Source organism: Rhinolophus sinicus, linkage group LG14, assembly GCF_036562045.2.
Source record: "Rhinolophus sinicus isolate RSC01 linkage group LG14, ASM3656204v1, whole genome shotgun sequence".
NCBI classification, from domain to species: Eukaryota; Metazoa; Chordata; class Mammalia; order Chiroptera; family Rhinolophidae; genus Rhinolophus; species Rhinolophus sinicus.
In genome coordinates this window covers 10,418,489-10,562,667 of record NC_133763.1, presented here as the reverse complement: position 1 = coordinate 10,562,667, position 144,179 = coordinate 10,418,489, and the positions used below count along the sequence as shown (strand labels likewise).

Sequence of the window (144,179 nt, the reverse complement as noted above, 5' to 3'; positions counted from 1 at the left end):
AAATCATGGTATTCAGTGACTTTCAATCGAATTGATCTTAATTTTCTAGCCACTTCACTTCTAATTCAATCTCGTGAAACAAGTTTAGCTTTAAGGACTGCTCTGGGCGGCACTGGGATCAGGATGCTATTTTTCTGGGTTGCACACCTGTGATTTTTGCCTGTCTTCCTTTCCCCCACCTTGGCTGCCCAGTCCCTGCTTCTTTCACTCCTGCTCAAACCTCTGGTCACACTCACCTTGCGGCAACTCACTGCTCAGGTATTAATTTAATCATGGGATTTAACAGCATACTTTATATTTTGTACTGAAATAGTCATAGACTTCTAGGGCAAGGAGTGCTGACAGCATCATTCATCTATTTCTTCCTTCCTACGTTCTTCATATATTTGTGCTTTGTGTCAAGCATTGGCCCAGGCCCTCAGTAGCTTCCATTCTAATTGGGGGGGTTGATATGCAGACGTTGTGATAAACCAATCAAATAAACTCTCTAATGGGAGGTCAGCATAGTACAGGGGACGCATAGGAGAAACAATTTTTCACCCTGTCTAGGAGGACGGTGAAGGCTTCCCTTAGCTGGCAGTGGGCAGAGCATCATTCAGAAAACAGGTGTAGGAATGTTTCCATTGGGCAGCAACATGTGCAAAGACACGGCGACGTCACGGGACCACCAGTCGCTGAATTTGCCGTGAGGTCTATTTCGAGCAGGGAAGCCACTGCCAATGGTTCTGAATCGGTGGGATCACATCATGAAGGACCTTAAGTGCCATGTAAGGGAATTTAGATTTTTAAATTAGCGGCAATGGAAACATCACTTACGCGTTTCTAGCGATGGTTTATGATAGAATGGTCACTCTGGAACTAAGGGGTAGGGATCGGGTAGGAGGAGGAATCTGTGAGATTCACGTCAGGGAAAGCTAGAAAGAGGTTAATGCAAGAGTCTAAGCAACAGATACTCAAGGCTTGCGCTAGGGAAGTGGCTGGGCACACAGATTAATTGGGTGGGGAGAAGCAGGAATCTAAAATGAATCCAAGATTCCCTGGCTTAGCTGATGGGATGGACGGTTGTACCACTCACCTGTATCTATTTACAGAGCAGTTTAAGCTTGGATGAAATAATGGATTCAGTTTTGTGCTTCTTAGGTTTGGACTGAAGCTGCAGAGTCCTGGAAACATGGCCGGCAACTGAAGTGAGAGAAGTCTGAGAGAAGGTCAAGGACAGAGTTGTGGGTAGCCCACATTTAAGGGTATCAGTAGAGATTATCTCAACTAACTATGAATAGATTCCAGGTCCCACCCTAGATGGTTAAAAGGTCTGGGTGAGGCCTAAGAATCTGTTTGTAAAAAGCTCCTCAGGGGATGCAATAAGCAGCTAGAGCTGGGAACCACGGATCAAGTCCCACCCTATTCCAAGGCAAAGCTGGAGCCTGAGGTCCAGGGTGGGGGTAGGGTGGAGTGGAACGACTTTCCCAAGGTCACAGAGCTCCCCAGAGGCTGAGTGAGGCTCAGATTGCCAACCCACTGTCCTTTCTCCTCTGCTGTTCTCAGCTTCACCAGATCCCTTTGTCTTAATTTAGATTTTGAAACCCCTGGGGATGGTCTGCCTTTCTTTCTTCTGTTTGTAACATGCCATCAGTTATAATAGCTGGCTGGGCAGCGGATCTGGTAGACTGAGAGAGAGAGAAATGTCTTTCTCGAATTCATGCCACTGGTTTCCTAACAATTCTATCTTATATAGCACCCTCCTCAGTAGAGAGAAAATGTGTCGACGGCGATGCTGTCTTATCACTCTGCTAGCAGCTTTTTCTAGAACCTGGTCTTGGACTTAACATTTTATGTAATCTGGACCATGGAATAGAAAAATGCTTCTATTTTTGTGGGAGATGCTCACTGGCAGAAAAATAGGCCTAGAATCTGCAAATCTTTTTACAAGAATGTATGGATGATGCAAGACCCCTGTGTTTAGGAAAATGGAAATCTCATTGGTTGTGGGAAATCTTACCAACGAGTACCATGATTTTTCTCCAGTTCTTCTCCCTCAGAGCATATGCCCCCTTGGAATTAGTCACAAGCATGTAACTTGCTTTAACCAAAGGAATGTTAGCATAAGCAATGTGTGTCACTTCCAGGTGGAATAAACATGTGAAACTTCTCCATTCTCCATGCTTTGTGTCCCTGCCCCAGCGAACCCTAAATTCGGAGAAGGCAGTGTCACAAAGCTATAGAACTTCTGCCAACGTGGTCCATGGAGCAACAATTGTGATCAGAGACCCTCTGCTGACCAGTGGAGAAAACATCGTGGGCTTACGAAAAGCAAACCCCAAACTATTGCTTTAAGCCACTGAGATTTGGGGGTGACTTGTCCACAGCAGCATAATTCAGCTTCATCTGACTAATGCACCAGTCACTAGTACATACACACAGGAAGGCAGGCATCTAGTAACACAATCCCTGCAGTGTCACAATAGGGAACGATCTCCGCAGGCTATAGTAGTCGCAAGAGGCAATTCTGGTCCATTGGAGTAATGGGACGTAGACTGGATAGAGTTCAGTAGAGAAAAATTCAGGGTTATGCACTCGGACGTGAACAGTGAACATATTCAAAGGCAAGGTGTCAACCAGTCAGAAGCAGTTGGCTGGAAAATCGAAAGTATAGCTTTAGTGGAGAGCCAGTTGACCTGGAGGAATGGCCACAACCAACTCCCAAGTTCTGTTGATTAAAATAAAAAATGCAAGCAGAGAACTGTGGCAAATGAAAAGCATGTCTGTATCATGAGGTCATTGCTACACTGTGCTGCCCTGATCAGAGCCATAACAGAGAGCTGGGGCTGGCTCTGGTCTCCATAGTTCAGTGGGATCTAGAGAATGTGGAGAGAGTTCAGAGCAGAAGCCAAATAGTCATTCAGTGACCAGCAAAGAAGAGCTAAGGGACCTGTGCTTATTTACCCTAGAAGGGAAAAGCTGCAGGGTGATTTAAGAAGCATCAGCCTAGCACGTAAACTTCAGAAGAGCCTCTGCGTGGAGGCTGATGGCTGCTTTTTCTCTGTTGCCAAGAGAACAAAAAGAATGGGTTTATTAAAGTTAAACAACAGGAAGAATTTTCTTACCCCAAGGGTTGTTTGACACCCGATAGGGTTGGAGATTTCTCTCTGGAAGACTTGACAAAGGCTGCTGTTCTTTTAAGTATAGAGGATTCACTGGGTCCTTCCTGAAGCTAAAGGAAGGGAGGTTCTCAATCTCTTCTGTGGTGACCTAGGTGATGGATGGTGTCCACTGGGAGACACACTCCCATGGGCATGATATGCAGACGTTTGCACGATTCCCAGCACCCTCCTGGCAGCTGTATTCCGTTCCTTCCTCTCAAGAACACATATCAGAAAACAAGGGAGAGTCATGGTGTGATCAGGATAACCTCAACTCTTCTTTTTTAAAAAAGGTAAATGTTTTGTAAATGTCAATATTGCAACTATTTGTAAAAAATAGCTTGTGATATGACCCTTCCACGTTTAGTTAACAAGTAGTCATTACTGAGTGAGCTGTGTGTGTGTGTGTGTGTGTGTGTGTGTGTGTCTGTGTGTGTGTGTGTGTGTGTGTGTGTGTGTGTGCGCCCATGCGGGCTGGGGGGTGTCTAAGGCTAAATCAAGAGGCAGTTACAATCAGTGTGATTAATGCTATTATATGGGACATGGGATATGCTGTGAGACCAGGGAGAGAGCTGAGGCACTTGTACTTGGAGGCCCCAGAGAAGGTCTCTGAAGGACGGCATGTACAAGCTGAGATCCACAGGGTGAGAAGAAAATCTGTCAGTCTCCCAGGAGAGGCCAGAAAGCAGGTAGAGCTGCATGTGAAGGTTTGGAGTTTGGAAGAACACAGAGGAATAGAGAAATGGGGTGGTATCTGAATATGGCATGGCAGGCCGAGGGGGACAGGTGATGGTTGGTATACGAGAAACAGGACACTTGGGTCCCGTCAGCCATGCCAAGAAGCTTGAGTTGTGTCCCAGAGCACAGTGGGGACATGGAACTCTTTCATGCAGCGGGAGGACATAGTAGGTTTATATTTCAGAAAGATCATTCTGCTGCAGTGTAGAAAATTGGTTAGCGGGCACTTGGAATTAATCTGGCCTGGGTTTGAATCTATGTTCTGTATTATTAGCTATAAGATTTTTCAACAAATGAATCTCCCTGAATCTCAGTTTCCTCATCTGTAAAATAGACATAAAGATATATCTATCTGGCAGGGTGGCTATGAAGAAAAACCTAAATATGGTATGTAAAAGGCCTGCAAAGTATCTGACACCCTGGTCTGGGGGCTCAACAAACATTAGGTCTCTTCTTTACAAATTCATAGTCAATGAGAAAATGATAAATGCACTTGACATAGTACAAAGTGAAATCCTTTTTTTTTATTTGAGTGATTCTCACATGGGTAGTTTCTACACTCCTTGTACAACTATAGAGACCAGACTAGATTTTCCTTTCGTCCTTTAATCATCTTTGTGGTTCTTTGTAGAACCCTCTCCAGTTTTTCAAAATTCCTCTTCAATCGTGGAGACCACAGCAAGATTAGTCATCATAGAGAATGCATTATAATTAGATCAACACTGTGCAGTGGCTTGGGCCGCTGGCTGAGCCATGTAAACCCTGCAGCCGGTCCCTGTCAACAAGTGGGTTGTGTTCCAGGGTTCACTAGTAAGTTGGTTGTTTGGAACACAGAAAGCCTTTCCCCATAGAAACAGAATTATAGATGGTGGCTTGTTGCCCAGGCCAGTGCACAAAAATCTACTTAATGCACACGCAGATGAATCAGGGTCTGGCATTAATAGTCCCTCAAGCCCTTCAGTTGCCTTAGCCCGTCCCAAGGAGCCCCCAGAACCACTGAACCCCGGGCATCCACCCGAACCATCAGAGGGAAGTCAGGAGTGGGCTGATAGCTTTTAGACAGAAGGTCATTTGCAGTCTGACTGTGAAGAACACTTCTTTGAATGAGGCCTTTCCTTGGAATTACGCTTATGATTCTATAAGCAAGTAATCAAGAGATACCTTCTGATAAATACACCTACAATAGGCTGGATACTATCCCTAAATCTACCTAAATTATCTTTAATCGTCACGAAAATCCTGCAGGAAAATTCTTCCTCCTCTTGTTCTTCCTGTCTACCTGGTATTTTAAGGAGACTGCGTGGCCCAGGGACCAGCAGGTAGAAAGGAGGCGAGGGAACTTATGTGGAAGCCCTGACTCTCACAGAGCTAAGAGCTTTTCACTGCACAACACTGCCCCCCAGTGGACTGCGCTTAGAACGTCACCCCGCGTCACTACACCAACTAAGTACGGTCTCCCAGGGAAGTAACAAGTTCTTCATTCATACATCCAACAAAGAATCTTTGAGGGCTTCCAATGAGCGAGGCCTTGGGAACACAAAATCAAATTAGACTTGGTGCTGTCACACAGTCGTTGAGAAAAGGAACAAGTAACAGGGACTGAATCAAGGAGACAAGAATATGATCAAATAAAAAAAAATCAAAAAGATTACACAGAAACCCAGAAGACAGATGAATCAGACTAACGTGGTTGTGATGGTAAATAAGGAAGGCTTCCTGGAGAAGGTGAGAGAAGCTGAGTCTTGAAGGATGAACCGGAGGTAGAGGTCAACCTACACAACACTGGGTTGAGGACATTCTATGCAGAAAGAACAGCATATTTAAATGCACGGAGACACGAAACACCAAAAACGTGTTAATCATTTCTTTGCCCCAAATGCTTTTGTGATAGGTCAGCACAGTACAAAGAGTAGCTGATAATCTCTCCTGTGGGATAGACAAGTGAAGATAGTATTTAGGATAGCTTTAATTTGCCTCTCTTTGATAGTGACATTTTTAGATTCTTTGTATAGTTAAAATACACATTTGTATTTTTTTCCTGTGAACTATGTTTATTGTTGATTTTTCTTTAGGGTGTTGGGCATTTAAAAATTGATTTGTAAGGAAATGAAAACAGTAACTAGAAAAATACATCTGCACCCCCACGATCACTGCAGTATTAGTTACAAGTGTCCACTGATGGATGAATGTATAAAGAAAATGTAACACACACACACACACACACACACACACACAGGAATATTATTCAGCCATAAAAAAGAAGGAAATTTTGCCATTCGCATTAGCATTATGCTAAGTGAAATGTCAGAGAAAGACAAATACCACACGATCTCATTGATATATGGAAACTAAAAAAAAAAAAATGAGCTCATGGATACAGAGAACAGATTGGTGGTTGCTAAGGAGTAGGTAGTGGGGGGGCGGGTAGGTAAAATGGGTGAAGATGATCAAAAGGTACAAACTTCTATAAAATAATTCTGGGAGTATACTGTAGAGCATGGTGACCACAGTTAATCTATTTTCAAGTTGCTAAGAGGGTAAATCGTAAAAGTTCTCATCAAAAGAAAAAAAACATGGGGCCGGCCCAGTGGCTCAGGCAGTTAGAGCTCCATGTTCTTAACACCGAAGGCTGCCGGTTCTATTCCCACAGGGGACAGTGGGCTCTCAACCACAAGGTTGCCAGTTCAATTCCTTGAGTCCTGCAAGGGATGGTGGGCTCTGCCCTCTGCAACTAGCAATGGCAGCTGGACCTGGAGCCGAGCTGGGCCCTCCACAGCTAAGACTGAAAGGACAACAACTTGACTTGGAAAAAAGTCCTGGAAGTACACACTGTTCCCCAATAAAGTCCTGTTCCCCTTCCCCAATAAAATCTTAAAAACAAAAAGAAAAAAACAGAAAAAAACAGACCTTATAACTATGTATGATAATAGATGTTAACTAGACTTATTGTGGTGATCATTTCACAATATATACACATATCAAATAATTATGCTGTACACCTGAAAATAATATAATATTATGGCAATTATATCTTAACATAAAATTGATTTGTAAGAGCTCTTAATTCATTATATGATCATTTATATTTTGACTAAAAAATTTTTTTTCCTTCTCAAGACCTTCCCCAACTGATTATTTTTAAAACTTAGATTCTCTTTTTACCTTTAAATCTTGGATCCAGCTGAAATTCGTTCCAGTCCAGAGGAGCATGGTAGGCTGTGACTCTATTTCCTAGCATGCCTTGTCCCTTTCCGTCCTCATGGCTGGGAGACAGGAGCCAGGCTCACTGGGCCAGAGAAGGGCTTCCCCAGGTGTGAGTCTAAACAAGCTGGAGGCACCGCCTGGGGTTCCAGCGGCTATGAAGGTGCCCATTCACGCTGTCAGGAAGCGGCCCAGAGCAGCACACACAGAACCAACCCTAAGCTTCCCGGTGCCGCTTCTCTCACCTCTTACCTCTGTGAAATGGGAAACACCTCATCCTGGGCTAGAAGGTTCTAGGAGCCACAATACAGGCAACAACACACCACAGGGGAGTGAGCTCAGAAAGACATGACAAGGGAAAGCACATGTACACACACAAACACACACAACCCCACAACAAAGGCTGCAAACAAAATGTGAAAACAACGAACATTAAGAAAACCAAGCAAACGAAACAGGAGTTAATGGACCTGCTAATAAGAAAGCACTGACAGTCTCCCCACCTGCATCCGTTCGGTCCTCCGGGGTAACTCTCACCAGGCCTTCAGCTGCGTCCAGTCACTCCGTGGGCCTCCACTCACCAGGGTCCCCCCCTCCTGCTCCTCATCTCCCTGTGGCATCGCTTCTCCCATCCCCTCCAACCCCGGAAACCCTTTCACCCAGCGCTCCGGCGTTAGCAAAACCCCCACACACGCCACCTACCTCATTTCTGAATGTTCTCTGCAGCTTCCTGCTCTAAAGACAACGTGGGTTTCCCCTGAGGTCACTGCTTCCCCTGTTGTCCTCTTCCCAACCCCCTAACCCTGGGACCACTAGGCCTGGGATTATCCTCCTTCCTCCTTTGGATGTTTCAGCCCCTTCCCCTCCATCCTCCCTATATTGGCCCAGCTTTCCTCTCACATCATCAGCCTATATCACCCACTATCTACGGCACCTTACGGGTGCGTCATCAGCGGACCCCAGGTTTACTCCCCTCACGTCTTGATAATTGTAGTTTCTAGTTCACTTTGAGTCTCTCCAACACCACTCCTGTCTTACCGCTCGGTGATTTTGACAACACGTTGATAATTGCTGCAATACCCAGATATCTCAGTGTCTTGAACTCCCCTGTCACCTCCTCTGCCGCAGTCACTCATCTCCGTGGTCATCCTGTGCACCTTGTCTCCGCCAATCACTGCAACCCCTTCGTGATCTGCAGCCCGGGCTCCGCCCTCTCTGAGTGAGGCCTCCTGCTCTTGCTAATTGACGTTTTCTGGTAACCCCACCTCCGCCCTTGCACCACCCGTCACTCCCCTCATGTCCCTTCTCTTCCTACCCGATGAAATTCCACGGGCACACGTTGCAATCAGTCCCTTGCACGGACCCTCAATTTCCTTGTCCCTTTCTCGCTTGATACTGTAAATTTAATCACACATTATACTCGTATATTCTTTTACGTCTGGCTTCTTTACTCAACACTGTTTCTAAAGCTTCTCTTTGTTGTTGAGTGTAGCAGTAGTTTATTTCTTTTCATTCAGTATGCATAGCATTTATTTCTCCATTATATTGTTGATGGACATTTGGGTTGTTTCTAGCTTTTCACGAAGGCTACTGTGGACGTTTTCACACCTCTCTTCTGTGAATGCATTTCTATTTGAGTGGAATTGTAGGGTGTGCATGTCTTCAGCTTTAATAGATAATGCTAAACTGTTCCACAGTGGTCGTAACCCATTTATCATCCCACCTGCAGTGTATGACAGGCACAGTGGCTGGAAGTCTTTTTTACACTGGTGTTGTCAGTCTTTTCGTTTTAACCATTCTGGGGAGATTGTAATTGTATAACCCTGGGATTGTAATTTGTGTTTCTCTGATGATGAGGGAAGTAAAGCACATTATGTGTGTGTGTGTGTGTGTGTGTGTGTGTGTCTATTATATATAACATATATAAACATATATATATATATATATACCATTTGGATAGAGTTTTTTTGAAGTATCTTGCCCATTTTGTTACTGGGTTGTCTGTATTTTCATACCAATTCCTACAATTTCTTTTGTTCACGGATGTATCTTCCTAGTGTGTAGAATAGCTCATGATGCAAAGAAGATACCCAATCACTTTTTGTTGCGTCAATGAATGAACTGAGTACGCACTCAAGGCCCACTTTCTTGAGGAATAAAGACAAAATACAGGAGGCATCCGTGGCTTCCAGGTGCTGAATTCCCTCTCCATTGAATCTGACCACAACTTTCCTGTCGTCCTCCTCTCACAGGACGTAGCTCTCGCCCATCCAGCCCCAGGAGGACAATCTTCCCCCTCCATTAAGAGTCTTCCAAGGCATGGCAGCCATTTCTCCCACTCCTCCAAGCTCTTGCTGCCTTTCCTTGTCACCTCTGGTGCTTCTCGCTCAGCGGTGAGACTGAACTGCTCTCAGCTCATTTGCACAATAGTCTGGTTTATCAAAAGGACGTTTAGTCCCACAGGTCACTTTAGTTTACAAATACTCTGAGGATGAAACTCCTTTGTACAGAAGTCACTGGCGCTTAACCCTGAGCTCCATGCGAAAGACGAAGGCGCACATGACCTAGGAAGCAGAGGAAGCAGGGATATGCGCAGTCCTCACTAAATACTTTGTTTTGGTGTGGTAGCCAGTGAAAGAATGAACAAATGGCAACACACTTCGATAATCTGAACGAGAGCTCGTTAATTGGGCTCTGGATCAAAACTAGATTCTCACCAACCTCTGGACACAGAGGGCGCTGCCGAGGGAGTTCTGGCTTCCTCAGCTCTCTCTTGGGGTTTGGTTTCATGGAGGGTGTGGTCTTGAAGGGCACTGCTGCTTCAAGGTCAAGTGGGGCTAGTTTGTCTGAGGGGATGATTGCATCCGTGTGTGTGTGTGTGTGTGTGTGTGTGTGTGTGTAGGAAGTTGGTTGCCAATATGTGTGGTTGGGGTCAGGGAGTGGCTCACAGCAGACTTTGAATTGGGTTCCAGGTTTACTCATTACCCCCTCTCCTCTGCGACCACCCCTACAAACCTAGTGAGTGGAGCCCCACAGTCTTCGAGGAGGAGCAAAATCTCCAAACACAGTTAGCCTCCATCTCCCCAAAAAGATTGCATCCATACTGACTATTGCCATTTAGAAATAAATACACAATGTGTTTTGGAATCTTGTTACCACCGCTCCCACTTTGGATCTTCTTTGAAATTCCCAACTGAGAATGTGGTGGATGCACATGTCCCTAAGATGTCAGGAAACGGTCGCGTTTTCCAAGGAAGACAGATGTCTGCTTCTGACTCGGCCAAAGTTGAAACGCAGGCGCAATCTAGACCCGCCGTGGTCTGCGTGCACTGCCTTTGTTCTCCGCTTCTTGCTCAAATGGTCAGATAGCTAGGCGTGTGGGACTGTTCTTGGGCGTGCATGGGAGAAGTTTACTGGACATCCTGTGCACGCTCACAGACACCTAGCCATGAGAAAAACATCACTGCACAAATAACGGGCCTCATGTTAGCAGGAATTAAATGATTTGTTCCCTGTCAGAGTTGGCTCTTAATTTTTCTTTCTAGTTCACTTTCTGTTTTGCGTTCTCTTTCTATTGCTTACTTGTAAAAAAACGTAATTCTTTTTCTGATATCCTAGAAAATACTCCTGTGTAGCTGATGTGATTTCTACCACAGGTAATGAAGTTCTGACTTCAGAATGAATTGTTGAACTGGAGTGGTGGGGGGAGGCGGAAGAAGGGAAAAATAAAAAAAAAAAGAATCAAGTGTTGAAGCAAATCCTGCACACTAATGAAGCAATTATTCTGCAGCTTCTGTCAGTAGCAAATATATCAAAATTATGCTACAAAACGTATTCTCAGAAAATCAAACAAAAGAAATAGAAAGGAAGAGGCAAAGTTCTTTTTTTCTTTTCCTTTCTCCCCCCGTTGCCTAATTTTCAGCTTTCATAAGGTCATGTGAAAAAAAGCAAGATTCTGGAGACTTGGGTCTCTGTTTCTTGGGTCATATTTTTTGTGGCTCCCTTCTCCCTCTTTACCTTCTCTATTATGGCCTGCGCTCACTTATTATATGAACAATAATGCCACCAAATGGCACTACAGTGGCATCCATCACCACGTATGTCTTTTCTGCAACAGGTTGTAACGAGATTCTAAAACCCAACTTGAAATTCTCAAAGGGTTTAGTTCATGTCAATGCCCTCTTACTTGGGGAGGTTGAGCCTTACTCTGTTTGAAGGGTTTGGGGTCTTTCCCAAAGAAATGATTGGCTCCAACTGTGCGATTTCAAGGTAGTCAGCGAGGCAATGGGGTAATGAGTGAAAATGGAACCTCCAATTCAATACATAATGTGGGTCACTCCACAGTTCCAGCCAGACAAATCCCCTTCTTTTCTCTATGAGATTTTGTCTAAGCAAAGGTGGGGGTGGGGTGGGTAGATGTAGGAAAGAAGGAGACAAAGGGATGATGAGGGAGGAATGGAATGAAATTTCTATTTCCTGCTGCCAGTTCTCCACAAAATGGAGCTCGTGTCTACCATGGTGGCGTGACCTTGGCTCCCACAGCCTGGGCTCTCTCTTGCTGGCTCTCTCCCCCTCGGTCTTGCCACCCTCCCTCCCTGCAGCCTCCCTCATAGCTGGGCTCACTGGATGTTGAGGCTGAGTTTCACTACTCCAGGAAAGAGCACATTCAGCTTCCATTTGAGCCTTTTTCTGCACAATTGTCAGAAAATTGAAGAAGCGATACGAAATGAGAATGTAAAAGAGCAAGTGATTTGGGTCTCATTCTCTCAATTCCCCTTCAAGAAATTTCACCAGTTGAGGCTTCCTCAAATGGGTGAGTAGATGGATTTGCCCAAGTGCATTAGAGGTTGACGTGTATTTATTTGCCAAGCTTTGTGGGGTGGGCATAATCCCTGAACACATGGGATCCGAATTCACTAAGTTTGCTGTTATTTTTTCCGATGTTCTTTCATTTCCAACGTTTTAAATCAAATTCATGGAGCTTTGAATAAAACAGTACAACAGCAAGAAAAATAAAAGCACTTTGAAAGTGGAAAAAAAAAAGGAAATTGCTGTTTGATTTACATCATTTTATTAATGGGTTAGTCAACATTGACTTAGAACCCACTGGGTACAGAATGTAATAGAGATGTGGGGAAATTGCAAAAGAAATGGGAAGATATTTTTTTCTGCTTGCAAAAATCCAGCTCACTTAGCCTAATGGAGGACACCAACTAAAGACACATGAGCACAGCTAAGAGTACAAATAATGGGAACCAGGCGATGCCCACTAAGGACAGGCAAGTTTCAGTCGGGCATGAGTGCCTCTGAAGGGCTGGCTGGGCGAGTGTGTCCTCAGAAGCTGCCCACTTAAGGCTGTTATGGCCTCTGCCTGTCAGTCCAACAGCAGACCTCACCTATCTTAGTTGCTACGGGAGTAACCTTGTAAGGTAAATGTGGAGACTTTGAAGGGCTGATTTCCTACCCCAAACACCTGATTTTATCTCAGTAACAATACCATCGTGGCCACATGCCGACTTATACCAGGGGCTTTGTGGTTCTATCAGCTCAGGACTCTTCTATCTGCTTCCAGTTAGCGGAAGTGGACGTGACACTTGCTCTGAAGGCACGCATCACTGCTAACACTCAACCCCTCGGTGCCCCCATTTGGCCGGCTGATGTTTTGTGGATTTCATGTGACATGTAGCATCCGCTCCGGATAAAACCTGACTTTTGAGGGGCGTGAACTCCACTTTCCAAAGCCTCCTTATCTGTGCTTCCTGCTGGCAGAAATCTGGAAAGCTGCCAAGAATCTGGCCAAGAACTCTGGTTTGAATCTGAAAGTCTACAGGGTGGCTCCAAGCTCCCTTCTGACTTGTCACTAGTGTTTCTGGGTCGTTTTTGGGGACTGTTGGGTTTCACTGTCTGTGCTTTTGAGTGGAGTGTCTTTGAGGCCCCCTTAGTAGCTCAGAACAGTGCATCTCAGAACACTTGTGGGGAAGGATCAATTTTGTCTTTAATATTTTTAAAAATAATAAGATAAAACTACTAGAAAAAATCAATTGAAAAACCCTCCAATGACATACAAAACACAAACTCAATTTTTTTGTTTTTTCGATTCAACCAACATAAAACTATTCTGTCAAATTGCCATAAAAGTTCTATATGCTTACTCTGTTTCGGTACTTAATCTCATTGCCGGCTTGGTTACAAACAGTTTGCAGAATGAAACAGGAAGTGGTCCCTGGACCGTGGTGTGAGTAGCAATGGCTTAAAAGATGATGGGCTGTGAATTATTTTCAAAGTAGGAGACTCTCAACTAATAGAGAGTCAGAGAGAAGGCCCTCTTTAACTGAGCCCATGGAGTGTTTTGTTTTGACCTAAGTCAGAGCTGGAAAATTTGAAATCAACAATGTTTCTCCCTAAAGGCCAGGTGCTATCTCTCTCCGCCTCCCAGCTGGGAGGCAGGCTGCTTCTGCCCCCTCACACAGGACTGTTGGGTGCTTTCTTTGTCTTATCTCACTAACCTGCAAGGTCCCATTCAATACTGCTGAATAAACGCAGGGAGGAGGAATGAAATAATAAAAGGATACTAAATACATGAGCTAGAAAATAAGCAGGCATTTTACCCATCAGATTTAGAAATGTTGCTGAGAGCGTCCCAGGAAATTTCACTTTCACCAGCATCTTCACAGAAGAAAGACTTGCTGAGAAAACCAAAAGGGAAAAAAACCAAAGATGAATGTACTCCTGCAGTACACCTCGCCTGGTATACAGCTGCGAGCCACACTTCTCCATGGAAAATGTGGCGTGAGGAAGATTATGGACATATGCGTCCTTTGGCGCCAAGGAAAGAAAGCTGGACCTGAATCCCAAGGCCTGGCACAGATGTCCTGGAGACGCTGTCCTGTATTGTCTCCCCTCCCCATGGCACCTTTGTGCTGGGTGGGCTGTTCTAACAATGCCTCCCTCACTCTTTCCTGAGCTTCCTGAGCTTCTCAGCTTATGGGTAATTTTCTCACGGAGGCCTTGCCTCCTCTCCCCTCCGTGCTTCTCTCTCATACGCACCCAGCGTGCCCCCTTGAGAGCACTAAAATTTGTCACGATATTTTTGTGTATGGTTCTCACACGTTGAGCTCAATGAGGATGGCATCCAGCCTGTGTTGTCCGTCCCTGTATATTCCAGGCCTTGACATCAGCTTTGGAACGAGAACGTTAGTGACAGCCCAGCCACGACAACCATACTGCTTGTAACTGTGGTTTGATTTTTTTTTTTCCTCCCCCAATTTTTGCTTGTAACCTTTTTATTCAGTGAATTGGGTTTGATAAAGTGAAGTCATAAAGCGACTTCATTTTGTTCCATTGTCCCTTGAAACAGACTCTGTGGGCTACTTTTTTTCCTGCCTGTGGATATGATCTTAGGCAGGTCCTATAGCTCGTAAAGTCAGTCAAAGGTCATACAAACTCACCTGCAGTCACAGGAACTAACATTAGTGGTTAAAGTCACGGCCAGGGGCATGATGAAAGCGGCAGATGTTTGCCCACGTTCGGCTCCTTGGGTCAGAGTGGGGCTGCCGTCCTCGGAGCAGGACAAGCCCACGGGAAGGCCCTGCCCAGCTCCTAGTGAGGGGAGGGCCGGGGACAGTGTGCCAGCACCCCTGCCACCTCATGCCGACTTTTCCAATGGGGAATCTTCTGCAGGCTGGGTTTGGGTGGTGGTCAGTGCCTGCAAACCTGAGCTCACTGCCTCTTCCCAGTGCTGTGAAGGGCCCAGCACCTGCTGTCCACGTGTAAATCAAGGCCACACAAGGATCCCATCCGATCCTTCCAGGCCTTAGAGCCCTAAAGGAAAACGAGGCAGAGGGACCCCCTGGTGACACCCCTGGCTCTCCTTACCGAGAACACCAAAGCCTTCCTCGGAGACAAGTCTGACCAACTCTCTTCAGTCTTTATTTTTTCTTCTTTGCCACTTCTGGCACTGCTGACCACTTCCTCCTTGGAGCCCTTTTGCTTGCTTTCCATGACCTCTTTCTGTTTCCTCTCAGGCACTCTCAAAGATTTGTCTTTCATCGACTGCTCCTGACATATCTGTGTCCCCGAGTTATGGGCTCAATCTCTTTCAAGCCATCGTGGATTCCTTCTTTCACTGCTCGATTGATTGAGTCACTCATTCGTCCATCATCGGGCACTGTGCATGAAGCAACACTCAGCCTCAAGGTCACCTCCTCAGGGAAGCCTTCTCAGCTCCCAGAATCCAGCTCAAGTTCAGCCTAACAGCTGAGATACCTTGTATCTGAGGTACTCGGTACTAATCCTGCTGTAGAACTTTCCCAGTTGTTCTAATTATGGTCTGGGATGTCTGCCTCTCCCACTACGTAGACTGAATCCCAGGAGACAAAGACTGTTCTAGTAATTTTTGTATCCCCATAATATCCAGGAAGAGTCTATTATGTTTATTGAATAAATTAACACAACGTGCAAGCTATTTTACTGTGCACTGTTAGTATTCTACAATTAACGATAAGCTAATCTTTGCAAAACTCCTTGGCACCGAATCAAATGATCCTCTTCTAAGGTGCGCTTGGGTGGATGGGAGGTGTGTGGTGGGACAGAATGAGGACCAGGGGCTCCGTCAGCAAACTTATGTTCAAAGCCTGGCTTTGCCACTTCATCTCTCTAAGATGGAGTGTTTGTAAAACAGGGCGAAGAATGGTTCCAACCTGTACACACTGTTCTTCTGGAGAAAAAGTTAGGGAGGAAAGCACTTAAAATAATAATTGGGACTTTGTAAACCTTCAACAAATGCTAGCAAGTTTTACTGAATTTCATACAATCTAAGAATTCACCAGCTTTTTTTGTTTTTGTTTTTTAAGAAACCCATATTTTGTGTACACTAAGAAAAATGCGGCCAATTATGAAATGTCATTGACTGAAAGACCCAGTTCTATTTCAGAGATGCGAACGTATGGGGGGAGGTCGCACAGTTTAGAATCAATACAGTACAATATTATAGTGTCTTACAGAAAAAGAAACGATTGTGGAGGATAAAGAATGGGCTACGGGAGGGTATATGGGGCACTGAGGTAGGAGAGGTTGGTCCTTTACTATATACCAGGATGTAAAAATGCAAATACCCATCTCTTCCATTTCAGATGCAAGATGTAGGACATAGGTACCCAGCTGCATGCAGGGGGGAAAAAAAAGACACAGTTGATGGAATTAATGTAAACGATCAAGAACGGACATTGGCAGAGCTAAAGGAGAGCCAGGGCAGGGTAGCAGCCCATTAAACCTAAGCTTCTCTTAAATGAGAATCACTAGGTATCAAATATCCTACATAACTGATAACTTCAGTTTTTCAGGCACTTTAGAAAATATCACGAAGAAACGAGTTTCTAATACTTTTTTTTTTCAATTAAAGTTTATTGGGGTGACAACAGCTAGTCAAGTGACATAGGTTTCAGGTGTACAATTCTGTAATACACCATCTGTAAATCCCATTGTGTGTTCATCACCCAGAGTCAGTTGTTTCTAATACTTTTAAAATGAAACTTTCAGATAAATGAACGAAGTTCTGGACCTACTTTCTACTGGGGACCTCCTGTTGGCCATTCTGTGACATCAAATCATAGTAATGTGCAGGATTTCTATTTGGATTTTTGGACCTCAGTGTGTGAAATGTAAGCGTATCATATTTCCCTGAAAATAAGCCCTAACATGACTTTTCAAGAGGACATCCCCTGAACATAAGCCCTAATGCATCTTTTGGAGCAAAACTTAATATAAGACCTGGTCTTATTTTCAGGGAAACACGGTACTATGTTAGATGGAAATTCAGATCCCACATATTGAAATAATCAATGCAAAAAACAAAACAAAAAACAAAAAACTGAAAACCAAACAAAAAAACCCCCACGTCCGAAAGTATTTCCTTTGGTAGAGAATTTGTGACATTAGGTCAAAAAAAACAACAACAAATGTCGAGGGCAGCTGGGTTAAAGAGTACAGCGAGTACAGCTGCTCTTACCTCTGGAGACTAGAGTGCTGATGTGGATGGAGCATGAGCGGAAAATTAGGGTGGTGATTACAGCAGCCCCTAACAGGCACTTACTCCACATCAATATATAATGGGGCATGATTGGCACTGCTTTCCGAACAAGAGATGCCAGGCTGTAATTAGAAGGTTGGTGCTCATCAAAATACAGCAAAACAAGGAGACCAGTGATTACTTAAACCTGAAGATACATTCCGCAAGATGGCTTTGCTTTTTAAATTCTTTACTCTGTCTTAGTGTTCAGTTACACAGAAAACAAAAAAAAAGACAACAACAACAACCACAAAAAAATCAAAAAGCACAGGCTATGCAAAACTAAGATGCTGTCTAATAGAATAAATGAAATGCGCCTGAGCTGTCTGTATAATGACCATACTTTATGATTTCAGTGGAAATCACTGCAGAGTATTTCTCTTATTTCAGGAACAGATTTGTTTTTGCTCAGTGGTTATCCCCCCATTTCATTTGTCTGTATGATTGTTTCTGTGCTGAGACAGAGTTGACGCACCATACCCTAAAATGAACAGAGAAACAACTTCTAGGTTTGAACTGGGACTTTTTATTTGTTGGAATAGCTGTGCAGTTAGGAAAGTTCTCTCTGAAGAAAAAGTTGAACCAAACTTTACGCATTTTTTTCTGAACTTTTTCAGGGCTTCCTATGTATATTAAGATTTAAGTAAATCACCAATCTTCTAACATATTCCTGGTCATTTTCTAGGCCTTAATCCTACAGCATTGAATTCGCTTTTTAAAAACCACACTTGGATTTTTCATTTTTCATATACTTAGTAGTATATATACAAGTCTAGACATTTTCCTCTTCTGACCTATGTTACAAATAAACCCGTGTCTTAGTTTTGAGAATGACAGTAGCTGCTCTTGCCTCTGGAGACTAGAGAAATAGAAAGGACCACTTTGATTGGTCAAGGAGATCACGAATAACCTAAACGAGTTTGGTAAAATTGCATTTTTGAAAAATTAATCTCTAATTGTTCTCATAAGGAACTTTATTATTATTTCTCATGTTTGATGGGGGGAAAAGGATTTGTCCAGAAGTCAATCAGCAAATAGATTTGTCTTAGTCTTTCTAGATTTCCGTTTGTTTCATGCATTATCCACACTTAGGTGTATATTGCACACACAGTCACATCCAGGCTTTCCAGTTCATTTGCAGAATTGTAATTTCTAGGACATTTTATGAGATCAGGTCAAATTTCTTGATAAACATTATCTTGAATACACCCTTTTCCTGTACCAGGTAAATATTCTCATTTATCTGATGGAGTTTGATTCTTTCCGTTAGAAGGTAACTCTAAGCAGCTAAAAATTCTCTGGGAGTGTACACACTGTCTAAATGAAACTGGTTTCCTAAGTTGTAGGTATCTGATTTTTAAACTATTGTCTTTTAGAAACCATACTTACCATTTGCTTTCTTTTTTTTTTTTTTTTTAAAGATTTTATTGGGGAAGGGGAACAGGACTTTATTGGGGAACAGTGTGTACTTCCAGGACTTTTTTTTCCAAGTCAGGTTGTTGTCCCTTCAATCTTATTGTGGAGGGTGCAGCTCAGCTCCAGGTCCAGTTGCCGTTTCTAGTTGCAGGGGGTGCAGCCCACCATCCCTTGCAGGAGTCGAACCGGCAACCTTGTGGTTGAGAGGATGCGCTCCAACCAACTGAGCCATCTGGGAGCTCAGTGGCAGCTCAGCTCAAGGTGCTGTGTTCAACCTTAGTTGCAGGGGGCGGAGCCCACCATCCCTTGCGGGACTCGAGGAGTTGAACCTGCAACCTTGTGGTTGAGAGCCCACTGGCCCATGTGGGAATCGAACTGGCAGCCTTCAGAGTTAGGAGCATGGAGCTCCAACTGCCTGAGCCACCAGGCCAGCCCCGCCCCACGCTTACTTTTGAAGTCACTGTTTTTAAAATGCAAACAGGTGATCAGTACCATTGTTGCTTCTTTAAAAAAATTTCTATTGTTCACATAGACAAGCCGCAAAACTAGTTTGTAGTGGAAACATCTGGCAATACCCTGGACGTAGAGGGGGTCTTCAGCTACCGCTAACATCTGTGCAACAAAAAGTTTCTCTCCCCTTTCCTTATCTGTGCAAGCTTCGCCCCAGGATTCGTTCTGAATTTAGGGACTGTGGAGGATTACTTGATTTTAGAAGAATGTAGTTAATCCTTTTTTCCAGAATAGTCCACCTGGACCACTCACAACCATATTCTAAAATGCGGGAGAGAAGGCGTTTTACAGAGGAAAGACTAAATTCCAGAATGGCACAGCAAGGAGTTCAAGGTCACCCAGTGAGTCTAAGACCTTTCCGGGTTCAGGGTCGTCCTGTGATGCTTCCCGTCGGGCTGTCATGTGTGACCTGAGGCCAGGTGACAGTGACAGCCTCCGCAGGGTCTGAAGGCCAGGAAAGAGATTTTGCTCCGAGCATTTGGAAGGAGCAGGTCTAGGGCTTATACTTGACAACTATAAATGTGTATTTTCACGTCTTGTCAAGTTTTAATCCCACATCAAGGGCTTTTTTGTTCTTTCCCCTAAACCCACAGCGTATGCTGTAGAACAGAAGCCCGATAAATAACTCCATGGAAAGAAGGTTCCATAACTAACCGAGTCGGGAAACACTGCATCTTCTATCCCCACCGTGTCAACATTCTTGGTGCATCAGGAAGCACATCTGCATGTAAAGGACTGAACAGGCCTGTGGCAAAGAAACACCTTTAAGTTGGTTAACCCAGAAGTCCCTGAATTTAGTTGGTTATGAACCATTTTTCCCCACAGTAGCCTTAGTGATTGTGTTTTGTAGGCACACTTTTTTAGGGAAGCCTCTTCTAAATGTCTGTTAAGAGTGTGCTCTGTACACATGGTAAATTTTATGAGATCATATTCTAAAATAGCATAAAGCTTGCTAACAATGAAGAAACGTCCAGGATACAGCTGGTGAAAGTAAAAATTTTTTATTTTGATTTCTCAAATGAATGGTTTGATATAATGCCAGTTTTTAATGGCAAAAATTTGGTTCCACTGAAACTCCATGATGCTACAGAGAGCTACTATTTTTTCCAGGAAGTAGGTAAACAGCTGGAAACAGAAAGCACGACTTCCTAGCAGCATGGCAACTCATTACACTGCAGACCTAGCAGGTCTGCACCTTTTACACTAAAAATGGCACAAACATTAGCTGGTGACCAGAGTGAGAAATGGGGAACAAGAGGTAAACACTGAAAGGAACAATATTATGTATTGTAAAGACAACAAAAAACCCAATATAGCTAACAAGGATTTTAAAGGATAATTATAGAAAAGAGAACCAAATATTTTACTCAAAAGTTTTTTAGAGCCTTTCTGTAGAGATACAAATATATATATATTTTTATCCAAAAATATGTTTTATACAGATAAATGCTTCTCAATTAAAGATGGGACCAAAGCTACAGTTATAACATAAAGCACTGTTTTTTAAGACTGTTTATCCACCTGAATTTTCAATTTCTTTAAGATTAGTGCATTAAATGTTTTCCAAATATAATTACCCGACATTCTTTTTATAGATATAAATCAAGTAGGCATTATTATTTGTAGGTTAAACAATATTTTACTAAGATGCTGTGCATATTGAATATATGACACGCCCCATTGAGTCATTATTAATAAACATATCAAAAAGGGCTGTATCAGATTTTCTTCTTTATAGTAAATATTTAATTTTCAGATCTCCAGTTTACAAGTATTGAAAATGCACAAGAAAGATTTTACTTTACAAGTACTTTTATGTTAATAGAAGATATTTTGATACAATATATGGTAATAAATCTCCACACATTGTAACCAATAGTAGGTGTTTTTTCCTTAAAAAAATGGGGATGTAACACTAATAACCACTACCTATAATATAAAGCACACAATTATTTTGGCGAATTTACAAATCTTTTGTTTTCCCTGGTGTAAAGGCTACAAAAATTCCTAAAAATTAGAGAACACTGAAAACATATTAAAGTTTGACATCTAACTTTATCCTATTTTCATTTTACCCTGAAAGATAACTTAAAAAATATGACCTTGCTGGAATAGGCCATCTTGCTAATATAAAAAATTGGTGAGAGCAAGAAATTGTATCATTGATATGTAGAATATTTGTAAATAGTTATCCAAATCACTAGAAAAATGTTCAAAGATAAAAACAAAATAAAATATGGTGGTGGTCCCTAAGCTATTTTGAAGGCAAGTAGCTTAGTCTAGGCTAAAATATTTTTCTCACTCATAGTAATTATCCTCCCCCCTCAATTGACCTTTAAAAAAATGCATCAAACAGTACAATAGCGAGAATCAAAGAACACAGACTGTATTTTCAAGAACAGAAAAAAATCTCTAGTGCTGAAAGATATAGTAAAAAGCAGATTTCTTTGGGGACATTTAAACAATTAGATTAGAATTCATTATGAAGATTTCTCTTTTCTATTACGGGGAGAGTCTGCTCCATTTGAAGTTACTGTTCCATTTACACCATTTTCTGAAAAGAGGAAAGACTCAGTGTTACTCTCTTATGAATTAATGCAAATATCATGTTTATACTTAAAGATACCTTCTGAAAAGAAAACTTAAAACCCAATATATACTCTAACAACCCTTAGGCGAAACTTATTCACCTATGCTTAATCTTCACTAGTAGTATTTTAACCAACCTGATAACATGTTAAACACAATGATATGAAAGTAGCAAATTAAAAGAAAAGTAACTATAGTACATCAGTTAGATCTCAATAAAAAAAAACAAAAAGTTACTATTGAACGCAGGAAAAAAGTGACAGAAGATAAAAAAACTAAAAAACAATTACAAGAATTTTAAAATAATAGTCTTTAGAGCAGTGCTTTTGGTATAAATAAAGAACCTTTTGCATTTGACAGCAGACAAATGAAGTTCTTAGGAGTATGTTTATAACATATTAAAAAGTCGGTATTTAGGATGGTAGCACTTATGTTTTAAGAGTGTATCACGGCCTTCATCTTTCTCAATCTATGATGGAATAATTGATGTCAGACTAACCCGCCCTCCAAAAATACCCATAAAAGTTGAATACAACTATGGCTGTTTAAAGGCACTAGGAAAAAACCAAGGCAGCTATGTGTTTTTCTCCCTCAAGGCACTTGCCAACCACTAAATGTGCACACACCAAGCAAGACTCAAGAGTAATCAAGCAGGAAGCAACTCCTGGGAAAGTACAAGGCTAAACAGAGAATTGGGAACTCTCACAATGACAGGGAGACAGAAACCTGAATTCAGGGCCCATTGGGGAAGAAAGCCCTTATAAACAGTTGATGTCCTAGGAATGAGGGGGAACTGGAAATAGATCATCTTCGATGATCCAGAAGGATCTATCCATACTCAATCCAGGGCTTCTACAAACTCATCCCAAGCCTCTACACATCTTTACACAAAACGTCTGTTATGCAATGAAAAATTACCAGGCATGCCAGAAAACAAGGCCTAATGACTGAAAACTAAGAAAAGAAAATGTCAGAAATAGATCCTCAGGTGATCCAGGCAGGGAACTGGCAGACAGTAAAAGAACAATGATTAATAAAAATAAATGTGAAGATGAAGAATTTCACCAGAGAACTGAAATCTTTAATCCTAGAACTAGAAAACACACATATTAAAGTTTAATAGCAGATCAGGCAAACAGAAGAGATTAGTGAACTCAAAAAAATACTCAGACTGAAACTTAGAGAAAAAAGGATAGAAAGTATGAAAAGATATAAGGGACATGGTAAAAGTGTTAATTTAACATAGGTATTGGAGTCCCAGAAGGATAGGAAAAGCAATGTGGCAGAAGCCACAAACAATATTTGAAGAAGAAATGGTCAAGAATTTTCCAAATAGAAAAGAAACCATGAAACCATACTCTGGGTGGTGAACACACAATGGAATTTATAGATGATGTAATATAGAATTGTACACCTGAAATCTATGTAACTTTACTAACAATTGTCATCCCAATAAACTTTAATTAAAAAAAAAGAAAAGAAAAAAAAAAGGAGGGCCGGCCGGTGGCTCAGGTGGTTGGAGCTCCATGCTCCTAACTCCAAAGGCTGCTGGTTCGATTCCCACATGGGCCAGTGGTCTCTCAACCACAGGTTGCCAGTTTAATTCCTCGAGTCCCACAAGGGATGGTGGGCAGCACCCCCTGCAACTAAGATTGAACAGGCACCTTGAGTTGAGCTGCCGCTGAGCTGCCGCTGAGCTGCCGCTGAGCTGCCGCTGAGCTCCAGGATGGCTCACTTGGTTGGAGAGCATCCTCTAAACCACAAGGTTGCCGGTTCAACTCCCACAAGGGATGGTGGGCTGCGCCCCCTGCAACTAGCAACGGCACCTGGACCTGGAGGTGAGCTGCGCCCTCCACAACTAAGACTGAAAAGGACAACAACTTGACTTGGAAAAAAGTCCTGGAAGTACACACTGTTCCCCAATAAATTCCTGTTCCCCTTCCCCAATAAAATCTTAAAAAAAAAAGAAAAGGAAAGAAACCATGCCAAGATTCTGGAAGCTTTATACAGCACGGAGTAACTACAAAGGAACTCATACCTAGGTACATCACAGTGTAACTGCCAAAAACAAAGACTAATTATCAGACTGAATGAAGTAAAATGAAATCCAAATATATTCTGCTTATAATAGACACAATTTAGATTTAAGGACAAACAAAGGTTTAAAGTAGAAAAATATAGGAAAAGTTATATCATGATGATATTTTACTCCAAGAAAGTTGGTGTAGCTAGGGTAAATTCGGACAAACTAGAGCTAAAGATGGACACTTGATAATAAAAAAGGACAAATTCCATAGAAATTCATAACCACCCTATATTTTGATGAACCTTTAATGCATCTTCAAAATACTTAAAGCAAAACTTACAAGCTACAAGGAGAAATGGTCAATACTTTCACAGTAAGTGACAGAACAAGCAAAACTCTTTCCACCAAATCAGTAAAGACTCAAGACTGAACAACAATGAACACATTTGACCTGATACCTCTAGAACATAATACCCAACAAATTCAGAATTCGCCTTCTTTTGAAGTGATGCTGAGCCATAATGAAGCCTCAACAAACCACAAAGAACTGCTGTCATTCGGAGCATGTTCTTTAACCTTAAGAGAATTAAGCTAGAAATCAATAACAGAAAGAAAACTGGAAAGTGCCAAAATATTTGTGCATTTAACAATGCACTTATAAATAAGCCATGGGTCAAAGAAATCACAACTGGAATTATAAAATATTTTAAATTGAATTTATAATGTAAAAGACCTATCAACTTGTGCAGTACAGCTGAAGCAGTGCTGAAGGAAAAGTTTGCTCTTAAACTGCAAGGAATTCACATGAAGGGATGAAAATCAATGATTTAAAGATCCAAGTCAAGAAGGTAACCACAATAACAAAGCATCAAATTAAACCGAAAGAAAGAGAAATAAGAACAGAAATAAATGATCTGAGAAAAAAAAAAAAAAAAGACAAATGTGGGCCAGCCTGGTGGCTCAGGTGGTTGCAGCACTGAGCTCCTAACATCAAGGTCACCAGTTCGATTCCCACATAACCCGTGAGCTGCACCCTCGAGAGCTAAGATTGTGAACAACAGCTCTCCCTGGAGCTGGGCTGCCGTGAGCAGTCGGAGGTTGGCGTGATCTACTGTGTGCTGCCGTGGGCTACCGTGTACTGCCAGGAGTGGCTGGCAGACAGTGTGAGTGGCCGGCAACCTGTGTGAGTGGCCGGCAGCTGACGAGAGCTGTCGTGAGCTGCTGTGAGCAGCCGACCTACAACTGGTGACCGACTGCCTCAGCCCCGGGGGGAGCACAAGGCTCATAATACCAGCCTGGGCCAGGGAGCTGCGTCCTACACAACTAGACTGAGAAACAACGGATTGAACCGGAGTGGGGGTGGGAGGATGGTGGAAGAAAAGGGGGAAAAAAAAGACAAATGCTGGTTCGTGGCCGATGGAAAGAAAAAAGAGAAAGGCATAAATTATTAACACAGGAAATGAAAAATGGAAATCACTGCTGTTCTACAGGCATAATAAGATAACAAGAGAACATCGTGAATAATTGTATATCAATACCTTTGCAGATTCATAAAAATAAACAAATTCCTTGAAAAACACAACTTACCAAAAGAGGTACAGTAATAGAAAATCTAAATAATTCTATTATCTACTAACGAATGTGAATCTGTAGTTAAAAACCTTCCTATGAAGAAGATTCTAGGTTAGATAGCTTCACTGGTGAATCTTTCCAAACATTTAAAGAAGAAATAATGCTGATACTACAAAGGACAAAACTGCCCAGGGCTTTCTATAAAGCTAGCATACCCCTGATACCAAAACCTGATAAGGACGTTACAGAAACAAAACAAAACAAAACAAAACAAAACAAAACAAAACAAAAAACAAAAAAAAAACCCCTAGTTACAGGTCAATCTTTTACATGAACACAGATGCAAAAATTCTAACAAAATATTGGAAAAATACCCAATCCAGCGAAAGCGATGTATTATCAGCATCAGTTTGGGGTTATTATGCCAGAAATGCAAGATTGGATTTATATTTGAGAATCGATACATTACAAAAAATACACATCAGTATGCCTTATGAATACAGTTATAAAAATCCTGAAGAAGACACTAGTAAACCAAATCAAGCAACTAGTAAAGAGGATTACATACTGCGACACGTGAGAGCTATCCCAGGAGTGCACTGTTGGCTTAACATTCAAAAATCAATTATAATGTAATCTATGATATCAATAAAGGACAAAAGCCATCTGATAATCTCAGGAGATGCAAAAAATGCAAGTGACAAAATCTAATACCCTTTCAATAACAAAAAATGTAAACTAGGAGTAGAAAGGCACTTTCTCCACCTGAAAAAGACCATTTAGGGAAAACCCGTGGGCAACCTTATATTTAATAGCAAATGGAGCTACCCCAAGGTCAGGGACAAGGCGAGGATGTCTGCTCTCGCCACTTCTATTTGACATCTTCCTGGAGGTTCTAGCCAGGGTAATTGGCAAGAAAAATGAAACAAAAGGCATCTAGATAGGACTAGAAGAAGGGAAACTACCTTTATTTGTAGGTGACATGATCCCTATACTAAAAATGCAAAGGAATCTACAAAAATTTTCCTATTAAATAATAATAATTAAAAAACCTAGTAAGTTCAGCAATGTTGCAGGACATAAGATTAACATGCAAAGGTCAACCGTATTACTAAAGACTAACAAAGAAAAATCCAAAATTGAAATTAAGAAGACGATTCTACTTACAACAGCATCAAAAAGAATATAAAAAGAATAAAACACTTAGAATAAATTTAATAGAAAAAATGGCAGATTTAACACATTGATAACTACAAAATTTAATAGAAAGAAATTAAAGAGGACTCCCCTAAAATAGAAAGACATTCATGTTTAAGGCAGTCTACAGATTCAAGATAGTTCATTTTAAAAGCCCAGTGGGCTTTTTGCAGAAATTGACAAGCTGATCCTGAAATTCATATGGAAATGCAGAATAATATGAAAAAGAATAAAACCAGAGGACTCACATTTCCTGACTGCAAAACTTACTACAGATTTACAGTAATCAAGACAGTGCGATACTGGCATAAGAACAGACAGATTAAGAGAACAGAATTGAGAGTCCAGAAATAAATTCTTACTTTTATGATCAACTGATTTTCAACGAGAGTATCAAGACAATCAATAAAGATTTGTCTTTTCAACAAATGCCGGAACAACTGGATAGCAATATGCAAAACAATGAATGTAAAATGGTGTAGCCACTTTGGAAAACGGTTTAGCAGTCCTCCCAAAATGTTAAACATACAGTTACCATACGACTCGGCAATTCCACTCTTAGGCATATAACCAAGAAAGCAAAAAACAGGTATTCAAACAAAACCGTGTACATGAATGTTTACAGCTCTTTTCATAATAGCCAAAAAGTGCGAACAACCCAAATATTCATCAACTAATATGTGGATAAACAAAATACAGTATATTCATACAATGGGATATTTTTTGGCCACAAAAAGGAATGAAGTATCAATATATGCTACACATGTATGAATCTTAAGAACATGCTAAGTGAAACAAACCAGTTGCAAAAGATCACATGTTGTATGACTGCATTTATGTGAAATGTCCAGAAAAGGAACAGTCAGTCAGATGTTACAAAAACCAAAACCAAAACAAAGAACTATTCCACTTGGGACTAAAGGGCAGATGGGTTGCAAAGAGGTTTTGTTTTTTAATAAGATGCTTGAAAGCACAAAGTTTCTCTCTCTAGGTTAGTTATTCACTAAAACTGCGCCTATGCATTGGTCTATAGTGGCTCACAGTGATCAAGGAAGACACACTCGTGAGAGAGAAACTGAGAGGACAGCTTCTGAGGAGAAAAACTGACCCCAGGAAATGAACAAACTGTAGAGTGGGGAAAGATTACTTTGCTGCTAATTTGCTAAAAAGTAGAGTAAAATTTTCTTTATAGGATTTTAAATCTTAGTAAGATTATAAATAAGACCCCAGAACATTAAAAAAAATTTTTTTTCTACTTCTGTTTTTTCACTGCTTACTGAATACAAACCTGTTCCTTTTCTAGAAGACCTGCCTTTCGTCACCGTTGGTTTCTTCTTCACAGTTGGTGCCTGCAAAGTAGAATGTTCCCTCCACCTCCGAAGCTGAAAATTAATGAACTTCCACATCATGAATGCCTGGGTAATGCAAATTGATGCCAGAACAGCAACTCTGAGAATATTAAGAAATAAACAAAATATTAGCGTGCATCAAAACAATGCCATTGAATAGTCTACCTTGTTTTGATACTAGTAATTTAGTGCTAAATTCCCAAGATTATGTTAATAATTATCCCATTAATGATTAATCCCAGAAGTTTAATAAATGCTTTGGTATTTAAATGTAGACACATGAAACTGCAATAGGTATGAAATGAAGCCAAACAAACAGTTTCCCTAGCCCCCATATTCACTCCTTTATTTTTCAGATAATACATACCATTCAGCTGCACTAAGTGAGAAAAACAGTAAACTGACCATACCTTACAGCCAACACGTTGAAGTTTCCTGCACTGAAATCTAGCTTCTGGTTATCTGCTCTCGCGAGGCCAAAGCCCACAGTGAGGACCGAAAGAATTAAAGTCAGAAGTCTTCCCAAAACAAACAGAACGGCCCAAAGAGAAAACCTGGAAGAAAAGTGTCACAAGTCCAATTCATAAAATGGCAAAGATAAGAAAATATTCTAGTAGGAATCAGATTCCTATTTAGAAAACGCACATTAAAACACCATTTCCTATTTTTCGGCCAAAAGGATTCTGCAAGTCAAATGTTTGGAAAGTGCTACGTTATATCACACTTTTAGAGATACATATTAGCACACTTAATGTGCTAGGAAGTTTGTTAAAGAAACGTTTGATTTTTTTGTTTAGCTGGTGCTTTTTCAAAAAAACATAACTACTATTAATGATCCTCAGAGCTAATGGTATGCATGATTTTCAAAACTGCTGAACAAAACAGAAAGTGTGTTGTAAACAGGACAGTAATTCTCACTTAAGATTCCCACTTCTGCCGTTATTTTTAGGGTTTCACAGTCTACATGTCACACCACTTCAATTCTGCTTTCAGTTCAATTTTCCCATCAAAATAGTTTAATATCTTTAAGGCGATATAATCTACTATTTCATTTTCTTCTGAAAGTTCACTTCCCTATCATTCTTTCTCCAAAAGAAAAACATGTGTTAGCGAAATTGCAGAATTCAGAAAAGTAAACCCAAAAAACCTTGAAAATTACAAGTTCCAATACAGTATTCTCTAGCCTAAGAATGACTCCACTTTAGAGAATAAAATACCAACCTGCGCTGCTGAATAGTTTCATTTTATTTAAAGCTGCTTCTAACAACTTACAAAGTAGTATAACTGCAGGGCCCTTGGCAACGCAGCACTGACTTTAATTACACAAGAAATAAAATGGCTAACCAACTTACCCTTTCTGATACTTTTCATCGCTGAAATAAAACAGGCGGGAAATGTGGAAAAGAAATTCAACAAAATAATGCAGCACCAAAAGAACAAGTCCGAGGTGATTCAAGCTGTTAAAAGAACAAATTTAAAATGACTTATCAGTGAAGATAGATTGGCACAGTCTGCCCAGGCCACACACACCCAAGAAAAATCCCAACTCACTTCAAAAGATAAGCTCCAGCGATGTGAAAGAGGTAAAGACCGATGTACACAAGCTGGCGAGGAATATCTTCCTGTAAACAGAAAACTGCGTTAGAGATGAAAACATGCCGCAACATTTCTGTTCCTCAGAACAGTGTGGTGGGGTGAACAACGCGCTACCCACCACAGGAGGCACGGACCCGAGGCTTTTCCTACCCGCACCCCACCCCGCTGCTCACCCCAGTTCACGGCGGTTAGCGAGTCATTTAACCTCACTTGGCTTCGGCTACCTCATCTGTAACATGTCAGTAACACCTGGGTTTGCTTGAATCCCATGAACTCAAAATCCCTTTCAGTGCTAAGATCTATGGTTCTTTTTATAACAAACATTTATTACGTGACATGATATTAATAACCATAATGATGTCCTCCTAATACTAAAACTGCAATGTTTATAGCAGTAGAGATGCATTTGTTTACCTAAACTTGTATTTACATTTTTCAGCTCACACTCTTAGTCCCTTTCATTATCAGCTATAGTCATTAAAATTGAAGGTTAAAATTTTATCTTCTCACTCAGGGTACCACCTAATTGTATATTCTTTCTCCTCTTAATAACCCTGTAAACCAAGTATCCAGATTTTTCCTTTGCTTCTCTTTTATTCTTCCACAGTCTCTAGCAACCTGGTTATCTTGGAAAGTGTTTTTAAAAAATGTAAGTCAAGACACACTGGTGGATCACGAAATCAGTCGAGGGGGTCACACTAACCTCTTTTAAAATATGAAACAGAATAGAAAGTGCTAGAGTGTACAGCACATTGTACTGTTTCATGAAAACTGTTCCAGATTTCACACACATACACACACACACACACACACACACACTCACACACAATTATGAAGTAAAACCTAGTTTTTCATCTTGGGTTGTAGTCAAGAATGTTTGCAAAATACAGAAAGAGGCCCAATAAACACTTGTTGATTTATAAAATGCCTGCACCTCTCATTTCTACTCTCTGATTTGGGCAGTTTTCCATATATAGGTGTCCCCCAGCTTTTCACTTTACGCCACTTTCCTTTTACGAAAGACTTACATTAGGATCTGTTTTTGCTAATCGAAAGAAATCTGAAGAAGATTATCAAAAAAGGCGAGAAGTGGAAACAGCGCTCAGTATTTGTTCTGCAGGAGCCATTACAGAGGCAGTGCCACCCCGAGCAGGTGGTCCCGCCAAGCTCCTTCCCTGGGAACCCCACTCAGCATCTCAGCATCAGGCCACCATAACTTTGAACCACGTCTGTGAGCATCTGTACTTTATCTCAATTTATTTTGCGCATCTGTTAGCAAGATGTGTCCTAAGGTAATTAACTGCTTCTCTGCTTTACGCTATTTCGGCTTAAGAAAGGTTTCACAGGAATGCTCTCCTTTTGGATGGCAGGGAAAACCTAGCCATACATACATGGCATATTAGCCTGGCAGATTTTAGAAGGCCCTATTAGCCTGTTAGCACTCTTCATGTAATTAAAACTATTAAAACGGTGGCAAGCTGACCTGCATTCCTCTGGCTCCTCACTAAACTCTCCGGCATCTAGTCTGTCTGAGCACAGGCCTCTAATTGGTCCTCTATTTCTCCCCCTCCATTTCAGTGGAGAGCTGCTACGTAAATTTTCTGAGAAAGAGTAGAGATTTTACAAGCATAGTTTTGATGCTGAAAACTCTTCTCAAGTACGAGTGGTGTGCAGATTGGTGTTAAAAAGGCAGAACACACAGTCGAGTGGTACCCTGTGTAGTACCACGTCTTGGGACTTCCGGGGCAAACTCCCAAGACACAACACCAAGAGTACAAAGTGGCTCTTCCAACTGCAGGGAGAACTATCTCTGAGAATAAGAGTCTTAAGATCCTTGCCACATAATTTTCAAGCTTCAAATGAATTATTTCTCCTTCCCAAAGGAGAGAGGGAGAGAAGTGTTGAGAAAAAATGCTGAAGCTCAACCACAGGAAACCTTTTTATTCTCTCACAATCATTTCAGAACAGCTCAGCTGTAGTATTATCAATGTAATTTGATATGCTATATACACGTTTCCCAAAGTGTGATGTGTGTATCACTGGCATTGTACAAAATGATTTTAGATAGTACCAAACAGAACACTTTAACCAGAATTTTTAAAATAAAATATTTTAAGTTACAGCAAGGTGGCATGTAAATGACCTGATAGGGGAAATACTGCCATATTCCTTCAGACGTGCTCGTTAATGCTGCAAATTTCTGACGAAAAACAGACCAAGGGGACCCTCAATACTTATAAATGAAACCTTTATAGTTTTTAATTGCTGATTGAACATTAAACTCTTTTCATTACATAAAAACTTGTGTAAATCAATGGAAAAATTAGTCCGCTGGGATAACTTCTGGAAAAAGCATTTTATTGAAGGGTAACTTCTTGGGAGGACTAAAAAAATATCTAAATTTAAAGAATACGTTTTAAAAATACATCATTTAGCAGAGAAACTAGCTGCCTGTTTCCCTCTCTGACAAATCTAAAACCACCATTATAAATGACAAGAAAACCTACATTTCGATAAACCATTCCATTTCTCTTATCTTTTGTCTGAAATCTCAACTTAATTAGGTAAAGTAAGGTTGTGCGTGCCGTTAGGTAAGGAAAAACCCAGAGTCTCTTGCCTAAATTCAGGTTCAACTTTGCATCTAGCCCTGCCTTTCTTATAGTTGACCAAATGGAGAGTAAAACACCATCACCACCTTCTATCTTCACAACGATTAAATGCCTAGCAAGAGTTTTCAAAATAGTTTCTACTACTTTCAAAAGGACAGAGTATCAAGAACAGTTTTCTAGTAACGTTCCCTTCAGCTATGTTTTCTAAAGCAATGTTTGTACACTCCGAGCCTAACCAGAGAAAAAGCAAAAATAAGTGAGTGACAGAGATGAGTATAATACCACAGGGAGTGGTGGAGACTGTGGGGAACTAGGCAACACATACACCCTAGATTAAAAACATTGCCATATTATTTTAGAAATACAAAGGGAACAACAGGGTGATGTAGCATGATTTTTTAAATGAGAAATTTAGAAAATGGCTGCTTTTAGCATCCTTGTTTTAGGCCAAACTCTTCTGCCATTCTCCAATCCTCATGGGGTGACAGCTCCTCTGCAGGGGTGCTTACATGTCTGAGGCCATCAACAAAGACCTGGCCCAGCACCATGGTCTTACACGTGGGGTTTACACGTTCCCACGGACTCCGGGGAGTGGGGGAGAACAGAGGAGGCTGGTGGAAGAGGGCCTCGTTAGAGGGAGTTCATGGTAGCAGTTCACTGGCCACATTAGAGCACTGAAACATCCAAAAGCAGCTCCTCACTGTTCTAGAGTCTAGAGTCCAGAAGAATACAAAAGTGACTGAGAGAAAGCTATTCTGGTTTCTCAAGACGTTTTCACACATCATCCTATGATTCTGTTATGTAAATCAACAAAAAAGAGCTTTTTCTTCCTTGAGCCAGAAATGAGGTTTTCCTTATTTGTAATGAAAATGAGTTATTAGAAAAGCTTCGCCAAGTTCTTCTATATCCTTAATGCTAATGTTCAGGTAGTTTACCTAAGGATGAAATCACAGATGATGACTTAAAATTCTGATAGTCTCATTTGGCATGGAAAATCTGATAAATATAGTCCACTTAAGCCAAATTTTAAAATTATAAATAACTTCAAGTGACATTTTTGGTTGTTATTCCAACATCTTTTTGTTAAAAAGGTCAGCCATACTTGTATAGCTCAGTGAATTTCTATTTTTTATAAGAAAATGCTTTTCTTAACTACACTATACTAAAAAACAAGCTTTAGACTGGATATCGCATATATGCCCTAAGCCACCGATGGAGCCATCTCATATTGAAATCTTTTCAAAGCTCTCACAGGGATCTGTATGACTAGTTTATTCTGAACAACAAGTAGATATTTGGGTAAGATACATAGCCTTGAAATCCTCAATCGGTATCATTTCTAAATGCTAACAGAGGTCTAGTGGAGGAATCAGTAAGAAGTAAAGATGTACTCTGAAAAACTGAGAGGATTAAAAAAGTGGCTCTAGTGATCAATGAATGACATTATCACGGTAGCATCTGAAAAGCGTGAATACGGCTTTCAAGAAGTAAGTGGGGAAAACGCATTATTTCTCATTTAATATACTTTATATGATATATAATTAAACTAAATATATTGACTATTAGAAATAAAAACATTTGGTTGTTTCATCCAGTTCCCTGAAACCTCATATATTTAAGTTGGCTAAGAAATTACATTTTGAATCTTCACATGGGCAAAATGGAGGATTGTTTATATTGACGCATACTTATTATATGTAATTAAAATATTCTCCTTAAAAAAAACAACTGAGTTACTTGTGACTAACACACCTCTTGAACTGCTACCAACAGTGTTCCTTTCTTTCTTCATTTCTCTGCAGGATCAGCTCAAAACAATCACTATACTAGTTGCTTCCAGTAAAGAGTTCTTCCAAAAATACTTTTCAGAGTAAATTTTAAGAAACTGTTTAACACATATGCAGCTGTTACTTTCAAATTATGTTAATTACTTGAAACAGTTACTTTTGACTGCAATATGTAGGTGTTAAAAATAGTCTCCGTCAAGTTCTAAGATATGCAAATTATTCCATAAAAATGAGATCGCATTTCTGGAGAAATGCCATCTGGCAGGAACTGATAAGAAAAGAGCTTTGGGAACTAAAATGAACAATTACTTTGAAATGTCCCTCTACTTACATGGTCAATGAACACAATATAGATATACAGATTAATAATGAAACCTAGAGGTACTATGTCCATGGGTACAAAAGTACATGAAGAAAGCTTTAAATAGTTGAGCCATGGTACTGAGACATCAAGAAACCATGAGCCTCTCAGCAGCGCTGTCCAGCAGGTCCTGCAAGGGTGGAAATGACCACTATCTCTGCTGGCCACAGTGCTAGACAGTGTAGCCACGTGGCTAATGAGCACTTGAGATAAGCCTGGCATGATCGAGAAAGTGAACTTTGTTGCTATTTACTTCTAATTAATCTAAATGTGACTAGCGGCTACTGTTTGGGACAGCGCAGGTCTCGGACATCTCCGGTTCACACTAGGTGCTTACTGAAAACGGAAGGGCTACTGGAAATTGTGAGCCTAAGAATTTTATCTTAAGACAGTTCTAGGTCAAAGGTTTTACGGATCACCGTCCTAATCCTTACAATCAACTGAACTAGAAAAACACCCTCTTTATAAAAGAAATCAACATAAAAAGAACTTTCAAGTCATACAGAGTACAAGGGCTCTCACTGGTGCTGTTTTTCAGTCACAGCAGACAACATCAATGACAGACACACAGGACACAAAAAACACAGACACAAAACAGTAGTAAATCAGGTACCTATATTCATCAATTAACTAAATTGTAGTACATATAGAAATCAGAGCTTGTGGCGTTTGAGAGGGCAGAGATAAACTGGTCATTGGAAGGGTTCTTACACTTATGTTTTGGAAAGCTTCTCAAAGTAAGGCAATACAAAAATGTTTTAAATGTGGAAAAATGTAAATATATATACAACAGAGTATAATGAATCCCCAGGAACCCATAACCCAGCTTCAACAGTTGTTAACTCATGTCCAAACGTGTTTCACCCATGTCCTCACCCATGTATGATTTCATGCATGAAATTTTAAAATAATCTCTCCCCCTAAAAGCAAATAAAAGTGCTTGATTCATTTATGGTAGGGAAAAAGTATTCCAGGAAAAAGAACCGCTGTGTTGGGATTATAAAATGAGAGACTATTCAGGTGAACGAAGTATAAAGAGAGAAGAAAGAGGAACCAGGGTTGGGGGGTTGGCACAGATGAGAGAAACCCTAAGAGGACAGGTGAGCAGCTTGTAGTTTAAGGCAACAGGGAGTTAGTATGGGTTTTAGAGGAGAAAGAGTTAAATAAAGGAAATAAAGTTGATTTGTGATGTCATGGAAGTCTGACTTCAGAAGTACTGAGGGCAAAACTAGAAAAAAGAATACTGCCGTGCTCTAGCAGTTTCTTTCTTCAAATAAAACAAACATCTTTCCCACATGCTAAAAAGGGAGTGCTCCGCCCACCTCAGGAAAAGCTTCTCTGGTGAAATATTTAACTATGGTTTTCTTTTTTCAATACCGAATTTTTCTTTGGGACTTACACAAGGAACTGTCAGTTGAAAGATAATCTGATTAATCCTTTGGGTCTCACTTGTGAAACTGCTAAGAATATCAATAATATGAAACTAATGTTACATCTCAAAATGTGTTTAAATTTTAATTAATTTTAAATTACTACTAACATAATTTTAAAACGAGCAATTAGCATGTCAAATGTAAAAGATCCCCTTCTAAGTTACAATAATGACCAAAGGTTTTTTCAATAAATAGTTAAGGATACTTAGTCTTTGCGGAAAGATGGCAGCTGGGAGAAGAATGGGGGAAGAGTTGAGGTGAGAGGGAGCTTAGAGACATTAGGAAATATTTAATTTTAGAAGGACTTTTCAAAAAAGGGAAAAAAATGACAAGATAATTTTTTAAGTCACAAAATCCCAGCTTACTTTTTTGGTTTTCTGGAAGTAGAGTTCAGGAAAAGCATGAAACCAGTAAGCCAACTGTGATATGTAGAAAAACTTCATTTGAAATCTGCATAACACAAGAAAATAAAAAATACCTTTTAAAGCATAATACTTTAAAAAGAATAAAGTAAAAACAAAGTCTGGAAATCAGACTATACTAAGCAGTGAGTCTGTGTTATCATTTCAGGTCCCCTTACAACACTGTGTTCCTTACAACAACTCTCCCTCAGCCACGTCCCGTCTCCCTCGCACACTCCCACCATCAGTCAGTTCCTCTGGATTAAACAGCAGGAGAAAGACATCTTCTGCAGAATACTGTGAAGATGCAAGCTAGCTGGGAGGAACCAGAAGCCCCTGTCTACCAGTTAATTCATACTGATTCTGTGTCACGTTAGCGACAGAAAACGTAAGGAATATGACTGAGGGAGTCAAGGCACAGATCTACAAGGTTTCAGCAGAAGGGAAGCGGGAAAGGCAAAAGAGTGACCCAAAAGCCAAGTGCACAGATTAAACAATACCTGAAACTGGGATAAGCCCAATTTCAAATGTCCCCTGACTTTTTTCTTAGTGAAATATGGTATTGTACCCGGTTGGAATACTGAGAGCCCCAAATACGTGGAGGCAAAGCAGGATTAGAGAGAGGAGTGAGGCACAGAGGGTGCCCTGGGAGGCATAGCCTAGTCAGTCTAGAATCAAGTCTCCTCTGTGCATTATGCCCCTCCAGTCCTCCTGTTTTCTCTTTACTCTCCCTCTCCTGCTTCTCCAGAAGGCTAAAATAGAAAACACAAGCCAATCTGAAATAATTTCTGGGATGGGGGGCGAGAGATGGAGTCACACATAAATATGAGCTTATAACCCCATTCTATAAAAGTTCATGGAATTCATCTAATTTTGAACGTCAGAATGACTCAGCAGAGTGCGGATTATTGCTGGACTGAAACACAGATATGCACGGTCATGTTATTCCCTTATTATCCTTTTCTCCGGGTCTCACATCACAGTGCATTTCCTACGTGATCTCCAGGTGACAAGCACCTGTCGCCTGGCACAACAAAGGCTATAAAATAACAGGAGAGTTTCTACTGCTGTCCAGGCACCAACAGTCTCGATGGGCTCAGGCACAACCTAAGACTTACATAAATGAGACGATTACAGACCAGTCGAGACAACGTATGGGTACTACATATTCTACACCAAAATGACAGATTCAGGCCAGTGAAACAATATAGGCTGAAATACAAGAAAAACACGGAACCCCTGTACTAGAACTAAGCTGGAAGAATGAATAATTTAGTTGAATGTCTTTGTAACCACTAAGCTTCTTGCAGTACCTTACAGAAACTTTGGGGGCCAGAAAGATAACAAAGAAACAATCCCTACCTTCAAACTTACAGTGCAAAAGAGTAAGAAGTGGAAGGAGTGAAGAGACGGGGACAAAGAAAAGGAGCAAAGTATGGAGGAGATGGAGCTGTGAGGAGGAGAAAGGATGAGGGAGAAGAGAGGGAAAATAGCACTAAAGTTCTTATTAAAATCAGTTTCTTCAAGCTCACAAACATGTTAAAAAGGTTCTATGCTGAAAAAAGCATACAAGAATTATTTTTCTTATGGATGGCAGCGGGACTGCCAAAGATACAGTACTGGACGCATCTGCGTAAGGCCCGAGGGAGAATAAGAATGAATTCTGCTTAAAAGTGATATAACCATGGTCCTTAACTATGAAAAGCCTGCCAGAAACGACTTACGTCATCAGGTTATGAGGATAAGCCCTCCACAAGATAGTTGGGTCTGAGATGTAATTTTCCTAAGAAAAAAGATATAAAAATTAGTCTATCGGTACAATGTAAACTTCTTGGAAAATAAGACAGTATTTTCATTTCTTGCACATTTACAACTCCCCACATCAAGTTCCGAAAAGCCCATTGAAGTCAAACTTTGCAGTTGTTTTACTTATTGTCAATTCAGTTGAACTGCTTACTTCAGTGAAGTGAAACTTAATATGAGAGATACAAAGTCCAATAAGACATATAACTCCTGGCCTTATAAATTCTTTCAATTCAGTAACATAAAAAAATACATGTATGCAAACAAACATCAAACAACCGAAAAACAGTAATGGCACATATCCGAGGTACAAGAGCTGCAGGAGAGATGAATTCTATCTCGGGTAATCAGAGAAGGGTTTCAGGAAAGAGGCAGCATGTGACAGGGGATGGGTGACCAAGGCGCTGCCAAGTTTCATAGGATTACGTCCACGTACTAACCAAACCTTTTTCTTAGTCAATGAGAATTACTGCACAAGAAAAAAAAATCTAACGTCACCTATCTCTAATAAGAATATTTCCTACTGAAATGTAACTTTTTTATATATTTTTAAAAAATGTGTAAGATAGATTTTTAAGCTGAAACTTATGGGTATCTATAAAGTATCAGTGTAAAATGGAATAAGCACTGACTGAAAAGGCTGAATTTTGGTCAGTGGCCAACAGTAAGTGTTGTACCCTGGAAAATCCACTCTGCCTATTTATTCATCTCTAACATGGTGATTAAAAAAAATTATGTGTCCTGACAAACTCAACAGTATGTAAACTCTGGAGTTCATGTAACTTTAAGGGATTGCTATTACTAACATTAAAGTAGACACTGCCTTCTCCCTTCGTTAGTTAGAATGATATGCTTAGAGGTTTAGATAGCCTTAACTGAAAAGTCAATCAACATTTTAAGTTGCTTGGAAAAATATCTGAACTGTTTTTAAAGCGGGAAATGACTAGAAACACTACCACTCACGTAACCTAGCAAAAGTATCACTGACATCTTACCCTTTTTGCTAATATAGAGATCTCTGCAAATGACTATGAGATATAAAAATAACATTCGGATGGACTAAAAACGAGTAAGGCTCTCTGAAACATTAAACACAGTTTAGAAGTTTTGCTATATAAAAAACTAAAAGAGCCTTGTTGATGAAACTTGACTTTATACTAACTAGTTCAATGGCAGAATTCTTCACCTCGGAGAAGGACAATGAAAGAGGGATTTTTCTAAGGTTTAGGATTTGCTTATGAGAATTAAAGAATAGGACATCATTTTCTGCTCTGGGTATATAACGTAAGTATTTTGAGAGACAAAAATTTAAACATAGTACATACTTACAGATACTAGAATGAATGTGCCCCAAATACAAGAAAAGAGGTAGAATGCACTAAGCTGACCAGATTCATTAAACTTGCTGTGTTTCGTTTTGGAGAAGTGCATTCGCCTGTTAATTTTCTAAAAATAAAAACAATCAATAATTAAGATTATAAAATACATTCAATATATATGTATCATAGCACGGAGAGCTAGTATTTTGCAACGTGTAGATTTCTAAGTTTGTATACTTACATCCAACACATACTCTTGAATTATGGCATGAATAATTATCGCCACTAGCATGTAGAAGAAAACTGTAGCCAAATCTTTGATACCGTAGTAATAAAGGGACGCTGATTCAGTGGCTTGCTCTTCTGAAGGCCAAAAAGGACAGGACACACAGACACAAAAATATACATGAGATTTTAAAAACAGCACTAAGTACAACACAGTTATGGAAACAAACAAAAGATGACTAACCTAATAAATAAGTACTACGGAAACATCATGGTAATTTGCTTTTTGGACATCTTGAGTCATAGGAGCAAAGAAAATTGAGGAGACTATCTATAAATCAAAAGCTTCGGAAACACTTGACACATGTTAGTCACAGCCATCAAAAACCAAAAAACGGGAGGAGTGGCCACAATCAGATCCGTGGGCAGATCGTAAAACTGATCTCATCCCAGGGGTTGAGACTAGGTTACACTTAGGTTATCTTAAAGTTATACTTAGTCCATTTGCCTGTCTTTTCAAGGAATTTTTGAAACTTTCTACCTTCTACTTCTACTTTCAAACTAGACATCACATTATGATTCTGAAGGAAAACCTGATTTAACTTACATTTGATTTAATTTTGATCTATAAGCAGCAGAGATAGAGGCAACTGCTACTGGAAATTGTTTTTAATCCTTGAAATTGCTATAACTGTTCAAAACCAATCTTAATCAAATACTTGGGAATTGGTAGAAGTGCTTCATTCTTCTCTGGCAGATTCAAATTTCAAAACAACTCTGTGGTTTTCAGTAATCTGATATTTAAGTCATTAAATAAAATATTCACAAAACTGTATACAGTGGTACCTCGGTTTTCGAACATAATCCGTTTCGGAAGACAGTTCGAGTTCTGAAACATTCGAAAACCGAGATGTGGTTTCCCCATACAAAGTAACGTAAAACAGATTAATCCATTTCAGACCTTTAAAATCAACCCCTAAAACTGCAAATGTAACATGAATTTTACTATCTAATGATACCATAGATCCATAAAATTTATGGCATTTGTAAACCGAAATGTTTGTCAATGGAGATGTTCGAAAACCGAGGTACCATTGTAATTGAGCAAAAACCCAACTCAAGTGTTATATAATTGATCTTACATTTTAAATAGAGAGATTCAGGGCAAGTTTACTGCCTGAATATGTTAATATTTTATTAACTGAATACCCCATCCCTCACCCATGCTAGTTAATGATATTACTGTATTCAACTACCATCAACTTCCAGTAACAACTTGATTTTCACATACTATAATTTAGAAAACTGTAATATATATAAAATATAATTGTTTGAAATAAAACCTAAAGGTATAGTTTGGGCACTATTACCAAATATCCCCTAGAGCTTACTGACATCCTCTCTGATCAAAATAATGTCACAGGTAGAGCACAATGAAAAAGTGAAAATAAAATAGGCGTAGGTCCAAAACAACGCATAGGCCAGAAAAACTGAACCTAAACATTGTGTCTTTGCAAACCTTGACTGAACAATGAAACAAATGTAAAATATCTATGCTTAGGATTTTCTTATGAAAAGATGAGAGGGCAAAAAAAGGGTTCTATGATGGAATTTCAAGCCCATTTACAAAAATATACAACAAACATTAAACACATAAAAACTGATTTTCACATAATATATAGGGCACAGTCAACCAAAAACATCAGATGTTGCATTATAAAATCATCGTAGTAATGATGTAATCACGAATGAGACTTGTAAAAATTAACGAAAAACCTAGTGTTCTTGGAAATTTCCAAGTCTGTCCGACTGAACTTTTCTATGTAAACAGAACATTCCAAAAGGAAACCACCTACCTGTTGCAGGAAGGGTAACATTGTACTGAAGAGTAACAAAAATGATAGCAGCTTTTGCTGTTATCTAGAAAGAAAAAAAAAAAAGATTAAGTCAAGTTGTGACCTCCCGGATAGATCAGGGGAAGATATTACAAGTTTTGTCCCCAAATCTAAGAACGGAGTGCACCCCAGTTCCTATGGTACCCTGAGGCACAAATGGGATTCCTGATTGCCACGGAATTGAGTTCACATAATTCACCAGAGCCTTCTGCATTTAGAGATATTGTGTAATTCATTCCTCACTGTAAGACTTCAAGAGACACTCCGCAGTTCCAGTAAACAGTGATTTGACAGATAATGTTTCTCTGCTCTAGACCTGTACAATGCACACACAATTTTTTCTCAGCAAGAAAGAATTTTAATGTCAATTAATAAAAGGAAGCACAGATACCATGACAAAAATGGACCAAGGTAGGTTCTGTGGTGTGTGGGTGTGTTAATCTCCCACACACCTGGCATAGATAGCTAAGTGGTCAATAAATATTTAACTGACCTGATTACTGGTAAAAGCAGTCAGAATAGAAAAATGGAATGCTTACTGAATATTTATAGGCACCAGGCACTGTGCTACACAAGAAAGGGTAACAAAGATAAATCGTATAACCCCTGATGACGAGGAGGTTAGTTGGAGCAGGAAGATAGGTAAAGACATTGTTATAATACGGTAGAATCAGCGCCAATGGGCACTCAGGATAAACATGAACTTTTCTGGTTTTTGTTTTTTTCCTGGGTGGGGACTGAGGCATGTTCTGGAAAGGCTTCTCAGAGGATGTGGTGAGCTGGTGTGAGAGCCGTCTCGCTGGAAAATAAAAGTTGACTGGGGGCTGAAGAGGGCACTACAGGTAGAAGAAACAGAAAGTGCAGAGGTTAACTAGCAGTAAACACAAGGCCTGGCATGGGTGCACATCAGACGTGGTAGAAGAGCCTAGAAAAGCTAGCAAGTGCTAGAAAGGGCCTCCTTGTTGAGCTAAGTAGTTTAGATTTTATTTTGGCATGACAGGAGAATTTTGAGGAGAGGGAAAAATTGCTGGCTGTGGCTTACTAAGTGGTCACTCAAGCCCCCATACTCCAGGCAGCAACCAGAATTATCTTCTGATCATGTAGCCCAGCTCCAGGGAGAGCCGTTGTTCACAATCTTAGCTGTAGAGGGCACAGCTCACTGGCCCATGTGGGAAACGAACCGGCGACCGTTAGGAGCCCGGTGCTCCAACCACCTGAGCCACCGGGCCGGCCCTCCCATTCTTTCTGGACTGAAGAACAAAGTCTTTAATGTGGCCCACGCTGCAATCCACGGGTTGACTCCTCCCCTTGGCCTCCAGCCTCATCTCAGACATTTCCTCCTGCTCCCTGGCCTCTTGCATTCCTCCCACCTCAGGGTCTGCGCACGTGCAGTCTATTTATGGGCAGTAGCTGAAGCTGTGGCCATACATACATCGTCTAGGGAGAGTGCACAGTCGTCATAGACAAGGAGGCCATCAGACTGCGCAGTGGGCAGAGAAAAAGCTGGTGGCAAGACAAGAAATGATCAGAGAGGCAGAAAGAGAATGAAGAAAGCCTGACACCCCAAAAGCCAAGGGGGAAACATTTCAAAAGAGTGTGGTTAATAAAGGCAAAAGTTTCAAAAGCGACGTGGCAGGAAAAGAGTGCAATGGACTGGACAATTTAAGGAGTCATCGGTGGTCATGGTTTGAGTAATTCCAACAAAGCAGTGAGAATGAAAGCCACATCACAGCCGACTGAGGAACAGAAGAGGAACAAAGTGGTAGGTACCTTGCAATCGGTGCCAGGTCACGACTTATGCAGTTTTTATGGTGGGAGAGACTGAGCTTGTGTGGGGGCAACCAGGAAGGTGCCAGGGAAAAGGGAGAAGTTACACGTAGAAGGCGATAATGGACGGCAAGATCTGGTAGGAATGAAATGTAAGGATAGAGCTAGAAGTTAATCGAACAGTTTTCTTCTTAGGCCGACAAGGTAATAACGGATGAGAGAGAGACATTCAAAAGGCAGGAAAGTGAAGAAATTCACATCTGATAAACTCTTATTTTCCATGTGGAAAAAAAGCAATGTCACCTGTGTAGCACAGTTGGGGACTTGAATGATGGTTTTTATATAGTTTCTTTAAGGAAAGGGGCAGGCCAGGGGCCAGTACAAAGATCATGGGTGTTACTGATGTCTGAGGTAGAAACCTTTGGTTTGTAATAATCTCTCAGCACGAGTACATGCCTTTCTCTTGCAACTCTTAGCAATCCATGAATGGGGAGACAGAAAAGGCAGAGGGTCGGCTAGATCCATGGCTGGATATTTGCAGGGTGAATAGGGAGAAGGAGCAAGAGGAAAAGCAGCTGAGGGCCTGGGAGGAGTGTGGCCAAGTCAAGACTGCAGGAAAAGCAAGGCGACGAGGGGGCTAATACACTGGAGAAAAGGAACAGGGGCCAAGGGGCCATAAAAGCTTGGACTAGCTGGAGAGCTGGCAGATGAGCAGCAGAATCAGGGAGGGAAGAACAGGGACGTTGTGGCTGAGCTAAGCTATAGTGGAACTCAGGCGCTGGAAACGAGGCAGGCCTGCGTGGCCAAGGCCAGGGTCTGACCACTCCAGCGAGTTGTTTAACTGCGGTAGATGGAAAGGTCACCCGAACACAAAAGGCCAGTAAGGCTTCTTGTTACAGTTTGGGTCATTCACGTGGATGTGTCAGAGCAGAATGATGGCATATGTTTCCAGGGGAACACTGCTTTCATGCCACTATTTTTAATAAATTTGACTGATTACTAAACTTCATTTTTTAATATGAAGTCTTTTAGACTTCATATATGTAAACGCACGTGAGCGCGCATGCGCGCACACACACACACCTCTTTCTAATTCACAATACAGGGTCACCACTACCATAGCTAAGACGACTTTTGTTGAAGAGTCCCTTACAAATGACAAGTGAAATTCTTCAACGACAAATTCAGTATCAAATTCCAAAAGCAAAAATTAGATTATGCTAAACTTCCAAACAAAATTAAAGTTTGGCCTCCAGCTAGTCTAGCATGTGACAATAAGTAGAATAAGAAGAGAAAAAAAATGCAAACTACACACCCCAAAAAAGTGTACAGAAAAATGAAACCAGTCATCATGCTCTGAGCCGTTTCCAGGGCCCCTAAGCCTCACACCGCTGCCAGCACTGCTTTACTTAAACTAATTTTACAATTTATCAATAGTAAGATAAATCAGTTTGGAATAAAATATACTACAGAAATATATAATGCACTAAAAAGTAAAAATTGCTGAGTTTCCGATAGTTCTGGATATTTATAGTGCTACGCTCCATTTATAAGAACAAAATGAGACTTATTCAGATACATCTTAAACAGGTTACCACAAATGTAATGAACTGTTTAATTCTATGTTGTATGCAACATCGTGAAAGTCGTAATATGTCTTTAATTAAGTAATCAACACTGGGGCTTGGCATGTTGTTGTTGTTTTGTTTTGTTATATAAAGATGTTAACTATTTTACACTTGTTAGAGGTTGATGTGACTATTACATTGACTGGGGGCCTGAAAGATAAAAAGACAGTTTCTGAATATCAAATTCACTTCCCCACCAGCTTATATAAAATTAAGTTCTTAAAAGCAAGGAAAGAAAACAAAAAAATCCCTCACGCTGTTCCAAGATAGTGGTAATTGTAACTGTTTCCCAAACCTGCATGGTCCACACAACCTAGACTCCTGAATATTTGGAAAATATCTCCCTTCCAGAAGAACCTATTCCTCTAGGAAACCCCAACTCTTCCTTCTGTAGCTCTTTCAGAAAACTTCCTAAGTATCCTTATGTTTCTCGACTGTGCAAATTTTCCTAACTCAAATGTGACGCCATTAACTGTAGACCATGATTTGCATTATGTAGACAGATGCTGACTGCACTAAAAACATGATTTGAAAATTCATAAGCAATTTTTGATAACATGAAGTTTCCTGGAAATTAAACTCTTGTATTTCCCCCAACAGACTACTACCTCATCAATCTTCTCAGTATATATAATCTCTTCAGATGCTAACTGTTGGACTCTTCTCTCATATAAAAATGCCATCTTGTATTTTCCCACTGTGATCAAAGGAATAATAAGAACTACCACTTATGGCATGTCTTCTATAAACCAAGCACTGAACTAGTCATTATACATATTAATTTAACTCTCAGAGTAAGCCAGTGAGCCCCACTTTACAGAAAAGGAAACTAGTTCTGAGAAGTTAAATGACGTGTCCTAGGTCATCCAGTTAGCAAGTTGTAAAGCCTGAACTTGAACATGGGACCCTTAAGCTCCGGCATCTATGGTATGCTTCTACTTTACTATATCTATACAGATACTTCATTTTGGCTAGTAATACAGTACCTGTTATTGCTTTGTCAAATTCACCACAAATCCTGACATTTCCTCAATATATTTAGGCTTAACAAAAGGCTTAACAGTTCTACTATAAAGACATCAACTTCTCTATTATTCTAGCACAAATAACTGTCATTCTATAATTATGTTAACTTGGAGATTCAGCAGCAACTATTTTAAAGTGAAATAGCAAAAGTAACCTAGTCAATTTTTTCCCATACATAGATAACACGCTTTCAAATCCTACAACTTTAACATATGGTAAAATGTACAACCTGCACAAACTTCCCTCTTCTGTATATTATTTTAATGTTTGCTCTTGAACTGACTTTTAAAACTTCTATTTAGATCTTTATGGTGTCTACTTAGATTTATAAATTTTACAGATTTACATAAAGGTGCAAATCCACTGTTAAAAAACACGTGAGACAAGGTATACAGGTGGTGAGCTTCCCTAGAAACGTGATAAGAGAATATAAAATATTTTACATGAAAGAAAAGCTATACCATTTCTAAATGTCAGTATTTCTGATTTATAGTCCATTTCATCCAAAGCATTGTAAACATACCTTTTAGGTAATATTTCTCCTAAATTATATTTTTAAAGTCAGGAATTCTTATGTGGAGACGGGTTATGACAAGTTTTACAAAACTGTTGACTATATTGCATATGCAAAATATTACTTATAATATCAAAGCAGAAAATATAATATACAATTCAGAAAGTGAGTACAAAGTTTGAGCACTGCGTTTTTAACATTATACATTCATATAGTACCAAATGCCTTAATATCATATTATCTGATCGTTGCAACGATGGCAATGAGAGTAGCACAGGTGACGTTGCAGAGCAGAAAGACTGAGGCTTAGCCTTGGGCCACTCAGTGGGTAAGGAGCACAGGCCAAGCCTGAAACGCAGCATGCGACATTACGTTAGTTTCCTTCTACTTCCACTGTACCTACTACCTCCCTCCTTCGCAGGGGACTAAGTGGACATGAATGACACGGTCAGGAATAAAAAACAAAATCTATAGCCCATTTAAAGAGAAGCAAAAAATAAATTTAAAATAGGAAGTTACCTCATAACATTTAAAAACCCACATGGCCTCCATTTAAAAATCTTATTCATCTTTTGGTCACTGGCTGTGTCATTCAACTAGTTTTTTCCTCAAGAATTCCTAATGTCACTCATTCAACAAATGTTTTTCAAGCACCTCCTACCTCCCAGGCACTATTGTAAGCACTGGAAATAGACTCGTAAAAACCCAAAATTTCTGCCCCCACCGAGGTTACATTCCAGGAGAGGGGAGACAATGAATACGTACTCAGTCCATCGGATGGGGTTACACAGAAAAGTAAAAAAGGGACAGAAGGTAAGGAACGGGAGTGTGAACTGGGGAGCGAGGGAAAAAACCCGTCGGATGTGAACGCGTTCACCTTGCGAAGTTTATCACCCACATTCAACAGCTGTTCAGTCAGTCATCCAAACACTAGATACGTGGGAAGGGAAGTTACACGCTCCCGACACTGCCATCCTTTCATGCAACTGAAAGGAAATTACTCGGCGCCGTGGCACGGCCGTGCAGAAGCTCGATTTCTGCATCAGATCTGGTTTCTTTAAGGAGAAAAGCGAGCGTCAGGGCAAAAAGTTCGGTAACGGGCTGGGAACGCGCCCCCTCCGGAGCCGCGGCTGCAAACAATCGCCGGCCTCCGTGCGCCCACCCGGGGCGACCCCTCGAGCCCCGCGGACGCCGCCCTGCAGTGGGCAGCAGACGCGGGGTGCGTGTTCCGCGTCCACCCCAAACTCGGTCCTGCCGGGGACCCCGCGGCTCGGTGCGCTCCGCCGCCCCCCCGAGGCCTGGCCTCCGCGGTCCCCCAGCCCCGCCGGCCGGCCGTCCCCCCAACCCGCCCACCCGCGCGGAGCCAGCTCGGCAGAGCAGGGGCCGCCCCCGCCGCCCGCCGGCCCCTCGCCGGCTGCCACGTAACCCTTCGCGGGAACCAGGAACTGCGCGGCGCGGCCGGCGGGAGGGGGCGGCGGCGAGTGGGGCGGGGCGGGGAGCGCGTCCGCCGAGGGGGCGACACGGCGACCCCCGGCCGCGGCGGGCGAGGGTCAGGCCCGCCGGGGCTCCGCAGCCCCAGGCCGGCGCGGGGCTGGGCGGGGCAGGCCGGCCCCGTCCGCCGCCCGCGTCCCCGCGGTCCCGGGCCGAGGGTGGCCCTGGAAGCGGGCGGCAGGGCGGTCGGGACGCGGGGCGCGCTCACCTCGAACATGAGCCCCAGGAGGAAGACCATCGCCACACAGGAGACGATGTCCGCGTGATTCTGCACGATGAACTCGTGGCTGAGGATCGGGGGGCTCTTGGTGCTCTTCTTGCGAATCGCCATGGTGAAGCCGCCGCCCGCGCCTGCAGGTGCTCCGCCCCGGCTCCCGCTTCCCCGCTGCTCACCGACCAGCTGCCGCCGCCTCCCCCCGGCTGCTCCTCACAGCCCCGCTGCCGCCGCTCGCTGGGGCTTTACTTCCCATCCCACAGCCAGTACGCAGCCGCTGGGGCCGCCCGGAAAAAAAAAAAAAAAAAAAAAAAAAAAAAGGCGAGCCCACAGCGGGGAGGAGCATGCGCACCCGGGAGACGGCGCTCGCTCGTGCCGCGGCCGCCGCTGCGAGCCCACAGCGCCGCCTGGGGACCGGAGGCCGTCGGCCCGCTGCCCGGCGAGGGTGAGGGTCCTGAGCGGCGTGTCGGCTGCTCCGCGCCGGGGCGGGGGTTGGGAGTCGTTGGACGCGCGAGCTTCCTGCACGTCAGTTGTTGACAGGCTGAGTCCGCTGCCGGGTCCCCTGGCCGCCACGTGCTGTGGCGTGCCCGGCCGCCAGCGTGCTTTCCCACCCTCCTGGCCACCCTGGGCTTGGGTGTCAGTGCCAGCTTCCATATTGTCACTTCTTCAAAGCCACTGCCACCAAGATCATCTCCACACATGAGTACTGCCTAACTACACAAGGGTATGGTGCATTCTTTTGTTTTAGCATCTGCCTTATAAATTAATTTCAGAGTTATTGTAAACGCTCCTGGGAACATTTTCCTATTCTTTTTTTTTCTTTTTTTTTTTTTCATTTTCCTCTTCTTTGTAGGCTTGAACTAGTTTTTAAAAAAGAACAATTCCTATTTGGGCCCACCTACCCAGCCCCCACCGAAGACGACGGGATGGATCAGTTTGAGTTTACTTGCTTCATACTTATTATTAACAACACTTCTTAGTAATTTAGGGAGATGGTAAAAAGGTTTGTGGATGTGACACACCCTCCTCTTTCCTTTCTGCCCAAACCACGGCTCCTTTGTATTCTTTCTCCTGATGAATTGCACTACCATTTACCCATTTGCCAAATCTAGAAATCAGTCATCCTGCACTGATTCCTTTCAGCATCCTTCCACATCCAAACTATTATCAAACCCAGGCAATTCTGTCCTGCCTCCCGGGGAAGGTACTGTCACAGCCTCAGGAGGGGATTTAACCTCTTACCTACAATATTACAACTCTGGACAATCACTCAGTAGTTTGAGAACATGGGTTTTTGAATCAGAATTCTGCCACTTATTATCTATATGATCATGGACAAGTTACTTAATCTCCATGAGAGTCGATTTCCTCTTTATGTATTCATTTCTTAAAAATATTTATGGGGCATCTACCACGTGCTACGCTGGGGACAGAACTGAATGAAAAATACAAATTAACCTATTCTTTTGGGCTTTCATTCTAGAGGTGGGAGGAAATCTTTAGACAAAATTAAAAAATTAAAACATGTTAAATTGAGATGAAGTTCCCAGAGAAAAATAAAGCAAGGGGAACAGACATAGTGTGAAGAAGTTGCATTTGCCTGAAGACCTGAAGGAGGTGAGAGAGCAAGCCACCGGATATGAGCAAGCCCCACGGATGACATCTACAAAAAGGATATTTGTAGTACCTATTTTGGCAATTAAATGAGATGATTCAAGAAAAGTGCTTGGCAGAACATTAGGGCTCTATAAATATTACTATTTTCCTCCTTTCTGGTCAAATGATTGCAAATTTCACTCACTTCCAAACCGCCTTCCAATTTTTACATTAGAATGCTACGTCAAACAGGCTTAAAATGTTTGGCTGGTTTCCCTTCCCCTCCATGGACAGCTAGCATGACTAAGTGGCCCTTCATGATTTGGCCGCTGCCTACCCAAACAGGTTCAAGCACTGCTTTTGTAGGCCCCAATCTCAGTACCAGCATTACCGGCTTCACACACTGTTACACCCTCCAACACACTCTCTTCCCAGGCTGTCCCCTGGCTTTGTGTCTGCTGCTGCTTCTGTCTGTGATTTTTTCTACTCTCCCCTCATATACCCAGGACACTCCCACTGTTCCTTCAAGTCTTGTTCACATGTGACCTCTTGAAACCTTCACTGACTTCTGTGAAGGTCTTTTATGATTCAGTTGTATTTTTTAACAGCTTTATTGAGATATAATTTATGTCACATGATTCACCAATTTCAGGTGTTCAATTTTTTAAATTAATTATATTGGGGTGATATTAATAAAATTATATAGGTTTCAAGTGTGCAATTCTATAATCTATCATCTATATATTGCATTGTGTGTTCACCACCCAAAGTCAAATCTCCTTCCGTCACCATATATTCGATCCCCTAAGGTATAGAATACAAGTTGATGGTTTTAAATGTATTTACAGAGTTGTGCAGCCATCACCATAAACTAGCTTTAGAACTTTTTTATTGTCCCCCAAAGAAAGCCTTAGTCTTTGTTCTTGAAACGCACGTACCTGGAATGGAAGACGGACAATAAACAACTAATTTACCAACGTGACATGTTTTCATGTTTTCATGAAACGTACATGTTTTCATGAAAACGTACATGTTTTCATGAAAACGTACATGTTTTCAGGACATGCTAAGTGAAGGGTGTAATGGAAGTGCTCTAGGTCATTTGGAAATTAATTGTTCCACTGAAGTTGAGTTTTTAAATTGAAATTGACTCTTTCAAACCTTAAAATTTAATTACTTTTCACTCTTTTAAGAGAAAATACCCCCATTGATCTTTCAGTTGCATAAACTTACCATATTCTGGTCAGCCATAGGACTTGAGCTAACCATTGGATTTGGCAAGACACAGGATGTGTGGTTGTGTCAATTTGGGTTTTCCAGGAAACAGATGCCAAAACAGACTTAGAAATGTAAGAGATTTATTGCCCATAACATTTGTGAAAAATAGAGGAGAGAGGAATCAGTAGGGACAGCCTTCAGACTGTAATTCAGGTCTGACGTCTGTGAAAGGAAGGAAGGAGAACTGGCAGGAAGAGCCTCAGACAGAGGTGCAGTCTGAGAAGGTTTCGGCCAGCCTAGTGAAGCTCCAGCACACTGGGCAGAAATGGTGGGTCCTTGTACCTCTGCTGTGCTCAGTCAGGGACTAGAAGGTCCCCGCTGCACTCCCGCCATCTTCCAGAGAAGGTCGCAGCTTCTGTCAGGAGGCCCTGCCCCTCATCTCTCTCCTGGGCTCTGGTAACTACACCTTGCCCTGTCCCTTGAGACACTCCACTGGTAATAGTCTCAGGTACTGCACTGTCTCTTGCAGCCTCCTTATACTCTCCCCGTAACTTTGAACAGTCCTTTTATGACAATTTCCCCAAATGACCCAATTTGAATGTACCATTTGGTCACGCTAAGACCCTGACTTATCATTACAAATGTCATTAGTGACCTTGAAGAGAGTGTTTTCTTTGGAATGGTAGAGATAAATGGCTGATTTGGAGTGGGTTTAAGAGAGCATGGGAAGTGGCAAGATGGAGGCATGAGTACAAGCAACTCATTTGAGGGTGTTTGCCCGTAAGAGGAGGCAGAGATAAGAGCAAGTAGCTGGAGAGGAGTTTAGGGAAGGTTTTTGTTTTCTTTTTGGATGTGATCTATTATGACATGTTTACACACAGGGAATGACCATTAGAGAGAGAAGTTTCTTCTACAGGGGATACTTGCAGAAGCAAAGTTCTTAAGTAGGTAAGAGGTGATGACATCTAGTGCACAAAGAGCCCCCACAGTAACAAGGACAGGATACCCACGGTAACAAGGATGGGTTGCCCATGGTAACAAGGATGGGTTGCCCATGGTAACAAGGATGGGATACCCACAGTAACCAGAGGGAGACCAAAGTTTATGGATAGGTTGATAATGGCAAGATGAAGTTGTCTTGTGATTGCTTCTATTTTCTCAGTACAATATGAAATGGAATCATCAGGAGTGGGGCTAGCATAGTGGAGTGAGGAGAGAATGGGGCAAAACTATGCATGCGTGAGTGGATTAGGGAAATATAATCAGAGAGCAGAGCCTACATGGGACTTGTAGACATGAACTTAAAGTAAGATAAGTAAGCAGAGTCACGTAACTGTGTCCAGTCACATCCCCCTGCTGAAAGCAGAGTTGGGTTTTGCCAGGCTAGTGTGACATAGGGGCAAGGATGCTGCAGATGGACGTACGCAGACGAGGGCACGGGTGATGAAGCAAGGGCTGGGAGGGGATGGTTGTGCTCCTTGTACTCTGTCACCTTCACCCTCCCATCCTCTCTTTTCTGCTGTGAAAGCCAAATCTTCAGACTGCGTCACTGAGGGTCCCTTGCCCTTGGACTTCTAGTTGAGCTTTGCCAAAGGAAGACACTGGCCAAAAGTCAGAGGAAAGTTTCGGGGATTTATTCTCCCTTGGTCCCGTCTTGCCTTACTATGGTGCCAGCAGTGGCTGTGTTCTGTGGCCATAGCTCTTGTCAGCCTTTCTCTCACAGTTCCAGCTTTGCGGGGCTCAGTACCTCATTCTCTCCCCTGCCTCTTCAGGCTGTTGGTGGTAATGGCTTCCCACATTCCCAGGCCCTGGGAGCTTCCCTGTCTCGGGTTGGCTCCCTCAATCTACCCACTCCACTGTGAATAGCCCTTTCATTAAACTCTCTCTGGTTAAATCCTTTTGAGCATGCCCTCTGTTCCCTGCCAATTCTCTGACACATACAGAAGACAGAGAAACCGTGCTAGGACCTCTGCATTGGAAGCGTCCATGGGTTGACGACGGTTGGTGTGGGGTAGCTGGTTGAGGAGGAAGTGGTCAGAGAGTGGGATGCTGGGAATGAGTTCAGAGGTCATGCAGTCATTGGCAGTGAGATGGAAAGGGCACGACGAAGGGAGTGGGTGGATGAGGTGGATGGTGAGGGGGTGACTGGAAGTGAAGAGTCAAGACAGGAGGAGGCTGGAGTGCTTGACACACACTTTACAAGGATGTTCAGTTCCCAGGAATGACTGAAGGAGCAACACGGGAAGGGAGCCAGTGGCTGACGAGGTGCTAACATCCGGCACGAATGAAGGAGTCAGGGAGGTTAGCAGATGATTGCCATGGCAGGTAGAAAGTGGGGGGTATAGTGGGAGGGCATGGACTTCCAGGAAAGCTGGGCTTTTTGAGCGAGGGAGGAGACCTGGGTGTGAGGATCGTGAAACGCACCGTCTCCACCCCTAGGCTCTGTGGTAGGTGGGATGCGGAAGGGAAAAGACAGCCACCCTTCAGGAGGCTCTAGGAAAGCAGCTCTCAGTTCTCAGAGCTGCAGCCACGTTTCTGCACAAGAGGGCGAAAAAGATCTTCGGAAAGAGGTGGCGGGTGTGAGGACTTGGCAGATGACACATCTTGGGCTGTAGGGGATACAATGGAAGGTTTGGGGTCTGGGTGGGGTTGGCAGCTTAAGTCAAGGGGTTGAACAGAGCCAGGTGGAAGAGAATGTAGAGATGACGGGTGACACTGGAGGTTTGCCTCTGGAGGAGACTAAGGTAGGAAGGGCTCTGTCGCTGGTGGAATTATCCGGATGGTCTTCTAGGGGAAAGGGGGAAATCAATTCTAATTTTAGCTTCCTTTTTAGGACTGGCCTCGAGATGTTTATACGGAGGGGTGACTGCCATTAAATCTTCTGAGGGTGGGTCATGATAGTGGGGAAAGTGGTCTAACTGAGGCCCTTGGTGCTCTGGAGGCCTGTCTAAAGCAGACTGATTGCTCAGGTGTGTCCAGCTCTGTGCTGGCTACTGCATGTATGCGGTCTGAAAATGAAGTTCGCGAACTTGGTGCAACGGTATTGCTAACCTTTTGTGCTATCAGAGGGATTATTCATTATGAATTTGTACCAACTGGACAAACAGGTAACCAACTTTACTATTTGGAAGTGCTGAAAAGGCTGCATGAAAAAGCCAGACGACATGAACTTTTCACCAAAAATTCACGGCTCTTGCATCACGACAATGCACCAGCTCACACGGCACTGTCTGTGAGGGAGTTTTTAGCCAGTAAACAAATAACTGTATGGGAACACCCTCCCTACTCACCTGATCTCTGGCCCCCAATGACTTCATTCTTTACCCGAAGATAAAGGAAATATTGAAAGAAAGACATTTTGATGACCTTCAGGAGATCAAGGGTAATATAATACAATGACAGCTCTGATGATCATTCCAGAAAAAGAGTTCAAAAATTGCTTTGAAGGGTGGACTAGGCGCTGGTGTCCAGTGCATAGCTTCCCAAGGGGAGTACTTCGAAGGTGACCATAGTGATATTCAGCAATGAGGTATGTAGGACTTTTTCTAGGATGAGTTTGCGAACTTAAATTGTCTGACCTCGTACAGTAACCATACATAGTCTGGGTAAGTGGTGTTTTGGCAAAAGTAGCTTGGACCCTGAAATGCTGGGATTTTCTGGATACTTTTTAGTGATTTGAAACAGGACAAAAGGCAGAGTGTTTGAAATTGGGTCTATCCAGGAAAATCTGTAGCATAGGGTTAATGTAATTATGAGAATTATAAAGAAACAGACAGTCTTTGCCCTCACAGACATTATCTCTAGTTGGCCATTCAAGACACATAGAATGAAGAGGTGATGTGAAAATGCAAGAAAGTGCCTAACAGAAGAACTGAAATGGGACTGCTGGGTTTCAGCCTCTCTAGGGGACAAAAGGATAAAAAATAAGAAACTAATCTTTGTTGCCTGCCTACTATGTTCCAGGTAATTTGTTCTCACATAGGTTATATCATTTAGTCTTCACAGAAGCCCTGTGAAATAGATGTTGTTATTCTAACTTAAAAATGGGAAAATGGAGGCTTAGAGAGGTTAAGGGACTTACCCACAGGGCTAGTAATCTGTCTGTCCGCCAAACCCATTCTTAGTTCATGAGCTTCACTTACCAGGAAGATGCTGAACTCCCAGAGTGCGGTGATTCCCAACCTAATCCATTCAAGAGACTGGTTCCTGCCTTGACAAAAACACGAAGCCCAGTTTTCCTTTTAGAGCAGGCAGGTCATTTAGCTATTTATATGCTATTGTTATATCATTTAAACTTTGAAAATATGCAGTTGTGTTCACATTGTGAGGAGGAAGTTGTATTTCTCTGAGGAAGCAAAACCACTCTATTAATCGTTGGAAATTATATCATTTTTTAAGTACAAATTGGACGGCTATGGGAACTACGCATCAAATTTATAATGCGGTGTTGTTACGGTGTTAGCAGGTAGATGACATCACATTAGACGGGATCGAGCAGTTGACAGAGGGCTGGCTGGTCGTAGTTCTGAATAGTCTATAACCCACCCCGGTTAGCCCTGTGTCCCTCTGGGGGTAGGACTGGGATCTTCTAACCTCTAGAAGCTTAAGGAGTGCAAGGTGGAGTTTCTCTGCTTATTTAACCTGTAACTTATTTCACTTTATTTATATCTTTTATCTCACTTAGCACATCAAGGGCCTGAGTTAGTGCTTCTCCCATAGAAGAGGTCAGTTTCAGAAAGTGGTGAATGAATGCAAACAGAAGAAATGGAAACAGGAAGTGTAAATGCTTTCAAGAAGTTTAGCTTTGAAGGAGGGAAGAGAGCAGGGTATGCACAGAGGAATAAGGGAGTTGAGGTCGGTTGTGTGTTGGCTTTTGAATGATGTGACAGCTGAACATGTTTAGATGACGAGAAGGAGGGAAGAGAGGGAGAGGTTGCAGGCATTGGGAGATGGGGACAGGGGAGAATTGATGGACTGACGTCTCCAAGGTCGGGATCCCCCAGAACAAAGGTAGAGGATTAACTTTAATAGGAAGGGGCACCTCTTTTCACATGGAAAAAGGAGGGAGGAGGAAAGGTCAGGCGAGACAAGGCAGTCACAGAACTGAGAATGGAGGTTATTCCACGTGGCTGATGAGATCAGGAAAGGCGAAGCGAGAGACTGGGAGCTGGATTCGTTTTGAGTGAGAGTGCCGCGGCAGCAATAAGGGTGGAAGCAAAGATGGACGCAGGCGCAGGGGAGTTGCAGGAGTAGGATGGCATTGTGATGGTTAGGAGAGGGAGGAGACTGTCAGCCCACTTAAGGGCTGAGGGGAATTGTGGCTTGAGAGGAGGGCTGCGCTATTTAGAGCAACTGGTCACGGGCATTGTTTGGTGCAGTGGTGGAGGGTATAGGGAGCTTACTTATAATGGAATGGATTCTATTAGTTATAACTCTTCTAGTTGCAAATGACTGAAAGAGAATATATTGAACTGAAAGTTAACAGAGTCAAAAGAAAAGCTTTGGGAACCGGGGTGCATTATAGACTCAGGAACAAGAACCACGCATTTGACCTCATGAGGACTCTTCATCTCTCTCTCTCTCTTTTCCATTCTTTTGTTTCAGTGTGGCTTCATTTTTCTCTGTTATAAATAGGCTTTATTTACATGGCAGAGAATGTGGTCACTTGAAAGTTCTATCTGAACAATTCCAAGGAAATACCTGGATTAGGCTGGCTTGGTTGTGTGATCATTTCTGAGTCAAATTTTATGGCCCACCTTGGGCCCATGCCTTTCCCTGTGGGTAGGGCAAGGGAGAAGGTGTGGAGGAAGCGGTGTTGGGCAGATAAGAACGTGAACCACCATAGAGGCCCCAGAGAACATGGTGGAAAGGTTCTGGAGGTAGAGGAACAGCAAGAGGTGGTTGGATCAGGGGAGAAAAAAAAACCAACAGTGCCATGAACAGGAGTGAATAATAGAAGGATGGAGTCACTTGTATTTGAGGCAGTGGCCAGGGACTGTGGAGACGTGTGGTAGGGTGGATATCGGAAATAATCTCAGCAGATACAGAAGTGGGGAGTCTTGGTTTGAATTTGTTGTGCTTTCAAGAGGGTCCTCATTTTCATGGACAGGAAAATGGTGGTATGTAAGCAGCTCCTGGGGAGGTTGGAACGCGCTGGGCACAGCAGCACACCCGGGGGATGCTTCCTGAGGTAACTGGCCACTTCCACCTGCCAGGCGCGCTGCCCAGTGGATCGCCTTCACCTGAGGAGAATGAGTCATTCTCTTTTTGCATCATTCTGTACAAAATGCTTACCTCAGTAAGCTGCCTCTGTAATTAGAAGGTCTCATGCTTTAGGGAACGTGTGACTGGTAGAACTGAGTTGATGATATCTTGTAGCTGTCAAAAAAATGGCGTATGGCTCAATGCCTAGTAGAACCAAGGTCTTGGGGTGGTGGCCAAGGATACTTGGGAGCTGTTTTCTTGATTGCATCAGCCCAAGACAAAGCTTACAGCACAAATGAAAACAACTACAATGTAGACAGTTCTTTGCCGTCCCCCAACCACTGCTGATATACATTAATTTTAACCCCATATTAACCTAGGATATAATATTACCCCTATTTCAAATAAGGAAACAGAAACTCTGTAAAATAACTGAAGGCTGTACAACTATTAAGTTTTAACTCCCAACGTGAAGAATGTGAATTTTATCTTACAAAGTTATGGTAAAATTTTACTAAAGAATAAAGATGGCATTTTGTGGACTTAAATGGTATAAACCAGTGAAATAATCATAGGGGAATGTGAATATATTCTGTTAAAAACAACAACAAAATAACAGCAAATAGTATTTTTTGGTTGTCAAAGACTGTGCTAAACACTATGAACATTTAATACTCGTAACAACTCACTGAATTAGGTACGATTATCCTTTCTTTTCTACAGATGAGTAATCAGACAAATATTACTAAACTGTTACTACCACCACCACCATGACGAATGGAAACGGGAACAGGCCACGGACACAGAAACCAATTAGTAATAGTTTAATTCAGGAAATGAACACAGGCCAGGAAAGAAAAGAGAAAGGGGTAAGCCCCCGAGACTGTCGAAGACAATAGGTTTTGTCCCTGTGAGGCAAGCCACTTTCATTTCCTAGGCAATTTATCACTTCTTCTGAGCGTCACTCATCTCCACCAGCATTTTCTTTGGTCTTCAAATTGAATTTACAATCCTCAAACGATAGCATGAATATTGCCCTGCTAAGTGGAGTGGGGATTAAAAGAAATATGAGTGGCCGAGGACAAATTCAGTTTGGGACATGGGAGGATGGTGATGCTATTTACCTAAATGGGAAGGGAGGTAATCAGGGATATAAAATTGTGGAGTGAGAAGACTTCAGTTTTAGACGTTATAGAGTTTCTTCACACTCACGTCCGGACTTTGGGGGACAGAGAAATGAGACCCTGCAGATAGCAAAAGATTTAGGCCTGGGGCTTCGGTGAATGACTCAAGTTCAAGTATACGTCTGGAAATTATTCAGCATGGTGGTAATGGTTAACACCACTAAAATGGATTAGATCTTTGAAGTGGTGAGTTACAAGAAAGAACAACATGTTAGTCTTGGAGGGTGACCGTAGTGAGGCGACCAAAGAGGGAACAGGAGCTGAATAGTGTATATGGCATTTAATAGCAATGATTTTCAGAGTGCTTGTCAAACAGTAATTTCCCATGAAGGCTCCATAAAATCTGAATGATGAAACTTTTAAGCTCACAGTATTTTTTCACTCTGTAATCCTAAAACCGATTTATATTAGGCTTAAATGGTATTGCAGGGAATGTGTCTGTCCAAAGGACAGTATTATTGTAAGCTATTTCCTCTGAAGTTGAAGTTCATTAAAAACATACTACACGAGGCAAGTAATGAAATGGGGGAAAGAAAAGGAGGATAATTAGATTAAAGAACTGAATTCCAAGAAAAAGTGTTGTAAGACTAGCTTCCAGGAAGCCAAGGCAAAAAGTGAACGTGGTGAATTAAATGTTGTCCCATGGAGAGTTTCTGAAACATGGTTGATTATCAGTATCACATGCGTCCTCCCTAACCTGGAGATTCTGGTGAATGGCTCTTGCATGGGGTCTGGGAAGCCGTGCGTGTTTTATAAATTTCCCCAGGTGATTCTGAGAATTAGTCAAATTTGACATGCACTAGTCTAATAAAGGAAACATACCAGTTTGCAGGAGAGAAAGTTTGTTTCTAGCTCTGAAATCTGAAAGATTTCATTCCATGGACACTGAAGAACACTGAGTAATAAAACAGACGATGTCCTCAATAGCATTAAAAAAACTAGGTACAGATTTTATATGTGTGTATCTCACGCTGACATTTGATAAAATGAAAACCAACAACATAATACTAAATTCTAATTCTGTTGATGTAGGAAAAGAACCATCTGGGTCAATGGAAAAAATTACATTCCTTGGTCCTTTTCAGAAATTCTGATTCAGTAAATCTGGGCTGGGACCAGAAGTTTGCATTTGTAGTAAGCGCCCCAGTTGACAGGCATGAATGAGGTGCAAGATGACACTTTGCACTGAGAGAATGGATGGTCAACAATATTCCTTAGTTTCAGGTGTAGATATAAAATCTTGATATGCACCATTTGTGATAGACAGTTTTGCGATTTTTTGAAAATCGATGCAGAGGAAGCAGGATTAGTCTACTTCCACAAGGTAGGCTGGGGAAACTTCTGTGGTATAAAACCAGAGAGTGAAAAATTTTCTTCAACCCTTAAAAAAAATATTGAAAACATAGGTTGCACCATATGCCACTAGCATGGATGTTAGTCTTATCTTAAAAGGAAGAAATTGATACTCAGTGTATTAAAGTCTTAGAGAATCATGGGAAAAAGACATATGGGAAAACGAATTGACTATAGTTTGGGCAGAGATGCTCTTTTCTCAAAACACTTAAGCACCAAAGCTATCACAGTATTAATATAATCATTGCACAAAATAAGGTCATATACATGTACCCTGAATTGCTGCAACCTAACGTATTTGGAAAGCTTGGATTTGTAGCAACACATGCTTTTCCAGATTGGTCTTCATTTTAAATATATCAGGACAACAATTTCTTTTCTTCAGAGGAGTACTTTGCTTCTTCGTGATCACTAGTCTCCCCGAACTTCTTAAAAACACTAGTAAAAATAAGTGAGGCAATCTGTCATATACGTTAGCTTTCCTGCAGATTTTGTAGTGGTCACTTGATCAACCATAGAGAAAAAGTGGTGTTGGCTGAAGACTCCGATAGAGGCAGAGCCCTCTTCGTATATTGGCTAGTTACTGAATCCCAAATCCAGTTTAGATGTCAACAAGAGAAAGAAACTACGATAGATCTTTAATACTCTACTGTATTGCGACTGGAAAACAAAGGATGTACCACCGAGCTTCTGGATTCGGTAGTCCTGGGTCTAGTTCTCCTTAGATGGTTTTTGTACTCCAGGGAAACTTGAAATATTGTTAAGTCTTTGACTCCAGTTCACCTTAATTCTCCACGTCCTTCAGTCTGGATACTAGGAACAGGATTTCCTCTTGTGGAAAACTTCACACTTGGGAATTGTATACACTAAGGAATATGAACGTAAAAGATTCTTATCCTTAGGCCTAAGAGAACATTAAATAAGCATGTACTTCTCAGCATTCCCAATTCCTGATCATGTTGCAGGAGAAAATTCTAGTACAAAAGTACTTGCTCCATTGGACTAAAGAGTTGGAACCAACTCATTGCATAATATCGGTATTTTGTGATATTAAAATGTTTAATCAAACTAATAAATGTACCCAATTTAAAAATTAACTACTACTAACAGGAAAAACATTTCCCCATTGTCTTTCTGAGGTATTTTTTTCTGGATATTAACCAATAAAATGCTTACATTTCTAGTCTTTGATTTGTCAATTTTAGACTTTATTGACTTTCTATTATCATAGGTGATGATTTAGCATTTTCAACTTCTTCCTTTCCCCTCACAACACAATTTTGTCAGTGTTTACTTTATTGCCTATGTAAAAATGCAGAGGCAGATAGTATTTCATAATTATTTCCTTCATTGCATAGCGTTTGGTTTGGGGAATCAATGATTGTCTTATTTTTTTTTTTCACCAGCAGTTTTCTATTAACTGGTTATTGTTTCAATTGCTCAGCTACCAGTGTTGTATGACCATCAGCAGATTTCTTTCCCTCAAAGGCTCAAACATACCAGATAATCTATCGGTTTCATTTTTCCCCCTGGAGATCTCTCGCTGAAGACCCCACTGCCTCCTGCTCCTAAATGAAGCAGGCTTTGGGCACACCTTAGTCTTAGAACTTCCTTTTGACATGTTTCTGTGTTGGATTTACTATTTTAATCGTGTGCCTTCCTTTTGCTTGTTTATTTGGAGTACATTATCTACCAATTCCCTAAAGAGAGAACAGGGGGAAAAGACTGATAATGATGAGATTTCCTGCTCCGACAATGCCTGGAAATTGGTAGCAAGTTTCGTGCTGGTCCATCGCTCTGGTAGGCACGGAGAGACTTGCGAGGGAACACTGAGGTGTAGCCCTGGCAGAAATAAGAAGTACCCAAACATGAATATTTTTCTCCACGATTCTAGCTTCCCTGCTACTAGCCAACTTTACTGACTTTTTCTTCAAGTGATAATCTGGAGATATGCAAATACTGCCAGATATTTAATTCTGACAGAAACACTCAGAAATGACTCTGGTTGCAGAGTTGGCCCAGTCATTCCGTGAGCTACTGCAGAGAACTCTATTTTGGAAAGAAAGGAAAGCTCTTCAGTAAGGAATTAATATTAGTTGAGAATCTTCCCATGAGACTCTTCATCTGAGAACAGACCTTGCCCACTCTGGCTACAGGGGCAGTTGGCACATGAGCAAAACTGACCAAGTACAGTACCTCATGTTTCCTGGACCACAGGGATGGGCCTAAGGAATGTAATGAGTCAACAGAAATCACTGAGTCCTTCCTCTAGGATTTTCCAAACCAGAGCTGGAAGAACCGGCTTTCCCTGCTGGTTATGGAATGGTTAGGATTATGTGCCTAGAGCTGCCCATAACCAGGTCCCCCGCCATTTGAAGAAGCCATCTGCTTTTAAACCAAAAAAGCAAAACAAAACAAAACAGGTGAGAGGTTTGGGGTTGTATCGATGGGCTCCAAACCCTTGCTCTTGTTCAAGCCTGGCTCCACCCTCCTCCTTCTCGGATTGGTTACATGCCCCAACCAACATCCCCTTTTGCTTAAGCTAGTGGAAAATGTTTCTGTCACCTGCAACAAAATATATCCTATCTGTTTAGCCCCACCTCCAAATAGCTAAGTGCCTATTAGGTATCTCCCTCTGGATGATCCTTGGAACTGCAAACTCGTATCTGTAGTGCAATGCCTTTCCTCATTTCCCCACTCTATGTACCCCATTTCCTGTATTTTCTCATCCTGGTTATCAACATCTACCAGGCTTTCTGCTGAAGCCAGAAAGCTATAGCTCCGCTAGACTGCTCCTTTCTACCTGGTCCCCGCCCTCATGATCTGATCGGTTCCTAAGTGCTATTCCTTTTCTTAAATATTTCTCGTATCTGATACCCTGTCTTCTACTACCTCTGAGACCTCTTCTGCTTCTTCCTTTTTCCTTCCCCCACTGTACTGAAAATGTCAAATCTCAGGATGCTTACTTTGCCCACTGCCTGCAGAATGGGGTCCCCTCCTGACAGTTGGGACAGTTCCGGTCCCAAGTGATTAATTACACCAATCAGGTCCTCTTCTGTGAGGACGTCTGAATCTGAGACACATAGAAGTCTACACAGTTGTTGCAAAACAAATGCTGAAGCTCTACAGAGAGAAGGCAGAGGTGATGACAAGAATGTAGAAACTTTTGAGTAAACAGAAAATGGGTAAGCAGAAGCTATGAGTAACCCGAACCTACTGGGTATACTGAATGGAGGGCAAAGTAATTGGCTGGAGTGAGAAACAAAAAGGGGAATGAAATCACCAAAATGGTTGGGGGCAAACTCTTGCTGTTGAGGCAACAATGCTAGACCTGCCCTGGATCCTAACCTGGTTTCTAATTCCCAAGTTACGTGTACATTCCAGCCTGTGCCGAAGCGTGGCTGGGTGTCAGTACATCAGTCCCTGTGAGACCTCTGTGCGGAGATGCTTCTTATTCCTATGACCTCACCCCACAAGCACCATACAGCCTCGCCATAGTTTCCCAACCATGTGATGCTGCCGTACCTGTGAACGTGCATATACCATTCCAACTGGAACAAGTTTTCTCCTCTTCCAAATACTCCTAACTTCTTCACCTGGCTACCACCTCACTCATCTTTTAAGACAGCTTAGGATCCTCTGAGCAGCATCCTATAACCCAACCCGCTTAGATACTCTGTCCAAACAAATGTAATGGTACTGCACATCGTAATTGTGTATCGCCACAGCTAGACTATGAGCTGCTTTTGAGAGCAGAGATGCTGTTCCCCTTTGTATCTGACCCAACACCCAGCACATAGTGGATACTTAATGAACGCCATTGTTTTTGTTAAAGCTCAGCTGCCTACACACTTTCAATAACCAATACATGTAATAGCCTTCCATGACCACCCCTCTGCCAACAGATCCACCTGCGGCTTGAAGTGTGCCATGGTACTTAAAAAAGAATGATATGGAATCAATGCTTCCTCAGTTCAGAATGCCCTTCTCATCCCTGTCCCCGACTCCCTCCAAGAATGGACGCAGGAAGACCAGAGTTAAGGGCTATTGCAGGAGTCCAGGCAAGACCGGATGATGGCCGAAGGAATACTGGTGGAGTAAGGGGCAGCAACAAATTCTAGAGGTGGAAGTCAGTAAGTACTTGGTGGAGAGCTAGTAAGAGACGAGGGAGCGGGGCCTATCAAACATGACTATTGGGTTTTCTGATTTCATCAACTGCAGGTTTTAATTCAGAGATAGGAAAGAATGGAGAAGCGAGAGATAACTAAATATTCACATATTCACACAATCAGATTTCTCGTTTAAATTTTGTTGATATGTACTATACTTAGGGAATGGGAGTACCGATTTTTTTTTTTTGTGGTGGTGGTGTTGGGGAGGATACTTAGTTATGATTTTTTAATTTACCATTTTAACCATTCTTAAGTGTACCATTCAGTGGCATTAAGTGCATTCACACTGCTGTATGTAGAATCATGACCACCATCTTTAACTTTTTCATCCTTCTAAACTGAAATTCCTTACCCACTAAACAGTAACTCCTCTTTCTCCCTCTTCTTCCCAGCCCCTGGCACCCACCATTCTATGTTCTGTCTCTGTGAACCTGACTAGGTATCTTATATAAGTGGAACCATATAGTATTTGTCCTCTGGTGACTGGCTTATATTTCTTAGCATAATGTCTTCAAGTATCATCTATATTACAGTGTCAGAATGTCCTTCCTTTTTAAGGATAATGTTCCATTGTGTGTGTGAGTGTGTGTGTATCTATATATTTATACAACATTGTGTTTTTGTTTTTTTTTTAATTCAGGAAGGGGAACACGACTTTATTGGGGAACAGTGTGTACTTCTCGGACTTTTTCCAAGTCAAGTTGTTGTTCTTTCAATCTTTAGTTGTGGAGGGTGCAGCTCAGCTCCAGGTCCAGTTGCCGTTGTTAGTTGCAGGGGGTGCAGTCCACCATCCCTTGCGGAAGTTGAACTGGCAACCTTGTGGTTGAGTGCCCGCACTCCAACCAACAACTGAGCCATCTGGAAGCTCAGCGGCAGCTCAGCTCAAGGTGCTGCTCAGCTCAAGGTGCTGTGTTCAATCTTAGTTGCAGGAGGCAGAGCCCACCATTCCCTGCGGGAGTTGAGGAGTCAAACCAGCAACCTTGTGGTTGAGCCCACTGGCCCATGTGGGAATCGAACCGGCAGCCTTCGGGTTAGGAGCATGGAGCTCCAACCCCTTGATCCACCAGGCTGGTCCCTCTATATAACATTGTATTTATCCATTCATCCTTCAGTGGACCCTTGGGTTGCTTCCACCTTTTGGCTATTGTGAATAATGCTGCATTGAACCCGGGTGTATGTATCTATTCAAGTCCCAGCTTTCAATTCTTTTGGGTATATACCCAGAAGTGGAATTGCTGGATCATATGGTAGTTCTAAATTTCATTTTTTGAAGAACTACTATACTATTTTCCACAGAAGCTGTACCATTTTACATTTCCACCAGAAATACACAAGTGTTCCAATTCCTCTTATCCTCCTCAACACTTATTTTCTGTTTTGCAATTTTTAAAACTAATAGCCATCCTAATGGGTGTGAAGTAGTATCTCGTTGTGGTTTTAATTTGCATTTCCCTAATGATTAGTGATGTTGAGCATCTTTTCATGTGCTTCTTGGCCATTTGCCTATCTTATTTGGAGAAATGTTTATTTAAGTCCTTTGCCCATACTTGCATTGGATTGTTTGTTTTTTGTTGTTGAGTTCACAGTTATTTTGTAATATGGGATGGTTTCAGGAACAAAACAGGTCTCCAGGGCATGAAAATTAGTGCTTAGAATAGTTTGAAAATGCTAGGGACCTTCGGAAATGGGGCAGAAAGAGGAGGATATTAAAGAAAGTTAAAAAAAAAAAAAAGTAAGTCTTACCTTTAGGGAAAAGTAAAGAAAATACATTTTTAGGATTCTGAGCTCATTTTAGTATTGGAGTTTGGCAACCGTACGGGTTAAATAAGCATTGGTGAACTACCTTGAGAACCTAACCACTATTTAAGAACACTATTTATATATAAAAATGCCATTTTTATAATCCACTAATTAAAAGTGCTGTATAATTTATATATATGCTGACGACTATTTCTATACTAAAATCTAAACTCGGAAAGTAACTTGGTTGTACTCATGGATTACAGAAATAATTATTATATAATGCCTTTAACTGGAAATGTAATATTTTTCAATTACCAAAAGTTGATGTGCATGAATCATTTGTGGGATTACCATTATAAGAAAATACATGTAATACACAACTATAGAACTAATCCATAATAATGATATAATTGATAGAAACATGAAAACAAAGCAGTTATCAACCTATACAGACAAGGGTTGCAGAAAAGGAAGGATTACTAGAAATCTGTGCTGTTAACTGAAGCAGCTAGTGAAAACAGTATTGTTACTAGCTGCTGGTACAATAATATCCAATTTAAATCCTTTTGCTGTGACGGTCGGATATATCCAAATGAATCTATCTGAAATTTTTATACATAAAAATAATGCCGTTTATATACAAAGCAGCTCAAATTGTTATTATTAAATACATAAAATAGTCAAAATACCAATTTTTTGTTTTTTGTGGATTTCTGACATTTTGAAAAACAACTTGAAATCAATGCAGCAAAACAGTTAAATTATATAAAGTTTATTATTTTTCAAATAACCATTTTACTTAATCAATTGAAAGTGGGTAAACTGTTGGATCCTGAAGTTTTGGTAAAATGAGGAGAAACCTAGGTTAGATAAATAATCTGTATTATAGTTGTAAAAGTAGTATGTATTTTAGAATATGACATTTTAAAGTATATCTAGGGTTATTTTCAACATTCGAAAGTATAGTCTCTGTAAATAATTAATAGTTAAGAAAACATACCATTCTCTAAAAACAAAACAGCAAAATCTTTCATCGATCTGACACTAAAGATTAGCTTTCCATTTCTTGTCAGGATCCATGCTGCTAACTGTGGAAAGAAAATTAGAGAGTAAATATTTAACAACAGATAAGCCAAATTCACTGGATTTTATGTTATCTTCTGGCTAGAAAAAGCATTCATTCCTAAAATAATTTTGTTGCTCAATATAAAGTTGGTATATTTTTTTTTTTTGTACATTTAGAAACATTACTGAAGCTTCTATACAAAATTCAAGCTTTGAACCTGTTGATTTTAAGGATTAAACTTGTATAAAGATTCTGAATTTGACAAATTAATCTAACACTAGTAAACAACTGTAGAATTACTGCTTCACTATCTTTGAGTTTCCTACTTTAATTACTGCTAAGACCTCTGGCTGTTGCGAAATCTTTTACATGGAAAATTCTTCGTGGTCTTGTGGTCTGGGAGAAGAGAAGCTATTTTTCCACTATACACCTTTGACTGTCATTCTGGTGGATGAGGATTGGAAGCCCTAAACTAGATTCCAATTCCTGTGGACGTTTTTGGTTCCCATTTGTGGTCCGCTGGCCTTTCACTAGTGACCCTGCCTAGTGCCTGTCTCTCCAACGTACAGTGATATTCAAGGGAACTCTGATGGGTGTTATTTTTCTTAAAAGGAAAGTAGTTCGTTTGCTTAAAAGAAAAATATTTTATATGCTGGGAATAAAATAATTAAAACTTGGACATATACTTACATATTTTTCCTTCTTTTTCTAATTTTCTCAAATGAAGTGAGATATTATGTTCAGCCATTTTATGTAAATGCTCAGGAGTATTCTAAGGAGAAAGAGAGCGAAAGAAAACATTTCTTTTTTTTAACAAAGAACAGAGCTAATCCGTCTGAAACTTTAAAAGAAAAAATGCAACAAAATTTTCACTTGAATGTATTTTTATATAGTAATAGCCCAAATGATTTCACCTTAAACATGTCTTCCTTTAGACATTATATTCTTATATATGCTCCTATAGCTATAATAGACTGAGCTCCATAAAGATAGCAGCAGTGTGTTTTGTTCACTACTGAATACCCAGTGCTCAGCATAATGGCACACAGTAGGAACTCAATACATTATGAATGGATGAATAAATATTATAAATGTAAAAATTATTCTAGATAGTTTTGATGATGCTACAGACATTGGCCCTATGGTTTACTTATTAGGTCACATGATAATACTTTTGCACATTTCCCTTGATTATCCTACCTCTTTTATCATTTAGTTTCCATCCTGGATACTCTTCCTTCGACTTCTCTTAAATACTGATGTTGATAATGAGTTGTATCATTGACTCTTTTTCTTTTTACTCAACCAACTTGCCACAGCAATACCATGCATTAATGATTCCCAAATATAAACCTTTAACCCCAAACACTTCCTTAAGCTCCATATTCTAAATCCACCAGTGCCATCTTCTCCATTTTGTTACGTGACACCCCTGTCTAAGATCCTTGGGTGGTTGGTCATTCCCAGGTTACTCCCGAAAGCCCAAATGGTAGCAAGGCTTTCTGTGACCTGATGATGCCTGCTTTTCCTGACTCGTTTCCTGGGACTCCCTTCCTTTCCACCCACATATGCATTCTGTGCTCCTGTCATATGTCTTTGTGGGGTTTCAGATACACATAATGCTCTTTTATTACACCCAGTGTTTCAACACATCTTTCCCTCTGTCTAAAATGACTTCCTTTCTCTTGTACTCTGGCCTGAGAAATGTTTACTCCTTCAAGACCCAATTAAATGATTAAGTTTCTGAAGCTTTCCGGACAAGCCTCATTATCCTGCATCTTCATCAGGTAGGATTTATCCCTCTTCAGTTATACCCTGACATACTGTGGGCAGGCCTTGGAGGCAGCCTGGTGTGATGGAAACCAGATTTGATTATCTGACATCTGACATTGGAGTATGTGACCTCTGCTAGTTGTGTGCCCTTGAAAAAGTGACTTAGTTCTCACTTTCTGAGTCAGGTTTTTCATTTACTAAGATGGAATAACAGTATCTTCGTGCAGTGAAAATTCGAGGTATTTGAATTAAGTACCTCAAATTATTGTCAATGTAAAGCATTTAGTACAATGTCTAGCACATAAAAACGTGCTCAAAAAAGGGAAGCTATTATGATAGAGTCATTATCTGTTACAAATATCTGTTGAACATGAACTGAGTTCTTTGAGGACAGGAATCTATAGTCATTCTTATATTTCTGCACTAGTCCAGAGTGTGGTACATGAAAGGTAGTCAGTAAATATTTGTTGAATGAATAAACCCCTTTATAATACATAACGCCATTCTATATGCAACAGATACTTCACACATATCCACAGTAAATACACCTCTGAATACACGCTGACTTCACCTCTGAATGAAAAACCAGCATTTTTTTTTTTTTTCAGTCATGGGCAGGTGCTGGGTGATGACTCATCTGTGAGGGTCAGAGAGTTCTGTGTGTACTTAAACTAACCCCAACATACTAATGAACGGTCTGGAGTGCCTATTCCATAGTATTATGAGGAAATGAACTGGCACAGAATTTAAATATTTACATTACCCTTTGCCAATGGTACTTTTTAGCCACTTTAACCATTTCATCCCTCCTTTTCAAATAAAGCACACTGAGTATGATCTTACCGGTTTTTGATAACTTAGGCCTATGGGACATCAAGGTCCTTTAACTGTAACTGGCCCCAGGTACCTTTTCAGGCTCATCTTAGTTACGTGTCATGTATCTTCTGGCTGCACAGGTTGTGGTAGTGGGAGTTTTTAAACTCAGGTAATTTTTTTTAAAATTAAAGTTTATTGGGGTGACAATGGTTAGTCGTTACATAGGTTTCAGGTGTACAGTTCTGTAACACATCATCTATATATCACATTGTGTTCCCCACCCAGAGTCAGCTCTCCTTCCATCATATATTTGATGCTGTTTACCCTCAGCTACCATCCCCTCCCTCCTAAACCCAGGTAACCTTATGCCAAAGCCTACATTCTTAACCTCGAAGCTATCCTGCTATGCAGCAAATCCCCAATTTGCCAGAAAACTGAATTATGCTAATTGATTGCCACATAGTGCTGTCATAGAGTGATGTGCTCAGAGGCCGCTCAGGTGAGGGCTTTCTTCTGTATACACCACACTTCTCTACTCGTGTTCTTTCACAGGTACTTAATCCATTGTTGGGCATGGCTGCTAGTTCTCACTGCTGTTATCCCAATATCTGGTGCTAGCAGATCGTCCCTTCTCACTTGCCCAGGCTAAGATACCAGATAACAACACGGTTATATGCTATATAAGTCATTACAAAACTTCACCATCAGGCTGTTGGGAACAATCTCTCCTACAGAATAAAGTACATGAGGTTTAGTGATGGCTCAGAATGGTTCTTTTTGTCGTCCACGCCAGTTTTTGTTTAACTTCTGTGTTCTGCAAAGTTGATGCTGGTCTCAAATCTGTGTAAGTGGCATTACTTACAAAATTAACAGACTTATTCTGTTCTGGGAGGTAATACGTTCACTATACCTATAGTTTTTAAATAGATTATTCTACTGTAATTGTGGCTATGTACAAATAAGATAAATGAAAATTACCTTGTAAATAATTTTTACAAGCTCCATCACTTTAAATGATTTTTCAAAATTATCACGCAATAATGAAAGAATTTGCTCCTCTCGAATATTTCTGTGAGAAATGTATTCTTGAATTTTAGCTTCCGCATTATGGATTACTGGGCCATGTCCTGAATTAGAATAATTAAAAAATTATTTTAGCCAGATAAAAAACATTAAGTATAAGTGAAGTTAATTCATTCTATGTAAACATAGTTCATATGATGTGTTGAAAAAACATACTAAATACACACAAAAATAAGATTTGGAAAACTACATACATGTGAGATTTAAAATTTATGTACAATGCCAAAAAACATTCAATAATTATATGAAAATTTAGATAAAATGTTATGGTGTACACTAAAAATATAAAATTAGAAGCTAAAAGTAAAAACACTAACCACAACAGTAATGATAGGTAGAGTGCTCATTATTTTCCAGGCACTGCTTAACATATGCCGTTTCCCCGAAAATAAGACCTAGCCGGACAATTACCTCTAATGTGTCTTTTGGAGCAAAAATTAATATAAGACCCGGTCTTACATTATATTATATTGTAAAGACCCGGGTCTTATTTTCTGGGAAACACGGTATTATTCTTACAATCCTCCCTGAGGTAGGTACTGTTATTATCCCTCTGTTATAGCAGAAATGGAGGCATAGGGAGGGTAAATAATCTGCCCATGGTCCCACTGCGAAGGAGTGAAGCTGGAATTCTGATCCAGAAGCTTTTAACCACTTTTAACCACTCTCTGCTCTTAACCACCATGCTGTCCTCACTTATAAAAGACTGAAAAGGGGAATGTAGAGGAAACTTGGACGCAACAAGGCCATCTGGCTCTCAGAGACAGGTGACTGGGAAAAACCAGACTTGCCATGGAGCAGATTTCAGCGTCACCATTCTCACTCCTGGTGACTCTCTCCTACACTCTGGCTGAAGATTCCACAGTCAGACGGGGACCCAAGAAGGACACAAAGGACTCTCCACCCAAACTGCCCCAGACCCTCTCCAGAGATTGGGGTGACCGCCTCATCTGGACTCAGACATACGAAGAAGCTTGATACAAATGCAAGACAGGCCACAAATGCTTGATGATGATTCATCACTTGGATGAATGTCCACACAACACAGCCAAGCTTTAAAGCAAGTGTTTGCTGAAAATAAAGAAATCCAGAAACTGGCAGAGCAGTTGGACCTCAGACTAGTATGTGAAGCAACAGACAAACACCTTTCTCCTGATGACCAATAATCCCCAGGATTATGTTTGTTGGCCCATCCCTGACAGAGCCCACATCACTGGAAGATATTCAGATCGTCTCTATGCTTATGAACCTTCGGATGCAACTCTACTGCCTGACAATATAAAGAAAACTTGCAAGTTGCTGAAGTCTGAATTGTAGAGAAAAAAAAAAAATTGCAAGCACTTCCCTCTGTGTTAGGTCTTGTGACTTGGGACCAGAGATGTCAGAAGATGCTGGAGAAGGCAGAAGCACTAGTGGACATGCTGATTAGATTATGATTTAGTGTTCCAACAGCTGTTTTTCAAAAATTTGGTTTCAAGTTATACATATATGAAAACAATATTGTATACTACCATAGGGAGCCATACTTTCAAAAAAACACCAAGAGCTATTAAAAATTCACAAGGACCACAGTACAACTTGAAGGATCTTATGTATAGGCTAGTAATTCAGAAATGCTGACAGCCCAGATAAAGGTACATTGACATTTATTTGCTCTTTAAGACAGTGCAAATTAATATATTACACAAGTCTGCCAGAGGGATGTTTAAAATATCTGAGGACAAAATATCCAGAAGCAGGCTAACCTATCATCACGCAAAGAGCAAGAGCTTTGGTTAGAATACCGACTGTTATTTACCAGCTGTGTGGCCATGAGTCTCTGAGTCTGTGAGCTTGTTTCTTGTGCTGTGCAATGAGGATGCCACTACCTACTTCACTGGGTTTCTGGGAGGACAACAGCTAACTGCAAAGGTCCCTGCAGGTAACTGACAGCAGGCTTGAATATATGGTAGCTATGGCTACAGAACATAATTTACATATAAGCTCCTGCTGTGCTAATAAGCCAGTTCACTAGATTCACTAAAGCTGACGCTCTAAGAACCTTTACTAAGCAGCCTCTTGTTAGCTTTGCCTGACCGTGAGTGCATCAGATGTCTATTCTCTTCACTTTAAAAATAGCTGTCAGCTTCCAGTCCTTTTACGTCGTAATTGTAATCCAAATGCCCAGGTTCACTGTATGTTTCCTGCTCCCTCAGCAGTGGAAACTCATGAGAGAATATGAGGGTAATGAAGACACTATTTACAGATTTTTCCACGGCTGTCTGGTTAGGGACAAGTGAGAAGGAATTAAAAAATGAAGTAAGCTAGTTTCTTTTCCCTTCTGGGCCCTCTTGTTGGGTTTGGTATCTGTCTCAGCTTTCAGGATGGAGGGGAGATTCATACTGAAGAGCAGTGCAGTGTAGCTGAGATGCTAACAACAGGTTTCTTTTTTGGAGAATGGAAATAAATATACCCTTCTTACAGTTGACAAGGAAGCTATTGATATTTCAATAGTGTGAATTAAAAAACTAAACCTCAAAGGTCAAATGTTACCCAAGGTTACATGACAAAAATGTGGCCCATGATACAAATCAAATTAACAAAGTTGAAGGTAGCTTATAGAATGAAAAAATTTTCTTGTTCCAATGTAAGTTCATTTCCTTTAATAGTTCTATTAATAGCTGTTTAAATGTTAAAAAAACCAAACCCTTATATCTTTTATAAAAAGTTATTGATATAACTCTTGGCCTTTTTAACTGCATGGCTAGACAAGACTTAGGGGTATAATTTTAAAGAAGCAGTTTATGTCTCTCTTCAAGGCTAAAAACACAAACACATACACAGACAAACCAAAATGAGCCCTCCTCATCATTTGACACAAATGGTTTGCTGGATTTAAAAAATTACCTACCTGGATATATAATATCAGCTTTGATTTTTAATAACTCTTTTAGGGAGTTCATATAATCATAGAGGTCTTCAAATACAGTTGTGCCTTCTCCCAGGATGCAATCTCCAGAAAAGAGAGCATTTTCCTCTTCTAAAAGTAGGGCCATATGATCATCAGTGTGGCCAGGTGTGTATATAACTCTGGTTGAAAAAAGAAATAAGAACAATTACGAACTCTTGGGCTTAGAAGGCGTTTTGAGCAGCAAATTATTCTCTGTCCTCAGCTCTGGACAAGACACAAATAAATGATGTCAGTGAGTTAAAAAGCTTTTTTTTCTCTTGTTGCCCACTGAAAATTATCAGGAAATTTCTCTCCTTTAAATCAAATTTCTCACTCTGAAGTGTAAATTTAACACTGTTCCCATTTTTTTTTTCTTGTTTTGTAAGTCGTAAGTACTGATTACAACAAAATTGGAAAAGTACTTAAAGGAGATAAAAATCACCAATCTTTCCACTACTTAGAGATAGTGCTTTTATTATCTAAGAACATATTCTTTTTTCAATTTTGTTTGTATATCAGGAGGTAAATTTTACAATACACTTTATGGCAAGATTATGAGAAAAAAATCACTTTCATATGTTGCTGGTGGGAGAGCAAAATGGTACAGCCTATATGGAAGGGGATTTGGTATTTTCTAACAAAATTACATGTGCATTATTAACCCTCTCACCTATCAATCCCACTGCTGGAAATCTACCCCCAAAACACACCTTCACAAATACAAAAAATATGTACAAGTTATTCGTTACATTACTTGTAATTATAAAACATTAGGAACAACCCATATGCTGACCCATAGGTAAATTATGGTAAATGAAATACTATACAGCCATCAAAAAGAATGAGGAAGACCTCTGTAGACTGGTATGAAGTAATTTGCAGGATATACTGTCAAGTGAGAAAAAGCAAAGTGCCAAAGAGTGTTCCTAGTATGTTCTTTTGTATAAGAAAGACGGGGAAATAAAAAGAAATCTGTATCTATTTATTTAGTTTTGCAAGAAGAAAGCCAGCGAGGATAAAGCAAAAACTAATGAATACAGGTGCCTGTAGGGGGTAGGCAAGTGGGGTGTAGGGAATAGAGGTGCAAGCGACTTCTCTAACTAGAACTTTTTTACTAGTTTTAACTTTTAAGCGATGTAAAGATTTTATATGTCCTAAACATAAAAAGAAAACCTTGACATTGAATTCAGAAATCTTACTGTACACTAGATAGACAATATAGCCACAGTAAAAAATTAAATCAAGTAAGTTTTAAATATAATACTAAGACTGTACATCCTTAATAGAATATATCTTAAGATCAATAGAATTGCAAAGATATCTTGAACTTTACTCAATAGGTTTCTTGCTGCCAGTGTTACAGGTTATTGTGTTTCTGAAACTATTTTGTGTTTGTTATACGCTGGTATAAACAAGTAAATAAATTGATGTGAAAAACCAAGTTTTTTACCGTGGGATAATTACAAAATATATATGGAATCAGGGAATTAAAGTTTTTGGTTGTTTCTTATTTGAATTGAGGCATCATGAATTCATCATTTCATTTATTCCCCTAGCTCTGTCTACAAAAAGACCCAGAAGCAATGAAGCCCAGTGGTAACGAGCACACCTCACACTCAGTGTTTTGTTTCCATTTCCCACTCAAGCAAACCAGGGCTGCTTACATACATGGCTGGCTCCAGGTCAGGGGCAGGGAAAGGAAAGTGTGCTATGGAGACACCCTGTGTAAGATGGCCAGGAGGTGCTGAAAGATTGGGCTATGTCAAAAGGACAAGGAAGCACTGTAGTGATACTCAAAAAAAGAGGGGGGATTTCTTCCTTAAAAAGAGTACGAGCAAATGAAAAAAATAATGAAAAACAAGAAGAAAGTGGACAAAATAATAGAATAAGAAAAGTCACAATTATGCCACCTTCAATATATTAACTGATGAATGCAAGTATTATTAGTAGATGCTAAAACCGCTGGATGAGAGATTGTCGGGAAGCAGGACAGCCACAGAAGGCAGCGTAAGGGTACCTGCTTTGGGCTGAAGTCACAGGACCATATTACTAATAAGCAACAATGAAGCTCCACTAAAAAGACGTGTAATTGTCATTAGCAACTAGCGGCTCAGTACTTTCACAGGATAACTCTACCAAACATTTAAAGTCAGGTAATTACACTACTACTCAACCTGTCTCAGAGCATAGAAAAAGGAAAACTGATGAATCCCAAACCTGACAACAGTTGTACAAAAAGAAAACTACCCAACTTCAATAATGAATATCATTATAAAAATATTAATTAAAATATTAACAAATAGAATCCAAAAGCCTATTTAAAAATAGTAACATTATGACCAAATAAAGTTTATTCAAAAAATGCAAGGGTGTTTCACTATTATATGATCTCTGAAAATCATAATAAAGCTGTGGCGAAAAGTACTAAGATCATCTCCTAGACACTTCAAAGGCATTGGACAAAATTCAACTCTTAAATAACAGTATTTAAGAAAACTGAAATGACTATACCTTAGAAGAGTTTCTCCTTTGCTAAAAAATCCAATCAAGCCCTTAATATTAAATATTGAAACTGTAAAGCCGTGTAAAAGATCTGCTAAAAGAGTATAGATATAACGTACAAGAACATGAGATACTAGTGTAATGGGAGCAATTATTTTTGAGAGGCATTAAAAACTGACATTAAGAACCACTATGCTTTTATGGTTTCTAAGTACATGCTTTATCTATTGCAAATAATTACTATATTATAGTTGCATCAATGGTAAGGTTATTAAAGGGACGTTAGACATCATGTCTTTTGTCTGATTAAACCTGCCGCAATTAGTTAATAATTCAATGTTATACCTTGTTTCCCTGAAAATAAGACCTAGCCGGACAATCAGCTCTAATGTGTCTTTTGGATCAAAAATTAATATAAGACCAGGTATTATGTTATGTTATATTATATCATATTATATTATATTATACCTGGTCTTATAGTAAAATAAGACTGGGTTTATATTAATTTTTGCTCCAAAAGACGCATTAGAGCTGATTGTCCGGCTAGATTTTATTTTTGGGGAAACACGGTAGAAAAATAATTTCTGTAGGTATATTTCTAGCAACTATAAAAATATATGGGTAGATATCTTATCTTATGGACAACCTTCTGAACAATCACACATAGAAGGCATCTACAAAAAGAACCTCAATCTTTTTTCTTAATGTAGAAAAACTCCTTTGGAGAACCATTCTTTTTTAGAGTCTGCAAACTGTCTTATCCGTCAAGGTGCTTGCAATGCCTCCTTTATATTCCCCTTCCAGTCCCCATGCCAGAGCTCAGTAATGGTTTTCTTTGATTATTTTCTAGGCTGGAAGCAGTAAGATTTCTTAAGTTAAGAGATCCAGAAATTCCAATTCTCCAGTCACCTGGGTGGCTAATGCTTTAATTTACATAAAAACTGTTAAAATTCACTTCACATAGGCAGGAGGAGAAAAGGAAGTGACATCAGGAGGACAAAAGGAAGACAGAGCAGAGGAAGAGCAGCTGTGGCCCTGCCATTCTTCAGGTAGGGCATTTAGCTAGTTCTGCCACTTCCTGTGAGAACAGACTTCATACGCATGGCTCTCTTAGAAACTGAGGAACAGTCAACAAAAGCTGTCAGATTAACTGTGAGAAATTAAATTTAGTTCACTAGAAAATTCCTGAGGATTACACCCAGAATCCTGACTGAAAAACCTTGCTAACTTTCTATATTTTACTAATTGGTTCTTGGTGAGTATTATCTCTCTGTTGTTTTTTTTTTTTTCCTTTTCAAAATTGGCAAGTAGACAGGACCAACTGGACATCAAATATTTGGGGACTTAAGTAAATTTTAACTTGTTTATGAAACTTTTGCTTAACAATGAGTCTTCTTGTTATTATTTAAAACAATTGGGTTTTACTGATTTTATAAAAATGGAAATTGGAAACTATGGTAAATTAAATATTTTATTCAGATTTTAGCTTAATTAGAATTTATATTTTGAGAAAAGATTATTTACTAAGTCATTTAAAAAGTGTGTCTAGGGGCGGCCGGATGGCTCAGTATGTTAGAGCGCAAGCTTTTACCAACAAGGTTGCTGGTTCAATTCCCACATGGGATGGTGGGCTGCACCCCCTGCAACTAAAGATTGAAAACAGCGACTGGGGGGGATCAAATATATGGTGATGGAAGGAGAACTGACTCTGGGTGGTGAACACACAATGGGCTTTATAGATGATGTAATACAGAATTGTACACCTGAAATCTATGTAATTTTACTAACAATTGTCATCCCAATAAATTTAAAAAATAAATTAAAAAGAAAACAGCGACTGGACTCGGAGCTGAGCTGCGCCCACCACAAGTTGATTGAAGGACAATGACTTGGAGCTGATGGGCCCTGGAGAAACACACTGTTCCCCAATATTCCCCAATAAAAATTTAGAAAAAAAAAAAAAGTATGTCTTTTTTGTTTGATGCTTTGTGTTCGTTTTCCCTCACAATCTTAAAATAGATTCCCATACTTAATTTACCTTAATTACAATGCGGTAAACCAAAAATTAAATGGGATTCAGATAATATTGAGATCCTTAGCATCAATTCACTCCATGAAATAAGATATAAGAGTCTAATAAGGGGGTGGGGTAGGAAGCAAGTACGTGGGTGGCTTTGGGGCACTGATACTGTTGTTTCTAGATCTACATGCCGTTCACACGGTTTGCTCAGTTTGTAACAATTCGCCATTCTGCATACTGATGATATATTTACATTTTTCTGCTTGCATACTTTAATAAAAAGCTTAAAATATGTGGTCTGTTCATGGCAGATGGATAGTAGTTAACTTTTAAAGGCTGAATAGTCTTTATCTGCAAATTAGGTATAGATCTAATAGCCATGATTCTGTGTAACTGATAAACCAATCCTGTGAGTCCGAAACCTGTGAGACAGAAGACTCCATGGACCACCTCCCGTCCCTACCCTTTTCTTTCACTCGGCCTATGGCTAGTGTGTGCTGGGGGAAGTTCAGTACTGTCAAGAATACTTTCTGAAGAAGTAGTAATATATTGTTTGTTTTCCTTTGGCATCACGAGCAAATCATGTTTGACATATTATCATATTTTCAGTAAGAGCATTTTAAGAAAATTGCCCAGAAATTAGTTGGTTTATAAATTAAATTTTGTAAATCACTAGCGTAGTGGAACAAACAGGATACTCGTTGCAAAGGGGGGGATGGATACCCATTACTTCATTTCCTCTTTCTCATTCATCTGTTCCTCTACTTGCCTCTGTAGATATTTACTATACAGAGGACATATATTCACTGCCTCCTATGTGCCAGGCTCTGAGGACATACAGATGAATCTGGTGTCTGCCTGTGTCAGAGAATGGCTAGCTTATTATCCAGCCAATTTCCTCTTTTTCCTGGGCACGAAGTTAAGCTGTATTTCCCAGCCTCGCCACAGTCAGGTTGGCATGTGACTGAACTGACAGCCAATGCCACCGAAGGCTTGCGCCATGAAAACCTCCCCTGCCAGATCTCTTCCGTGCTCTCTCTCCACACACTGGATGGATTCTGGTGAGCATGGCAACCTTATCGAGGACAGCAGAATCCACAAAATGGAAGGATCCTGAAACATTACTTGCAGGAGGGCCACTTGCTAACCAGGAACCTCTTTTGGACTTTATGTGACTGAGAAGTAAACTTACTTAATTTTGAGCCATTACAGATTTCTGGGTTGGTTTGCTATGGCAACTGGCATTACTGACATCATGAACCTAAGGAGTTGATTACACATCAAAACATTACAATACAATTTAATAAGTGCTATAAAAAATAATAAAAATTTGGGGTGGCTGGTTAGCTCAGTTGGTTAGAGCACGAGGTCTCAACAACAAGGTTGCTGGTTCGATCCCCACATGGGATGGTGGGCTGTGCCCCCTGCAACTAAAGATTGAAAATGGCGACTGGACTTGGAGCTGAGCTGGCACCTCCACAACTAGACTGAAGGATAATGACTTGACTGGGAGCTGATGGGTCCTGGAAAAAACACACAGTTACCCAATTAAAGAAAAAATAATAAAAATTATACGAGAGTTAGAGGAGGGAGCAGTTAATTCTGCCCAGAAGGGGTTCTTGAAGTAACGTATGTATGAACTGTGGTTTGAAGAATAAATGGATAAGAATTTATCAAGGAGACAGGAATGGAAGGGGTAAGGGGTGAGGCCCAGGGGAAGGCATGAGCAAAGGCATGAACAGACTTAATGCACTCGGGAATATTCGGATATGGCTACTTGTGTTTGCAGGGGCAGTGGTAGGAGCTAAGACCAGAAAAGTGGTTTAGGGCCAGACTGTGACATGATAAGGAGGATAAACATCTTGTTTGTAGTGACAGTTAGTCAAGATTACAAGTGACAGAGTGTATGAAGCGTAGACGCCCCGTGCCTGGAGACATGAATATTAAGCAAGAAGTAACAAAAGTGGACAGGAAGAAAACAGGGACAGCACTGACAAATATTTTTGAGGTAAAAACTAACCTGATTAGAAGTGGTAGGTGAGGGGACGGGAAGTGGTAAAGGTGAGAGGAGTCAGCGTCTATCTTAGAAGAAAAAATAAAATCTTAAGCACTGAGAGAAGATGTTCTGAAATCTGAAAGCAAGTACAGATCATGGAGGAGAGAGAACTATGATTAGTTCAGTTTTAAAATTACTGCGTTTGAAACACCTTTTTGAATCCCTCCAAGGTCATGGGGGATTGTGGGCCTGGCCTAAAATGTATTTACTTTAGGTATGGGTTATCTTTTGGAAATGAGAGTATGAGAAAGGCTCGAATTTAATTAATGGGTAGATACCTAACTCACCCCAGAAGGAAATGGTAATCTATTTTTTTAACTTAAATTTTATTTATTTAAAAAATGGTAAGCATAATTCACACGAATAATTTAAAAAGGATAGAATGAAAAGTCTTTCTTTTTCCTTGCTTCTCAAGCAACCCATTTCCTCTTCCCAGAGTAACCAATATCAGAGCTTTTGTATCCTTCCTGAGATATGCTTAATGAATACAAGCAAATATGCAGAAATCTTCCCTCCCTCCCTTTTTATGACACAGGACACTTACGTACCTTAGAGTGGCGCCCTCTGTCTTAATCACGTCTCCATCTTTCAGATAAACGTATTGTTGCTCTCCGTCTCCTATAATTTCCTCTCTCTGAGGATTCCGTGGGAGTTTTTTAACGCAATAGGTAGTCCCTAGTGACAAAACATGTGAAATATTTAAGGCACACTTTAAATGATAATTCAGCCTGTTAAGAGACCAATTTTCCTAGAGCTAACACTTGTGAATAGCTAAGAAATATTAACATTAAGAGACAACAGAAAATGGGATGAATTATATAGCAGCATATAGCTGACCTACAACTGGTGACCGACTGCCTCAGCCCTGGTGGGAGCGCAAGGCTCCTAATACCAGCACGGGCCAGGGAGCTGTGTCCTACACAACTGGACTGAGAAACAATGGTTTGAACTGGAGTGGGGAAGGGCGGAGGCGGAAGAAAAGGGGAAAAAAAATGAAATAGTGTTAACAGGTCGATCAATATAGCAGCTGCAGGTTAGGAGACTGGAGAGGGAGAGATCAGAAAGACAACGAGGGGATGACTGTAATAACCCAGCTGGTAGGTAATGAATATTAAGGCCAGGGTGGTAGCAATGGAAAGATGGAGGGAGAAAAAGCCATTCAGAGAAAAATTGACAAGCCACAGAAATCTAGCTAAGTATGGAGGATAAAGAAGATAGAAATATTGCAATATAATAAAAATAAAACAAAACAACAACAACTGGAGCTTCTCTCTCCAGCCCCAAACTCCATTATTTTGCATGTCAGAGGCTAAAGCAAAATATATGCTATTCTGGGAACTGTCTTCATTACAGAGTGACATGGTGAGGTTTTTTTGCTTTTTTAAAATTTTTAATCTGCATAATTTTGCCTTTTAGTAAAGAAGTGGAGGTATATTATTAGTTATGAGATCTTTGGCAGACAATCCTTCCAAAAAACTCACAATTATCTCAACATTACAAAACAAATGTCATACTATAAAATAACTTGTCAGTTTTTAAAATTATGTGTAAATATGAAAGCATATATCCTATTCACAACAGTAATCTAAATGTATAAATGGGATGGAGGAGGGCATGCTAAAAGCAACCATATAATAATAATAATAATTATTATTATTATTCTTTTAAATAAGAGCTTGAGATATAATTCATATACTATAAAATTCACTCCTTTAAAGTGTAAAATTCAGTTTGTTCTTTTTTATTCTCGTTAAAGAATTACACAACCATTAGCACTATATAATTTTAGAACATGGTAGTCACTCCCCATTCTCTCCTTCTCCCAGCCCCTGGCAACCACTTATCTACTTTCTGTTTCTATCATATAATTATTTTAACAGGCGGAAACTCTCACTTACTTGTTAATGTTTGAATAATGGATTATAACATCATTGCTAATGCTAATTATTTAAGCTGATAACAAACATGTGATACTGTGTATGTATAATATTTTCTATTAGAAACACCTTGTAATTGAATAGCATAGAAGCAAACATTTGACTCCTAGGTCTTGGATGTGAAATTTGTGGCAGAGACCCAACTTCAGCTGCAAATAATTACCAGATAACAAAATACATTTTTCAAAATTTATTCAAAAACAAACCAAAAGAAAACACTCAAGCAGCCTGGGACTATATAGTTCTCATGTCTGGTAAACTTCTGGCTCCCTGTAAGCCACTAGGAGTTCTGAAATTATATACTGATTTAAAAATTTTTTAAGCAGGTGCCTCAGAGTTACTGTATCTTCCCACAGAAATTTTATAAATGGTATTCATCACTTTGGTGTGGCCTGAAAACAACACAGGTAAGCATTATAAAGTAGTTGAAAAATTTCTGCTGTAATTAATAATTAAACAAAATAGTAAAACAATATGGAACAAAGGAAACAATAATAAAACAGAATGGAACAAGACAGTCGTGATTAAAGGTTTAGGGAATGAAGAAATACGTGGAACTTCTGGGGGAAGATTCTGAAAGGTACCTCTGTATAGTTTCAGTGCTGAGGGTGTCAAGATCTGCATGCAGCTGGTCTAGATTCAATAAAGCTCAGAATGATACTCCTCAAGTATTAAAATTTTAGTGACTATGAAGCAGTATCAAATATCTCCTCGCTTTTCTTTAAATCAATCTCATAGGTAATCTATTACATAAATATTCATTATTTTGTATGGAACCCAATCCTATTTTAATTTTTAATTTAAAGAAAGTACGTCAAATGTTCATTAACAGGTGAATGGAGAAACAAATTGTGGTGTATTCCTACCAAGGATTCCTACTTGGCAATAAAAAAGAACAAACTGCTGATATATGAAACATGGGTGAATTTCAAAAGACATGATGCTGTGTGACAGAAGCTAGAGAGTGATTCTGTGTGTTTCCATTACGTGACATTTTAGGACAGGCAAAGCTAGTCTATAGTGAAATAAGGCAGATCAGTGCGTGCTGGAATTGGAGGGGAATCACAGCAGAGGGGCACAAGGGGACCTCTTTTTGGGGTGATGAGTGTTGTTTATCTTGATTGTATAGGTCACATAGATGTTTACAAACCATACGCTCAAAACAGGTACATTTGATGTATGTAAATCCAAGTTCAAGACAGTCGATTTATAAAGGAGAAAAAGCAGGCCGTAAACATTTTAATTTTTCAAATTGACCCCCATGCTAAAAGAAATGACCAAAGCTAATTAAGGATCCTGAGCACAGGTTTTTTTAATTCACAAAATTTAACGGGTAGCTAAAGAAGGGCTGAGGAAAACTCAGAGTGAGCGAGAATGATTCCCTGCGGCATACAGTCAGTCCCCTGGGACTGTAAGAAAGGCGGTGACAGGGGTAAGGAAGTCCGGTTAGGCAGTTTTTTAAGAATGAGCAGCCCGGTGACTTTGGCTGCTGCAGCTGAGACTATCTTTCGGCCTTAATTATAGTCTCAAGGCCTAAAAAGAAGACACTTAAACATATTTAAAAGTAGTAGTTGAATGCATACATACGTTCATTCCTTTTGTCAATGAACATTCTAGACCTCCTTGTCCTTCCTGCACCTCGCACATGTCAAGCACACCCCCATTCCAGTATGTCCGCTCCTCTGCCTGGTCTGCCCTCCTCAGATCCCTGTGTAGCTTACTCCCCACGCCGCGCATCCCAGACATAACGGCCACCGCTCTCGTCCACTTTATTCTCTCTCCCCTTTTCTTCATTTGCCTTTATTTTCCTTCGTAGCACCTACCAGCATCTGATGTATTCTTTATTTACCGTTTACCTTCCCTACTAGCATGAAAGCTCCATGAGAGCCGAGTCTTTGCTGTGTTCACTGCTACATCCCTTGTACGAAGAACAGTGCCTGGATAGAGCAGCCACGTGAACACTTGTTAAAGGAATGAATGAAGGAATGAATGAGTGAATGCATCTATGTGTGCGATGGTGTGTTTGAGGGGATAAGGAGAGATGCTAAAGCGTTAGTACTGAATAGGTTTCAGGGACAGAGAATTTTCAATGCAATGACCTTTCACCAGTATTTCAGTATATCAGAGTAATAGCCGTAAAGTTATGGAAGATTTGAGATCATGTTTAGAATGTGGCCAGTAACAGCAGCTACCCATGGAAAGTGTTTAGTACAGTGCCTGGAACCCTGCGAATGCGTAACAGTGGTTAGTTATTATAAATCTGAAGCAGTAGTTGTCATACAGACTAAATAAAAACTGACCTTCATAACTGGGCAAAGGGGGAAAGTAAGAGAGAGATTTGAAATAGAAAATAGGACTTTTACTTTTTTCCTTTGTTAAATGTGGGGGCAGTATTCAAATTATATTAATTTCTAAAAGTACCATTTAAATATAAGGTATTCAGTAAATGGTTTACTAGCTTATTTTCTGTAATGGAAATAAATTATTCCGCAAACAGAGTTTTCCTCAATGAGCTTAATTAATGTTTTCTGTTTACCATTATCGATGTTTTTGCAAATATCTCCTATGCCTCCAGTATGATCACGGTGCCAATGAGTCACTATGATTTCCTGGATTGCTGTGTTAAATTCAGTCAGAGCCTGCTTTAAACAGCTGATGTATTCTGGAATTGCTGGTTCTCCAGTGTCAATGAGGATTCTCCTGAAAGTTAAATGGAAGATAATCACACAATTGGAAGAGAGTTAATATTAACATAGTTCTCCCACATAATTTACATTTAAGAAACTGCATAAATTGCTTTGCTTTTAAAACCAGCTGTGTGTTATTTCAGCTTAACTACGGCAATTTTACAGTAAGTTCTTAAACCTAATGTTAAGTCTGAATAAGGAATAACAGCAAAAATACTGAACACTTACCTAGTGCTTAAAATAAATATGGCACTGTTGCAAAGACCTTACCTATTTTAACAACTGTATTCCTCATAACAACGATTTAAGGTAGGTATTTCACTATATTATCCAGAAATTATGTAACTTGCCCAAGGTTACTCTGTCAATAAATGGCAGAAGCAGCATTCGAACCCAGGTATTCTGGTGCTAGAACATGTGCTTTTATACACTCTGCCTTCGAGATATTTTACAATATCCTCCAAAGTCTCAAACACATGAAATATTTTGCTTCAAAGGTATCCTTAAAGAAACCAGTCATCTGTCCCACATACAGAACTTATCACTGACGCTTTGCATTCAGTGATACATGAAAATAAGAGCAGTAGAAAATCAAGGGGGAAATGTCTGAGCTGCTTTGTTTCTTTACTTAGACAACTCTTGTCGTTATATTTTTCTGCGTGGTTCTGAACCTTCGGTATATTTTGTTTGCCCTTCCTCACTATTTTATGGAATGAGGATTTTTCTTTATGAAGTTTTCCTGAACTAAAGAAATTAGGGTGATATTTCCTTCTGAAGAACCAGTTAACAAACTTCTTAATTCACGTTTCATAGTAACATCTCCCTAATTCAGGCTGGGGGAGAGAAGATTAGTCTTCATGAAAAGACTAAGTCATTCATCAATTCAATAATTGTTCACAAATCGTCTACTATGAGCCACACCTCTCTTGCCTCATTTACATTCAGATAGAGTGGGAAGGGGGAGCTGTGAAAATAAACAGTAACAATAACAGACAGTGGCAAATAACAGAAAGCATTTTTTAGAACATTAAAATGGGGTAACTGACAGGAAGTAACTGGATGCCTATTTTATACTGGATGGCTTGTTTCCCTAACCCTATTCCCCGAGACCCAACAGCAAACTCCCCTTTCTCAGGGAAGGAGGGCAGTGGCTTTATGGTCCACTGGCTTCTACCTACATCTTAAGTTCTGTAGAGCAGTGGTTCTACTTCACAAGTATACAGTGTTATAACTCTCCCTTTTAGAGACAAGGAAACCAGATTATACTGGCTCAAGGGTGTGTTATAAGGTGGCAGTGGAAATATAAAAAAGAGATGGTTTAAGGAACGTCTAGGAAATAAGTGCAACCTATCAATAATTACTTTTAAATATAAATGCCCCAATCAAAAGACATAAGGTGGCTGAATGGATTAAAAAAATCAAGATTCATATACATGCTGCCTACAAGAGACTCACTCAGATCTAAAGATACATACAGATTGAAAATGAAAGGATGAAAAGATATTCCATGCAAATGGAAATGAAAAGAAAATTGGGTAGCAATATTTACATCAGGCAAAATAGACTTTAAAACTAAGATTGTAATGAGACAAAGAAGGGAATTACATAATGATAAAGGGATCAATCCAATCAGAGGATATAACCCTTGTAAAAATCTGTGTACCCAAATAAAAAAATACAGTGAATGCTAAAAAATTCATTGCAATTAAAAAAAAATCTATGTAGCCAACATAGAAGCAACTATATACATAGAGCAAATAAATATTAACAGACATAAAGGGAGAAATCAACAGTTATACAATAACAGTAGGGGACTTTAACACCACAGTTATACGAATGGATAGATCATCCAGACAGAAAATCAATAAGGATACAGTGGCATTAACCGACACATTATGCCAGTTAGAATTAATAGATATAAGCAGAACATTTCATCCAAAGCAGCAGCATACACATTCTTTCAAGTGCACATGAAACATTTTCTTGGACAGGTCCTATGTTAAGCCACAAAGCAAGTCTCTACAAATTTAAGAAGGCTGAAATCACATTAAGTATCTTTGTCACAATGATATGCAGCTAGAAATCAATTACTGTGTTTCCCCAAAAATAAGACGTAGCTGAACCATCAGCTCTAATGCGTCTTTTGGAGCAAACATTAATATAAGACCTGGTTTGATATTATATTATATAAGACCCAGTCATATATTATATTAAAATAAGACCAGGTCTTGTATTAATTTTTGCTCCAAAAGACGCATTAGAGCCGATGGTCCAGCTACGTCTTATTTACGGGGAGACACACGGTTAAGAAGAAAACTGGAAATAACACAAACGTTTGGAGGCTAAACAACATGCTACTAAAAAACCAAAGGGGGAAGGAAGAACTCAAAGAGGAAATCAAAAAGTACATTGAGACAAATAAAAATGGAAACACAATGATCCAAAATGTATGGGATGCAGCAAAAACAATTCTAAAACTTTATAGTGATACAGGCCTACCTCAAGAAACAAGAAAAATCTCAAATAAACTTTACACCTAAAGGACTAGAAAAAGAACAAACAAAATCCAAAGTAAGTATAAGTAAGGAAATAAACACATACAAAGGATCATACAAAGGATCATAAAGATTACTGCTAACATTAGACAGCAACAAACTGGACAACCTAAAAGAAATTGACAAATTTTTGGAAACAGTGTTCTAAGACAATGAATCAGTAAGAAACAGAAAATCTCAATAGACCAATTACTAGTAATGAAATTGAATCAGCAATCAAAAACTTATGACAAACAAAAGTCCAGGACCAGAAGGTTCCACAGGTGAATTCTACCAAACATTTAAAGAAGAATTAATACCTATCCTCCTCAAATGATTCCAAAAAGTTGAAGAGGAAGGAACATTTCCAAACTCATTCTACGAGGCCAGCATTATTGTGACACCCAAGCCAGAAAAAGACACAGGGAAATATCTCTGATGAACATAGATGCAAAAATCCTCAACAAAATATTAGCAAACCAAGTTCTACAATACATTAAAAGCATCATACACCATGGTCACCTGGGATTTATTCCAGGGATGCAAGGTTGGTTCAATATCCACAAATCAATCAACATTATACACCACATTTACAAAACTGAGGCTAAAAATAATATGATCATCTCAATAGATGCAGAAATAACGTATGACAAAATTCAACATCCATTTATGATAAAAACTCTGAACAAAGTAGGTACAGAGGGAATATGCCTCAACGCAACAAAGGCCATATACAATAAGCCCACAGCTACCGTGTTTCCTCAAAAATAAGACCCAGCCAGCCAATCAGCTCTAATGCGTCTTTTGGAGCAAAAATTAATATAAGACCAGATATTACATTATATTATATTACATTACATTATATTACATTATATTATACTATATTATATTATGTTATGTTACGTTGTATTATATTATACTATACCTGGTCTTATATTATAGTAAAATAAGACCGGGTCTTATATTAATTTTTGCTCCAAAAGCAGCATTAGAGCTGATTGTCTGGCAAGGTTTTATTTTCGGGGAAATACAGTAACATCATACTCAATGGTGAAAAGCTCAAAGCTTTTCCTCTAAGATCTAGGACCAAGATAAGGATGCCCACTCTCACCACTTTTACTCAACATAGTGTTGGAAGTTCTAGCCATAGCAATTAGGGAAGAAAAAGAGACAAAAGGCATCGAAATTGGAAAGGAAAAAGGAAAACTGTCACTATTTGTAGGTGACACAATACTACATACAGAACACCCTAAAGACTCCACCAAAAAACTATTAGAACTAAAAAATAAATTCAGTAAATTTGCAGGATATAAAATTAATATACAGATCTCTGTTGCATTCCTGTACACCAACAACAAACTATCAGAAATAGAAACTAAGAAAACAATCCCATTTAAAATTGCTTCATAAAGAATAAAATATCTAGGAATAAACTCAACCAAGAAGGTGTTACTTGTACTCTGAAGTCTATGGGACACTGATGAAAGACACTGAAGATGAAACAAATAAATGGAAAGATATATCATGCTCATGGGTTGGAAGAATTAGTATTGTTCATACAACCCAAAGAAATCTACAGACTTAATGCAATCTCTATCAAAATACCAAAGGCATTTTTCACAGAACTAGAATAATCCTAAAATTTGTATGGAACCACAAAAGATCCTGTTTAGCCAAAGCAATCTTGAGAAAGAAGAACTAAACTAGAGGTATCATACTCCCTGATTTTACTACAAAGATATAGTAATCAAAACAGTATGGTTTTGGCACAAAAACTGACATATAGATCAATGGAACAGAACAGAGATCCCAGAAACAAACCTTAGCTTATATGGTTAATTAATCTACAATGAAGGAGGCAAGAATATACAATGGGGGAAAAGGCACTCTCCAATAAGCCGTGCTAGGAAAACCACATGCAGAAAATGACTTCTCATACCATATACAAAAATCAACTCAAAATGGATTAAAGACTTAAATGTAAGTCCTGAAACCATAAAACTCACAGAAGAAAACATAGGCAATAAACTCTTATGACATCAGTCTTAGCAATATTCTTAGGCTCTGTCTCCTCACGTGAGGTCAACAAAAGCAAAAATAAAAAAATGGGACTACATCAAACAAAAACACTTTTGCACAGTGAAGGAAACTGTTAACAAAATGAAAAGGCAAATCTACTGAATGTGAAAAAAATATTATAATGTAACCTCTTATATTGACTCACATAGCAATTTAAACTAACATTTGGAACTTTCATATTATCTCTTTGATCCTCAGATCAACTCTAGGGAAGTATTATTTGTTTTATTTTACAGAGGAAACTAGTCTTCAGGAAGGTGAAGTGACTTGCTCTAGGGCCCAGCCAGAAGAGGTGTGGGAAGCACTAGAAATTTAGGTACAAGGTCCAGTGACTTCTCCACTCAAGAGGCACTGCCTCTTGGGTGGAAGGGGATTGCATAGGAAGTACCCAGAATCATTCTTCATATGGCATAAATAAAACTTCAGCTGTAAATTAGAAAAAAAAAATGTGCTCAGTTTCCTCCTTAACAAATAGCAATTCTCTCAATGATGTCTGTGAATAGTTACTACAGAGATTGGATGGTGTCATCTCTAAGTGGGCTGCTCGACTTTGTTCTGCAGACAACACCCCATCTGAGGAGGTCGTTTTGCAAGTGCAAGTTATGCTAATAAAGGGGACAAGAAGAGTGCAGAAGACTGTACAGTCTGTGACCAATTCATTCACTAGAGCACAGTGCCTGGCACGTAGTAGGCACACAGGAACAATCGCTATGTGAATGGAGAAAAAAAAAAAATCAACTGATGGAAGTTAGTGGAATCAACTTCCTTTTTTAGGTACTTTACATCAATGTTAAGATGGTCTCTCTCTGAAATATGCTGTCACTCTTACAACATCGTTAGGTATTTTCTGAGCACCTACTATGAACCCAGAATTGGATGGCATGAGGGAAGTGGAAGTTATAAAAATAATAGCTAACAATATCATATACTTTCTACATGCTAGAATTTGTTAAGTGCTTTTGATATGATTTTTCACTTAAATTTCACTGAATTCTCGCCACATCCTTATGAGGCAGACACTATACAACCCTCATTGTATAGATAAGGAATCTGAACTTAGGGAGTCAACTGTCTTTTCCAAAGTCATAAGCCAGGATTGGGATTTAAGTAATCAAAGTCCACATTCTTAACTGTAACTACTCCACTAGACTGTCTTTTCCTATTAATAGGAAATAGTATATTTGCCCTTAAGGAATTTACAATTTTGATAATAAAGTTTAAAATTGCAGCTTTTCGAGGTTCTTAGGCAGAGAAAGAACCTGGACGTACTCTTTGGAAGATCTGGATATTATTTGTCTATTCACATGTTTATTGAGTACCTATGTACTAGACATCACAGTAGGTCTAGCAATGCTTTAGGGAAATTCATTTGGCATCCATGAGCTGACCAGATGAGGAAGACCAGCTAAAACTGCAGTCCTAGAATCATAGTAGAGAAATGAAGAGAAACTGTAGAAAACACTCATTCATTCAGCAAATATTTACTGTACTACCTGTTCTATGTATGAGGTGTGATCAAACAATATGGTGAATGTTTAAATAAAAAACATTTATTACAGTAAAAGACACATTGCCATTAATCCCCCTCAAACTACTCCCCCTTGCTTCTAACTCACTTATCCCATTGTTCTTGCCACTTTCTGAAGTAGTTTTGGAAGTCATCTTTTGTGAGTGTCTTTAATTGTGCTGTCATGGCTGCTTCAGTGTCCTGAATCATTTTGACTTTGGGGAAGAGCCAGAAGGTGCATGGTGCCAGATCTGGTGAATAAGATGGATGAGGACACACTGTAATGTTTTTATTTGACAGAAATTGCTTAATACCAGAAGTGATGTGTGCACGGAGTGTTGTCATGATGGAAGATGATTTATGGCACTTTAAAACACACCTTCTCTCAAACGTGGCTCACATCCAACTGACTGCATGGAACAAATCGAAACTTGTCACACACTGTGACTAAGGTTTGATGCACTGCTCGCCGTATTGAAGATCCCTGTCTTTCAGTTGGATGGTGCTCAGTAGCACCATTCACCGTATTTTGTGATCACAACGGAAAGGCTCTGTGTCATACATCACTTCTGGTACAGCAATTTCTGTCAAATAAAAACATTACAGTGTGTCCTCATTCACCTTATTCACTGGATCTGGCATCGTGTGACTTCTGGCTCCTCCCCAAAGTCAAAATGACCATGAAAGGTAAACATTTTGTATTGATTCAGGACATCGAGGCAGCCACGACAGCGCAACTAAAGACACTCATGAAAGAGGACTTCCAGAACTGCTTCAGAAAGTGGCAAGAATGATGGGATAAGTGTGTTCGAAGTAAGGGGGAGCATTTTGAGGATTAATGGCAATGTGTCTTTTACTGTAATAAATTTTAAAAATTTAAACATTCACTCTATGTTTTGATCACCCCTTGTACAAGGCTGGGTGTTGGGATACAGTAATGAATAAGCCTTCACTGAATTTATATTTTAGTGGGAAGTGGAGGTGGGTAAAGACATTAAGCTTCTTACACAAAAGAATAATTTTATTATCATTGAGATAAGGACATGAAAACTATGGCGTGCTAAGGCAGTGTATTACATTAAACTAACATACCATAGTCTAAGGGGCTAGGGGAAGGCTTCCTTGAGGAAATGACATTTTAACTGAGCTCTAAAGGATGAGAGGGGAAAGCATGCATGAAAGTTGAGGCAGAGTGGATACAACTCACCTATCTGGGATGGAAGAGAGGATTGAGATTAGGTTTATTACATAGATGGAGGTCAAAAGATGTACAAGGCCTTCTCATTTTCATTAAAAAAATACTACTCTGGCTATATGGGGGAGAATGGATTGAAGAGTGACAAAAGAAGATGCAGAGGCGTCAATGAGAGGCTACTTTAGAAGCCTACGCAAGAGTTGTACTGGCTTGGACAGGGTGATAGCAGGGAAAAGCGAAAGTGTCACAATGGCTTGGATGTGTGTGCAGGAAGCAAAGAAAATGTCAAGGAGGGTACATACAAATTTCCCTTGATCAGAAGTGGCGATGGCTCTGTGTACCAAAATATGGACGACTGGAAGAGGACCAGGTTTAGTGGGAAAGCCCAGCAGTTCAGTTTGGGAAACACTGAGTTTCAGGTGGCTCTGAGTCATCCAACAGAGATTTAAGAAAGCAGTTGGCTACCCTAGTCTGGAGATCAAGTTTGGATTTTGTCTCAACTGGAGCTCTAAATGTGGGAGTTATTAATGAACAGATAATAGAGGAAGCCAAGGAAGTAGACAAGATTACCCAGGTAGAGACTATAGCGTGAACACAGAAGAAAACTAGGACTGCATCTTAAGGAATGCAAACACTTAAAAGATTTTGTAAAGAGAATAGTCTATAAAAGGAGACTGTGAAAGAGCAGCTAGAGAGGTTACAGGAAACCAGGCGAAAGAGATGATAGTAAATCAAGGAGTGGTCAACAGCGTCAAAAGACACTGAAATTCAAAGATGATGGGAATGAATGGAAAAATGCCATTGGGTTTAGGGATATTGGAGCCACCTGCGATCTTAAAACTGTTTGGTGCAGAGGAATAGACACAGGTAGATACCAATATCAGAACCTCTTACTTGGACCCAATTAATATTCATTTCTAGCCACCTGACTTCTACTTTATACAGTAGAGTAGCATCATCTGTACATTAACTTATTCCCAACTGTATGGCTCAACTATATGGACTCATCATACATATCACTCTCTCTCATATATGAGTGATTCCACTGGCCATTCCACTCCATGAGTTTATGTGAGTAGTAGTGTAAGCAGAATAAAAATGGGAGACTGTAAATCTGCCCTTCTCTCAGTCAGTTTCAGGTTCTTTATGTCTCTTTTAACACAAGCACTTTGCTACACTGAGTGTGATTCTAATGTTTGTAGATACAGTAGGTATTTTTCATACAACATGGTCCCCAAACACAAGCCAACTTCTTCATCTGGTTTTCAAATGGAACCCGCCATCTGTTTCATTGCTGGGAGAAAAGCAGGCTACATTGAACTTGCTGAAAGACAGTACACCGATCTCTAAACATAGCGTTCTCCTAAGAGACTTCCTACGGGAATTTTGACTATATGCAATTTTCATCTTAGGTACTAATTTTTGACTAAAGATTACACGTGGAAGCGAGAAGAGAATGCCTTCGGACTTCCTGGGGAAAGGGAGTCCTAGCCAAGACAGACTGTACCCTAGGTAAATATCGGGTAGGTAATTTTTTTCCATCTAATTCTCTATCCTCCTGGATTCTGGAGGCAGCTTAAAGCTATTGTACCTCTGACCCTGCCTTGTCTACCTAACCTTTTGGCTGCCTGACTTTCAATACTTCCAGTTCCTGCCACTTCTAAAATTCTGATTTACTGGAAAAAGGCAAACACAATAGATACTTCATATCAAAAATCAATAAACTACACTTATTAAACTGTTTTTAGTAATCAGCTATATTTTATTGATTGTAACACGTCTTGACTGCACAATTAATTTCTATGCTCAAGGGGAACTATATCTTATTTCTATTTTGTATTATCTGGCACACAAAAAATTGCCCAATGCACTGATTGTGCAGTAAACCACATCTGCTCGTTTCTGCCTAATTCCGCTAAAACAGAATGTAGCTTTAGAAGAGAAAAATCTTAGAAATACAGAGAGGTTTACTCCACCCGCAAAATAACCTAAATAAAACCACACAGTAGTAACAAAAACAAAAGGACTAGTCAGTTCCTCTTTCCCAAGGGTTAGAGGGGGCGCTTTTGGGTTACAGACTCCAGCAATTTGGAAGCAAGAAAATCCTGCCCTCTGCCGCTGAGTTCAGAAAAAGGCCTCAGCACAATTAATCGCTTTCGTGGAGGGAAATTCCACTCTGGGCAAAATACGAGTGAAAGTCAGAGGGTGAGCCAAGTACACGTTTTCCTGGATTCTTAACAACTCCAGGCGATCCTAGCTTCCCAACCGCTGAAACACGTTCACCCTGGCATTCAACACCAAGCAAAATAAATTGGGTTTCAAAAACAGGAAGTTTCTTTCTTTCTTTTTTTTTTTTTTATTTCTCCCGCAGCCATTTGTAAGTTAGAGAGGTAACCGTCCGGGGTGGTTGTGATTCAGGGGAGGTCGGGATCGGGGCAGGACGCAGCTCCCGCCCGCCGAGAGCGGTCATCGCAACCCCAGCTCCGTGCCTCCGGGGGGGCCAGTGTGTATGTGGGGGGTGGGGGCGTTTACCTGGAGCCGGTCCCTACTAGGTAGGTGTTGGTGCCTTGCAGAGTCATGGGACCCGGGTTACAGCCCAGGACGCGCACCACCCGACTGGACAGCCGCTCGATGCGCTGCAGAACGGCAGCCATCACCGCTCCAGCCCGAGCGCGCACCAAGCAACTAGGACGCGGGGCGGAGCCAGCGGTCACCTGACGCCGCGCAGGCGGCAAAGGGGAGGAGAAAAGGGGCGGTGTTTGTGCCGGGGGCGGGACCAGAGGTCACGTGACGCGGCGCGGGCTCCATGGGCGGCCGCGCGCGAGCGAGTTGGCCCCCGCGAGGTGTGAGGCCGCGAGAGGCGAGGCTGGGTTTGAGAGCTGCCGCCTGCCGCAGAGCCAGGTGACTTCACGGGACTTTGTGGCCCGTCGGGGGAGTTCATCCAAGTGGAAGACAGACATTTTAACCTGCGATGTCTTGTGATGGAGCAAAGGGCAGCCAGGTTTGGGATTAGTTACTGAGTCCTGAATCCCCGGGAGTTTGTAGGCAATGGCGGTGTGGGTGTGTATGTGTAGTAACCCGTTAACCTTTTACAACACATAGTTGTAAGTCACGTGCACTGAGCGCTCACCGCTCTGCTGAGTGCTTTTCATAAACATCGTCTCATTGAATCCGCACGACATTCCTCCCTGTGCCACCCGCCTGCGCGGAGTGGTAGGTAGGCCGGCTTTAAACTACAGAACTGACTTTAGCATATTAACTTCAGTATTAACTACCGCACCCGATTTAAAAAAAAAAAATCGAGTTACAATTTACTGAAATAAAAGAAAATCCACAAATGCTGGGATCAGTTTCATCGAGTTATGACAATTGTACGTAACCACGCCACCAAAGAGATATAAACCATATCTACGATCCCAGCCCACCTCGTTTTCAAAACAAATGAGAAATTGACACATTAGATGCTTGTCCCAAAATTTAATACAAGCGTTTTTAACATTCTTTTTTGCAGGGATTTCTGAAGAAAAGACTACTTCCTATTAATTGATAAAATGTTTATTTTACAAATCATATTTTTTGGAAGCCATACCTTTATTATATGTGACACATTTATTTGCCTTGTGTCTCAAAGATGTATTTTTTTTTTTTTGGCAAGGCATATAATTTATTTAAAAAAATTTTTATTACATTTATTGGGGTGACATTGGTTAGTAAAATTATATAGGTTTCAAGTGTACATTTCTATAATACATCATCTATATATTGCGTCAAAGATGTACTTTTAATGGGAAAGTGTTTCAAAAACCTTCATTGAAATAATCGTGTAAATTATCTCCTTTGCAAAAGGAAGGCAACCAATATTCCCTTTAAAAATGCTTGCAATAGCCATCAAAAGTTCCTATATCGGGCATTTTTGAACTCACCAATATTTATGTATTTGTGGCCATCAATTAATGGGTATTGAGTCAGGAAGCTACCTTCATCTTCCGTCATCCTAAGAACTCTCTGCTGGAAAGTCAGCAGAACCTTTGAGAAGAGGGTGGAACAGTCATTGCTGGACCGTGGTGCTCTTCCTGAGACTCCTGGGCAGCTCTTACCCCTTAGCTTTTTTAAAAAAAATTTGAATTTGTGCCTACCATCTCGATTTCATTTAATCCGTTGCCAAGCTCTTCATTTGGCATATGAAGAAATGGGTCCAACAAATAAAAGTTAAATGACTTTAGTAGAGTCATACTAAGAGGCATTAACAGAAGAGCAGGAATAGAAGTTAGATCGTGAACTTGGTTTAGACAAGTTGAAATTGAGGTGATTGTGAGATATCCTGGTAATGAAATCTATAGATATGTGGGCTGAGTTTAGAAGAGACATCTAGGCTACAGATACAAAACTGAATCTTTTTGATATGTTTAGCAATGTGACTTGAAGTTTAACTTATTTTCCAAGAAATAAGAGGAAAGATTTTTATGTTTTGTCCAGTTACATTTACATCATTTATCATCTACCTACAAACATGCAAAACATTCTTGTAGACATATTGTGGGAGGTGTTAAAAATGAAAGATAGTCGGCTTTCTAGAAGCTCAAAACCAGAAAGGAGATATACATGGTCTTATTTTAAAGCATATGTGGGTAAATCCTAGAGGAGAAGTATAGCTAAAGTGATGGGATTGCAAAGAGGCAGGGGGGAATCAAATTGATTGGACAGATCTGGGTAAGCTTAAAGGCGATGGGTTTTGAGCTGATTCTCAAAGGATTGATAGAATGTCATCAGGTAGGTGGAGGCAGAAGGGCATTCTAGACAGTAAATAACCTTGAGAAAAGGCTTGGAAATACAGAAGAAATTTAGTGGGTGTTTTTGGGAACAGAAACCAACAATCATGTAGTCTTGGGGCACAGGTTTGAGAGGGTATACAGTTCGAAAAAGTGGGTGGGGCTAAGTTAATGATTTTTCCATAAATTCTTTATCAAGAGTATTTCAAATTCAAGAATCTCCCTTTCAAATATGACTTTTCCACTTGGGTATGCTGTGAGGCAAATTATATTTTCTTAAAACTTAGTTGATAAATACAGTAAAAGCTTGTAATCTAGTCAATCTTTATGTTACGTAAAAGGAGCCATGTGACTCCTTTCCCCAATATGGTAGTTATAAAGGGGTGTACCATAGTCACAATGAATCAGACTCTGTTACTACTAGATTAGAAAATCCCTCATATGACTAACAGATGATTTCAGTTTCATTTTAGTCTTCGAGCTTAAAGGTTTACGAACCCTTTAATGACACTTGTTTTCAGTGAAGAAGAAATAAAGGATTCCCAGGATGAAGATTTTTCTGGAAGGGACTTTGAGTTAAAGAAGGCTTTTAAAATTTGACAAGTAAGTCTATGTTTTATGTGTGTTCAATTCAGTCGACAACTGAAAGTTTGCTACTTCTTACTTTTTAAATATGTACTTTATTGCATGTACAGTGGGCAAAGGTTGTATATTTTGGCTGGCAGCCAGATAGTCACAGCTGGGTTGACCTCTGAATGAAATTGAATTGAAACTGTCCGATTAAATTAACATCACAAGTTCCCTAGGAAGTCAAATTTTGTAGGTGGCATTATTTCTTGTAAGGTGATATTGGAACAGTGACCAGCTGTAGGGATAGAGATGAACTGTCCTTCATACAAGTTATACTACGTGGTTATTGACCGAACGGGCCCTTTATGAGAGCTGCTGTATTTATTACCTTGCTGTGTAGGTTTCTTTCCAGTTTGCATTATGTCCCGCCTCACTAAATTAGGAATGTCGAAGTTGTCATTTCAGATTAGTCTTTTGGGTCTGACGTTCTACCAATCATGCAATTAATGCGTTTCTTAGAAATTATTTTTCCCGTCTTATAAAACTTGACTAAAAATTGCTGGTGTTTTCCATAGCCATGCCAGGTAAAGGAAGCTGTCTTTGTGGGGAGAGTGATTAAGAAATACACACATGGAGTGCTTAGGTATTATACTCTGTAATTTTAAGGAAATCATCTATAATTAAAAATCGGTTTGCTCTTTAGAGATAGCTCACCTAAATACTCAACATCTCTAAACCTCAGTTTTCTGATCTGAAAAATGGGGCCAGTAATACCCTTCTCATAGGGATTTGTGAAGATTAGATGAAATAATACATGTAAAACACTTCACATGTAGTTAATACTTCACATGTAGCCACTATTATTACTATCTATTCTTCTACTATATGTGCAATGTTGTTTTCCCCTACTAGGAAAGCTTAAGAAATTGCATTTTTTACAATGATATTAGAAAAGGACTTGGATACACATTAAACACATCCAAAATATCCATGCTAAGGAATCTATGCCAATATTTTGTGGAACTTTAGTTTTTGGAGGACATACTCAAAATCTAGTGCATTAGACTTTTGAACTAGCTGTTCCTTCCCCCTGGAAAGCTTTTCCGTGACAGCTACGTGACTGATTTCATTAGTCACACGCCACCTTCTTAGTGAGACCTGCCCTGACCATTCTAATTAAAATTATAACCCATGATGTGCCTGCCTCTACTGCAATTCCTTAACATGTTCTATGTTTTTGTCCATGGCACTTATCACTTTTGAATATAATATTTAGTTTGCTTATTTCTTTTATTGTCAATTGACTATCTTTCTCTGCGAAGGTATAAGTTCCACAGGGGCAGGGTGATTTTTTGTCTCTTTTGTCACGTGATATATTCCAAGAGGCTACAACAGCACATGGTAGATTCCAAGTAAATATTTAATTAATTCAATTGGACAGAAGCTTCTGATTAAATCTCATCTTCCTAAACTCCATGCTTATATTGGGCATTATGTCTTTTATTTTAAGATAAGAAACCCACTGCAGGGAAATTCATGGCCTCCTAGATTGGAAAAACTCATATTTTAAAATTATTTTTTTCATTCTGTTGGCCACAACATTCTTGACAGGAAAAGTAGTGATTATGAACTTTTTTTTTCCTGTAGTAAGAGTGAAATACTTTTTTTTTTTTAAATTGGGGAATATTGGAGAACAGTGTGTTTCTCCAGGACCCATCAGCTCCATGTCAAGTTGTTTCCAATCTAGTGGTGGAGGGCGCAGCTCACTGGCGCATGTGGGAATCGAACCGGCGACCTAGGTGTGATGAGCACTGTGCTCTAACCACTGAGCGACCTGGCTGCCCTGAAATACCTTTCAATATTATTCCGAAGACTTTTAAACGAAATACTTGTGAGTGGTAACGTGGCAAGAACACTGTGTTAGTCTGTGTTTCTAGTAACCCTTTTTCCTCCTGGAGTAATAAGTGTTCTTTATGGAACATAGAGGGTGTTAGTGTACCAGTGTGCCGGAATAGAACACCACGGACTGGGTGGTTTAAACAATAGAAATTTATTTTCTCACAGTTCCGGGGACTGGAAATCCAAGATCAAGGTGCAGTAGAGTTGGTTCACGGTGAGGTTCTTCTCCTTCCATTTCAGATGGCTGTTTTTCTTGTCGTGTCCTCACACGGCTTTCCTCTGTGTGCGTATTGGGGCGTGGAGAGGAAGATAGATCTCTGGTGTATCTTCCTCTTCTTATAAGCACACCAGTCTTGCTGGATTAAGGCCCCATCTTTATGACATTTTTTTTTTTAACCGAAACTACCTCCTTAAAGACCTATCTGTAAATACAGTCACATTGGGGATTATAATGCTAACATGATTTTGCAGGGAAATAATTTTGTCCATACATATAGAAAAGAATGAAGAAGAAGAAAAAAATCTGTAACACCATTAATTCACCAAATAAAACCATTGTTAACCTTTTTGTATTGCTTCAGTCATAAGTTTTTTGCATTGTCAGAACTTTGAGATCGTACCATAGTACTTTTTCACTTAACATTATGGAAAGTGAAGTCCCAGATTACAAACCCAGATACTTACAGGGAGCAGGTATTCAGGGAAGATAATGATGGTAACTAACATGTACTGAGCCCTAACTGTGTGCCTAGTACTTTCCTAGAAGTTTATATGTATTATGTTATATGTTCATATGTATTGTGTCCTGTGTATTATCCTTCTTAGCCTTCACAAACAACAACCCTATGTGGGGTACATACCATTATCATCTCTGTATTTCAGATGAAGAAAATAACGCATAAAGAGATAAAAGAACATGTTTAAGGACACACAGCCAGTAGGTAGCGACGTTAGCACTGAGGCCTAGCTGTTGAAATGACTGGAGTGGGGTGGCTGGCTACTGTGGTGAACTTGAGAGAACATGCCCCAGGGAGGGGGCCACCCACCGCTAAGGGAGGAATGGCAGTCGAGTGTAGCAGATCTTTTGTGTGTGTGTGTGTGTGTGTGTGTGCAAATATATTAGTAAGTATATTTGATAGCAGTGAATAGTCTGGATTTTTATATGAAATGTTAGCAATTAATTAATAAAATTAAAACAAACAACACTGTTGAATCAGACAAATCTCATCTACAGATTGCATTCAGCCGACATTTATAAAATAGGAATCATAATAATAGTATCTACCTCCCAAGTTTGGTGTAATAATTAAATGGGGACATAACATGCTACATTTAGTTCAATGCCTGGCACATAGTGCTGAGTAAATGTTAGCTATCATTAGTAGCATAAACATTTTCTCCAGTCGTCAAAATTGTTTGTAAGCATCATTTACTATTGTTTTTAAGAAATTGTGTAATACATTAGTATGAGTCTATTGTAAAAGACTCAAGCAATATAAAAGTTTATTTAATTAAAGTATTGATGTTGCACGTGTTTCCTATTGCCAACCCCTTTACCCTCTCCATATATAATTAAAAACTATAAATGCTATATTTATTCTTCTGACAGTTGTTCTTTTTACTTAATATGTCTTGGAGATCTTTTGAAATCAGGTTATACAAAGATACTTCATTCTTTTTAAAGGTTGTATGGTGTATTCTTTAGTATGCATGTACCATAATTTGTTGAACTGGGCCTTTCAATTGTCATTCAGGTACTTTTTGATATTTTGCTTTTATAAAAAAAAGTTCTGCAAAGAACATATTCTGCAAATGTGCACATTAGTGAATATCTCTCTAGGCTTGATTCCTGGATGGAATTCCTGGGTCAAAAGGATATTAAGAATTTTCACAGATATTGTACCTTTGTTAAATATATTTTTAATAGCTTTGTAATAGTCCATTTTATGAATCTACCATTATTCACTTTACCAATTCCTTGTGTTGACACATTTAGATTGTGTCCAATTTTTTGCTATCATGGTCCTATGATAAATATCTTTGTGAGTAGGCTATGCTTTCTAAAAGGTAAATAGGCAGAGAGGAAGTTGTCAATTAGTAAGTATATTTCTGAGGCTTTACTTCCCCAAAGCTATTGTAAGAATGATATTTAGTGATATTATTTTTTTAAAAAAGAGCTTTGATAAAGTCATGACCTAGGGTTTTTAATATTAAACTCAAGAGTTTTTAGAATCTTATATATATATATATGTTTTATTTCAGGTGCTGTCATCTGTAATGAAGATCACTGTGAAACAGAAGATTGAATAAAGCCTTGTAACATTGGACCTAGATTCGCGATTTAGAAAAGAAAGTTAAAATTAGTCATTTTGATTGTAGTGTTCCAATTTCATAGTATTTATTCTTCCAAGTAGATTTAGTGAGTAGATTAAAATTCAGTGCTATACTAAAGGATGCACTAATATTTTTTTGGGTATTTTTTTTCTTTTTGTATGAGAGAAGAAAGTAGACAGCTGATAGCTGTAGTGATTCATAATGAGCTATACTAAATGGAATTTTATGATGTCAGTTCTTGGCATTATAATCTATGTCTTTGATTTAATTGTGGACACCTGGGTATCTGTCAGGTTTTTCCATGAAGGACAATATGTTTTTGGTATTTTAACAGTAAGCTTTATGCTCTTTGGAACACTTGTGGTCCAGTGTTTTAGTTATTCTTGGTTCAAGACCGATTTAAAGAAAGCAGGCAAAGAAAGTCCGCGTTGTTTTCTTCTACTTCATTGTTTGCAAGGAGGAATTTTTACAAGGTGAGCATGCACTTTTGATCATTAATACTATTTTTCTTTCATCCGAACAGAAACGACCTTTTTGTACCTAAGTCGTCACATGTACAAAAGTCCCCTATTTGCATGTAGCACAAAGGTTACTTGCTCCTTATCGGTGCTTCTATGAGTCATTGCTGTAGTTTCAGAATTTTCCAGGTTTATTAATAGAATGTTTTCATTTATCTAATTAAGTTACTTTTTCTGATATGGTCTCAACTTTTTATGGGAAGGAAAAAGACTCATTTCTGTGTCTTTTGAATCTTTTTTCTTCTTTTACATTTCAAGCCTGATTGTGTAAATATAGTCTATCATTTGCAACTCTGTTAGACGCCTTAATTTTTAACTTACCTGTTCCATTGATTTGACTAAATGAAAATTTTACTGCAACACTGTAGTAGTAGCCATGTGGTTAGCTGGTACAGAATCATACACAGAACTAGAAACAGTTTTAAGAATCATGCTGTTCAAATCCTTATTTTATTAGTTAAAGAAACTAGTATCTAACTAGGCCCTGAGAATTCCATGATTCTCTCTATATCTAATTTCATATGACTTTTTCATTATTACCTGAAGAGATTTAATTCTGTTAAAAGCAATATATATCTTTTTTCCCCCTTTCTTCAGCCTCCCCGAGCCCACTCCAGTTCAAGCCATTGTTTCTCAGTCTAGTTGTGTAGGACACAGCTCCCTGGTATTATGAGCCTTCCCCCCCACCCCGGGCTGAAGCAGTTGGTCATTGGTCGTTGGTCAGCCGCTCACAGCAGCTCATGGCAGCTCATGCTGGCTGCCGTCCACTCACACTGGCCACTAGCCGCTCCTGGCAGCACACAGCAGCCTGTGGCAGCACACAGCAGTACACGGCAGCACTCAGCAGCCCATGGCAGCACTCAGCAGCTCACAGTAGCTCACGCCAACCTCTGGCTGCTCACGGCAGCCCAGCTCCAGGGAGAGCCATTGTTCACAATCCTAGCTGTAGAGGGCGCAGCTCACTGGCCCACATGGGAATTGAACTGGCGACCTTGGTGTTAGGAGCATGGCGCTCCAACCACCTGAGCCACCGGACCTGAAAGCAATAATATCTTGAAAGTAAAGAGAAAAAATAAAAATAAATATTAAGAGGATAACATACTGTTTTGTTACAGTTAGATTTTGAATTTGGGCTATTTTAATGGCTTACATTAAGGTTAATTTCTGATTCTATCCTGTTAAAAAGCAACATATTCAGGGCGATTAGTTGAAAGTTAAAAATTTTTCCAGGCTTTTTATGTGTTAATTAATAGTAATAATAATAAATGTCATTAAATTTGTATGGGGATTTAGTTTTCAAAGTAGTTTCATATACTTTGTCTTTTTAAAGCTAGAGTTATGAAGGTTATAATATGTAAGAAACAAAATATGCAATGAGAAAAAAACAGGTTTTGGGAAGCTGTAAAGTACTTTAGGTATTGATATCAGAAGCTAGTTTTGAAACGTCTCAATAAGATGAACATGTTTGAAGCAACGGAGTAAAAGTTAGTGCTGATAAGTATATATGTGTAATAGGCAAGATTTAATGAATATTCTGTATGAGCAATAATGAGAATTATGTAGTTGTAATATCTAGAGAAGGATAAAAATTACTCTTGCAGAGGGCTGATAAATAGTGGATGTAAATTCTTCGTTGTTTGCCATTGCTCTAAATGGGAAATTTTCGTAGCTACAGAACTATTTGCATTGGTGTTTCAAATAATGACTTAGAGGCACTGCAAGGCATTGTGTTATAAATTATAAATTGTATTATAAAAGAATGGCAAAATTGCCTTGATTTTAGGTCCCTCTTGACATACCTAGTGGTTTTTGATTGAATGTCCGACATTGTATACAAAAAAATTATAGAGGCTCCAGATGAGGCAATTTTCCTTTTCTCTCCTAGGCATTTAGAGTTAAGGGTCCATCTGCTCTTGGTTTGCTCTTGCTTCCAGGGTGCAGCCTTCCATGGCACTGAGAGCCTGGTGGGGTCATGCTCCCTCCCGCATGTCCTGAATGCTGCTGGTTCCAAGACTGCCAGAAATTCTGCTTTGCTTTTAGCTTCTATCTTATAGTTTCAAAATTTGGCAAATGTCTGGGGGGAAAAAAACTGGTCATGCTTCTCAGGTCCCTGTCTCCAGTCCTGCAAGATCTTAAAAACCTCTCTTTTCTCTGTTTGCTAACAACAGCCCTCTGCCTGGGCTAAATCCAGATTTTTAACATCTCATCCCGAGTAACAGAATCAGCAAATACCTCCAGGCAACATGTCTCTGCAGAAACATCAGCTCAGTTTCCAGATTCTTTAGTTGTTTTGGCAGGAACATTGGTCTGATCCAACAGACTACATCCTACAGAGAAGCATAATCCATAAAGTGCAATTGAGTTATCCCATAATGTGCAATAAATTGTCCCAAGTCTAAAGTTGAACAGAACCTTTATTGTTCTCATAAATAATAGGAAGATCTCAAAACACTTGAATTCCATGCACCATATTTCCAATTTAGATATTAGTATTGCTGGCATTTTAATTCCTGTTTTTCATCTCACTGTATATTATTGTGCTATTATTTCTGTTTTATACAGTTAAATTTTATTAAATTTTATCTATTTACTACTCTATTTTTTATTCCTTCTTGAATCTCAGACTTTCCATCTAAGATTCACTTTTCTCTTGCCTGCCTGAGGTCCAGAATTGCATGTATTGAGAGTCTTTTGGGGACACCATCTCTCAATTTTTGATTGTCTAGAAATGTCATTTCATTATCTTTCTTGAGAGATATTTTAGTGGCTATAGAAACCTCGATGAGTGGTTATTTTCTCTCTTAGTATTACATTCTTTTGTCTTTTAGTTTCCATTGTTGTTCTTTGAAGAGTTAGGTGTCAGTCTTACTGCTGGTCTTTTAAAAGTATTTTGTCTTTTTTCCCTCTGGCTGCTCTCATGATTTTTCCCTTTAGCTTTGGTTTCTACAGTTGAATTATGGTGTATCTAGGTGTAGATTTATTTCTCTTGAGATTTGCTAGTCCTCATGATTCTTTGGGTTATTATCTTCCATCAGTTCTACACAATTCTCAGTCATCTTTCTAACATTTTCTTTACCACATTTCTGTCTCTTTTCCTTCTGGGACTGCAGGCAAATGTACATTAGACCCTCTCACTGTATCTAACATGATTCTTACATTTTAGTTATTTTAAATTTTCATGTTTTGACTCTCTATAGTACATTTTGAGTAATTTTTTCATAACTTTTATTTCACTAGTACTTTCTTTTGCTGTGGCCAAGAAGTTTTTATATACAGCTACTGAGTTTTAAGTTTGGATTATTACAATTTTTATTTTTAGAAGCTCCATGTGGTTCCTTTCAAGTCTGCTATGTCACTTTTTATAGTTTCCTGTTCACTGCAGATGTTTCAGAGTAGCCATTTATATCTTTAAACATAGTAAGCGTAATTGTTTCACTTATAATTTCAATATCTGAAGACTTTTCAGGTTTGTTACTACTGGCTCTGCTTCTATTATTGGGTACTCATATTGCTTTGTTTTCCTGTATGCCTAGTATCAATAATTATGTTCCGGTCATTTCCCTTGAAAAAATTGTGAGGCCACCACCAATTTGAGTTTATTCTTAAGAGAGGCCTAAAGGTTCTGTAAGATGGGGTCTACACTTAAATTCATGGCTGAGGTACTTCCTGATTCAGTGCCAGAAGGTTGTATGTTTCTAGAAATTTATGCATTTCTTCTAGGTTGTCTAATTTGTTGGCATATAATTGCAGTATTCTCTTTTATATATATTTATTTTTTAATTAGTTTCGGGTATACAAAGCAATGTAATAGACATTTATACCCCTCACAAAGTGATAACCCCCCCAATCTACTACCACTCTGACATCATATGTAGTTGTTAAAATATCATTGTCTATCTTCCCTGTGCTGTGCTCCACACCCCATGACTATATTTATATATAAATGTATATTTATTAATACATAAATTTAATAAACAAATTTAATTAATAAACAATAGTTATTAATACATAAATTTATATATAATATGTTATATAATATGTAATTTAATAAATTTAATTAATAAATAATATTTAATTTAATATAATAAATAATATACATTTATGTGTGTGTATGTGTGTGTATATATATAAATTTGTGTATATATGTATATATATATATGCCAAAAAGATGTATACACATTTTAAGAGATGTTAAGATAATATCTCCTAAAATGTGTATACATTTTTTTGGCACTGTGTGTGTGTGTGTGTGTGTGTGTGTGTGTGTGTATTTAATTATAGTTGATATTCAATATTATTCTACTCCAGGTTCAGGTGTACAGTGCAGTGGTCAGGCATGTACACTGTCTATGAAGTGATTCCCCTGATTAAGTCCAGTGCCCATCTGGCACCTTATATAATCTTTACAACATTATTGATCATATTCCCCATGTTGTATTTTATATCCCTGTGACTATATTGTAGCTACTAATTTGTGCTTTCTAATTCCTTCACCTTCTCCCCCATCCCGATCTCTCCTCTCCCATCTAGCAACCATCAGTTTATTTTTCCCTATATCTCTGAGTCTATTTCTGTTGTTTGCTGGTTTATTCTGTTCTTTAGATTCCACATATAAGTGAGATAATACGTTATTTGTCTTTCTCAGTCTGAGAATAATTGCAGTATTCTTTAACAATACTTTGTAGTTCTATTTTGTCATTTGTAACTTCTCTTTTATTTTTGATTTCATTTATTTGAGTCCTCTTACCTTTTTTCGTGATGAATCTGTCTACAGGCTTTGTCAATTTTGTTTTTCAAAGAACCAGCTCTTAGTTTCACTGATACTTTCTATTTTTTTTTTAGTCTCTATTTCATTCATTTCTGCTCGGACCTTGGTTATTTCCTTCATTCTGCTTACTTTGGATTTTGTTTGTTCTTCTTTTTATAATTTCTTTAGATGTAAAGATAGGTTGTTAATTTGGGATTTTTCTTGTTTGTTTTTTGAGTTAGGCCTGTATGGCTATGACCTTCCTTCTTAGAACTGCTTTTGCCGCATCCCATAGGTTTTGTAAACTTGTGTTTTCATTTTCATTTGCCTCCAGGTATTTTTTTGATTTCCTCTTTGGTCCACTGATTGTTTAGTAGCATGTTGTTTTGTGTCCATGTATTTGTATTTTTTCCATTTTTCTTCTTGTAGTTTCATACTGTTATGGTTAGAAAAGATGCTCAATATGATTTCAATCTTCTTGAATACATTGAGACTTGTTTTGTGGCCTAATATGTGATCAGTCTTGCAGAATATTCCATGTGCACTTGAAAAGAATGTGTATTCTGCAGTTTTGGGTTGAAATGTTCTAAAAATATCTATTAAGTCAATTTGGTCTAATGTGATGTTTAAGGCTAATGTTTCCTTATTGATTTTCTATCTGAATGATCTATCCATTGATATAAGTTGGATATTAAAGTCCCCTACTATTATTATAATACTGTCAATTTCTCCCATTATGTCTGTTGATTTTTTGCTTTATATGTTTAGGTGCTCCTTTGTTGGTTCCGGGGGTGGCCTAGTGTGCACACGTGTGTGGTAGCTCCTCGTTAAACTGGTTGTCTGTGGCTGGAGCAGGGTCCAGATTGGGCAGCCTGGTGCGTGTGTGTTGTGCTGTCCTTTTGGTCTTATTGGCGAAGCTGAGGATGGAAATGTGCTGTGGCGACTTTGCAGGTCAGCCAGAGCACCCGGATAGAGCTCCTGTCCACACTGTCTAGGTGCAGGGAGAACATAAACAATGGTGCTCCCTGATTCCTGTGATCCTGGAAAGTTCCCTCAGATCCCAGAGAGCTCTTGCAGTTCCCCAACCTTCTCTATGTGGACCCCTCTCTCGTTTGTAATGTAGAAGCTGTTCAATCAGCCCTCAGGAGAAAGTGCTCTAAATGTGGGTGTATATTTGGTGTGTTCCTGGGAGGAGGCAAGTATCCGTGTCCTCCTGTGTTGCCATCTTGGACCCACCTCCCTGTAGTTGTTTACTCATTGTTTTTATGTGTGTGGGGGAATAAACACTGGAACTTTCTACTCTACCATCTTGCAGATGACCTTCTCCTTCACTTTTGAGACATAATTTTGTAGGATGCAGAGTTTTACATTTCTCTGAGTACTTAAAATATTTCATTCCACTGTCTGTTCCTTGCATGGTTTCTGAGAAATTGGATGTGGTTCTTACCTTTTCTCCTCTATAGGTAAGATTTTTTTCCCCCTCTTTTCCAAGATCTTAAATTTTTTTTTAATCTATCTTTGATTTTCTTCAGTTTGAATGTGATAAGCCTAAGTACAGTTTTTTTTTTTTTTTTTTTTTTGCATTTATTTTGGTTGGTGTTCTGTGAGCTTCCTGGATATCTGATTTGGTGTCTGACATTAATCTGGGAAATTCTCAGTTGTTACCATGTCAAATATTTCTTCTGTTCCTTTTTCTTTTCCTTCTGATATTCTTTGCCATCACACAAATGTTACACCTTTGATAGTTGTCACACAGTCCTTGGATAGTCTTATGTTTTTGCTTCTCAGTTTTGGAGGTTTCCATTGAGATATTCTGTAGCTCAGAGGGTCTTTCTACAGTGTGTCCAGTCTAATAAGCCCAACGATGAAGTTCTTCATTAGTCACAGTGTTTTTGATCACTAGTATTTTTATTGATTCTTAGAATTTCCATCTTTCTGCTCACTTGAACCATTTGCTTTGCATGTTATCTATTTTTTCTATTATAGTCCTTAACATATTAATCATAGTTGTTTTAAATTCATGGTCTGCTAATTCCAACATCCTTGCCATATCTGAGTCTAGTTCTCGTGTTTGCTGTCTCTTCAAACTCTCTTTTGAAGTCTGCCTGGAAATTTTTTGTTGAAAGCATGATGTACAGCAGATCATTGAATGACGTCGTTATGTTCAATGTCATTTTGTTACAGTGTTGATGAGATACCATAGAAACTCCCTTAATTCTTGTTTATATCAATTAACCTATGATTAAACTGGTTCTGTTCTATGTCATTTCACTGCAGTTGTAAGAATCAATCAATGAAAGTGAGGACTTACTGTATTGAGTGAAAGATGTCACATCCAGTGCAACACAGGCAGTGAGAGAACGAGAAGGGGCGGTGAAGGGTTAAGAAAGAAGCAGAAATCAAGAAAGTTATGAAACGGGCCCAAGGGTCTCCCAGCCTCAAAGGACTGAGAGCCCCGAATCGGGCCACCTTCTGGCTTTTATTGCTATTCACACAAGGAAGTAGTATTGTTTTCTCCACACTCTGTGAGTCTCATACATCATATCAGAAAACGGATTAAAACCAATCACCCTTGCCTGCAAACAGCCGGAATCAAAAGTCCCAGGATGTCTTAACAATTATGATGTGTACCTCCCCAGGAACAAATCCTTTATGCTGAAACTTATTGTTAAGAATGGAAGGAGAACTGATGTTATCACATCACTGACTCACTTCCCAAGCAGGTTGTGGGAAGGACTATAGCCACAAAGGCAGAAGCTCTCCTTAGCTGGGGGAAGGTGGGGGCCATGCCCACCTCTATCAACCCCGTGAGTTCTCCTGATGGTCTCCACATGGCTGTGCCTGGCTTGGGTTGTTCCTCCTGTGAGGAATCTTACCCGTCATTGACCGACCAGCCATCCTCTGGGGCCAAACAGAGAGACATAAGGTGCAAGCACAAAGGTGAAGCAAAGTCCCTGAAAGGATCCGTCTCACAGACTCTCCTTTCTTTGGGAACAGTCATGAGGGGACAGATGGGTAGGCTGCTGCGTGACAACAGAAAGGAACTGCCGTAAATATGCCTTTAGTAATGTGGTGGCAAAGTGTGGGAGGAAAAGGAGCAAACTACAGTCCTGTGATTAGGTCAGTCTGTTAGGGAGACTTTTGCCACGGTCTGTAGACTTCCGTGGTCTGTAGACTTCCGTGGTCTGTAGACTTCCGTGGTCTGTAGACTTCCGAACTGCCTCGCAGTCCTATTCCCCTCCCTGAATGCTTTGGTGTGTTCAAAATGGTTGTTTTCACTTCTCCCTGTTGGATACCTGTGGAGATTTTCCACATCTTCATTGTGAGAGCTCTAGGAGGTAAAACTCACGAAAGTGTGGGGCACTTGCTCGGAGTTTTTAACTCACAGACTTGTTTACACTTGCCTTCAGCAGTTGATCAGTTACAGTTCAGGTTTCCCCAATGTGATAATGGGGTTCCTTCTTGAGGATTTCTGCTCCTGTAATTTACGATTCTTTGTATCCACCTGCCTGTCTCTCCAGTTTTGGGGGAAACAGTTTGCCCTGTGAACTTACTTTGTCAGATCTAAGAAGAGTTGTTGATTTTTTTGTTTCGCTTTTACTTGTTATTAGGTGGGAATGGCAACTTCCAAGTCCCTTACATGACAGACTAGAAACTAGAAGTCAAGTCATATATTCTTGAAGTCTTGTGAATCTTGAAATCATGTATTTTTTAGGTATGTTCTTCTTTTTCAATATTGTTTTGGTTATTTTAGCTCCTTTGTATTTTCACATAAATTTTAGAATCAGTTTGCCAGCTATTACTATTGGCATTGCCTTTTAAATTTCATTTTTCAATCATTTGTTTTCAGTGAGTAGAAATAGAATTGATTTTTTAAAAAATAATTTATTTCCTGAGACCTTGCTAAACTCACTTATTACTTATATTAATATTAGTTTTTTGTTTGGTTTCCTGGTATTTTCTGTGTTAATCATCATGTGATTTGCAAATAGGAACAGTTTGATTTTCTCCTTTAAAATAGTTATTCCTTTTATTTCTTTATTTTGCTTCATTTCTCTGTCTAGGTCCTCCAATAAAATGTTGAATAGAAGTGATCAGAGTAACATTCTTGATTTGTTCTGATCTCAGGGGTAAATAAAGTGTTGAATGTTTTGCCATGAAATTTGGTGTTACCTGTAAGTTTTTCATACCTACCCTTTATCAAATTAAAGAGATTTCCTCCACTTTTAACACGTTGCATATGGATCACGAGAATCTTCACGAGGGATTTAAACCCAGCCATATGCAACGTGTTAATATTCTTGAGAGTTTTAGTGTTATTATTATGCATGGATGTGAATTTTGTCAAATATTCTTTCTGCACTTACTGAGATGATCATATGGTTTTTCATTGATTCATTCTTTCATTGATTGGTTTAATTCTGTTAAACCAACTTTGCATTCCTGGGATAGACTTAATTGATTATTATTTTTTTACACATGGCTGAATTCCATTTGCAAATATTTCATTAAGCATTTTTGTGTCCATGCTCATGAGGGATTTTTTTAAATATAATTTCCTTTTCTTTTAATATCTTTGGTAGGTTTTAGATTAGTTTTATGCTAGCCTCATAACAGAAGTTGGAAACTATTTCTTCTTTATTTTCTGAAGGAGTTTGTACAAGACTGGTGTTTTTTCTTCCTTAAATGTTTGATAAAATGTATTGGATAGAGTTAATGTTGTGTGTAGATTTTTGAAAACAAATTTGACTTCTTTAATATAGATTTATTCAGATTTTCTATTTGATCTTGTGTTATTAAGGGGATTTTGTCCATTTCATCAGTTTCATTTATTGCTATAAAGTTGTTCCTAATATTCTCTTGTCATAATTTTGATCTTTAGTGATGCCACCTTTTTCATTCATGATATTGATGTTTTTTGTTCTCTCTTTTTCTCCCTCTCCCCACCCCTCAGCACTGTTGTTTGAGATTTATCAATTTCTTATGTCTTTTCAAAGAACCAAATTTTGGCTTTTTAATTTCTCTCTATTGCTTGTTCTTATTTCATTGATTTATGCTTTTATCTTTATTTCCTTCTGTGTAATTAGGACTTACTTTGCTTCCCATTTTCTAGTTCATTTCTATGGTAACTTATATTACTACTAGTAACTCTTTCTTCTTTCCTAATAAAAGCATTGAAACTATAAATTTCCCTCAAATCTGTGCATCAGCTGTATCCCAGAGAGTTTGATATGTTTAATTATCCATCAGTTCAAAACATTTTTAGCTTTCCTTGTGATTTATCTTTTACCCAAATGTTAAGCTATATTAAAAACTTTTTCTTTTTTTTTTTAGGTATTTGGGACTTTTATAGATAGTTTAATATTGATTTTAATTAATCTCCTTGTGGTCAGATAACATACTCTTAAGATTTCAATTTTGAAATTTATTTAGGCTTATTTTCTTGTCTAATATATGGTGTTTCATCTTTAATGACTTCATGTGTACTTGAAACACATGTGTTCTGCAGTTTTTGGTTGGTCGTAGTATTCTAGAAATGAAATTTAGTAAATGTAGTTGATAGTGTTATACAATTTCTACATTCTTACTGATTTTTTACTTGGTGGTTAGGTGTGTTGGGTAACTGGGTAGCCATTTGAAAAAAATATATGTAAATTATAATTAGACCCTCACAGGAAAGTCAGGCTTAACTCATGCCCTAGCATGGCACATAATCTTGAAAAGAGTTGAGCGTGTTCAGTGGTGAAGGTGAAATCTTCAGAAGCATATTGATAGAAACAGAGGTGGGTACTGAGAGAATTTTAAAATGTTGCAGTTCTGTGTCTTCAGCCTCTCAGTCTTTGATGTGACAAAGTATGGACTCTCATTCCGTCTAGCCAGAAGAAAATCCGAAAGGATAAACTGGAAGAGTTTTGTTTTCAGAGTAGCAATCCCCCGCCCACCCCTTGCCCGATCCAAACCACAAGGACAAGAAAAGAGTTTTTCTTTATTCTGTATGCCATATAAATAGTCAGACCACACAGATTGTAGAAATTGACCAGAATGGAAATAAGAGGAAGCAATAGCCAGTATATGAATCATAAGAACAGTAAAGGTTTTGATTAACTTTAGAGTAGGAATAATTTAAGATTGCATGTTACGGACTGTACTTCTAGGTGAGATGTCAGACACTAGGATAAATTCCAGATGAATCAAATATGTAATGTAAAAAATATATCAAAGTATTATAAGTACACAGGAGAATTCCTTTATAACCTTAGAATGGGGAAAGTCTTTCTAAGCATAACTCAAATTCTATAAGCTATAAAAAATTACACATTTGACTATTAAAAAAAATGCATGTCAGTAAACAAAAGCAAAAATCCACCAAACAAACAAAAACAAAAGAAAAAAAAACCCAAAAAAACCAACATTAACAGGAAAAAATTTTTGCAACTTGTAACAGACAAATGGCTAGTCTTCTAATATTTAAACAGCTTCTGAAGTCAAAAAGTAAAAGTTCATCCATCCAATAGGCAAATGGAAAAAGAATAAGGATAGTTCATAGAAAAGGATATACAAATCACTCTTAAGTTCTGTCAAAGATGCTAAACCTCATTCATAATAAAAATAACACCCAATTGAAACTTCACTGAGATATTCTTCACTTACCAGGTTGGCAAAAATGCAGGTGCTAATATACTCTCTTGGTAAGGCATGGGAAAATAGGTACTGTCATACTTTGCTGATGGGAGAATGGATTGGTACAATCCCTGTGGAGGGCAGTTTGACCCTATTTCAGATGCCTTTAGGCCAGAGGTTTCTCTTCTGGGAATTCGTCATACTTGTATACATGTAAAATGACATATGCACACAAATTTTCAATTGTAGCATTGTTATAGCTAAATATTGGAAACGTCTTAAATGTCTGTTGATAGAGTTTATGGTAGGTATAGCCATGCAGTGGCAATGCTAGATAGCTATCCAAAGAATGATAACGTACGTTATGTACTGAAATGGAAAGAGCTCCAAGATGTATTTTTAAGTGAAAAGACAAGGTGTAGACAGCAGGTATAATATGCTACACTCTGTGTAAAAAAAGGTGGTGAAAAGGCACATATATTTATATATGCTTGCATATGCATAAAGAAACTCTAGAAGGGTATACATGAAACTTGGAATGGTGAATTCTTGTGGTCATGGGGAGGGTGAAAACTGGGTAATTGGGTTATAGGAATGGGATTAGTTTTTTCACTGAATAACTTTTTGTATTTTTTGATTTTTGAGTTCTGTGAGTATTTTGCTTATTCAAACAATGAAAACAAGAATAATTGAATTAGTTTGACTATTAGCAAAAATGCCAGGTAGATAAACACAGATGCTTCTTTCTTTTTGTCTTCCTTTTTTCCCCCTCTTTGTATTTTCTTAATGCAGGAAGTGGCATAATACTGATAAAAATAATGAGAAATAAGCAAAAGTTAAAACAGTTCATAAACATGGGCTAATTACCCAAGGGTTTGTCCAGCCTAAGTGCGCAAAAACTTGAGATTTGCTGAATTACAGATTCATATCCCTAGAGAACAGATAAATTGAGTTTGTGTTGGGAGATGAAAGATAAGGGATATCAACATGAATTATTTATCAGGTGTAAGTGCCCGTTGCTATTAAGTATGCTGTTACTCCTCCGGGGTCTGTGGAATAGAATGTTTCATTTTCCAGAATATGAATTAGATGACACTTGCATTTCCATTTTATGTATGATTTGTGATAAACCCTCTCTCTTTGCCAAAGGAGACTTTTCCTTTGATGAATATATAATAGGCATTTGAATTTAAATATGGAAGTTATTTTTGCTCCTTTTAAATACATGGTTAAAAAAAATTCAAATTGTATAAAAGAGCGTAAAATGGGAGATGAGTCTCCTTCTTCCCACAGATCTCTAGGCCCTTCTTTATAGAGTTTCTTAAATGGGAATTAAATAGTTGAACCCTCTTTCCTACTTACTTTTCTATTTAAAACTCCTTAGAGGTCATCTAGTAATGTCCAAATTTCCTAGGGTGCAATATTTATGAAACTTTAGGATCTGAGCCTTTTACCTCAATCGAAATATTTGGGGCTCTTCCTAGATAGATATCTTGTTGATTTCTCACTTAATTTTGTTTTGGTCAGAGAACACTTTGTATGATTACAGTCTTCTTAAATTTATTGAGACTTGTTTTATGACCAACATATACTCGTAGTCTAACTTGGTGAATATTCCACGTGTATTTGAAAAGAATTTGTAATTTGCCATTGTTGAGTGTAGCATTCTGTAAATGTAAACTAGGGCAATTTGGCTGGTAGTGTTATTAAAATCTTCTATATTCTTACTGTTTTTTTAAATTACTGAGAGATGAGTGTTAAAATCTTCAACTTAGATTTTGGATTTGTCTTTCTCTCCCTTTGCTTTTTGACAAGTTTTCCTTCATGTATCTGAAGGCTCCATTACGAAGTTAAGAAGTAAACTTGTACTACTCCTGGGATTTAGAGGGGGTAGCAAAGACAAAGGCCTTTATATTGGGAAAAACAGCAAGAAGGGTACCCTGGAAGTGCGGGAGAAGTGGGATGGAAAGGCAGTGGGTGGTAGTGTATGTGGGGGGCAGATCATGGAGAGCCTTGGAGGGGAACCGTAAGGACTTTGGGTTTTAGTCTAAGTTTGATAGAACTCATTGGAACATTTTGAACACAGGAGTGACATCTTAATTATGTTTAAGATGCTGTGTAGAGAGTAGGACGTATAGGGAGCAGGAATAGAATCAGAGAGACCGGTTATGAGGCTGTTGAAGTAATCCAGGCCAGAGACATTGGCTGCTTAAACTAGAGTGGTAGCAGGGGAAAAGGTAAGTGTTTAGATTTGGGTCATTTGAAGTTAGAATCAAGAACCAAGCGAACCTGCTGAGGAATTTGTGTAGGGTATGAGAAAAAAGAAGGAGTTGGAAATTATTCCCACAGTTTTGGTTTGAGCAACAAGGTGAATGCTAGTACCATTTACTAAAATGCGAGACATGGACAGAAGGAGCAGGTTGAAACAGGATATACGTCACTGCCCTTATGTGATATGCGTATATGAGGAAACTGAGGAGAATTTTATCAACTTTGGAATAGAATCCTGGTTGCCTCATTGCTAGCCTCAGATTTCTTTTAAATAAGTGTCTCATGTTTTAAAAATTAACTTGCATGATGATAACTCATGTTCATTTTAAAATTCTTTCAAGGAGCCTGAGCAAGAACGTTTTAAGAGTCTTTGATATTTTATATATTTTCTGGGATGGTAATGGTTAAAGAACCTAGCACCTTGCAGATATTGAGTAATAGTTCGTTAGATTAAACTGAAAGAAGATTCAATCTCATCTTCAACCTTGACATTATCATAAGGGCAAGTATCTGTCTTGTATTTAAAGTAAATTGCATGAATCAAAAATTGCGGTCTGTCTTTCAGAAAGTAGTGGTTAAGACTAGCAATGATAAGATCTCGGTTTGGACTCTAGATCTGCCACTTACTGTTTATGTAACTTTTAGCAAACCATTTTACTGTTCTCAGCCTTAGTTTACCTATCTGTGAAATGGGAATAATACTTACTCCTCTCACATCATTATTGTGAGAATGAACCAAGATCATGTATGTTTAACAGTGCTAGCACAAAATGGCACATAAAAAATGCAATAAAAATTTACAGAGCCTGAATCTCAATAAAGCCACCATGAAATATTCACAAAGTTGAGAGAAAACTGGAGTAAAGAACGTTTGTGGGAAAATTCTGTACTTAAATACATGGTACTTCCCCCCCCCCCAACGTTATTATGTATACTAATACATGTTACCAAGAATATATTACTGAGGATAAATGTTTGTGTTTACAGGTATTGGTTTGCCTTGAAAAAGGGTTATCAGGTGGCGTTCAAATGCAGCAGCAAGACTGATAACTTCCTGGGAGAACAAATTGATCTATGTAAAGAAGTTATAGCTAGAGTGACCGATTTGAGCATGCTCCGACTATTTGAGACCTACCTGGAAGGCTGCCCACAGCTGGTTCTTCAGCTCTATGTTGCTCTGGAACTTGAACAAGCAAGTATCAGTCAATGTAAGTCTTTCTGAATCCCCGGTGTTAGATGGGTGCCAGTGACATCTTATGTCAATTACATAAGTCTTTGGCAGGTTTTAGAATTTTTCAAAAATTGTTTTTCTTTTTAGAATTATTTATTTTTTTGAAAAGAAGTGTGTGGTTTCAATATTAAAAAATATATAAAGATGTATTGTCTCCCTCCCCTTTCTTCCCATTTCTTCCTTCGTCTACCCAGAAAGGAAACTATTGTTCGTTTTTGATGATTTTTTTCAGAAAAAAAATTTAAAAGCCTATATTCATACTCATCCTCTCTCTCTCTCTCTCTCTCTCTCTCTCTCTCTCTCTCTCTCTCTCACACACACACACACACACACACACATAGAAATAGTAACATAAAATAAAAACTGTCTATTTTTTGTACTTACCAGTATATCTTGGAGATCTGTCCATATCAGCACAGAAAGAGCTCCCTTACTCATTTTTATTATCTGCATAGTATTACAAATTATGGTTGTACCTTGACTGATTTAACAAACTCCTGTTTATGTTAATTTAGATTGTTTCTAATATTTTACTATTGGAAAAATGCTGCAATGAATAATTTTATACATGTATCATTTTGCATGTTGTGAGGTTTATCCATAGAGTACATGTCCAGAATTGGAATCATTAGGTGAAAGTGCAAATGCTACAAAACTAATGAAACTTTTGCAAGTTGGCTAATATGTTGCTCTATTATAGCATATTTCCTCATTAGGGTAAAATATTCTATTTTAAAGGACAGTTTGATATTACCATTAAAAAATTTAATTTGAGATAGTGAAAAATTATTTGTTTGCTAAATAATAGTCCCAGTTTTCATTGATGACTAAGGTTCATACAGACTTGGATTCATCTCAGGGGAGCAGATGAATCTTTCCTGGAGTTCCCTCTCTGCTTGACTTACCCGTGGGATCAGTTCATTCCCTCAAAAAGTCTCTCTGTTCCCCATTTCCCATCAACCTCCAGATTGTAGCCCCTTCTGATATTTTTACCTTTACCTTGGTTGTTAGTAAGACACTGAAATGAACCTCCTGTGTATGAAACCTCTTTTTCCTTATGATTCAAAGAATTTGTGGGTTGGGCGTTATTAAACATTCCGTATCACAGAGCACTGAAACTACGAGTTCAACACTTAGAGTTCACAGCCTGCGTTATGGTAGGTCTGCTGCTGATTCCAAGTGATACATAGTATTCAGAGCAGCAACGGGATGCGGTGACAGTTACATTCATGGTACGGTTCTACCTTCATTGTTTAGTTTCCTCTTGAAGTAAGAAGTGGAGGTGTTAAAAATAGCAACACATGAGAAATAATCGGATCGTCTAACAATAGAAGGATTGGTAAACAAGTTATTGTAGACATTAGTATAAAACATTATGTAGCCACTAGAAATAGTGTTTAAAGATAATTTTAATGACACAGGAAAGTAATTCTAAAATAAAATGTAGGCAGAAAGCAGTTTATAAAATTTTCTATCAGCATACTTTTAAGGATTCAAAGAAATTAAAAAAGGTAAATAAAAATGGCCCATACCAAACTCATACTTACAGCATTTCAGAAAATCAAAGGTAAAGAGAAAAGTCTAGAAGATTTGACAGAAAAAAAGGTCACTTAAGGATAGAGAAACCAAATGTTATTGAAATTCTTGACCATAACACATGCAATTTAGAACTTAATAGAGCAGTGACTTCAGAGATTCAATGGAAAATATTTTTTAACTTTGAATTCTATTTCTAGCAAAACTTTGTATTAAATATGAGGGTAGAATAAACACATTTTGTGATATACGTGGTCTCAAAAAAATTAGCTTAGGTGCAACTTTTCTCAGGAATGTCTAGAGAATGCTTGATCAAAACATGAGCATAAAGCAAGGAAGAAATATGAGAACAGGAAAGGAAGTCAGTAGAGAAGGGAGGTAAAGGGAAGTTCTGGGAAGACAGGAAGCCAACCTTGAGAACAACTGCCTTAGAGCAGCAGGATCATAGTCTTAAAAACAGAAAACAAAAAACTAATTGATATCTATCTATCTATCTATCTATCTATCTATCTATCTATCTATCTATCTATCTATCAATCATCTATCTATCTATCTAGATCTATAATCTATATATATGGAGTTTTATTAATTAATTTGAAGAATTTGCTAAGAAATAGTGAGAGGGTCATGGAAAACTAAGCAAGTAAGGAAACAATGAGAGGTTTTAAAAGAGAGGAAATATAATCAGAGTGTAATACTTGACTGAGCAGTAAAAAAATGTTGTACTTAGGTAGTTATAAGGTAAATGCTGAATATTGATTTTACCAAAAATTGTGATCTTACTCTTTTGGGCCAATGGAGGGAGAGGAAAAATGGGAGGAGGGTATGTATGTATGTGTATGTGCTAAATTTTCCTCTTTCCAAATAGGAAATCAATAAGCAGTGTCTATAGCAGATACTGTGTTTCCCTGAAAATAAGACCTAGCTGGACCATCAGCTCTAATGCGTCTTTTGGAGCAAAAATTAATATAAGACCCGGTCTTATTTTACTATAATATAACACTGGGTCTGATATGATATGATATGATATGATATGATATGATATAATATAATATAATACCGGGTCTTATATTAATTTTTGCTCCAAAAGACGCATGTGAGCTGATGGTCCTGCTAGGTCTTATTTTTGGGGAAACAGGGTAAATTAAGAAGTAGCACAATATGTGTTTTATTTTGAAATATGGCAATAAATGTCAGGAGAAAAGCTAGAAGAGTTGATAGTGATTTCTTCTGGGGGTTGTGATTGGAGGTGGGGGGATAGAACAAGGTACTTCTGTTTTTCTTACAGGTTCTGTAGCACTTACTGATTTTTAAAAACTAGGTGTATGTACTAGTTTGGTAGGGGTAAAAACCAATTATAAACAAAAGACATCACAGTTTAGGGGAGAATGATGTTTTAATTTAAATATTTTTGAATTAAAGAAGAAAGAAAAGAAGTCCAACTAACTGTGTGGTCCAGGGAGGCATAAACTCAAAGCAGGGGAGGGGACAAAGGCATTGACAATCCTCAGAATCCTCTTCAATAGATAAATCTATCTTAAGTCTGCCCGTCTATCATAATGTAATATAATGACCTCCAATGAGGCTCAATGGGAATTGATTCTGGTCTAGATGATCTCTTTTTAATTCTCTAATATCTTTGCTTTCAGTTTTATAAAAGTCCCAGTTTTGACAGTAGAGCTAATGACATGCCTTTCCAAAATAGTAATGAATTTACTGTTCTGTTATTTGTTTTTGGGGGGGTCGGGTGGGGAATGGGGTAAAGATGTCAAACCTATAGAAATTTGCAAGTTTTAGAACGTATTTGTCCGTTTGAGCCATCATCTTAAAGATATGGGAAGTTGAACTTGGTGATAACTCATGTTAAATTTTCTGTTTAACCAGCCTTCTTCTTTCCTTCCCTCTCTGCCTTTTTCCTTTTTCCCTCCTCTCTCATGATGCTGTCTCTTAGTGATTAGGTATATGCCCACGGTCAAAACCAAAAAAGCTGAAATACTTAGGACTATAACTGTACTGTCTTAGAGAACTCCCAGAGTATGTAGTTTTCACTATCCCAGTAGCTCAATAAAATTTTTCCAACTAATTCAGAATCTTGTGAAGCAGTCTAATGTAGTGGTTAAGTACATTAACTTTGGTATCAGGCAGATTTGGGCTCAAATCTGAACTCTCTGCAACTTCCTACCTGTGTGACTTGGGTCAAGTAATGTATGTTCTCCAAGCATCAATTCCCTCCCATGTAATATAGGAATGTTAACATCTATCTCAAAAGATTAGATGAAGTGAGTTTATAAAGTGCCGACTTGTGTTTGTGGGTATGTTTATATACAGATAAAGCATGCATGGTATATAGTAATTCAATTTTGCTGTTGTTATTCCTATAACAATATACCTTTAAAAATTTTTTTTGTTGTTTTATAGATGCAGCCATCGGGATCTCTTTCTGTGCTATTTCTTGGTCGACTCTTGATTATCAAGTATCTTTAAGAAAATCCTTGCCTGATAAAAATGTCTTTAGTGGACCCTGTCCCAAATTCATATATCTCTTTTACAAGTTGTTCACATTATTATCTTGGATGCTGAGTGTTGTACTTCTTTTATTTTCAAATGTTAAGATTGCTTTATTTCTGTTGTTATCTCTTTGGTTTTTAGGTATACTGTGGGCATTTAAAAAGCAAACTCAGTTTTGTGCTTCCACAAGTATGGAATTCTTATACAGGGTTGTTGTTGGGTTCATTCTTATCTTTACATTTTTTAATATTAAGGGACAGAATACCAAATGTCCAATGTCGTGTTATTATACCGTAAGGGTATTGGCCACGTCGGGGATATTGGCTGTGTTCTGGGTTTGCCCACTTTCTGTTTTCAATTTGGACTATTTTCTACCTATCAGTATTACTGTAGCTCTTACTCTTCTCCTTGGAATAATTTTTCTTATTGTTTATTATGGGACTTTGCATCCAAACAGAAGTAAAGAAACAAAGCCTGATGAAATTGATGGAAAACCAGTGCCAATTGATTGTAGAATGAAGTATTTCATAATGGAATAAGCTATTCATTTATGAGATGTGTTTTCTTGTTTTTTGTTTCATTGGTTAGTAAAGAAAATGTGTGCATATTTGTGTGTGTTATTTTTTATTTGTGCCTTATTTAATTTGAGATCAGCTCTGGTACATTATGCATGTGATATATAAAATAAATAATAAATATACAAAATAATATTTTTATTATTTGTATTATTTTCTCATTTGCTTTTGAAGATCTTGGATACTTAGATATATTTGCCTATTGTCTGATGGAGTTGCCATTTTGAGGTTGCATTGGAAGAAATGGTCTGGTTCCCATAATTAGAAGACTGGAATTGAGCTTCCCTCCAACTTTCCCCTCATTTTTCCTGGACTAAAGCGGATGCACCTGTTGTACAGAACTGCAAAGGGAAGAAAAGAGCAGAATACTCATTCTTTCCTGTATTTTCTTTTTTTGGTATTTAAGCCATTGTTTCTCAGTCTAGTTGTAGGGCGCGGGCACAGCTCCCTGGCCCATGCTGGTATTATGAGCCTTGCGCTCCACCCGGCTGAGGCAGTTGGCCACTCACAGTAGCACACATCAGCACACAGCAGCCCATGGCAGCACACGGCAGCCCGTGGCAGTGGACACCGAGCTCCGGCTGCTCACGGCAGCCCAACTCCAGGGGGGGAGCCATTGTTCACAGTCTTAGCTGTAGAGGGTGCAGCTCACTGGCCCATGTGGGAATCGGACTGGCGGCCTATGGCGTTAAGAGCATGGTGCTCCAACCAGCTGAGCCACCAGGCTGCCCCTCTTGTATCTTCTTGATTCAGTCCATATAGTTTGAGTTGGGGACAGACTGAGTTACAGGAAAGGGAGAGGAGGTAAACAAAACATAAATTTACCATTTTAGCCGTTTTTCAGTGTACAGTTCAGTAGTGTTAACCATATTCATCTAGTTTGGCATCTGTAAAACTTTTTCATCTTCCAAAACTGAGACTCTGTTCCCATTGAAGCACAGCTTCCCACTTCCCTGTCATTCTAGCCCCTGGCAATCACAATTCTACTTTTTCTATAAATTTGACTATGTGAGGTACCACATATCAATGGAATCATATAGCATTTGTTGTTTTTGTGACTGGCTTTTTCACTTATCATAATGTCCTCAAGGTTCATCCAGGGTTGTAGCATGTGACAGGATTTCCTTTTTTAAGGCTACATAATATTCCATTGTATTTATATGCCACATTTGCTCTATTTATCCATCATTGGTTGCTTCCATCTCTTGGCTATTGTGAATAATGTTATAATGAACACAGGAAGTAACAATTTATGCAATGGAAAAAATGAGTAGAGAGCAATATACATCTACTACAGAGCTTAAATATTAAATGCCCCACACAAACCTCGATCGAATAGTCATTCTATTCAACAAACATTTTCCCATTGATTTTATAGCCAAGAAACTAATGGATAGGTTCCATTCAGATGTTTTGGCAAGTTAACAAGCTCTTAATATGAATGTTTAATATCTAATGAATTTATTCGTTTTATCCTAGTATTTTCTATATCACTGTCATGGATGTATAGTACTTCTAAATCTCCCCAATAAATTGTAAGCTTTTTTCTAGATTATACTGCACATATCAAAGGTCTTTCGAAATTTAGAAAAAGTATGGGAATACTTATGGGCAATACTTTGATAAAATAACACTCGTATACACTCTACTAGTCAGGGTTCTCCAGAGAAACAGAACCAGTATATAGATATGTAAAATACAACATTTATTATAGGAATTGGCTCACGTGGTTAATGAGGCCGAAAGGTCCCATGATCTATTGGGACTTCAGCTGGAGAACCATGACAACCCATGGTGTAATTCAATCCAAGTCTGAAGGCCTGGGAATTGTGAGACTAATAATGTGTGTGCTGTTCTGAGTCTGAAAGCCTGAGAACCAGGAGCACCAATGTCTGAGGGCAGAAGACGAATGTCTCAGCTGAAGCAGAGAGAGCAATTTTGCACGTTGTCTGCTTTTTTGTTCTTCTTTAGGCCCTCTACAGATTGGATGGTACCACTCACACTGGGGAGTAGAGGAGGGGCATTTGCTTTACTCAGTTCATCAGTTCAAATGCTGATCTCTTGGAGAAGAAACACTCTCACAGACACACACAGAAATAATGTTTTACCTGCGAGCTGGGCATCCCTTAGTGCAGTCAAGTTGACATATGAAATCAACGCTCACATGTACCCATGTACTTTCATATCTACTTGAAATGTGAATAGAATACTTTCCTCAAGACTAGTGGTTCTCAAACGTTAGTGTGCATTAGAATCATCTGGAAGGTCTGTTAGGTTTCTGGGCACCATCCAATGTGTCTTTCCAGTAGGTCTTAGCGGGGGCCTGACATTTGTATGTTACTGATGCTGCTGACCTGCCGACCCTGCTTGGAGACCCACTGCACGCTTGAAGGCTAATGCCACTATTAATAACTAGTTTCAAAATAGCCACTAGAGGGCGATGGAGCCACAGACAAAGTGGATGTGCTGCTAATAGGTTCCCTGGTTTATGCGATCAACTACAATATTGCTACAAGCCTCAAGAATACCGAAATCAAACATTAATTTCCTGTACAATTATCTTGAGGCTCATTCTTAGTTGTAATGTTAATCAAAGCTTGTCCTTACGATTGTGGGGGTCAGAGATGTATAATGCAACTCTAACTCAGGCCGATGCCCATTTCATGATCACAATTAATCGAAATTTGGATTTTTCTAAGTGGGCATTTGCACCTTGTGGGGACAGAGCCAGGAAAGCAGTTTCCAGACTCTCAACCTCACGTGGAAAGGTGCTTGCTCGGGTAGTAGATGGCCATCAACTGACTAGTTGGCCATCAGCTGTAACCAGTTAGCCATTAGCCACTAACTGCCGTGGCTGTGCTGGGGGGTGGGTTGGTTGGCAAAGAAGCGGATGGCAATTGCGAATCGTGTGGCTCCTGCTTCCTGTGTCTCGGACCCAGCTGCCATCGAGAATATAGTGGTATGAACCCCCTCTCTATAGCTCCGTTGGTGTTCCTTTTTGGCCTCACCATGTCCTGCGCCGAGAGCGGGGGTGGGACCAGAGTCCCTGCAGGACATATCTATATTTAGTAGTCTTTGGGGTTAACATGAACCATTTGTGGTTTCCCAAAGAGACTACGTTTTGATAATAGGTTCAGTTTGTTATGGAAAAAATTCTACATTTACGTGGTATTTATTGCTTTGAGACGTGCACCTTTTATTTTGGAAAGAGGCTTAAGTACTTTCAAACCATATGAAACAGCACATATCAAACCTCAATTCATAGAATATGAAGACCCACAGAGTGTAGGGAATTTGTAATTCCTTTCTCTTAGATATATATAATTTTGATGGGAGAAAGGACTAGAGAAAAATCAAAATATGCCTTTCCCGCTGCTGTTAATTGCTCTTTAAGAATTTCCTTTTGATAGCTGGTGTATAGATGTGGACACCTTTATGCGTACCCCTCGATCTTGGCTTGAACCAGCCATTGCTTTATATTTCATTGTATTGTAGAAATTTTGATTTGAAAGCCTAAAGGCCTGAGTTCGATTCCGTGCCTTAACGTTATTACCTGGATATCCTTCATGAGTCATTTAAGCTCTCTAAATCTCAGTTTCTATATATGTAGAGTGAGAATTACATAACAACAACTATCTCCCTGGGCTGTTGTGAAAAATCAGTAAGATAGTAAATGTGATAGTGTTTTATAGATTGTAACTATCCCTGAAATTTTCTATTTTTCTATTGTTTCATCAGTATGCAGCATATTTTGAACTTGGTTTTGATGTCATATTTCTGTAAAATTGCTTCCATATGTATAAAATAGCAATACTCACATGAAAAAAATTGGAGTTATATGGCAAAGAAGTTTAATCCTGTTATATATAACATCTTAGTTTCTCATCAGAATCTTGTGTGGTATGTATTGTTCCTGACAGGAAAAAATATAATCCACAGAGACTGCTGAATACAACTGCGATCAGAATTAAGGCCTAAATTGCAAATAATTTTCTGGCCTTTGGAAGCATGCATGAATATGTGTGTGTGTATTTGTGCATGCACTTCTATGAATGTTAGGATTTCATTAAATATTTGTTGGTTAAGTATTTCTCTTATTTTTTTCTGGACCATAGAACCCCATAGTTATAGTTATTTTAAGAGTAAACAATGGTTTTACTTATAATTTTTGTTTGGTGTCTAATAGTATGTCTTGCTAACTAGACTATAAGCTTACATAGGTCAGAGATTGAATTTTTGTGTTCCTCAAAGAAACATTGCATAGAGTTTCCGGAGGTTTCCAATAGCTGCAGAGGACTGTTGCTTTTTCTGAACCCCTGGAAAGTGAATCGAGTATATTTTATTCCATAGACCACTAGGAAAATCATCTGATTCCTCTTGCGGGCAATGAATCCATCAGTATGTACTTTTGAGGGCTGTCTCTGTGTTTCAGCCCTGCTAAGATAAGGCTTAGTTGCTTAATTGATTGATCACCGTGGCAGAGAGTGATTTTTGTTTTTCCTGGAGATCTATGGATGAAAGTGCTTTTTAAAACATTGTGGTTATAACTTTTTTGCACTCTCCAAGGATATGAAGATTATCGTGATAGTCTATTTTTTAAAAAACTGATTTATTGAGATATAATTTACATAGAACTCCCCTATTTAAACTGTACAAATTAATGTTTTTTAGTGTATTCACAGACATGTTCAACCATGACTACGGTTCATTTTAGAACATTTTCATCACCTCAGAAAGAAATTCTGTACCTTTATCTATCACTCCTAGGATGGTTAATTTGTGTGTCAACTTGACTTGGCCACAGTACCCAGATATGTGGTCAAATATTTTCTGGATGTTTCACGAAGGTGTTTTTGGATGAGATTAACTTTTAGATAGGTGAACTTTGGGTAAAGCACTGTCCTCCATACATGGGTACCTCATCTAATCAATTAAAGGCCTAAATAGAACAAAAGACTGACCTCTGCCCTGCAAGAGGGCATTCTGGCTTTCAGACTGGAATTACATCATCTCATCCCGGGTCTCCAGGCTGCCGGCCCACCCTGTAGATTTTAGACTTAACTAGCCTCCATAATTGCGTGAGTCCATTCCTTAAACTAAATATCTTTCTGTTTATATTCACATCTTATTGGTCCTGTTTCTTTGGAGAACACTAATACCACCCTTTCCCTGCCCCCCACCATCTTCCCTTCCACCACTCCCAGCCCTAAGCAACCACTAATATACTTTCTGTCTCTATAGATTTCTCTATTCTGGATTTTAGTATGAATGGAATCATATAGAATGTTGTCTTTTGTGACCGGCTTCTTTCGCTTAACATAATGTATTCAAGGTTCATTAACGTTGTAGTAGTCTTAGTACTCCATTTCCTTTTATGCAGAATAATACACCACTGTATGACTAGACCACATTTGGTTTGGTTGTCTGTTAATGGACATTTGGGTTGTTTCCACTACTTGGCTATTAGGAAACTTTGGTACAAGTTTCTGTGTGGACATACGTTTTCGTTTCTCATGGGAATAAACCTGGGAGTGGAATTGCTGGGCCTGATGGTAACCCTATGTTTAATCATTTGAAGAACTGCCAGACTGTTTCCCAAAGTGGCTGCACCATTGTACATTCCTACCAGTAGTGAATGAGAGTTCCCATTCCTCCACATCTTTATCAACACTGCTGTTTTCTAACTTTGATTCTAGCCATCCTACTGTGTAAGAAATGATATCTTATTGCGGTTTTGATTTGTATTTACCTGATGACTAATGATATCAAGCATCTTTTCATATACTTACTATTGGCCATTATATATCTTCTTTGGGGAAATGTCTATTCAGATCCTTCGCTCATTTCTTAATTGGGTTGTCTTTTTATCACTAACTTACAAGTGTTATTTATATAATAGATTCAAGTCCATTATCAAATATATAATTTGAACATATTTACTCCAATGTCATGGGTAGGTTTTTCACTTCCTTGATGGTGTTCTTTGAAGCACAAAAGTTTTAAATTTTGATGACGTGCAATTTATCAGTTTTTTTTTCTTTTGCTACTCATAATTTTTGTGTCATATCTAAGAATCCTTTGCCAAATCCAAGGTCATGAATATTTGCCCCTATGTTTTCTCCTATAGAGGTTTATAGTTTTTGTTCTTATGTTTAGACGTTCAATCCATTTTGAGTTAATTTTTGTATATGGTATGAGATAAGAATCCAACTTCACTTTTTTACATGTGTCACAGTACCATTGATTGAAGAGATTATTCTTTCCTCATTGACTGTTCTTGGCACTCTTGTTGAAAATGAGTTGACCACAGGTGTGTGGGGGTGTTCTGGACTCTCAATTCTATTCTGTTGGTCTATATGTCTGACGTTGGGCTAGTATCACTCTATTGGGATTACTGTTGCTTTGTAGTGAGTTTTGAAATTGGAAAGTGTGTTTACTTATGTTTATTCTTCTTTTTCAGGATTGTTTGGCTATTCTGGGTCCATTGCAGTTCCATTTGAATTTTAGAATCAGCTTTTCAACTTCTACCAAGAAGTCAGCTGAGATTCTAATAGGGTTTGTGTGGAGTCTGTAGGTTAGTTTGGGGAGTATTGCCATCTTAACGTTAAGTCGTATAGTCCACGACCATACGATATTTTTCCATTTGTTTAAATTTTTAATTTTCAACAATGCTTTGTAGTTTTCAGAGTATAAATTTTACACTTCTTTTGTTAAATTTATTTTTAAGTATTTTATTCTTTTTTTAATGTTATTGTGAATGAAATTGTTTTCTTTTTAAGACTGTTCATTGCTAGGATATAGGAATACAAGTGATTTTTGTTTATTGCTCTTGTATCCTGCAATTTTGTTACTATGTTTTAATAGCTCTTTAGTGGCACTTTAGGATTTTCTATGTACAAGAACATGTCATCTGCAAAAAGACAGTTTTACTTTTTCCCTTCCAATCTGAATGCCTTTTATTTCTTTTTCATGAGTAATTCCCTTGGCCAGAACTTCCAATACAATATTGAATAGAAGTGGTAAGAGCAGACATCTTTTTCTTATTCCTCATGTTAGGGGGAAAGCTTTCAATCTTTCACCATTAATTATAATATTAGCTGTGGTTTTTCAAAGATGCCTGTTATGTTGAAGAAATTCCCTTCTAAACCAGTTTATCGGATATTCTTATCACGAAGGGGTGGGGGATTACTTTTAAGTTCTTTTGAGATGATTATATGACTTTTGTTCTATTGATATGATGTATTGCGTTATAGTAGTCCTCCCTTATCCGTATTTTTTTGCTTTCCATAGTTTTAGTTACTTGTATTCAACTGCATGCTGAAAATATTAAATGGAAAATTCCAGAAATAAGCAATTCATAAGTTTTAAATCGCACACCATTTTGAGTAGCGTAATGACAATGAAATCTCACGCTGTCCCCCTCCCTCCAGCCAAGCATGTGAATCGTCCCTTTGTCCATGCTGTACACGCGACCTGTCTGTTGGTCACTTGGTAGCCCTCTCAGTTATCAAGGCAACTGTCATGGTTTCACAGTGCTGTGCTCAAGTCACCCTTATGTCACTTAATGGTAGGTGCCAAAGCGCAAGAGTAGTGATGCTGGCTGTTCGGATATGCCAAAGAGAAGCCAGAAGTGCTTCCATTAAGTGAAACGGTGTGTACGTATAGTATATATACTATGTATTATAGTCTATAGAAGGTTCGGTACTAACCGCGGTTTCAGGCAACCACTGGGGCCCTTGGAACCGATTCCTCACAGATAAGGGGCTACTACTGTCATTGATTTTCAGATGCTAAACCACCTCGAATCCCTGGGATACACCCCAATTGTAATGAACCTTCTTTCTCCTCTCTTTCTGGTACTGTCTTTATCTGTTTGTTGGTATGCTTAATGGTGTCTCACATTTCTCTGAGGCTTTGTTCCTTTTTCTTCATTCTTTTTTCTCTCTGTGTTTTAGCTTACATAATTTCTATCAGCCTATCTTTACATTTACTAATTCTTTCTTTGGCCAGTTCAAATCTATTGATCCTCTCTAGCGAATTTTAAAATTTCAGTTATTGCACTTTCAACTCCAGAATTTCTATTTGGTTCTTTTTTATAATTTCTTTCTCTTGATATTCTCTCTTTGCCACAACATTGTCAATGGACCTTCCTTTACTTCTTTAAACATGGTTTCTTTTCCTTCTGTGAACATATTTGTAATGACTACTTTGAAGTGTTTTTCTTTTTTTTATTAGTTTCAGGTATATGTAATAGTTAGACATTTATCATTTATATCCCTCACACAGTGATAACCCCCCACCCCCAATCTACTACCCCTGAAGTATTTTTCTGTTAAATCATACATCTGGTTGCTCTCACAGGAAGTTTCTTTTGCCTGCTTTTATTTTTTCCTGAGTAGGGGTCATACCTCCCTGTTTCTTTGCCTGCCTCATAATTTTTATCGTTAACTGGACATTTTATATAATATATTGTAGCAATTCTGTATGCTGGTCCCCTCATTCTGGGGCTTGTCATTGTTATTTGCTTGTTTGTTTGTTTAGTGATTGGCTGAATTGCCTTAGTGAAGTCTCTGTTCTTGACGCCCCTCTAACAGCCCCCCCCCCACAGTGTTAAACCTCTGATATTGTGCCTCAGTTGTAGGTGTCCTCATAGTCACTTTGGGATGACAGCAGCCCTGCTAGGGAGGGCTCTTTTCCACTCTTTCTCTGACCACACTCAGCTGTTAAAACTTCACTAATTGCTGTATTTGTAATTTTTTTTTTTTTTTACAAAAATGCTCTGGGGCCAAAATTCCTGTATAAATGAATCCAAACAAATTACAGCTTTTTGGATAAAATAGACTCTGAGGTCAGTGTTTGATGTTTGTTCTGACCCCAGGAAGGCTCCTCCCAGCTGTCTTATTCCCCAGTTCTCTCCTGTAAACCAGCCAGCCTGCAGCCCAGGCTTTTCCTTCATTACATGCACACATCTCATCCCAACTGTCTTCTACCAGCCTCCACTGCTCCGGAGAGTGCTCGTGCGTTCAACTTGTCCAAGCTCTGTTGCAAAATGAAGTCCCTTTTTTTGGAAGACAGCGGGAGCTGTCTGTTTTATGAATGCTTCTCCGCCAGGCAAGGACTCTGAGCCAAGGCTCTGGAGCTGGTAGTGGGGACAAGGGCGAGCTTCTCTCTGGGTGACACCCCCACAGTAGGAGACTCCATTCCACAGTGGGCGTTGGAGGAGAGAAGTCCACTTCTAGATTGCATTTGCTTGGGACTTATCCCCAGCAGCAGGCAGCTGGGGGCTGATGAGAAACCCTGAAGTCCTGCTGAGTCCTGGGAAGAAAACGCTCCCTCTGGGAACCGGGGATGAGGTTGCCCTGTGTTCCTGGCTGCAGCCATCTTCAGGGGAGTGTCTGCCTCACTGGGATGGGTCCAGGGTGGGGGCAGTAGTCTTGATTCAAATACCACCGACTTTCACGTTATAGAAAATTTCTTAGGTTTTTCTTGAATAGATGTTTCTTCATTTGCTGTTTACACTTAGGACCATTTCCACAGGCTTTAATTGCTTGCTTTTTAATAATTGTCACCGGTTTCACTAGGGAGTGAGTCAGGGGAGCTCTTCCTCCTGTCACACCACTGTTCATAGCAGTCTGTTGTTCTTGACAACTGTCCACTAACCTGACATTATGGAGATTCAGACAACTCAACTCAGTACAAGAGTCTCTTGATTCACTGTGGGGATTCAGAGCCCTTCAGGCACTCCTGTAAGCAGAACTCTTCTTTATAGGAGCTGCCCAGATAATTTCGAATCAGAGAGATGTGCTGGGATACCCAGTTTCCAGTTCAGTTCTTTCTAAACACTTTCCTGTGATAGACGGTTAACATTTTTGGTCTTTCACCAGTAACAGCTGTATTTAGACATCGTCCTTTTTAAATCAGTCGTGATGACATCTTGATTTCTGGGGCTTAAGATTCGAGTAGCTCAACAGCTAGCATTTGAAGTTGTCACTCACCCTCCTGTTTGTGTAACCACCAATAGCCAAGCCAGCAGGCCTGGGCAGTGGAGTTACAGAGAGATAGCAGAGCTCTGCATGTGTGGCCTTAGCCTGCTGGTACTTCCCTGGGAGCTGCCTGGCCGGTCCGGGGGCCAATCTCTGATGTGCTGGCCTGTGTTCCTTGTGAGTTTTGGGGTGAATTATGCAGAGATCTGTCTAGCAATCTGTGACAAGCAGAGATCCTACAGCGATGTATAAACAAAAAGTGCGAGAGCCCTTCTTAGCTGTGTTGTACGAGAAAGCATAAAATTTCTATTTCCATCACAGAATATACTCAGATATCTTAAACCATATGTATCATTCTCTCTATTAAAGAAGAGATACTTTGCCTACATACGAAATGAAACTGAGTCAGTTAAGGACTCACAACAAGGAAAGATCAAACATAGTTTCAGATAATTGTAACAAATTCGGCCATATTGACAAGAGACAGATCTTAGGTTTTATTTTATATGTCATGAAAATCACTCAGATCTGAGTTTTCTACATCTTTCACTGTGGTTTAGACAATCAAATGTCAAGAACATTTTCCACTCTTGGCTATAAGATGCAAATGCATGCTTTCATTTAATACCTCATTCCTCTCCTTTTTCATGGTCAGTACATTGGGATACCTAGCAACTTGCAAATGTCTTAAGAGTAAAAATTCTTTCCAGTTTTTCAGTTTAAGAAATGTCTTGCCAACTGTTTTCTTTTTGGTAATGAAGAAGTCAAGCTTTTATGATGGAATTTTTCATACAATTCAAGCCCATGCAATTTGTACCCGGATGTACATTGATCCAGGTACACTTAGCATTAGTACTAGGACTTGCTTCTTCAGGAAATAACGGCTATTTGAAAAGGGGACATGGAGGGCAAGGAAGGGAAGGAAAGGAAGGAAAAAAAGAAAAAGGAAGTACTCTTCTAAGGATATAGTTTAGTCCTGGGATATATGAGGATGAGTTTTCCCCCCTTTTTAGTGTGAGGAATGTTTGAAAATCATCTGTCTGACAGATCGTGCATCGTTCATGACCTTGTCATTTTAATCCAACAGTAAATAGAAAACAGTTGTTGTTTTTTTTTTCTTGAAGGAATGGCCAGGACATCTTGCAACAGCATTTTCAGTACGTTAAAGATAACAAGTTATTTCTTCCTCTGTTTTGTCTACTGTCATCGTGTAGGAGAGGGACAGCATTCCACGGGGCTGCTTTAATGACCCTGTTGGTATGCACCGTGACATCTGGTGGCATCGGTGAGCTTACCTGATGGACCACAAAGAACACTGATTTATGAACCCATAATTGGGTTTCCAATAAACATTTGTCAAAATAATGTATTAGTTCAAACCAAAGCCTTCTTTATTTATTCATATAAAAGAGCACTTAACTTTCAACAAAGAATTGTCTAGCATCAAAAACACTCTATAAATGAATCAGATTTATGAAGACACGGTTCTAGAGGGTGAGTACTCAGAGGCTGCATCTTGTTTTAACTCTTTAGAGAACTTCGTGGTCTCACTTGCTTGTTTTTACCGTGTTCTCTCATATTTTTACATTCAAATAATGGACATTTTAATATTTACTTGTTAAGGTACTTGTTACAGAATGACTCTGGTGACTATTAGAAAATTTTAATTGTGAAACTAGCATAACTTTGGCACGTGTCAGTCTATAGCGATTTCAAATTCTGTTATGACAACGTATTGTTATCCAGTCTTAGTTTACTTTGAAGTAAGAACAAAATGTACACTGTCCTCAAACGAGTTTGTAAAATGGTAAGGCTTCTGATAAGGGCATAATCATTGATCTTTATTTTAAATGTGTCAGCTGTTTTACCTGTTTACTCATTAACAGATTAGTCTTTGTCTGTGTTGGAGGTTCACATCCATAGGTAAGGTATGTCGTTTATACGGCATGTATGCTTTGGAGCCATTACTTTGTAGAGTACATTATTACAAAGCACCTTATGAGGTACTATTTTAATATTTAATAATCACTATCTTTTTTATTTGTGGCATAATATACATAAAATTTATCAATTTCACCAGTTTTAAGTATATAGTTCAGTGGCATTAAGTATATTCACAATATTGTACCACCATCAGCACTCTCCATTTCTAGAACTTTCTCATCATTTCAAACAAGAACTCTGTACCCATTAAACAATAATTCTCCATTCCTCCCTCCCCCAAGCCCCTGGAAACCTCTGTTCTACTTTCTTTATAAATTTGACGACCCTGGGCACCTCATATAGTTGAATCCTATAGTATTTCTTTTTTGTGTGTCTGGCTTATTTCACCTGTGTTTTCAAGGTTTACCCATATGGTAGCATGTATCAGAATTTCATTTTTTTATGGTTGAATAATAATATCCCATTGCATGTATATCCCACATTTTGATTATCCATTCATCCGTCAACAAACATTTGGGTTCTTTCCATCTTTTGGCCATTGTGAATAATACTGCTACAAACTGTGATGTACAAGTGTCTGTTTGAATCCCTTTCAATTCTTTTGGAGTGGGATTGCTGGATCATACGGTAATTCTGTGTTTAACTTATTGCGTAACCTCACTATCCCCTTTAAAGATTTATTAAAAGTGTCATTCCCTCTGCTAAGTATTGCAGTTATCCTAAGTCATGATAGTTTTTGAAAATGTTAATATGTAACTAGGTTAAGTTCAGCTGTTCACATCAGTAAATATTTAAAGAGCACTGATGGTGTTCCAAGTACAGTGCTAGCCATTGAGTTCACAAGGATAAATAAGATAAGGTCCTTGATCTTAGGGAACCCTATAGTCCCCAAGTCTTAGGAAAAATTCAGTCACTAGTAACATTCTCAAGTCTGCTGTAAAACTTGGTGAGCTTTATTTGTTTGAGTTAAGAAGCAGAAATAAGTTTTTATATTTTTGTTATCCTTTTAACAAAAAAAATTATGGAGACTCTATTGAAATTATGAACTATATGTGGTAGATTTTTGGTAAAGAAATGTTGAACAGGAATGATCTTGTGATCAGATCCTGAATAATTTTGTGATTGGAGGATGTAGAAAGGGATTGTGATTGTATAGTAATTCCTACCATTTCCATGATCTGACTAAGAAGGAATCTTAGCTTGGGGTTTGTGAGAAGGACGTTAGAGAGGGAAAATTGTGGGCTGCAAAGTGGACTAAGGGATGCCTACTGTATATTCTCTGCCTAGAATTTGAGTGAAAGTTTAATACATGTGGGGGGGGGGGGACAAAGTTCACACTCCTTCAGAAGCATGGTGATTAATTTTGAAAGCTGTTGAGGCAGTGGTCTTGCTTACATAGCCCACTTCTTCATGGGCCCTTCTGGGCCTTTTTTCAAGGTGAAGGATCATCCAGCTCCAGTTCTTGAAGATAACCTATGGGTATCCTGTCAGTTTGTATTCTGCTGCTTTTCAGCATTTCTGCAGATTTGGGTGTGTGGTCAGAATCCCTCCCCCACCGGCTTCACCTGAAATAGACCTTGAGAATTCATGTCTGGCTGCTCTGGCCCTTGGGAGATCTTAGGAATAGTTTCTTTCTCCTTATAACATACATCATTTTCATAAGCAGGGCACGTATTCAGTGTATAGGTGTTTGAACTTTTTAGCCTAAATGGAAATTTCAGATTAAAAAGCAGATCAAGAACTCAGTTGTGAAGAAAGAAAAGAAATTCTTTTCCCCCGTCATCTTATAGAAGATGTAAGTCCAGTGAGCGGTCTCTGTCTCTTCTTTGAAGCACAAATGCAAACGGTGATGTTGCTCTTCTTCAAATTACTATTCAAGTGTATTGGGGGGAGGTTTCTACCCTGGCCTGGGGCTACCCTGGCTGATAACTGGTGAGCTGGAGTCAGTGGACCCCAGCCCTAGGTAACACGTTGGCATCCACTCCTAAGTCTGCGACTGATAGCACCCCTGATGAAAGTTTAGACCCAGCTTTGGCAGAACCTGGTGGGCTATACCATCTGGCATGGCTCTACCTTGGCTCTCATTGGTGCTGCATTTGTCTCAAGTCTCTGCGATGTGGCTGCCTCCGATAGCCTCTTCTACGGAGCTCCTCCATTCTCCCCAGAAAAGGCCCCCCATCATGACGACTGTCCTGTTCCCTTCTCGTTCTTTCCTTAGAGGTAGGTGGAAGTCTTTAGGTTTACTCCACAAGTGAGAGATTAGGGATGATAATTAGGCCCTCTCTCTTTTCTGACTATCCTCTTCTGCCTTCTTTACTCTGCGGGGACTGTGCTGTACCAGCACAGGTTGCCTTGCAAACGGGTTTGTTCTTGAGTCCCAAAGGGCAAAGAGGCTTTCACCCCCAACGTTCCTTCCTCTTATCGAAAAGTTCCTTCTCTCTGAGATTTCAGCCTGGAGAAGGTAGGTGAGGATACTTCCTTACCTTGTTTCTTTTGCTGCTTCCCTTCTTTCTGTCTTCCTTTCTCTTCCCTAAATTCAGTTGCAAAGGAAAAAAACAGGCTTTCACATTTCTTCCTGTCTGATCTCGGTCCTTTTTATGTAAAAATCTGTGACCAAGTCAGCCAGAACTGCTTCTTCATTCGTTAAACGGGGAGATGAAGAAATTTAGAAAATCCTTTTCTCTCACACAAAGCCTGACTTTCAAGATGATTTCCTATCCTTGTTGACTTGAAATTCTATTTTGTGGTCCAAGTAATTACTACCTTTTGTTTTTCTTTGTATTAATGCTGCAACGATGCCTCACCCTACAGCTCAGGGAAGATGGATAACTTAGGATGTCTATATTGTACATAAAAGAGGAAAGCCTGTTAATATTCTTCAAAAATATTATGCTTGTTATTATTTCTATGGCTCAAATGACTGTTTTAGTTAATCTGGTTTGCATGTGATGTTAATCTGTAAGTAAAGGTCGGGTTAGACTGTCTCAGAAGGCAGTTCTCTTTTGTTTGTCTTCTTTTTATTGAATTTCATTCTGTATTCTATATCTTTTCAGCTACTTAACTTTAGTTTTAATTTGCTTTTCTTTTCCTAGTTCCCCAAGCCGGATGCTTAAATAGTTGCTCTTTGAATCTTTCTTCTTCTTCTTCTTCTTTTTTTTTTTCCTGAAAAGGTTTTATCACACACAGAGGGGAATGGGCTCCGTCCTTCTTGGCCACAGTTGTCCTCACAGCTGCAAGGATATTGCTCAGCTTCTCTCCCTTCCTTTGGGCACGTGTCTCCATCCTTTTCTTGATGAACTTGGGGCCCACTTGTCCTTAGAGACCCACTTGTGCTATGAACAACTTCATGGAGCTGCTGAAGGGGGGCAAAGCTGCACACCGCTCTGATGGCGTCCTCCGTGAACTTGGTGAGGCACCCACGGCGGCTGTGTCTGGGGTGCTCACAGTCTTTGTCATCTTGTGGCCTTTGTCGAGGCCCAAGGCCATGGGTTAGCACGGAGCCATGGCTGCTGCTCGCAATGGCTGCCGGCTGAAGGGTTCTTTTTTCCTAATATAAGCACTTCAAGCTATACATTTCTCTCTAAACATTGTTTCAGATGACCCCACACATTTTGACATGTTTTGTTCTCATTTGCCTTTAGTTCAAAATATTCTCTAAGTTCCCTTGTGATTTTTTCCCCCCATAAAATCAGACAGGCTCCTTAACCTATGGATGACATAGAAATATGTTGCTTGGTTTCCACCTATTTTGGAATATTTCAGATACCTTCTGGAATTGATTTCTTTTTTAACTCAGTTATGGTCCTAGAACATACTTTGAATGATTTTATTTCCATGAAATTTATTGAAACTTGTGTTGTGTCATTAAATTTATTGAGACTCATTTTGTGTTCCAGAATGTGGTCTTGGTTAAGGTTCCGTGTGTATTTGAAATGAGTGTACCCTGATGATGGTATATCATGGAGTGCTCTATAAATGTCAGGTGGGTCAAGGTGATTGATAGTGTTAACTCAAAATGGATCAAAGACCCAAATTTAAGACCTGAAACAATAAATGCATAGAAGAAAGCAGAGGTACTAAACTTATGGACCTTGGGCTTAGAGAGGATTTTGTGAATTTGACCTCAAAGGCAAGAGAAGTAAAAGCAAAAATAAACGAACGGGACTATATGAACCTAAAAAGCTTCTGCACAGCAAATAAGCCACCAACAAAACGAAGAGGCAACCAACCGAATGGGAGAAGATATTTGCAGACAACACCTCCGATAAGGGGTTAATAGCCAAAATATACACAGAACTCACACAACTCAACTACAAAAAACAAACAAACAATCCCATTAAAAAATGAGCAGAGGACCTGAACAGACACTTCTTCCAAGAAGACGTACAAACAGCCAACAGAGATATGAAAAGATGCTCAGCTTCACTGGCTAATGGGGAAATGCAAATCAAAACCACAGTGAGATACCACCTCACACCTGTTAGAATGGCTATTATCAACAAGACAAGGACTAACTAGTCCTTGGAGAGGCTGTGGAGATGTGGTACATACATACAATGGAATATTACTTGGTCATAAGAAAAGATGAAATACTGCCTTTTGCGACAACATGGATGGATCATGAGATTATCATGCTAAGCCAAATAAATCAGGCAGAAAAAATCAAGAACCATATGACTTCATTCATATGTGGGATATGAAACTGAAAGCAACCAACGAACAAGACAAACAAACTTACAGACACAGGCAACGGTTTAATGGCTACCAGAGGGTAAAGGAGGAAGGGGTGTAGTGGAACAGGGTAAAGGGGGTAAAATATATGGTGATGGAAGGAGAACTGACTCTGGGTGGTGCGCACACAATGCAATATATAGATGATATATTATAGAAATATACACTTAAAACCTATATAGTTTCACTAACCAATGTCACCCCAATAAATTTAATAAAAATACTATGTATTAAAAAAGAAAATAGTAATAATAATAAATTTTGCTTTATCCTTACTGATCTTTTCCCCTACTATTTCTATCAATTTAAGGCAGAAGTGTTGAAATATCTGACAATTGTGGACTTGTCTATTTTTCTTTCCAGTTTTGTCAGTTTCTGCTTCTTGTATTTTGAAGTATACATAAATACATAAATATGCATACATATTTATGATAATTATGTCTGCTTGGTGAACTGATCCCTTTATTATTGTTAAAAGTTTTTTTTTTTTTTTTTTAATTTTTTATTCCTGGTAACATCTCTATTTTTCTGAAGTCTACTTTGTCTGATATTAATATAGTCAGCTTTCTAATGAATAGTTTTCACATGGTATATCTTTTTACACATTTTTAACTTTTAATCTATCAGTGTCTTTAATGTGAGTTTCTAGTAGATAGAATATAGTTCGGTCTTACTTTTTCTTCAGTCTGACACTCTCTGCCTTTTAATTGGAATGCTTAGGCCATTTACATTTAATGTATTTATCAATATATTTGGGTTTAATTCTACCAGTGTGGGATTTTTTTCTATTCTTTGTTCCTTTATTATTTATTTATAAATAATTAATAGACTTTATTCTTTTAATATAGTTTTAGATATACAGAATAATTGAGCTGATAGTATATATACTCACTACCTCTGCCTCACAGTTTCCCCTATTATTAATATCTTATGTTAGTGTGGTACGTTTGTTATAAATAATGAACAAATATTGGTACATTGTTATTAACCGTAGTTCATAGTTTACATTAAGTTTCACTCTTTGTGTTGTACACTACTATGGATTTTTCACAAATGAATAATGATATTTATCCACAATTACAGTTTCACACAGAAAAATTTTACCACCCTAAAAATGCCCCACATTTCATCCATTTATCCCTCTTTTCTTTTGCTTGAACCCTTGGCAACCATTAATATTTTTCTGTCCCTATAGTTTTGCCCTTTCAAAAATGTCATATAGTTGAAAACCTACAGTATACAGTATGCAGCCTTTTCAGACTGGCTTCTTTCACTTGGCGATATGCATTTAAGTTTCTTTCATGTATTTTTGTGAGATTTTTTTTGTTGTTGTTACTGAGTAAAAGTCTATTGTATGGATGAACCATATTTTGCTTATCCATTGATTTATTAAAGGGCATCTTGGTTGCTTCTAGTTTTTGGCAATTATAAGTAAGTCTGCTGAACATTCATGTACAGATTTTTGTGTAGTCATAAGTTTTCAACTCATTTGGATATCTGGAAGTTTGATTGCTGGATCATAGGGTAAGACTATGTTTAGCTTTGTAAGAAAAACCTTAATAGTTTAGAACAGTTCAAGACTTACAGTTGAGTGGACAGTACACAGTGTTTCCATGTACCTTTGAAATGATGTGATGAAATTAGAGTGTCCCATATACCTTCCCCAAACAGTTTCCCCTGTTAATAATAGCTTACCTAATGAGAATGAGGTTGAAGGTTTTGGGGAGGAATACCACAGAAGTAATGTGCATTTTTTATCCCATCATTTCAAAGGTAAGTACTACCATCATGGTTTATCACTGTTGATGTTGACTTTGATCCTCTGGGTGAAGAAGTTTTGTAAAGTTTCTCTACTGTTAAGTTACACCATTTAGAAATTCCCTTTCTGTATTTTACTCTTTGGATGGAAATTACTATTACAGCCCACACGTAAGGAGTGGGGAATTATGCACCCTCTCCTTTAGGGTAGAATTTCTGTATAATTTATTTGGATTTTTTTTTCTCATGGGAGATTTATCTCTTCTCTCCATTTATTACTTTATTAATTATTTATATAAGTATGGGGTAATGGGTATTTATTTTAAACTTGGGTTATAATCCAATTCTACTTTGTTGCTCAAATTACTCCAGCTCTGGCTTTGGGGAAAAATCTCAGTTATCACCTGTGCCCCTTTGATACACACCCATCAATGAGGTTTTTTTGTTGTTGTTCTTTTATTTTTAATTAAACTTTTCATTTTGAAATAATTGTAGATTCACATGCAGTTGTTTATCAACTTAGATTTACAAATATTGTATCATACAGTTGTCTTTTAAATCAGATAAGAAAGGAGTTACAAATATATACTTATGCAGTCTTTTCTACTTACCTTTTGTAGTAACATTTGCTGGTGCTCTTTATTTCTTTATGAGGATTAGGGTTATTGTCTAGTACCCTTTCATTTCAGCCTGAAATACTTTTTAAAATATTTCTTATAAGGTAGCTCTACTAGCAACAAACTTTCTCAGATTTTGTTTATTTGGGAATATCTTAACTTCTTCATAAAAAAAAAAATTGACTTACAAAGAGAACAGGGTTAGATTTATTTCCTTCATTTTTGGAGGATAAATTTGCCTGCTATACTTTTTGGTTGACAGTTTTTTTTTTCTTTAGCAATTTCAATATGTCATTCCAATGCCTTTGGCCTCCATGTTTTTTGATGAGAAATTACCTATTAATCTTACTAAGGGTCCCTTGTATGTGAGGATATGATGAGTCTCTTCTCTCTCACTGCTTCCGAGATTTGATTTTTGTCTTCTGCTTTCAGCAGTTTTATTATGATTTGTGTAAATGTGGATCTCTTTGATTTCTATTCTACTTGAAGATTGTTGAGCTTCTTGGATGTATATATTAATGTTTCTCAACAAAATGTTTCTCAAGTTTTTGGCTATTATTTCTTCAAATATTCTTTCTGCTCCTTTGTCTCTTTTTTTTCCTTCTGGGACATCCCTGCCCCCATTATGTGTTTATTGGTGCACTTGATGGTGTCTCACATGTTTTTGAGGCTGTTCATTTTTTTCTTTATTCTGTTCCTCAGACTGGATAATATCAATTGGTTTATCTTTAAGTTTGGTGATTATTTATTTTGCCTACTCAAATCAGCTATTGAGCCTCTCTAGTGAATTTTTCATTTCAGTTACTGTACTTTTCAACTTCAGATTTTCTATTTGATTCCTTTTAATAATTTATATGTCTTTATTGAAATCCTCTATTTGATAAAATGCCATTTTCATACTTTCCTTTATTTCCTTAGAAATGGTTTCCTTAGTTCTGAACATATTCAAAAGAGCTGATATAGAATCTTTGTTTAGTATGTCCAATGTCTGGCATCCTCAGGGACAGTTTATATTGATTATTTTATAAATAAGTTTGTATAATTCTTTTTGGTTCTTTGCATATCTTGTAATTTTTTTGTTGAAAACTGGACATTTCATATAATATAGTGTGGCACTCTGGAAATTAAATTCTGCCCCATCTCCAGGGTTTGATGTTACTGCTGCTTGCTGTACTAATAGTTTTGTTGTTGTTGTTGTTTAGTGGCTTTCTGAACTAATTTTGTAAAGTTTATATCTCATTTTGTGTGTGGGCACTGAGGTCTCCATTGGTTAGCTTTGTGGTCAGCTAATGACTAAATAAAGATTTCCTTAAATGTGTGAATCAGTAAGTCTCTAGTCTTTTCCAAGGGACTATAGGCACTTCTTGCGGCATACCTTCAACACTCAGTCAAGAAATTTACAACTCTGTCTTATCCTTCACTTCCTGTTTGTACAGCGCCCTAAAGGTAGTCAGCAGTGAGAGCTTAAGGACTTTTAGCTCTTTCCTTAGCATACTAACAGCTATGAGTATGAACGTGGCTTTTTACATTTCCAGGAATATGTCAGAGATTTTTGTTTCAAAACCCATATGGATATCTCATTCCTCAGGTTTTCCTTTTAAACTTTTTGGTTAGCCTATTGTCTGCCCCAACTGTTATCCATTGCCTCAGGCATCTGCAATGTTAGACATTTGACAAATGTTCCCCAGGTAGAGGCGTTTAGCACCGGACAAGTTCAAGTGAGGTCAAATAAATGCAAGCATTTTGAGTGGGGTCTTCCAGGGAACTACCAGACAGGTCAAATAATAATTCTTTGAGGATGAGGTCTGTTCTGCTCCCACTGGTACTGGGAATGTGAGCTGTGATTTTTCAAGACTACTGCTGGGCTGTAATATGGGACTAGTGCATGTTAAGACAAAGATCAATTTCTTACTGAGATTTAGTGTTTTTTCTTGATTAAATATTTCCTGGATTGCTGCAAACCATTTGTTAATTCTAGAGTTCTGAAAAAGTTGATTTTGATAATTTTTTGACATTTTTTTTTGTTGTTGTTGCTTTTATGGAGGGGCAAACTATTAGAAGTCCTTTCTTGGCCAGTTTTGCTGATGTCATTCTGTAATCAATTTTGGTGTTAGGAAAAACTAGCTTTGTGCGCCAATTAAGTGAAATATTATCCTCCCCAAAGCATTTCATTATTCATATTCATATATTAATATTCATACTGTGGACTTGTATTACAAAAATCACACTCAGTTATCATTATTCTATTTTTAATTTCTTCAAAAAATTTGGGGAAATTTGCTTTTTTTCTCTTGTCATCTAACCACCTATGTAATATCCTCATTTTTTTCCCTCTTGGTCCAAAGCTTAAAATATTTGCTATCTAGCCCTTAACAAAAAAGTTTGCTGACCTCTGATCTAATCCAAGGTCCAGAGATTTTCTCCTATGTCTCTTCTACAATTTTTATAATTTTAGGTTTTACATTAAGTCTATGATTCATTTTAAGTTAAGTTTTGTATGCATTGCAATGTGTGAATCCAAATTCACCTTTTCTCTATGGAAATGAAATTATTCCATCACAATTTGTTCGAAAGGTTGCCTTTCTCCACTCCATTATCTTTGCACCTTTGTGAAAAATCAGTTGTCTACATATGTGTAGGTTTATTTCTGGGACTGTATTCTTTTCTATTGATCCATTTGTCTTATCTTATGCCATGCTGTTTTGATTGCTGTAGCTTTACAATAATTCTTGAAATCAAGTATTGTAAGTTCTTCAACTTTATCACTTTTTTTTGAGAATTGTTTGGCTATTCTAGGTTGTTAACCTTTTTATATGAAATTTAAGTTAGTTTGCCAATTTCTATAAGAAAAGCTTGCGGAGATTTTGATTGGGACTCTGTTGAATCTATAGATCAATTTGAGGGGAATTCACATAATCATATTGAGTCTTTGGATCTATAAACAAGGCACATCTTTTCGTTTATTTAGATCTTCTTTGATTCCCTCAGCAATATATTGTTTCTAATCCCAGAGAATTGGAACTTAAGGACAACTCATGCGACTGTGCTAAGAGGCGCACTTCAGTTTTATATATAATAGTAGGCTAATCGACTATGGGATTTATAGTTTATATAACAAAACATTTAAGAGTACAAGACTCTGAAGGCTGACTGGATTCAAATATCTGCCTTATCACTTTTGAGATGTATACGTGTGGGCAAGTTACTTAACTTCTCCATGTCTTGATTTCCTCATCTGTCAAATAGGGGTAAATAATAGTACTAATTCTCAGAAGGTCGTATGATGATTAAATGAAATAATATATGTCAGGTGTGTTTACATATTGTTAGTTACATACTGTCATATATTTATGATTAGTAGTAACAGTACTAGCATTTTGTTGTTATTATTGTCTATTATTTTTAAAATAACATATTTTCCTGATTATAAAATTGATGTCTGTTTTATTGTAGAAAAGTTAAATAATTTTTTAAAAGGAAAAGAAAATCACATATAGTCCTATCCACTGAGACAATTGCTACTAACCCTTTAGTATATAAACATCCAGACTTTTAAAAATTTTTACTACGTGACTTTACTTTCTTCTTATAAAACTATGCAATATATATATATATATATACAAACTCACACACACATATGTATATATATGTATATATCTGTATATATATACATATATATGTATATACATATATATATATATATATTTTTTTGTATTGGTTGTTTTCAGGTGTAAACTTATAGGAGAAAATAAATTTTGGTCTACTGAAGTTCCCAGCTTTATTGGTTACTAATTATATGGCCATAGGCCAGTTTTATTACCTTTATATGTTTCAGTTTCCATATCTGCCAAATGGGATGATCATTAAATGAAATTCAATGATATTGTGCATGTAAAGGTCTTAGCATGCACCTGGTATATTGCTGTTGTTGTGAGATACAACAATTGGGATACAACAATTGGGATACAACTTGAAAATATAGTGTACTGTAAAGGCAAGTGATAAGGTACTTTTCCCATGGATAGCAAACAGGGCCAAGG

General features: G+C 39.0%; 3 protein-coding genes and 2 pseudogenes across 5 annotated transcripts; 2 read left to right on the top strand and 3 right to left on the bottom strand.

Moving 5' to 3' along the window:
* Positions 1-20,056: 20,056 nt before the first annotated feature.
* TRAM1 (translocation associated membrane protein 1) lies at positions 20,057-48,193 on the bottom strand. Its single transcript, XM_019726113.2, has 11 exons — positions 47,868-48,193; positions 41,195-41,258; positions 39,355-39,476; positions 39,124-39,240; positions 37,716-37,774; positions 35,956-36,040; positions 29,356-29,426; positions 29,157-29,261; positions 28,215-28,358; positions 27,744-27,904; positions 20,057-21,625 (listed from the first exon to the last, which is right to left on the bottom strand). Exons 1-11 carry the CDS (start codon positions 47,988-47,990, stop codon positions 21,552-21,554), a joined length of 1,125 nt encoding a protein of 374 aa, XP_019581672.2. The 5' UTR covers positions 47,991-48,193; the 3' UTR covers positions 20,057-21,551.
* A 17,906-nt stretch (positions 48,194-66,099) lies between these two features.
* LACTB2 (lactamase beta 2) lies at positions 66,100-94,231 on the bottom strand. The gene is made up of 7 exons (XM_019726099.2): positions 94,060-94,231; positions 84,062-84,225; positions 80,137-80,263; positions 72,972-73,150; positions 69,977-70,125; positions 67,100-67,181; positions 66,100-66,431 (listed from the first exon to the last, which is right to left on the bottom strand). The coding sequence occupies exons 1-7, from the start codon at positions 94,179-94,181 to the stop codon at positions 66,388-66,390; spliced, it is 867 nt and encodes a 288-aa protein (XP_019581658.1). The 5' UTR covers positions 94,182-94,231; the 3' UTR covers positions 66,100-66,387.
* On the top strand, positions 70,513-71,398 carry LOC109444598 (anterior gradient protein 2 homolog; annotated as a pseudogene).
* Positions 94,232-94,300: 69 nt separating the features above from the next.
* Positions 94,301-121,212, top strand: XKR9 (XK related 9). Of its 3 annotated transcripts, none has more exons than XM_019725291.2 (5): positions 94,301-94,428; positions 96,759-96,899; positions 101,028-101,572; positions 116,244-116,464; positions 120,442-121,212. In XM_019725291.2, the coding sequence occupies exons 3-5, from the start codon at positions 101,301-101,303 to the stop codon at positions 121,068-121,070; spliced, it is 1,122 nt and encodes a 373-aa protein (XP_019580850.1). In that variant the 5' UTR covers positions 94,301-94,428; positions 96,759-96,899; positions 101,028-101,300; the 3' UTR covers positions 121,071-121,212. The 3 variants fall into 3 exon arrangements, with proteins under 3 accessions (XP_019580850.1, XP_074174683.1, XP_074174681.1); XM_074318582.1 differs by having other exon boundaries at positions 94,308-94,428; positions 96,823-96,899; XM_074318580.1 differs by lacking the exon at positions 94,301-94,428 and having other exon boundaries at positions 95,791-96,899.
* A 14,890-nt stretch (positions 121,213-136,102) lies between these two features.
* LOC141568655 (large ribosomal subunit protein eL36 pseudogene) lies at positions 136,103-136,537 on the bottom strand (annotated as a pseudogene).
* Positions 136,538-144,179: the final 7,642 nt, after the last annotated feature.

Bases quoted from the DNA above. Each gene is read 5' to 3' on its own strand.
- XKR9 (XM_019725291.2), top strand. From the start codon at position 101,301: ATGAGCTATACTAAATGGAATTTTATGATGTCAGTTCTTGGCATTATA. The intron at 101,573-116,243 runs GTGAGCATGCAC...TTGTGTTTACAG, and splicing joins CAAGGAGGAATTTTTACAAG to GTATTGGTTTGCCTTGAAAA. The intron at 116,465-120,441 runs GTAAGTCTTTCT...GTTGTTTTATAG, and splicing joins ACAAGCAAGTATCAGTCAAT to ATGCAGCCATCGGGATCTCT.
- TRAM1 (XM_019726113.2), bottom strand. From the start codon at position 47,990: ATGGCGATTCGCAAGAAGAGCACCAAGAGCCCCCCGATCCTCAGCCAC. The intron at 36,041-37,715 runs GTAAGTCGTTTC...TGTGTTATGCAG, and splicing joins TATCCTCATAACCTGATGAC to ATTTCAAATGAAGTTTTTCT. The intron at 21,626-27,743 runs GTTTGTATTCAG...TCCTCTTTTCAG, and splicing joins GTCTTCTAGAAAAGGAACAG to AAAATGGTGTAAATGGAACA.
- LACTB2 (XM_019726099.2), bottom strand. From the start codon at position 94,181: ATGGCTGCCGTTCTGCAGCGCATCGAGCGGCTGTCCAGTCGGGTGGTG. The intron at 84,226-94,059 runs GTAAACGCCCCC...TTTAACTTTCAG, and splicing joins CTAGTAGGGACCGGCTCCAG to GAGAATCCTCATTGACACTG. The intron at 80,264-84,061 runs GTAAACAGAAAA...TTTTGTCACTAG, and splicing joins TTGCAAAAACATCGATAATG to GGACTACCTATTGCGTTAAA.